General features: G+C 41.0%; 1 protein-coding gene across 3 annotated transcripts; it reads left to right on the forward strand.

Moving 5' to 3' along the window:
* The first annotated feature begins 27,330 nt into the window (after positions 1-27,330).
* On the forward strand, positions 27,331-108,733 carry SESN3 (sestrin 3). Of its 3 annotated transcripts, XM_061143801.1 has the most exons (11): positions 27,331-27,463; positions 29,954-30,057; positions 81,652-81,717; positions 84,325-84,522; positions 85,958-86,140; positions 88,758-88,994; positions 89,592-89,766; positions 94,549-94,667; positions 95,502-95,692; positions 98,487-98,631; positions 100,874-108,733. In XM_061143801.1, the coding sequence occupies exons 1-11, from the start codon at positions 27,400-27,402 to the stop codon at positions 100,958-100,960; spliced, it is 1,569 nt and encodes a 522-aa protein (XP_060999784.1). In that variant the 5' UTR covers positions 27,331-27,399; the 3' UTR covers positions 100,961-108,733. The 3 variants fall into 3 exon arrangements, with proteins under 3 accessions (XP_060999784.1, XP_060999791.1, XP_060999798.1); XM_061143808.1 differs by lacking the exons at positions 27,331-27,463; positions 29,954-30,057 and adding an exon at positions 31,737-31,849; XM_061143815.1 differs by lacking the exons at positions 27,331-27,463; positions 29,954-30,057 and adding an exon at positions 59,421-59,504.
* Positions 108,734-144,179: the final 35,446 nt, after the last annotated feature.

Genomic DNA, 144,179 nt, shown 5'->3' on the forward strand with positions numbered 1-144,179 from the left:
GAAGCAAGCTGTGGAAGGAAAGAGGTTGCACCAGGTCTGGGCTTATAAATCCTAGTCCATGCTCCTTCCTGGGACCGATGACTCTGAAAGGAGACAAGGTGGAAAATCACTCCTTCTGGGTTACATATATTTTGCTTTAGGGAAGATGTTTCCTCCACTCACAGCAGAGAGTCCTCTGGCTTTAGGACAGAGTTAGTGTAGACTGTCCTTGCAAAGGGCATGCTGGGTAGGTGAGGAGCCCGCCTTGGAAGTGTAAGAAAGAGACTGCGATGCTGGGTGGGAAGGTTTAACCTTCTGAGCCCTTTTCCAGGACTGCTGTCACTGCCTACTAAGGTCAGAAAAACTAACAAAATGCCAGGAGATAACCACATGTTCTCAGCAGCACCACAAAGCTCTACCCTCCCCAGGGTAAGCCCATTTCTGCCAGTCACCTCATCACCTTCCCACTTATGCTTATTTTTAAAGCATACACAAAACACATTTTAGTGCAATTACAGAACTGGAGCTTTTGACCCAGAAATGAAACAGCTGTTGACTTCCAGACTGCTTGTCATTGGAGAGGAGACTTGAAACCTAAGAAGCAAGCTCAAGCTCTGTAAGGTACAGTATTTACCTGTATATATAGCTCACGGGCCAAGAGCCACCCCACAGCACATAATGCATGAAATGAAGCAGGTTTCAAACAATTATAAGGTATGCCATAGAAATCAAGTCTTTAAAATATTAATTCTGAATTTTTAATTGCCGAAAATACTCGCAGGAAAGCATAGCTATGACTCTTCTATGACCCAGTGGACTGGCCGTTTGGATGCGAATAATCGTAACGGCCTGCACACCCACTGGTACCCTTTCAGCCGAGGAGCCGTTCCGTCTCAGCACTCAGGAAGTGCAAACAGCCTCGGCGCTTCAGACCTGAGGTTGCTTTGCTAGGAGACCGTTGAGCAGAACCCCAGCGCGCTCTGATTCAGGCCGCCTCCTGATTGGCGGGCCTCCTGGCCGCTGACGTCATCCTGTTGCTGGGTGGAAAACTTCTGCCTCACCGCCCTCAGCGCTGACTTAGAGGGGACGGTGTACCCAGCGTGAAATCAGATTACAGCTCAAACGGAATTAGAAGACCTCCTTTTTGTGCGATCGTTCCAGCTCCCTTAGGCCTCATAGACGATAGCGTGCTTCCCCATGCCCCGCCATCTCGCCACCTCTTTTGTGTGGCGCTGTCTCCTCCAGGCCACCCAACCCCCAGCACCCTCTAGAACACCGTTTTCCTTTGAGTGTAGGTGGAAGGTGTTTTAAACATCTCCCAGTTGAGGCTGGCTTTCTGACTGGTTTACGTTTCCATTTATCAACAGATTGGAAGTATGTCCTTACTCGCTATAATGATTGTGAAGTAGTGCTTTGGACTTTCTATAATAAACCCTTTCTAGTTTTCATTTTTTCTCCTAGTATTCTGTGAGGCACAGATAACCAAGGGAAATGAAGGCTCACTTGTCTCTTGCCCTTTAGAGTTTGCAAAGCCCCTTTTATGTACATTGTTTGTCCATCACGGCAATCCCATGAATGAGGTACTGTTGTGCCTGTGTGCGTGCTCGATTGTGTCTGACTCTGCGACCCTTTGGATTGTTAGCCCATCAGGCTCCTCTGTCCAAGTGATTTTTTAGGCAAGAATACTGAGTGGATTGCCATTGTCCTCCTCCAGGGGATCTTCCCCACCTAGGGATAGAACCAGTGTCTCCTGTATCTCCTGCATTGCAGGCGGCTTATTTACCCACTCAGCCATTGGGTTCTATTACTTCCTCTATTTGATAGATTAGGAAACAAGCCTCCCAAATATTTCTTTGTCAGCTCCGTAGCCCGTACATGACAAGGTGGGGACTCAAACCCAGACTTTCGGATCCTTGTTTCTAGTTCTTCCCACTCAGACGTAGCCTCTTTTGGTCCTGGGAATTTAAGCGGTTTGCAAAAGTCAGTGCAGAGTAAGGGGCTAAACCAGTGCCAGGACCCAGCAATCCCCTCTCTTCATACAGGGCCTTTTCTCCTAGATCTCTAGCTAGCTCTCAAGAGTTTTCCTTAAAGATGTTCTTAGATACACTTTATTTTAGAAATCTCTAGGCTTTCACAGGCTTTTACTTATTAAGTGCAGCTTTGAAGGGGAAAAAAATAGAAGGCTAATAATTTAGATGCACATTTGCATACATTACATAAGGCTTCTATAAGGGGAAAGATTCTCTAGTTGCAGGCTTATTTTAACTTTTAATAGAATGACTTTGACAGAGCAGAAATAGCAGGCTTAGTACCCTGCTCAGGCACTTAGATGTCAGAGACGCTTTTGCCCTGACAAGTGGGGCTCTTCCTCATCTCTAAAGAGACACTGGACTTCTCTTGTCCATCTCTAGCTGGGATGATTAACTGCCCTTTGCTTGGCTTTCAGTTTGCCTGGCACAGATTTCTCTTTCATCTCATTCATTGTTCCAAAACCTTCTCTCTTCAACTTTTCATACCCGTTTGAAATAGTTCAGCTTCCCCCAGTTACTTTTACATAAGCAAACCAGTAAAACATGGAGTCCTGCCATGGAGCCAAACCACATTTGATTTGCTCAGGTGAAAATTCTGCCTCACCCATCCTTATTTTTCAGTGAGAGTGAATCCTTCAACAAAAGACAGATGAAAATGTTGGAGGAGGGAATTGTGGGGGTGAGGGGCACAGATGACTCAGACACGAAAATGTAGGTTTTTAATCTTCTCTCTTGATCTTTGTGGCTGCAGCCTCCAAACACGTAGCACGAGGACTTATGTTTCCCAATTGACACAGCTGATTGCATGGACTTTGCGTGCTCCCATCATTTTCCAAGAGTTGCCTTCTCTCCTTCTGGGGACACTGTGGGGCTGTGTGTCCTCCTCCATCTTCCTGTCTCTCACTTGCTGTGTATGACTGATACACACACGTCACTCTCGATTTCAGCAAAATACTCTCTCAGAAACTGTTTTCGTTTCACACTGCTCAGATGTTCACGCTTTCACTGCCGGTGGAGGTACAAAACTATTGATTTTTGTCTTGGTGTGTTATTTTAAAATAATGAATAATTTTTCATATTGAAAAAATAGCATTTCACTCTTACGGACTCTCCAGAGTGAACCAAGACAGTTCTTACATCCAGATCGCCCCTCTCTGTTCCATGAACAAAGCACACCTTCACTTCTGCTGTCCTTTTGCCCGAAATGTATGTCTTTAAAAATGCAGTTAAGACTCAGCAAATGTTGGGGCGGCGGGGGCAGGGGTGGGGGAATGCTATGGCTACAAAGCTAGTTATATGGTAAAGCTAAAATGTGATTACAACCTCACTTAATTATTCAACGAAAATTTTCTTGATGAGCTAATAAATTGTTGTTGTTGAGTCACTCAGTCGTGTCCAACTCTGCAATGCCATGGACTGCAGCATGCTAGGCTTCCCTGTTTCCTCCATGTCCTGGAGTTTTCCCAAGTTCGTGTTCATTGCATCGGTGATGCCATCCAGCCATCTCATCCTCTGACACCCTCTTCTCCTTCTGCACTCAATCTTTCCTAGCATCAGGGACTTTTCCAATGAGTTGGCTGTGCGCATCAGGTGACCAAAATACTGGAGCTTCAGCTTCAGCATCAGTCTTTCCAGTGAATATTCAGGGTTGATCTCCCTCAAGACTGATTGCTTTGATCTCCTTGCTTTCCGAGGGACTTTCAGAAGTCTTCTCCAGCACCACAGTTTGAAGGCATCAATTCTTCGGCATTCTGCCTTGTTTACAGTCCAGCTCTCACAACCGTACCTGACCGCTGGGAAGTTCATAGCCTTGACTATACAGACCTTTGTCAGCAAAGTAACGTCTCTGCTTTTCAACACACCGTCTAGGTTTGTAGCCACTTTCCTGCCAAGAAGCAATCATCTTCTGATTTCATGACTGCAGTCACTGTCCGCAGTGATTTTGAAGCCCAAGAAGAGGAAATCTCTCACTACTTCTGCCGTTTCCCCCTCTATCTGCCATGCAGTAATGGGGCCAGATGCCATCATCTTAGTTTTTTTAATATTTAGTCATAAGCCAGCTCTTTCACTCTCCTCCTTCACTCTCATCAGGAGGCTCTTTAGTTCCTCTAAATGCTATGGCCACATAGCTAGTTATATGGTGGTTAAAGCTAAAATGTGATTCCAACCTCACTTAATTATTCAACGAATATTTTCTTGATGAAGTGTAATACATTTATGTAGGTTAAAGATTTGTATTATATCCATTCAGTTCCAGAGCTTTGAACATGAAAGTCCTCTCTTGGGATCCTAGGAGTTAGAGTCATCCCCTCCCCCTTCACCCACTCCTCCCATCCCCACTCAGCCTTTCACTCTCTGTTGGGAGAGTCATTTTGCCCAGAAAGTGACAGAATCAGGTCCACAAGTATAATGCTCTAAGCTAGACATTCTCAAAGGGCACTTCTAGCACAGCATTCTAAGCTCTCTGGGCCCTTTGCAAAATTGTGTGTGCTGGGTTAAGAGTCTGAGCCCTGGAATTAAGCCTCATTCAGACCTCAGCTCTGCACACACCAGGAGCCTGGGAGGAGGGACAGAAACCAGTATAAATGAGTACAGGCAATTTCAGTGCAGTTCAGTCGCTCAGTCGTGTCCAACTCTTTGGGACCCCATGAACTGCAGCATGCCAGGCCTCCCTATCCATCACCAACTCCCAGAATCCACCCAAACCCATGTCCACTGAGTCAGTGATGTCATCCAACCAACTCATCCTCTCTTGTCCCCTTCTCCTGACCTCAATCTTTCCCAGCATCAGGGTTTTTTCCAATGAGTCAGTTCTTCCCATCAGGTGGCCAGAGTATTGGAGTTTCAGCTTCAACATCAGTCCTTCCAATGAACACCCAGGCCTGATCTCCTTTAGGATGAACTGATTGGATCTCCTTGCAGTCCAAGGGACTCTCAAGAGTCTTCTCCAACACCATAGTTCAAAAACATCAGTTCTTCAGGGCTCAGCTTTCTTTATAGTCCAACTCTCACATTCATACATGACTACTGGAAAAATAATAGCCTTGACTAGACGGACCTTTGTTGACAAAGTAATGTCTCTGCATTTGTGTGTGTGTGTGTGTGTGTGTGTGTGTGTCTGCTTTTTAATATGCTGTCTAGTTTGGTCATAACTTTCCTTCCAAGGAGTAAGCGTCTTTTAATTTCATGGCTGCAATCACCATCTGCAGTGATTTTGCAGCCCAAAAAAATAAAGTCAGCCACGGTTTCCACTGTTTCCCCATCTATTTGCCATGAAGTGGTGGGACTGGATGCCATGATCTTAGTTTTCCGAATGTTGAGTTTTAAGCCAACGTTTTCACTCTCCTCTTTCACTTTCATCAAGAAGCTCTTTAGTTCTTCTTCACTTTCTGCCATAAGGATGGTGTCATCTGCACATCTGAGGTTATTGATATTTCTCCAGGCAATCTTGATTCCAGCTTGTGCTTCATCCAGCCCAGCATTTCTCATGATGTACTCTGCATATAAGTTAAATAAGCAGGGTGACATTATACAGCCTTGACGTACTCCTTTTCCTATTTGGAACCAGTCTGTTGTTCCATGTCCAGTTCTAACTGTTGCTTCCTGACCTGCATACAGGTTTCTCAAGAGGCAGGTCAGGTGGTCTGGTATTCCCATCTCTTTCAGAATTTCCACAGTTTATTGAGATCCACACAGTCAAAGGCTTTTTCATAGTCAATAAAGCAGAAATAGATGTTTTTCTGGAACTCTCTAGCTGTTTTGATGATCCAGCAGATATTGACAATTTGATCTCTGGTTCCTCTGCCTTTTCTAAAATCAGCTTGAACATCTGGAAGTTCACGGTTCACATATTGCTGAAGCCTGGCTTGCAGAATTTTGAGAATTACTTTACTAGCATGTGAGATGAGTGCAATTGTGGGGTAGTTTGAGCATTCTTTGGCATTGTCTTTCTTTGGGATTGGAAGGAAAACTGACCTTTTTCAGTCCTGTGGCCACTGCTGAGTTTTCCAAATTTGCTGATATATTGAGTGCAGCACTTTCACAGCATCATCTTTCAGGATTTGAAATAGCTCAACTGGAATTCCATCACCTCCACTAGCTTTGTTTGTAATGATGCTTCCTAAGGCCCACTTGACTTCACATTCCAGGATGTCTGGCTCTAGGTGAGTGATCACACCATCATGATTATCTGGGTCATGAAGATCTTTTTTGTACAGTTCTTCTGTGTATTCTTGCAACCTCTTCTTAATATCTTCTGCTTCTGTTAGGTCCCCACCATTTTTTGGAGAACAGAATGAAGCAGGGCAAAGGCTAATAGAGTTCTGCCAAGAGAATGCACTGGTCATAGCAACCACTCTCTTCCAACAACACACCAGAAGACGCTACACATGGACATCACCAGATGGTCAACACCTAAATCAGATTGATTATATTCTTTGCAGCCAAAGATGGAGAAGCTCTATACAGTCAGCAAAAACAAGGCCAGTAGCTGACTGTGGCTCAGATCATGAACTCCTTATTGTCAAATTCAGACTGAAATTGAAGAAAGTGGGGAAAACCACTAGACCATCCATGTATGACCTAAATCAAATCCCTTATGACTATACAGTGGAAGTGAGAAATAGATTTAAGGGACTAGATCTGATAGACAGCGTGCCTGATGAACTATGGATGAGGTTCATAACATTGTACAGGAGACAGGAATCGAGACCATCCCCAAGAAAAAGAAATGCAAAAAAGCAAAATGGCTGTCTGAGGAGGGCTTAAAATAGCTGTGAAAGGAAGGGAATTGAAAAGCAAAGGAGAAAAGGAAAGATATACCCATCTGAATGCAGAGTTCCAAAGAATAGCAAGGAGAGATAAGAAAGCCTTTCTTCAATGCAAAGAAATAGAGGAAAACAATAGAATGGGAAAGACTAGAGATAGGCAATTTAATCTCCCCCATTTGTGTCATTTTTTAAAAATAAATCAAGGATAGCCATATGCATACCTCTTATAAATAAGGATTAAATAAGGTAATGCCTGTGAAATTCACATTGCAGAACTGGGGTGTGGAATGTAGAAAATTCTCAATAAAAGTTACCAAGTATTTTTTATACCATTTTTAAAGATTATACCCTGTTTACAGTTATTACAAAATATTGGCTATATTCTCCATACATCTTTGTAGCTTATCTTAGACCTAATAGTTTGTATCCTCCTCTCCCCACTGGTAACCGCTAGTTTGTTCTCTGTATCTGTGAGTCTACTTCTTAGTTGAATGTGTTTTATTTTTCAGATTCCACGTGTAAGTGATATCATACAGTATTTTGTCTTTTTCTGTCTGACTTAGCTCACTTAGCATAATGCCCTCTAAGTCCACCCATGTCGCTGCAAATGGCAAAATTTCATTCTTTTTTATATCTGAATAATATTCCATTGTGTGTGTACATGTGTGTGTGTGTATATATATATATATATATATATATATATATATATGTATATATATCCATTCTTTATCCATTCATCTGTTGATGAATGACATTAGGTTACTTCCATATCTTGGCTATTGTAAACAGTGGTGTTATGAACACTGGTGTGCATGTATCTTTGTAAAATAGTGTTTTGGGGTTTTATTTTGGGGGGGCAGGGAGTATATACCCAGGAGATGAATTGCTGGATCATATGGTAGTTCTATTTTTAGTTTTCTGAGAAACCTCCATACTGTTTTCTGCAGTGGCTGTACCAGTTTACATTCCCAACAAGAGGTTGCCAAGTATTTTTGTCAAACTGACAGAAATTCAGACACAAGAAGAAAACAATCAAGGTATTAATGAAAACAAATTTCAAAAATGAGTTATCTGTAGTATCCCATGGTTAAAAAAACACAAATGGAAATTCCCTGGTGGTCCAGTGGTTAGGATTCAGTGTTCTTACTGCCAGGCCCTGGGTTTGATCTGTAGTTGGGAAACTAAGGTCTCTCAAACTGTGCAGCATGGCCAGATAAAATAAAGTGAAACATGTAGGGATAATATGAAAAACTAGAAATATGTCCATATGATTAACATCAAAAAAGAAGGATTTTTTGATTGTTGTTATTAATGACTTTTGCCAGCTTAAATCATGGCCGTTATTATATTTCATATATCCATTAAGCAGAGTTCTATTGGCAAAATCCAGCCAATATATTGGGTACTATATGGTATTTTTTTCCTAGAGTCTTCCTGTCTTGTGGCTAGAGGTGAGTGTACTCTTTACAAGAATGCCTAGCACTTGTGAATCCTCATTTCACGATATGTGTGACATTGCGTTTTCATTTTGTTACCTATCTAACTCTCAGTATGGGGCTGACATACCCTGTCCATGAAACTGGGGGATCAGTTATGTGTAGAAGTGGTTACACATCTCTTTTCTCCAGATTTCACTGCATCACTTGCAGAATCTCTAGGATAAGCTGAAGACACTAAAAAGTTTTATGAAATATCAGGAAATGTTCCAGAAAGCAAAGGGTATGGTACTGTGGTGCCAACTCTGGGGAATCAATGTGAGGCCTTGTTACTGACCCACATAGAGCTAAGCTGGCCGCAGACCTGGGAAAGGTCTGGAGGGCTAAGCTTTATATTTCAGTCCTTGAAACGTATCAAATAGCCTAGCTGTTTCTGCAAATTCATAAAATATTTTATGCAGGCTAAGTCACTGAATAAAGTGTGTATTGAGTGCCCACCATACGCAACACACTGTACTCAGTGTTGGGAATGGGGTGATGAGTAAAATAGCCCCATACTGATGGTCAGAGAGGTAACAAAACTAAAATGCAATGCTACAAATACTGTAACACTGGCATTCACCAATGCTGTGGGTTCCCATAAAGAGTGCATTTATCTCTAGCTATAAGACAGAGAGACTCTTCCCAGGGGGAAAAAAAATACTATATGGTGCCCAACATGTATTGATCAACTTATCAATAATCACTCAGAAAGGAAACTCTGATATGACCATGCTAAGAAGCTTAAGGGCGGATGACATCTGTCACCAATTTCTAACATAGCATCTTAATTTTTTTTTTTTTTTAAGGATATGTTCATCAGTTCTGCATGTGGCATAAAGTTGGGAGAGAGCTGAAAACTGATGACTGAAGCAAGATTTAAAAGGATATCGCAGTTTGGGAGGATGGCCTGAAATCAAGAAAAACGTAAAATTTTGTAGAAAAAATCTATAAGAACAGAAAGAGGGAAAGCTGTCTCAGAAGCAGCCTGTGTGGGAAGACCTGGGGAATGATTAACCAGAAGTTCTTGGTTTGACTTTAAGCTGCTTTAATAAAGCAAAGTATCATTACTAAACTGTGGTATCCTTGAGGGCAGGAATCACATCTCAAACACTGAATAGCCCTCCCTTGCTTCACATAAGGCTTATTACAGAGTGTGTGCTCCATAAAGCTTTCTTAAGTGGGGTCAAAACTAAGGAAGCCCAAAGCAATAGGCTTCGTGAACCAATGGGCTTTGGTCAGGCCATTAGGGTAGGCTATCAACTCTCCTACATACCACCTTCCTGATACCGCTCTGGGCTCTCTCCTCCAGATTTCTGCTTCTTCTCTAGTGAAAATCAGACTCATCTGCATGATTGAACAGCTGACCTGATCGCCCCCCTGACTTCCAGCCCCATCTCCCAGGACCCTCCTTATTCCTCATGTGCTGCCCCAGCTCTTTCCTCCAAGTCCCTGGCGTCCCTTCCAGCCTGAACATGTGCCGGCTTCTGATGGGAGACTTCTCCCCAACCCCTCACGTGAACCCACGTTCCACTTGCTCCTCCCGGTTCACCATGACTTGTCATTGATACCTACATGGGAAAACCTCCCCTGAGCCCTGAACCCAGGGTGTGTCTCGGTTCCTGATATGTCTCCTTTCTGGTACTTATCATCACCATGCAGTGTTAATGAGGGCAAGGATCTCAGCTGCCTTGTGTCTTCACCACTGAATCCCAAGTACCCAGACCAGAGTGTTTCAAGCTTGAGTGTGTCTATAAGTCAATGCCCTGAGGGATCTTGCTAAGCTGCAGATCATTATCCAGTAGGTCTAGGGTGGGACCTGAGAATCTGCTTTTCTTCTAAGGGATGCTGATGCTATGGGTCCTCTGACCCACTTTGAGTAGCCAGGTCCTGCCACACTGCTTGCCTGTGTGTCCTCTCTGCTTGCAGTACATCCCATTCTTTCCATCCTCACAGCTGTTGCCTTATTGGAATCCTTTCACATCTCTTATCCAGATGATCTGATCTCTCAGCTGCTCTTCCTGCCTCAGTTTCCTGGAGGTCCGACACCTGGCTCATACAGCTTCAGAGCATCTTTCTATGGATGATATTTAAACCCAATCATGTTGTCTCTCTTCAGATTCCTTGTCACCTTGTAGGGAAAAAAATCCAAGCTCCTCACTATGGCTTTCAAGGCTCTACCCTGCCGAGTTTTCTGGCCCTAACTCTTATAGGGTGCTCTCACACCCCACACTCGTGCCCTATCAAAGCCTTTGCAGTTCCTGGAACTCACTAGTCTGTTTCATTCCTCCCTACCTTTACTCAGGCTGCTGACTCTCCCTACAAGACTGTCCCCCAACTCCAACTGCCTATCAGATGTCCACGTGCACACTCTGACTTACTCCCCCCGGGTGGGAAGCATTTCCAAGGATTCCCCTCTCCAAGGAAGACTGGCAGTTCCCTCACCAAATCCAAGCTCATACTGCTCACTGAACAACAGGCCAGCAAATCGAGAGACAAGTCGTTGGGACAAGAAATCAGGACTTCATTCAGAAAGTTGGCAGGCCAAGAAGATGGTGGACTAATGTCCCAAAGAACCATCTTTCCTGAGTTAAATTCCAAACTTCCTTAATACTAGAATGGATGGGATAAAATCCTGGATCTGAGATGTGTTCATTTCTTCCTTCCTGCAGCCATTTGCAGGTGGGTCTGGTCAGGAAGCTTCCTGTGGGCTAAACAAAGGTATTTTAGCTTAGTGCTCATTACACAGGAGGCAGGGGTCCTACAAGTGGGTCATTATGTATACTTTAAGCTATAGGCAACATCCCTTTACTGATGGTGTGTGCGCATGCTAAGTTGCTTCAGTTGTGTCTGACTCTGTGTGACCCTGTGGACTGTAGCCCACCAGGCTCCTCTATCTGTGGGATTCTCCAGTCAAGAATACTGGAGTAGGTTGCCATGCCCTCCTCCAGGAGATCTTCCTGACCTAGGGATCGAACCCAAGTATCTTACATCTCCTGTATTGGCAGGCGGGCTCTTTACCACTAGGGCCACCTGGGAAGCCCTTCTTTAGTGAGTAACCTGTAGCAAAAGCAATAGAATACAAAGGTTAAAATAATTTGCTCTTCCCTACGACAGCTTGGGTTTCACTGTAGCTCCCTATCTTATTTACAGGGCAGCCTCCTCTTCGTCACAGGGCTTCCCAGGTGAAGTTAGTGGTAAAGAATCTGCCTGCCAATGAAGGAGACATAAGATACTTGGGTTTGATCCCTGGGTCAAGAGAATCCCACAGACAGAGGAACCTGGTGGGCTACAGTCCATAGGGTTGCAAAGAGTCAGACAATACCGAAATGACTTAGAACGCATGCATGCACTCCTCTTTCTAGGCAGTGAGTCCTTTGAGCACACAACTGTCCCCCATTCACTGTTACCCTCACACCTGGCACATAGTTGACACTTAAGTCATGTGTAAAATATATGGATGGATGATGTCATGCTTTGCTCCAGATGCTACATTTTAAAGGGGAGCCTTTGATACACTGGAGTCCTTCTAAGGAAGGAACTCCAGCATTGCCAGAATCCCTGTGATGTGAGAAACAATTCAAAGAAAAATCTAAACATAAAGCCTAAAGAAAAGATGTGGCCACACATAGTAGGTGCTCAATAACTATTTACTGAATGAGTGAACAAATGAGTCATAATAGCTCTCTTCATATGGAGCTTTCAGGTAGAAGAGTGTACATGCATCTTGAGTCACCTGTAGTTCCAGAGGCTCCAACATTATATCTGAGGCAGAGGTTTCTGTCCAAGAAAATAATGAATTTCCTAACAAGACCAAGATGTGCCAAATTGTACTTCCTTTGGGAGCCGTCTAAATGTTTATCTTTCTTTTACAAAGATAAAAACAAAATAACACAACAAAGTCTCTGGACCAAGTTAGAGTTATTTTTGTGGCAAATGACAGGAAAAAAAGTTAAGTTGTGGACGTGTGTGTTAGTTGCCCAGTCGTGTCCAACTTTGTGACCCCATGGACTGTAGCCTTCCAGGCTCCTCTGGCCATGGGATTCTGCAGGCAAGAACACTGGAGTGGGTTGCCATGCCCTATTCCAGGGGATCTTTCCAACCCAGGGATTGAACCCAGGTCTCCCACATTGCGGGCAGATTCTTTACCATCCGAGGCACCAGAGAACTAAGTTATGGGTAGTTTTTTGTCTCCAATAATGTCATCAGGACTCTCTCTCCCCTGCGATCTCACCACCCCCCCCAGTTTCCCCTGTGTTGGCTTCAGTGTAGAGGAACTCAGAACTCCACTCACTTCTCACCAAAGCAAAGACAGGACCCGCTCCACTGACAAGACCAGCGGGGGCCGTGACTGAACAAAGCCCAGCGGTCCTGGAAGGCGGCTCTCTGCTGCACAGAGGACCATCTCCCATGTAGGACCCAGCATACCTGAGGGAGAACAGAACAGGACTGAGGATGAAGGAGGGGGCAATTTCCAAGGCTAACACTGGCCAAGAGTTACCTGAAGGCAAAATAAGAGCCGGAGGGCAAAAATAGCACTTAGCCACCACAGCCTGAGCTTGTTGTGCATTCTAGAACCTGTAACTGCATTGTCCTTGTCCCTGTTCTAGAACTTGTAAGTGCATTCACTATTACATTCACCCATAATAGAAACTCAGCTGACAACCACCGGTTGAGCATTTCAACCCATATTTTACTACCCTGAAAAGATGTCACTATTCACATAACATAGACCAGAAGATTTTCTTTATTCGTTTCGCCAAAAAAAAAAAAAACAACGTTGTTATTGTATTGAAGATAGGTTGGGGGCGGGGGGTGGGGGGAAACTGTCCTCATGAAACCTGTAATCTTGCCTTGGAGAAAGCAGCCAAGTAAAACAACAATCAAAAAGTAGGTGACAAGCACTTTAAGAAAAACAACCCATCTCCATCTTGTTATATTGAGAGAGAAAAAGATACAGGGAAAGTTTCATCACACTCCTTCATGACCAAACATTAGTTTCCTTTGGTAACGCAACTGGCTGCCTCTCTGGATTAGGATATAAATTAGCAGAAAGGTCATTTTGGCCAAAGTCATCTCAGTGTTTCCCTGGCATGGCAGCTGAAGCAAAGGGATCCAAGTTCTTGGAGCGCTCAGTTTCAAAGCTGGAAAAACTCATGGATGTAACATCACAGACTCTGGAAATCAGCACCTTCAGGGCCTAGAAAACAACAGATCACTTCATGCGAAATGAGCCACTCCTATCGGTGGCTGGGTCTATAAAAAAATCTTTTTTAAAAAAAGGAGAAAGTGAGGAGATAGCCAAAGTCCTGATTCCCACACCATTTAATCCCTCTGCCTCCCACACTTCACACTTGGTGGTCAGTTTCACTTACCTTTCTCAGGCTGATGTTTTGAACTTCTATCATGATCCCACAGAGTATATGACCTCTCAGGTGTCCCCTTGGCTGTGGACATCCTTTTCTCTGTCCATAGTGACGTGGCGTACAACTTGTCCTTCAGAATCTGCTGCAGCTGAAAGGGTTGGGTGGTAACTCCTTTCTCAGGCAGAGAATAGTGCTTTCTTTTACTTGCTGCTGAGGCCTTGGTGACACATTTCAGGTAATTTAGGTCTTGAGTGATGACGGTGGTCACTGACTTACAAAGCTCATCAGAAGACTGATCTCTGCTTCTCACCTTGCTTTTAAAAATTCCCCTGTGGTTTATTAAAACCTTAGTTGCCACTGTTAATTGGCGTACTATACTTACACTGAGTTAAGGGATATCTTTAAAAAAAAACTGCTCTGAGTTACTCTGTTATCCTTTTTTGCAGGAGGCACAGATGTGCTCCACTCAGGTGATCGAAGAGGCAAAGGGTTCCATTGTAATTACTGGCCCACGCTGTGGGCCCAGCTGGGCTGACATTTTAATTTCTGTCTCTTCTGTGGCTTCCATTATCCTGGGGGCCAAGGTATAAACGTGTCTGGAATCACAATTTGTGGAAAGTTAGTAAAATTCTGGAACGGGGCCAGGACCGTTCACGGCTTGGGATGGATTTCTTGGAGTCTCTCCAAATGTATGGGTTGTCCATTAGTGCCACGTGGCCAGACTTGAGCCTAGAATAGATGGTTAAGGCAAAATTATGCTTACTGCCCTGGTTGTACAATGGAAGAAAACGGAGGTGAGAGGTCTGGAGAGGGTTGCTTCAGTGCTTTAGAAGGTTGGTTCTATAGAGAAATGCTTCTTGGGCGTATAAAGGCGTTAGGGTGTTCAGAAAGCAGTTATTATATAGACATAAAAGATGAATTACAGGGAAATTAATGGCTAAGAATGAAAAGGTTCTGATTTGCAGAAGATGTTCCGCCTCCCAAAAAGAAAGTAGTTCTATATAATGAATTAAAGCCTGGCACCCTGGTTCAGCCTGGGTAGGTGTCTCAGCTTCACCAGTTACCAGCTGTATGTCTTTGAGAAAGTTAATTTCTCAGAAAAGCAGCAGTCTTGCAAAGTTAGGGTTAAGTGAGGAAATACATATAAAATGTATAGCATAATGCCTGACATACAGAAAGGGTTACTTCAAGCCTTATAAGGAAACAGAAAGGGTTACTTCAAGCCTTATAAGGAAACAATCTAAAATGTTATAATCCAGTAGCTTATAAGGTTTAGGGGGTCTCAAACTGCCTTGGGAATTGGATGAAAACTATGGATTCTTGTTTCTCAAGGGAAAAAAAAATAAAATTTTTGTACACAATTTAAGGAATTCAAGTACACGAAAGAGTACAACCATAGACTTCAGGTTATTTCAGGTTTTTTCTTCTAGGGCTAGACTCATTCCTGGAGAAGGCCATGGCAACCCACTCCAGTACTCTTGCCTGGAAAATCCCATGGACGGAGGAGCCTGGTAGGCTGCAGTCCATGGGGTTGCACAGAGTTGGGCATGACTGAGCGACTTCACTTTCACTTCTCCCTTTCATGCATTGGAGAAGGAAATGGCAGCCCACTCCAGTGTTCTTGCCTGGAGAATACCAGGGACAGGGGAGCCTGCTGGGCTGCCGTCTATGGGGTCACACAGAGTCGGACATGACTGAAGCAACTTAGCAGCAGCAGCAGCAGACTCATTCCCCTGAGAGAGAATAAAGACATCAGTTTTATTTAATTTTTTATGATTTTTGATCATTTATAATTATAGTCTCTCAACTTTTTAGAACTGGAGGGAATTTTACCTAGTAAAAACACCCCCCACCTATTTTTTTTGGGAAGTAGCAATACTAAGGCCCTAGGAAAACTTGGTGTTTCAAATAAGCAGGGAACTCTATCAATTTCATATTTTTATAGTTAAAAAGCTTAACTTTCTCTTTATCAACTGTCTTTCATGTTCAAGACGCTCCTTAAAATTTATTATATTTCTGCCCCATTTTCAGTCCTGTTCTCTGAAAGATATCTACAGACTTCAGAAGCTCATGTTCATTCAAAGCCCATGATACACACAAAGATCTTTTTCTCCTTTGTGTATACTAGTTAGCGTATTAAAATCTACCCTGCCATACTCATTTGATATTGCACTATTTAATGGAGCAGAGCCTTGCTGCAATGCAGCACTAGAGTACAACTGTAATAATTTCATCAGGCAGGAATTCAAATTAACAAAGACGTATCTGGACAGGCTAAGAGACAGATGTGCCTGGAATGAAGAGAACCCAGACAGAAATGTGTGCTCTCAGGGGGCTTACAGTCTATGACAAATGATCTTTGCTTTTGGGAGTATTTGGCTGGAGTTGAGAGTCTGTTCTTAGGACCAGAGACAACCTGAAAGGTTACAGTTATGTGAATTCTACCCCTGCCTCCAACACTTTTCCTCAAGGAAAAACAATAGCCGACTTAGCACAGGCAGCATAACACATAGGATGGCCAAAATGTGCCTGGGCGAAATCCCACAGTACCTTCCCCCGGCCAGAGCATGAACCACTTCAGTTGGCAAACAGGCCATGCTTAGACAAGTCGTCTCGAGGCTTCCCACTGCAAAAATAGTATTAGCTCTTCTACTTTGCTTCCAGGATACTTTGGGTGACTTTTGAGGGGAATGTGAATAGGAGAGCAAAAGCCCTGGGGTTGGTGGTTTGCTCCAGTGAAAAGGGACCAGGAAGCAGGGCTGATGATGGAGAAAAAAGCCCGATGAAATTAAAGGGATGGGACATTGGCACATGAAAAGTCAGAAGTAGGTCAGATAAGTGACATGCCAAAGTCAAGAGATATTAAAAGGCTCTGAAAAATCATAATGATCTTGTTGCATGTGTTTCTGGAGAAGCAGAGGTGACTCGAGGTTGGTGAGGCTAACGTGTCATTGGGATCCTTGGGCTCTGAGGAATCAACCTGATCTCACTCAGAAATAGGGTCAAATGATGTCAGTGAAGCCCTGAAGACAAAGAGCAAATAGAACAAAGCTGAGGTGGTGCTGAGCCGGCTCAGGAACCCACAGGTGGGGCTGGAACTGCTCTTCACCCCAGGCCCTTGTCCTGCCTTGGGGGTCACATGGCTGGTCTTTACCTGGAAGCTCTTTAGGGCAGCCCCAGGGCTATAAGCCCCTGCACACACCCAAGCATCAGCCTTCCCTTTGCTTTTTCCACCTAGAAAAATCTTACCGCTCCTCGTAATCCTCCACATCTGGAAGCTTATGTTTATCTGGCTAAATATACTCCTCAGTTCTTTGGGGAAAAAAAAAGGGAAGAAAACTCTTCTTGATGCTCTCAGGAGGATCCAACTCAGACTTGGCTTCAGGGCCTTTCCACCTGAGATGTCCCTGTCTAAGCAACAAAGAACTATAGTGAAAAAGCAAAAATTATGTACATGATATCTGAGGAAGGTGAAATCGACCTAAATGAGCTACATCATCCAAGAGAACACACTTATTTTCTCATGACATGGTAATGTGGTGACTTCTTTCATGGGTGCTCCTATTTTGCAGGCTGCAATATTTTTGGCAGATGAATCGCTTATCTCTTCTACCAGTGAATGCTTTGATAGACAACAGTATAAATATCCTGTAGCCTGGGTCCTTGGTTTTGTAAACAGCCAGGAAATAAATACGGCATTTGCCTGATGACCAAGGCAGACTCATAAATAGACTTCTATAAACAGAGGGCAATTGTAAAAGGCAAAGATGAAATAACCCATGGCTTGGTCCATGCTTTATATATCCTCCCCATTTACACTTCCCAGAAGACCCTCTCAGCCCAGACCTATATTTAAAAAAAACCAGACCTATTTATAGTATGGTTAGCTTCTTACTAGAGTCATACAAAATGTATCAGGCATGTTATCTTTTGTGATATTGTCCATATTCCTAAAGGTAGTTAGTTGCCTCTTATAGATCAAAACTGAGATCGTTAGCTACTGGCTAGCAGGCAAAGATCTTGACGGCAAGAGCCAGAGCACTCTATCTCAGGATTTCAGCTCTTAAATGGGAATAATACTTTCTTTTCATTAACTGACAAGCTGCAGCTCTTCTGTCAGAAGCTTAAGGAATGATTTTGACTCACTAGCTCTAGCTTTTTGCCTTTTCATACTCTAGGAAAAAGAATTTGTTGGGAGTTCCCTGGCGGTCCAGGAGTTAGGACTCCTCAATTCCACTACAGAGGGCCTGGGTTCAATCCCTGGTTGGGGAAACAAGATCCCACAAGCTGCACAGCATGGCCAAAAAAGAAAAAAAAGAGAATTTGTTGACAGCAGGACACATAAAGGCATATATTCATGTGTGTGGATGCACTGTTATTATTGTCTAATCACTCAGTCGTGTCTGATTCTTTGCAACCACCATGGACTATAGCCCGCCAGGCTCCTCTGTCCATGGGATTTCCCAGGCAAGAGTACTGGAGTGGGCTGCCACTTCCTACTCCAGTGTGGATGCATATACCTCACATACAAGCCCAAGTTCCAGGGAAGATGGTCTTTCTTCATCTAGAGAGAGGTTAGAATGTTGTCATTTAATTGTTGTCATTTAATTTCTCCTGACAACTTAGATTCTTCATTTTCCAACAGGATCTCTGACACAGAATTCTCTATCTTATAATGTGACTGAACAGACTAACTAATAGAAGACCAAAATGTATTTTGCAAGCACAATTGCAGTGAAGATGCTTGATGATCCACCTTGCATGTTACCAAGTACTTGAGCCCTTTTAAATCAAATACAGTGGTAAATGGCACCAGGGTGCCCAAAACATTAAAATACAAATAAATTTCAATTGCAGTTGAACAAATATATTATTGCTGTATGAAAACTTTTAAAAGTAATAATAATAGCTAACATCTATTGAGTGCGCATAAAAGGAGGGACACTGTTCTATGCACTTTACATAAATTTTTTCATTTAATCCTCAAAAAGCTCTACACAGTAATTACTAAAAAAAATGAAATTTGAAGGGTTTTTCAACAGTGACTAGATTATATAATATTAAGATAGAAAAAAGTTTCAATTTCTCCCTTACAGAGCTCTTAGGTAACACATTTCAGGTCATAGTTGAAGTTCCACTGGTATAATGTATTTCCAATTGTTTCTATCCCTTGGCATTCCAGTTCCCCCCAGACATGTGAACCTCTAGATGTTTGGGTCTTCTTGGAGAAAGAAAATGCAAAGTGATAGGTCTCGAATATACAGAAAGAACAGTAGAGTTGTCGAATCAACAGCAAGTCCAGCACAACCACAATCCTTCTGGGATGGCCCCAGGGGGAGCACCACTTTCTTTAATTCCCCATCCACAACGTTTCCACAGGTGTGGCAGAGAGGACCTCATTGGTCAGGTGAAGCATCTCCTTTATTTTCCAAGATCTTAGCAAACCCCAAGAACTATTGTACCTGCAAGAGAGAGAATGGGTTCAAGGGTGGCGGAGTGTACATTAGAATAAACCCAATATAAGTGAGAAAGAAAGAGAGAGGAGAAGAGGAAAGACAGAACGGAGGAGGAGGAGGGAGGGGAGGAGAAAGCAGAGGAGAGGAAGGAGGAGGGGGATGGAGGGGAGGGCGTAGAGGAAGTGGAGGAGGAGGGGAGGGAAGGGGGAGGATGGAGAAGGGGGAAGGGGAGGAGGGAGAAGAATGGGGAGGACGGGGAGGAAGTGGAGGAGGCAGGGAGGGAAGAAAAGAGGAGGGAGAAGTGGGGAGGAGGAGGAAGGGGGAAGGAAGGGGGAGGAGGGAGAAGGATGGGGAAGAGGAGGAGGGAGGGGGAGAGAGACACTTAGAAAAGGGAGAAAAAGTAGTGGCTTCCGCAGAGACAAAGCGTGTGAGGAACAGGAATGGAAACCAAGACTATTCCAGATTTATCGTGGCTACCTGAGTTGCACTTGAGCTCCTCCGAAGGTAGTGATTGGCCCTACAGTAACAGATCACTTGTTCAGGCATATTCCTCATCTGGCAGGTTGAGTCAAATGAAAATATTTATACCTGTTCATAGTTACATACCTGGTCCTCTTCATTATTTCATAAAGACCACCATAGTGGTCTTTAACTTTGCAAATTGACTCAAAGTTGCCCTCATTTACTTAATTTTTTTCTTCACTACTTAATTCTTGGAAATGTTCAGAGACATTTAACTTTCATTTCTGTTTATTTTTACTTTTTAAAGAAAAACAAATCTTTTTTGGTTCAAGAACTCTAGAAAATCATTAAACTGGGCCAGCAGGCATGAGGTCTAAATGAAGGATAAAGAGGGAAAAGAGGGAAGGCCTATATCTCTCAAAGTTTTCTTCATGAGCAGTTGCCCATGTAGACACTTTAGAATCATGCTGATGTTAAACTTGGAGAGAAGCAGTTTAGGTTATAGATTACTGACCTTCATTCTACAACTAGAGGCACAAAAGGTCCTAAAAATTCGAGAGCAGACTTTCTTAATGAAACGTACATTGGAAGATTTTTTTCTATGTGCAAAAACCAAAATGGGGTTTTCTGGCTCAGTGCATTCTAGTTCTTTCTTTTTAATGTCAGACTTTCACATCCATTTGCTAATGAGAACTAAGATTAATACTTCATATTTGTAAGTACTTGACATGCAAGGGAAGGAAGATGATTTCAATCCATCTCTTTTGATTGAAAGAAACAGGCACACTCAAGTTACTTCACAAAATTAGTGGTGGAAGGAGATTTAGATGGGGGAGGGGGTGGAGTGGTGTGGGGGTGGATTGTCACAAGGATACATGGCAGGGACCAGAACTGGAAACAGCCAAGATAAATGCCAGTGTCTTAGTGTCTTCGCTTTCTTTCTGTGCATTGCCTCCATCCTTCTTGTCCAACCTGCTTCCTCAACTTTTAGTATCTGTTCTGCCCTTCATAGTTTTAGGTTCCTTTTGGTTCATGGCATCCTCTCACAATCTGACTTTGCTGCCAGCTGGCTTGGTGTTTTAGTTTCCAATTGCCGAATTTCCCAGAAACGGAACTGATTGGCCCAGATCATCATCTTAAGCTAGTCCATCCAGATGGTTGGCCAGGTCACAGAATGGCTATTTTCCACCAAGTGCCTACTCCTTGGTCTACTCATGTGAGACAGAGAGCAAACACATAGTATAGAGCATCGCTGTTTAGAATGAGCCCACAGGCAGGAAGATTTCCTTAGAGGAGGATCTGGATGGGTCAGGCTGAGATAAATACCTCTAGTTTGCCAGCAGATTACATGGAAACCAGTTCATTCATCTTCTCTGTTAGACGAGCTAGTTTCAGCCAATCACAATGGGCCTGGACCATCCTTGACACAGCACGTAAGAGGAACAAGGGTAACTTCTTTCGCCTCCCCTCTCCTTCAGCTTTATCTCCAGTATATACACCATTTTACCTCCATGACTAACCACTTGCTTAGGGATCGTCAGACTTAAATATCAAAAACATTGGAATTTCAGCATTTGGAGTGTCAACAAAAGGATTTTTCGAATCCCATGATCATTCAATTGTTTTATTTTAGAGTAACATGCCAATGGGCAATAAAATATTAGAATAGAGAATAATGCGTATTGCTTTTTCTACTCCCATAGCATTGATTTCAATAATAATCCAGCTACCAGAAATGCCCACACTGTATTTGGTGGACATGGGGAGACCTAAGTCAGCAGACCTCATAGTCTGGTAACCTATCACAGAGAATTATTTCAAAGAATAATTACAATATTCTGATTGTACAATGCAAAGACAGGATTGCATAATACTATCTATAAATACTGGCATTAAGCAAAGCTGGGTTCATATCTCAAATGTCTAGTAATAACTCTGACCAAACTTTTAATCCCTATAAATTGTTTGTAAAAATGAAGATATTAATAGCCATTCATAGGCATTTTGTAAATATTAGGTAAGATAATATATAAAGGATATTGTGAAATGACTGGTACACAATAAAGCACTCAGTAAATGGTAGTAGTTGCTTCTATTACTATATCTATTATGATTATAGTATCATTACAATGGGTGTTGTGGGGATTAGAGAATATAGATCAGAGATAGGAGGATTACTTTCAAATACCCGAGTGTCTTAAGAGAGATAAAATGATATACTTCTTCAACTTGCACATACACGGATGGAACTCAGCATGGTGGTAGGCTAAGTGAGAAATATCAAGCGTGAAATGATGTTAAATGATATTCTTTAATTAAGAAAAACAAGTTAAATAAGGATGCTGCTGCTGCTGCTAAGGCGCTTTAGTCGTGTCCAACTCTGTGCGACCCCATAGACGGCAGCCCACCAGGCTCCTCCATCCCTGGGATTCTCCGGGCAAGAACACTGGAGTGGGTTGCCATTTCCTTCTCCAATGCATGAAAGTGAAAAGTGAAAGTGAAGTCGCTCAGTCGCGTCTGACTCTTCACGACCCCACGGACTGCAGCCTACCAGGCTCCTCCGTCCATGGGATTTTCCAGGCAAGAGTCCTGGAGTGGGTTGCCATTCCCTTCTCCAGGGGATCTTCCTGACCCAGGGATCAAACCTGGGTGTCCCACCGGGTCTCCTGCATGCAGGCAAATTCTTTACCATCTGAGCCACTAAGGAAGGCCAAAGTTTGTTTACTGTAAAGTAAAAACTCAGGATTAATAGGAGTTTTATAATTGTAACAGGAACTATATTAAAAGAGGAACTAAAACATCAAGATGTGAGTTGCAGATGGAAAGGAGCTACTGGCTGGCATACAGGGTAGTTACTGTCACAAGCTGTGGACAGTCCACTACTTGGGTTTGCATTTTACTTCCTCAGGGAAGCCTGGATTATGTTAGATTTCCCTGCTGTTTGTTTCCTTCCTGTGTTATCCCTACTATAATAATCATTACAGGGACTTCCCAGGTGGTCCAGTGGTTAAGAACCCAAGCTTCCACTTCAGAGGGCACCTGTGTGATCCCTGGTTGGGGAATTAAGGTCCAACATGCCACACAGTGTGGCCAAAAATAAAAATAAAAATACTCATTACATATTGGCGTTACTTGTTTGAAATCCATCTTCTCTGGCAGATTATCTGTTCTGTAAGACCCCGACTCACCATGTTCCCTAACTAGCCAAGAACCTGGTACTTGTACTCCACAGACACACGTTGAGCAAATGAACGTGTGAACTCAGGAATGAATTTCCAACACTACCACTAAGAGGCATACAGTTACTCAAAGGAGCTTTCTGAATTCTTTGCTAATAATTCTCTTACCCTCTGTTCTCCATTTTCTATTTATCTTCTACACCAGTTCAGAGATTATACCTTAGTCTCTCTATTAAATTGTAAACTTATATTTTGTTATTTTTTTAATCACTGGGACTTACTACTTGCTGAGTATCCAATAAATAAATAAATGAGTGAATAAAAGAATATCTGGACAGCATGTATCTCGAAGCATACTCTTCCAAAATGCTTCTAGGTTTCCAAAATCTTATGAGACGCTATTGTGATTCCAAGCTGGCAGATCAGGTAGGAATGCCGACATTTTATCTTTGAAATTGCTGTTTGTTGTTACCATTTATATAATTATTGAAAGTTGCTTCTTGCTACCAAGGCAAATTTTACCTTTGCATGAAAATCATTTTACAATTTTGAGACAACTTGGGAACTTTTGTTGGTAAAAATATATCTACTTTCTAGTTAACAAACTCTAATACATCCAATTATTTCATCCAACAAGCTTTTACAAGCACTTCCTCTTAGGTTCCCAGTACTTGACATACTCAGATGAAGACACTTGAATACTCATACTCATCCTTGAAGACGCTCAAAATCTGTATGTAACTGTCACTTTCAGAAGGGATGAAAATTGAAGTGTAGGCTATTCCCTTCTAAGGGTCCCTTCAACTATGTGTTGATTTCCTGCAAATTCTTCACAATAGAATAAATACCATTTATATGTTATCTTAGACACTTGAGTCTAAAAATTATAACTCCTCTATACACCGATTAACAGGATCCTATTTCCAAACTCCCTTACTGTATTGTGGATTTTTGTTTTATTCACCCACTTTCCTTTTTAACACCCAGACAACCAGCATATTCCACAATGATCTTTCTTTACATAAAATTTATTTCTCTGTCTCAGTTTCCTCACATCTATAAGAAAGATATTAAGAACTAGGCAGAGTACAAATAGGTTAACAAAAAAAGGAATAGGCTCACAGAAGAAATAAGGGAACAAAGGAAAACCCAGGCAACTTTGGGGATTTTTTGAGACTAGAGCTGCTTTTACTTTCTCCCTGCCTACTTGCAGATATTCTCCTGCTTCTCCTGTCCTAGTAATCCTGCTTGCACTAGCTTCTCATGGAAATTGTAAGACAAAACAAATCCACAGAATTTTAGAGCTTGGATAGGTCTTTGTGATTCTCAGATATAAATTAACCACAAATTTAATGACATTTAAACCTTAGTGTCCATCACTAGCACTGACCCCTTCCAAGGCCCTTTGGAGAGGCCAGAGAAATGTGTTCACATAGTCATATTCTTAATTAAATTTTAAAAACAAGCTATTAACCATTATTGGTAAGGACCACAAACTCTTTGCACTCAAGTTACCTCTTTCAAACTCTCCCTCATGCTGGAGAAATTGGGAAGCCATGGGTATTTTTGTTATTCTAGGTAAGGGGAAGTTGAGACGGAGATACCTTTAGCTTGTGTTTGGTAGGTTATATATATATAGAGAGATAATAGTCATTTCATGTGTGGTTGTTGGTTTTGAGTTGTCCCAATGTAAGAATGGATTCTAGGAATATTTCTACTGCCACCAGGCCAATTCACATGCATCATGTCACAAACATGTAGGCTGGAAAATGTTTATGATGCATCAGTGTCCTAGGGCACTAGACTAGAGAAAAAAGTGAATCATCCTTCTATTTTCTCCATAGAAGATACTATTGCAAAAATTATTCTCACAAGAAAAGGACATCAAAATATACAGCCGAAAATATGTAGGGGAAAAAAGTAATATAGGGTTGTGTCAGGTAGTTGATTGATAAAGTTTTGTTATTTATTTGGATTTTGTGATATTTATAGTATTTTCAGCTTTTTAAAGTTTATTGATTCCATTTTTTTATTTTAAAGAAGTATTTATTTTAAATAAGTATTCACTTTCGTAATAATTTTGTATCCATAGTTTCATATTTTTTTCTTAAGGAAGGTCTCCATATTACATAAGCTTCCATTTTCCTACAATCTGGATTGGCCCTGACCCCACTTAATGACCCTGCCACATTTAACAGATAAAGAAGCTGAGGCCCCAAATCACTTGGTTTACAGCACTATTGAACTAAACCTTAGGTCTTCTGACTTTCTGTCCATTGCTACTTCTACAACACTATGTTACCTTACTTTTGAGAAGTACTTTGAAAATCAAATCTCCACAGAAAAAAAAGAAGAAAGTAAAAAAGATCTCCTGTCCACAGGATACAATAAGAGTAAATACTCATATAGCATTTCTTATGTGCTAGACATTGTCTTACAGTGCTACACATATAACTCATTTAATCCTCAAAACAGCTGTCTATAACTAAGCCAATATTAATATCTTCTTTTTAGATGACAAAGATTGAGACATAGAAAAGTTAAGTATCTAGACCAATGTCAGACCATAACATCCTTTGTATTGTGGCAGCCAGTGGCAAACATTTTTTGAGGGCTTGCAAGGTTCTAGTCACTTCCTGAACACTACAGTGCATTGTCTCATTCAATCTTACAATCACCCTTTGAGAAAGTAACATTATTACTCAATCTCACAGATGAGGAAACGGAAGCCTAGAGACAGTAAGCGACTTGCCCAAGGGGGCCAAGTCAGCACTCAAATCCATATCTGACTCCAGAGCCCAGGATCTTAGTCCCCATACGATAATGCTTATTAAAGAAAACACTCTTGTGGTCCTTCTACTATTGCCACGTTCCCCTTGGTCCCTTTCTCCTAAAGCTACAATTTGAATGGGAATTTAGACAGAGGTAGAATAAGGAGTGAGGTTACCAGTGTAAAGGATATAACAGTCCCTTCTTAGACAACTGTCCTTCCCCTAGTGTGTATACACACACATGCACACATATGTGTCAGAGTACCAGATGTGTGTACACACACACACACCCACACATGTATGTGTCAGAGTATCAGAGTATTCTTTCTTTCATTTATTTTTAATTGATGTATAATCAATATATATATATTATGATATTCTTTTTTTGACTTTGCATATTTGATATTATTATTTTCACTAAAAGTATTCCCACAAATATCCAATTATAGAATTTTGACTGAACAGATTGTTATACATACAAATGTTAAAATATTATATAACCATTATTCTGTTTTTTTTAAAAAATCCACTATATTGAGACATAACTTACACACAGTTAACTGCATAATAAAACTGTACAGTTTATTGCGTTTTGACAGTTATGTACACCTGTGAAAGTGTTAGCACAATCAAGATACATACCATTTCCACCACCAACAAAAGATTCCTCAGGCCACTTTGCAATCCATCCCTTATTTACTATCACCCGGGCAACTGCATATCATGATATTCTTTACATTGGATCCTTTTCCTCAACTTTTGTTATAGCCAAGAGGTGACAAGTTTCTTTTTAACTCATATTCTATGATAAAGTTAAGAGGATCAGTCAGCAGATCAGTAATTTGAGTGCTGGAGAAAGTTTAGAGATGGCAAATCCTTACAAGTTCAAGAAGATAATGTACATAAAGTGGCAAAATGGAACCCCAGAAGAGCGACAGAGACGTTGGTAAACTAAAAAATGCATCTCCAAACGCAGATAACAGGTACTGGGCTCCAGCAGATGGTGCCCATATACCAGTATACATCCAGTGTAACCAGATCTAACCATTTTTCAAGAGACATCAGAAATCTAGACTTGCTGGTGGGTGGGGGTGGGAGTGGCGGCAAAAATCTCCTCCCACAAGTATTTTTAAGTAATTCAGTGTTAAAAAGGACTGTGCTGGCTAACATTTGCAGGCCAAACAATGACGAGCCCACATCTGTAGGCCTCTCCTTTGCAGTCTGCTTTCTACAGGGTTTAATGCAGGAAACTCTGGAAGGGGAAGTTAGAAGAGAAAGCTGGCAGAAATCTAGATCTTGATGGAATATTTGTTCTTTGGAAAATGAGCTTCGGTGAGAATAATTTTCCTGGTGAATGTGGCTGATGGAGAGGGTGGAAGGGGACGGGGCACTCAAGCAGTGCAGCTTTTGGCTCACATCTTTTTAATTCCTCTTTCGGAATAGTACTGGTCTTGGGCCCTAGGAAAAATTAGCAGGAATCTAATTAACAGCTCAAAGGGAGCAATCAATTTACAATTGTGTGAATTCCTTTGTGCACAAAACAAATTACAGTATTTGCAAATTTGTAAATAATGCAGTACTTGCCCTGCAATCCAAGGCTTTGGGTGCCCCCAGGGGAGAGACGAAGAAGTCTGAGAAGGCAAAATATTGAAAATGACCTATTGTCTCCAGAACTGGAATTTTTAAAATATCCTCAGTAATTTATTTTTTCAATGGAATCCTTATTTAGGAACTATAAAGGGGCCCGGTTCTTAGGTCAGGAGAATGAGACTATCTAGAGAAGTAAGCAATTTCAAGTCCAAAAGTCACAGCATGTTATTAACACAGTATCTTCTTTCAAAAGTGCTGAACAGAAAAATGTGCCCAACCCTCTCTCCCTATACTCTTGGTTTGTGGTAAGAACTTTCATTTTATGAGAGAGAGAGCAGCCTCAGTTATGATCATGATGTCCAGTGTCAAGAAGGACTTGGTGACAGGTAAGGACATGAATCCAATCTCTGTTTTGAACCATTCAATTCACAGATATGTGTTGGGAACCTTTTGTAAGATCCTGTAGCTATTATTAGAGATTAAAAAGAGATGCCCTAGACTTAACAGTATATTGAGAAAAGTCAGAGCGAAAACTCCTTATTTTCTCCAAGATTTTTAAAGCATTTCTCTTAAAATGGGTTGAGCTAGGAGCTGGGAGTGAATAAGTGAATGCAGTCCATTCCCTGCCCTTCAGGGGTTCACAGTCTAATGAGAAAATAGAATCTGAACCAGTCATTTCGGTATTGATTTTGATGCTAAGGAAGAAGTATAGGAAAGGATGCTTTGACAAATGCTTAATCTACCAAGAGATCTCTCCCCTCTGTGCTTATTCGTTGAGTGTGTGTGTGTGCGTGCGCGCTCAGTTGTATCCGACTCTTCAGGACCCATGGACTGTAGACCACCAGGCTCTTCTATCTATGGGATTTCCCAGGCAAGAACACTGGAGAGTGGGTTGCCGTTTGCTGCTCCAGGGGCTCTTCCTGACCCAGAAATGAACCTGTGTCTCCCCCATTGGCAGGCAGGTTATTTACCACTGAGCCACCTGGGAAGCCCTCTTATGGAGAGCTGAGTGCAAATTGGTTAAATCTTTCCACAAAACCTTTTAGTAAATCATATCAAGAGTCTTAAAACATATTCACATCCTTCTGGTTAGAAATTTCTTATCTAGGAACCAAAGATGCTGCCAGAAACTTACATATAAGGAAGCTTATCAGAGTATTATTTATAATCACGAGAAACTGGAAATAATCTACATGTTCCATAATGGAGTAATGGTTAAATAATTTACGGTACATTCAAGCCATGTGATTTTATGTACGACTAGGAAAAAAAAAAGGTCACACTTGAAAAAATAGTCCAAAACAAGCAAAAATTATTTTTAAATGGTGTAAAATGTGTCACGAAGTATCATTCTCAATTTGTAATTAAAAACTTAAAAAGGAGTGCTCAACATTGGTTGTTAATTTTCACCGCTGTCTTACTTTCCTAAAGTTCTTTCTTGTTTTAGACAACCAGACAACGAAAGGGGTGGAGTTTTTCCTTGCTCTGTACGAAGTTCAAAGAATGAGCTTTTGTTTCCTTCTTTCTAACTAACAATGTGGTCCAGGATTTGCAAGTCACTTATTTTCTAAGTCACAGTCTCCTAGTATCCAGGCTGCCTGGGAAAGAAAAAGAGGCCAGGTGAGGGATGGAAAAGAAAGGAAGAGTCCAGAAGCTGAGCATTACCAGGAGAGTGGAGAAGGATGATGGAATTGAGGGTGTGAGAAACCAGAGGAAAGGATGGTCATTGTGTATTGAGAATGAGTTACAGGATTGGAAATTTCAGAGGTGGGACACAAACACATATATTGTGGTTTAATAGAAGAAATATTACATATATATCATGATTCAATAAGAGAAATGTTACATGGTTGACTGCCAAATAAATGACAGTGTAGACAATTTTATAAAACTTTGGAGGAGAGGGGCATCATTTGGTCACATACATGTACATGACCATGAATCAATGAAGAGATTCCTCTAAAACCTCCTTTTAGCAATCTTTGTTAGAAGGTATAATTGTATGGGGCTGGCCTCTCTTGGCCTTCCTCTTAGGGTTATTGAAGAACTTAAGGGACTTCACTGCGAAAGAATTTTAGCTATTAAATAAAAGGAAAGGATATAAAAAGTATATGATAGAAAATAATTTGAAGCTAAAATATTGTTTGAGAAAATTCAATCTCTGCACAAAAATTCATTTCATCCTTTAATTTCAACTTGCCTTTAAAATGTATTCACATAAAATCTGCTTTCCAAGCCAGGAATATAACTCAAGAAATGTACCACTAAATGGGGACACATATGTGTTTCAATTCTGAGGACAACTGTGCCTTCCTAACTTTCTCCCTGGATTTCTTGGTTCTCTGCATTGAAGTGTGTGGAAGTCATTTCTCCCTCTGCTGAATCTTCTAGTTTCTTCTAACAATGTTATACACCTTCCCCACGCCGTTGCTCTTCTAGGCTGTATAAATCCACACACCACCAAGAGAACTTTAGCTATCACTAGTTAAATGGATCAACACATTTACCCCACCACATCACTTAGACCCTTTGGGGATTTTCCAGTCTATTTTAATCTATTTAAACCTGACACTGGCAGATTTCCATTTCCTTTGTTCCTTGTGTAGACTTGGTTTATGCCCGTTGGTCTCTAAAAGGGACAGAGAGGGGCAGCTGTCGAAAAATGAGGAGATTGGCAGTTTTAACCACGTAATTTGGTCTAATAGCTTTGATATGCTAAACTTACTAGCTCCTCCAAGTGTACCTTTCTGATTTTGCATCACAACACCACACTGAATCCCTAAGGAAACCAGGATAGTTTTTTAAATTAAAAAAGAAAGGAAAGAAGAGAGAGAAATGCAAACCAGTGAAATCGTTCATGTAAATCATCTCCACAGATTCATTCAGCCAACTGCGGGCCTTCACAGATCCTCGTACGCTAGCGACCTTTAAGAAAAGCAGAAGCCGAGAATACCGATCGCGTTCTCCAGCGCGAAAACAGGTGATGTCATAACGCACAGTCTGTGTGGTTTCAGCCAGGGCCGGGTGGGGAGCTGGGGTTCCAGTGTGCACGGAACTCGGCTCCAGTGGGCAGAGCAAGAAATCTCCGGGGCCCGGAGGACGCCGGGGAGCGCCCGGCACCAACCAGACTCTCGCTCGGCACCTGCCTTTGTTCTCACGGGGGAACAGGTTTCGGGGTGACTCGCGTCGGAACCCGCCTTCAACCAGCATGAGCGCTGCTAGCCCCTCCGGAGACCGTACTCTCCCGCTTGCCTGTCCGCCCCACACCCTGCCAGCCTGAGCTTCCCCCAGTTACATCTGCTTTCTCTCCCCAGAGCGTGAACATCAAAATCCCGAATTCATTTGTAGCTTTGCAAGAGGCAGATCTAGCCCAACAGCTTTAAATGACAATTTGTTCTCTGAAGCTTCGTTCCCAGTCATGGCTCCGTGCTCTGCGTTTATCTAACCAGCTGCCCCAGAAGGACTTTGGGGTGGAAGACAAACCTGTGTCTTTGGCCTTTTCGAGCTGAACAAATAAAAGAATTTTCGTTGCTGAGAGACTACGACGAGAAGGGGCTTTAGATGGAGGAGGAAACCGCTAACCCACAGGTTTTGAGTCTTTTGTTTCCCTCGAACCGACTAATGGTGTAAATGTAGTTAAACATCTATCCCCCACCCGCTGCCGAAGCTTTAGGTAACTGGTCTTTTGCAAAACAAGGATAAGCGATGCATAAAGTTCTTTGAGATCCTTGGCTGCCAACTGCTTACAGGACTGCAGTCTTCTTTCCAGCTAAGATTCTGGCTAAGAGAAAGCCTAACCACTGCCCTGGTGGATCGGAATGAACCTTTTAGCTCCCCCCGCCCCCCCCATTCCCACCGTCTTTCTCAAGAAATCAGGAAACATTTAGTCGAGTCTTAGACCCTCTGGCGAGTTCTAGCTCCCAGCTATTTATCTCATTCCCTTCCCATTTTTGCACGGACCTAGCTCAGGGGCTGTGGCTGGCCTTAGAGGAGGGGCCGGGTTTCACGGGGTTATTTGCATATGACACACCCCTTTCCTCCTATTGGCGGAGCAGCACAAACTCGGTTCCCTCCCACCCGGTTACCGAACTAACCCGCCGTCTCCCTGCAGTTCGGAACCTCGGAGACAAACTTAACTTGCCCGGAGATTCGAGGCGTCCTCGGCGCCTGTGATTGGCCGGCGCCGCGCCTCAGCCGGCTTCAGCCGCTCATTGGCTGCGGGCTGGCGCCGGGAGGCGTGGCCAGGGCGGCCCGATTGGCGGGAGGGGGCGGTGCCAGGTCGCGGAGGTGGTGAAGGCGCTGAGGCTGCGGGGGCGGGGCTGCGCGGAGGCGCTGAGGCGCTGCGGCTGCGGCGGCGGCGGCGGCGGCGGCGGCGGCGGCTGCTGGTCCTGGCCGGGCGGGGGCGGGGGTCTGCGGGATGGGGGCGGGCGGGACGACGCGCCGCTGAGGAGCCGCCGCCGCCGTCTCCGCCGTCGCTCCGGCAGCCGCCGCGGGGGTCGCTGCGGGCAGCCGCCCGCTCTCCGGCCGTCGCCCCCCCGTCCCGTCCTCCCGCCCCGAGGAGGCTGAGGCTACAAGCGCGGCCTGCGGGGCGTGTGAGGGGGACAGTCTGGGCCCCGCAGCGGCGCGGGCGGCCGCAGTGACAGCCCGGCCCCGGCCCGCCGCCCGCCCGCGGTGCCCGCGCGCCCGCAGCCGCGATGAACCGCGGCGGCAGCAGCCCGTCGGCCGCCGCCAGCTACCTGCTCTGTACCAACTGCCGGAAAGTGCTGCGGAAGGTACGGGCTCGGCCTGGGGCCGGCCCCGAGGGGCGCTTCCTGCTCGCGGCGGCCGAGGGACCCCGGGGCCCCTCCGCCGGACCCCTAGAAGGGGGCCTGAGCCGCGAGCGGAGGCGCTAGCCTGCTGGGCTTTTGATTCCTGCCGGGGCAGCGCCGGCCCCCCGGGGCTGGGGGCTTGGGGGACGGGGGTCTGGGGGTGCTTGCAGCCCGTCTCTCGGTTCACCTAGCTACCTTGCCCCACCCCCCATTCCCGCTCCTCGGGCGGAGGGGTGACGGACCTGTTCGGTCCTCCTCCCGGTGTTTTTGGGTGCAAGTCGGTGTGAAATCAGAACTGGTCTGGTCCAGAGGAACCTGGTTCCCTCTCGGCTGCGCCTAACTCCTGCGGGTGTTGTTTTTGTTTATTTCGCTTTTGCTTCTGCACGCTCTACCCGAATACTCTTCTTTTTTTTAACCTTCTTTTTGATGGTCGTCTTGTGGCTCCGGGTCGATCCCGAAGGAAACTGGTAAAGCAGCTTGAACTTTATGCCCATGGGAAACGCTGTTCGACGTTACAGTTCCTCAAGCTGGGGCTGGGGGAGGTGGAGACGAGGGTGGACGTGAGTTGTCCCTTTTTAGCGCTTACCCACCCCACCCCCATCCCCCGCACCCGGTGTTGCTCCAGAAAAATCTGACGCGCAATCAGTTTATTGCTTCCCAGAGTGACTGATAGAAAGTTTACTCCAGTTTTGTTTAGCTCACTTGGCTTAATCGCTCCGTTAAGGGTTGGGGCGGGGGTGGAGGGGTGGTGCGGTGTGAAAAGATGTCGCTTTAGACCGAGAAAAGCTTTTAATCAGACTTTAACAGCCGCCACTGGGTTATATTATAATTAGCTTGTTCTTCTCGAGACTATTTTAACATTTCATTAAGTGGAAACAGTAGTTGAGGTGCTTCTGTTTGTCCAGTACAAATGAATTAAAATTGCTGAGCTGTGCAAATGCGTCGGGACTGAAAGGCTAAGATGAATACGGCACCGTTTTTAGTCAATTTCTTTAACTACAGTTCAATTGAGATTGTTCTTTCTATATTAAAAAAAAGAAAGAAAGAAACATGTAAGTAAGTAAGCTCAAATATTTGCGCTCTTTGTCCAAAAACTGTTTTTCTTCCTCTGTGGGTCAGGCCAAGTGCCAATCAAAGTTGTTTTTCAAGCCTCTTTTCCCTGCAGTAGAGCCGCTGCTTCCCCCCCCCCCCACCCCCAAACAGTTTTATTTGAGAACACGAAGAAAGCAAAGGGATCGCATATTTAAAGTTAATCAAACAGTTAAATATGCCTTAAATTGTGTTTATCGGGTATGTTTTTCTTGAAACAGATTTTTATTAAATGTGCATGTTGAGTTTGTGCAGTTATTTTTTCCCATAAACTCCGGGATCAAATTACAGTTGATACTTGCTCAGCTCATTGTAGGGCAGCTTGTGAGAAATGTAAAGGATCAGAAGTGCAGAGCAGCTTAGTTGAATGTTAACTCTTTCATTTCTGGGTCAGATGTCATCTGAACTTAGCTTTTTAAAAAATGATGATGATGATTTTCCAGCTTTAAAAGTGATGTTATGTCTTTAATATGAAAAAAGAAGTGTTTTTTGAGATACATTTGATTAAACTCAAGCCTGGTTTAAAAAAACCAGCTTTTTCTTTTTAAACTGAATAAGGGGGGGAAAGACTTGTATTAACTTGGATTTTTTTTTTTTTTTAATGATTCTGGCAATTTGGTAGACTAATAAAATGTTTGAAGGTAGTATTGAAGTTTCAAAATCTGTTTTTCTTTTGAGAGAACCAAGGCTATGATCCATGACATTTTGCTAGCTTTCAAGACATCTTTTTATCTTTCTCTTGTGAACATCGTTCAGTTGTGTCTGACTCTTTGCGACCCGGTGAATTGTACAGTCCATGGAATTCTCTAGACCAGAATACTGGAGTGGATAGCCTTTTCCCTTCTCCAGGGGATCTTCCCAACCCAGGGATCGAACCAGGGTCTCCTGCATTGCAGACGGATTCTTTAGCTTTTAAGAAATTATTTCTTTTTTACTTAGAAGGAAAACATCCTCCTATTATTAAAAGAGAATATATGGAAAATGAATATTCACCATTTTCATATCTTAAAATTGCTGTGCACATCTATGCCAATTTCCAGTTTTTAGTAACTCCAAGGTATTTAATATTGATTCATGCAGTAGCATGAAATAACTTTAGATGGGAATGGGATTGTTAGAGCCAGTTATGACATGACTTGGCAACATTTGTAGCTTTTTAAGAGTGCCTTAAGTGCTCTTAAAAGATATCAAATGTTTAGCATTTTAAATTCTTTATCATTCTAAAAATAGCATGTAAGACTTTTCTAATAAAGAGATGGGTTTTCTTTTTTTTTTTGATAGAAAGTATGTAACTAAACAAAATTCATCTGTAACTCTCAAAATGGGAGTCTCTGGATTTATCTTGTGTTTTCCACTTAATATTAAGTGTTCAGTAATAACCGTGTGAGTCACAGCATTTTGAATTTTAGTTCAGTGTAGTTCATGATGGAAGAATGAAACTCATGCACACCCAGAGTGAATTACTCTTTGCTGTATAATCCTCACTAATGATGGGGAAAGAGTCACCTTTATTTATGTGGCATGAGGCCTTTTTGTTTAAGTGGCTTCATTTGTTGCAATGTATTGAACTTGAGGGGGAACTTACAAAGGAACTGGATTCTCCATTAAAGTAAATGATTTGGTTCAACCCAATATCTGAAAACTGAATTGTGTGTTGTATGTGAATCACTTTTATTCTTAGAAGTACCTTTATAATTTTGATTCAATGTCTTCCAAAAAAGGAGAGACTTCTTCAAGTATTGAATATACCTAATTTGGTAACCCTAGGTCAGTGGGAAGAATGGAGAGGTAAACCAGATAGGGAAAGAAATGAAGAAACAAAACTCTCTTCAAATCTCTAACTCCTACTTATTCTGACTTGCTCTGTTATCAATGAAGTAATTCAATAAAGTTTTTAATAAAAAAGGAAATGCTTCTATTTACTTTGGAAAAGTTGATGAGTTCGGAAGTGTTATAGGTTTTGCTTGAAGAAATTCCACTGACAACTAGATACATTTCAAAGTGGAGTGCCAATCTACATTAAGAAAGGTAGGTAACTGTCAACCCACATATCCTCCAGTAAATAAAAGGGGGCATATGACAATGTATTTTGAGTGTTGAGCAGTTAGTGCTACTGAAGTGAATAAAACTCTGCACATTATGTTAGAGGGTTTAGCATTTTAAAATGCTTAATATGTTTAGGTAGTTCCAGTGATTTTTGTTGTTGTTGGATATTGTACTTTTTCCACTTTGCTTATACATCTGTTTATTTTTGACAATTTTTTGATAGTTTTATGATTGAAGAGACTGGGAAAATAAAATGAGAAATATTAGTTTAAACCATATGAACCTTATTTTTATAGTCAAAATTGTCAGTTAATGGCAGTTTTATATGGTCCAACCAAAAGAGTGGTATTGCTTTGACTGTGAAATAGTAATCATATTTTGTTTTGATTAATCAGGTTTCTTATATACATTTTTTGGATTGTCAAAGTAGGTTTTAGTTTTATCTCAAAATGAGCCAAGCGGAGTGCAAGCAAGTGAATTTATGACAGCAAGTCATTATGCAGTGGTTTTCAGACTGCTTTTTATGGAGCCCTATGATGCTTCAGTATTCAAAAATGTTTGAATTGGATTAAATTTTAAGTACAAAATTACAGCTACCCCAAAATCTTTCATTACAAGACTGTTCTTGTGCAGGCCTTGAAAAATTTGTTCTGCTCCCTTTGTACATGTATTTGAACACTTTTGCTAATAAGACATTGATGAGAAAGACTCATTGATTATGAAGGCACGGGCCTTTAGAAAAACCTTCCTCTACATATCTGCTCATGATCAATTTTCATTTGTGTGAACACAAACTTATTATCAGTATTTGTTAGTTTATAATTAAACACTTATGAAAGCCCTTTAGTGTATTCATGTGTCTCACAGTTCAGGTTCAATATAAGATTTCATTTATAAAAGGGATGGTACTGCTTCCACAAACTCTCCACCACCAGATAAATAGTTGTTTAGTCATTAAGTTGTGTCCTGCTCTTTGCAACACTTTGTAGCCCGCTGGCTCCTATGTCTATGGGATTTCCCAGGCAAGAATACTGGAGTGTGTTGATTGCCATTTTCTTCTCCAGGGGATCTTCCTGACCCAGGGATCGAACCCAGGTCTTCTGCTTAGCAGATAGACTCTTTACTATTGAGCCACCAGGGAAGCCCCCACCAAATAAATAAATTGCTAAAATGTAACTGCAAATATAGTAACACTGGAAGTCACAAGATATGCTCATCCTTAGGTCTCTAATAGGTCTGTGAGTACTGGGCAACTTAGTTAACTTCTTGGAGTCTAGTTTCCTCTGGAAAATGTAGATCATTTCTACTTGCCTTGCTGGTTGCTGCATAGCTGGAGAGTGGTAATGTGTGTTAAAGTACTTCGTAAACCATAAAGTACAACTACAAATATAAGAAGGACAAGCCTATGTGTTTTCCCTATTCCTAGAGTAGGACCTTTGTATGTTGTGGCAATATATATCAATACATACTGAATAGTTTGGTTAGTCTTCACTTTTCTGTCTTAACTAATTATTTCCTGCAAATGAGAGGTAATGACATTATGCTTTTAATTAGGGTGATCAACTATTAATTTTTATTTGCCTACTTATATTTGTATTCTACCCCTCCCTTAAATAATAATCTAATGTATTTCTGGCGTTTCAAATAAAAAAATTGCCTTTCGGACACTTCACCAGATGAGGGAAGTTGGTATTTGATTTGAAAAGACTTAAGAGTTAAGGAAGACTGTGCTTACTAGAATTTGGGGCAAATCTAGGGTAAAGCAAAGAATATTTAACTTTTAATTTAGGAGAAGAGCTAGGGAAATAAAATGCTTTAACCTTTTTCTCCCCATCTCTTCATCCTCTTTTTCGCCTTTGAACGGACTGGATTATAATTTATGTTTGTGTAGACCTTGGCTTCCTAGTAGCTCAGTTGGTAAAGATTCCGCCTGCAGTGCAGGAGACCTGGGTTTGATCCCTGGGTTGGAAAGATCCCCTGGAGAAGGGAAAGGCTACCCAGTCCAGTATTCTGCCCTGGATAATTCCATGGACTGTCTAGTCCACGGGGTCGCAAAGAGTCGGACATGACTGAGAGACTTTGACTTTTCACAGTTTTTACAGTGTTTTCACATTATCAGTTCAGTCTCACAAACTGAGAAAATTTAAGAGGAATGAACTCTGTCATGCAACTAGTATGAAGTCCATTTAATTTTTAATACTGCCTCTGTGATAAACTAAAACTACATTCGAATTGTCCCCTGCTGTATTGATGCTATCAGAGAACATCTATCCCCGCTCTGCCAGCTTCAGCATCTGTGGAATGCTTATAGATCCTAAAACTCTCCAGGTAATATTAGCCAGAGATTTGACTTTTAGCCACTCTTTGACGCATGACTGCAGACCAACTGGAGGGGAAGGAGAAGAGTTAGTTGGGTATCTTTATTATCTCTTTAACTGCTGTTTGGTTAATTCTTGAATGATATAAAGCAGCAAATCTCAAATACAATCTTCAGATCCTGAGAGTGTCCAAAACCATTTCAGAGGGTCTGGGAAGTCAAAACTATTTTTATGATCGTGTGTGTGTGTGTGTGTGTGTGTGCGCGCGCACGCACATGTGTACGCTCAGTTGATCAGTCATGTCCAACTCTTTGTGGCCCCATGGACTATATAGCCCATCAGACTCCTCTGTCCATGGGATTTTCCGGGCAAGAAAACTGGAGCAGGTTGCCATTTCTTACACTACTGGATCTTCCCAACCCAGGGATTGAACATGTCTGTTGCATCTTGTGCATTGGCAGGTGGATTATTTACCACTAGCACCACCTGGGAGGCCCTTTTATGATCATACAGGACTTTATAGCTTTTTTCACTGTGCAAAAGCAATGGACGTAAAACTGTACTGGTCCTTTAGAATAAGTAAATGTAGTGGCACCAAACAGTAATCACTGTTAACTTTTGTTAAATCCTGATCCTTGTTTGTGTTTCTACTGCACAGCAGTCTGATTGTCTCTAGGGAAAGGATTTGTGTAGTTGTTTCAGCTGCAGGCTAAACTAGCCAACTTTTAAAATGAACCTCATTTTTACTTAACACCTGTCAGGCTGACTTTAGTTTTTCAAAATCATGCATGAGTAAAAGATCCATTCAAAGTACAAGATAGACAAATGAATTTTAATATAATATAGAAAATTAAGTTTACTGATTGGGGCTAAGATTCCACATTGCAGCTAACCTTTCAGAAGTTCTGCTTGTCAAGTTTTGGTGTAGTATCAAAGCAGAACATTCACAATTACCTTTTGCATCGTCCAACTAATATATCTGTGGGAGACAAGATTTTCCTTACATACCTTCCATCAAAACCTATCACAACAGATTGAATGTAGAAGAGAGATGAAATCTAGCTGTCTTATGTTAAATAGACATTGAAGAGATTTGCAGAAATGTTTTTTAAGGTGTTTTTAAAAGTGTGGAGGAGTTCCAAGACCAAAGCATTTGAGAACTGCTGAGTCAGTTCCCAGCAGCAGCCTATGATGCATATGCATGTAATTCTCTGGAGTGACTATGGGAGAGATAAAAGGCTAATACCACTGGCAGGAAGCACAGATGAACCCAACCCAGCCATCTCTGATCTATGTGGGAATCACTTCCAGATGCTGCCTAACACCTGTCAGTGACACAGTGGAAGCTTCTCTAGTACCAGAGTACAGATGGTCCTTGACTGAGGATGGTTCGATACAGTTTTTGTGGTGCAAAGGTGATTGGGAAAAAACTGATGCTGGGAAAGATTGAAGGCAGAAGGAGAAGGGGGTGGCAGAGGATGAGAAGGTTAGATAGCATCACTGACTCAATGGGCATGAATCTGAGCAAACTCCTTGAGATAGTGGAGGACAGAGGAGTCTGGAGTGCTGCAGTCCATGGAGTCACAAAGAGTTGGACAGGACTTAGCGACTGAACAGCAACAAAATGCGATAGACTTTCAGTAGAAACTGTATCTTTCAATTTTGAGCTTGGATCTTTTTTTGAGATAGCCATGTGTTTTATGATGCACTGAGTGGAGTTCCAGGTCTGCCATGTAATCATAAATTAACCAACTCACTTACTGTGCAGCCTTTTCAGACCCATGCAGCCATTCTGTTTTTGACCTGCAGTACAGAGTCTGATAAATTACATGAGATATTTAACACCTTATTATAAAACAGGTTTTGTGTTAGCTGATTTTGCCCAACTGTAGACTCAGATGATTGTTCTAAGCACACTGAAGGTAGGCTAGGTATATTAAATGCATTCTTGACTTAGGATATTTTTCAACTTGCAATGAGTTTATTGGGATGTATCCCAATAAGTGGAGTAAAAGCTTAGACTAGCTAGAGATGATCTTTCTCTAAGTTTTGTGAGCATCCTTTTACCTGGTAGAAACCAAAGATGGATAAAAACAAAGCCCTTTGGCTCTAAAGGAATGTTCTCCTGAGTACTTACTGTGCAACCAGCAAAGAATGGTCAGATCCCAAGATTATGTCCATTGTGCTCTAATGGGTCGGTTTTTGGCTGGAGAGGAAATTAAGGCCCTAAGTAGCAAGGTTAGCCTATTTTTCTTGAAAGCCAAGAAGTGTGGGAGAAGCAATACAGAAGGGAAAAGAATCAGAAGAAAGAGGTGTATCATTGTAGACAACTGATAACTAGATTGCTTCAATAAAGAAAAAGAAAACCAGTATTGTAAACAGGAGATAGGACAGCTCTAAATGTGAAAGTCCCTAAATATTGCAGCCCGCTAAGGTATAGTGCATTTTCTATTTAGGGTGTGGGTGTGTGGTTGGGGGGTTGGTTTACACTGTACACACAGCTAGGGCAGCTGTAATTCAGCGTGGTCTTGAAGGCATGGGCATAAGGATCTACCTGATTAGATCTGGTGAGACCTACAAATGATTTCCAGTAGCTGACCTGTCCCTTTTAGACATCACTGTAGTGGGAGTAGGGATAGAAGGAGGAGGTGGAATTCATAATACATAATATATACATTGCCAGACCAAGACATTTAGTCCTGTGTTGCATAACAGTTACCTTAAATCTATCAGCAGCTGCATTTAAACTATTTGAAAATATCTATCCTGTCTCATCTAAGGGCTTCCCAGGTGGCACAGTGGTAAAGAATCTGCCTGCCAATGCAGGAGACATGAATTCAATCCCTGGGTTGGGAAGATGCCCTAGAGTAGGAAATGGCAACCAACTCCAGTCTTCTTGCCTGGAGAATTCCATGGACAGAGGAGCCTGGCGGGCTACAGCGCACACACACACACACACGCACACACACACACACACACACCATCTAAAGCTACAGTTAACATGAATTTCTATTTGTCCTGGCGCGCGCGCGCGCACACACACACACACACACACACACACACACACACACACACACACACACACACACACACACACACACACACCATCTAAAGCTACAGTTAACATGAATTTCTATTTGTGGCTCAAAAGTTTTCTTCAAAACTCTTGTGACATCTCCAAAAAGTCTTTCATCTTCAAACTCTTTTTTTCTTCTGTGATCTGGACTGCCATGCTACTCAAGTATACTGCATATGTTGTGTTTTGCATGTATATGTATATATCTTTCTCTACTGGGTTGCCTCTTATTTGTGATCTAGTTATTGGAAAGCTTGTTTTTAGCAAATATTGGCAGTACATTTATATTGGATACAGTATAATCCAAGAAAATGACAATTATTTTTCTCATTTTCCAGGATATATCTATTCTTTATAGCCATACTTTGTGCTCTTTATCAATAAGGTTTATCTGAACACTTTGAGAATTTTAATAACAAAAGTTAAAATTTTCTATTTGTTGCTCAAAAGTTTTCTTCAAAATTCTTGTGACATTTCCACTTTGAGAAGTCGTGACCATGGTCATCTTTGTGACCATGAGACTGTTTCTATTAAATATCATACCCCTTTTTGGAGGGAGTCAGAATGTTAATTCACTAAGAGGGTCAGGACACATCCCTTAGGGACTGGTCCTTCTCAGAAATATGAAATGGCCATTGCTTTGATGTGGACACATCCCGCACCTCCTGGAGTCAGCTAGAGCTCTCTCAGAAAAGGCTATTTTAGAGGTGTGATCTTAAAACCTCCAGATTCACAGCAAGTCTCCTCCTGGGGTTTATTTCACCGGATAATTCTGGCTAAGCCTTTCCCTCTCCTGCCACCCTCCTCACCAGGAGTCTTTTACTTTGGGATATTCCAGAGTCGGCTGTGATCCCTTCAGCCTTGGCAGATGTGAACCAGAGACTTGTTGGCCTGGACTACCCTTCAGCTAGCCTTTGCTTTTTAGATCCTACCAGAAGTCATTTGTTGGTCCATGGACCAGGATATTGACTGCCACTTAAGGAGCACATGAATATTATAGGTTATTCGACAGTGGATTGAAACATCTTGAATTTTGCTGCTCAAAGTTAATAAGGAATGACAGGCATGTTGCCTATGTTTCACAAAGAATGTATTGAACATATCCTGTGTATAACAAGTATAGCCATAGAACTAGCCGACTAGGGCCATGTTATTTCTTGTACCAGGGATTTCTTAAAGTGTAGCTTTGAACTACTTGTACTAGAGGTATATGTTCTCATTTCTTGATTTATATTTTATTTTTGCATCTTCCTATGTTGCAAAGATGGAACTTGGCACTTAAATGAAATATCTGTTTCTTTATATGCAGAATTTAAAAGGTCAAATTTACCTCACAGGGAACTAAAACCGGGTTTTGTGGAAGATTATGATAATTACTGAGACTGTAACTCTTAGTTTTGAAATGCATTTTATAATATCAATAACAATAATAGCTTCTATTGAATATCACGTATGTGCAGTGGACTGTGCTAAGTATTTAAGCCCTACATGTGTATTATAGTTAATGGTCACAACTAACCCATGAAGAATTATTACTCACACTTTATGGATGAAGAAACTGGAACTCGGAGAACCTTGGTTACATGCTAACGGTCATGGTACCAATAAGTGGCAGGCTCAGGATTTGAAACCAGTCTGACTCCAAAGCCTGGCTTTTATACACCTATAAACCCTGCATTCCCTCATCCTCCACATGTTTTCTTTATGTACAAGACTCAGAAAATGTAAAAATTAATAAAACTTAATAGGACTTGGTTACTAAGAGATTACTAGGAGTGATTTCAAGTTCGGATATTGTGTACTACTTGAATTTTACATGAAAAATGTAAATTTTTCTCTCTATAAGGTTAAATTGAAGTCAAACAATTTTGACCTATCTAGTTTGCTATTTTATCTATGTAAATCTGTTGTTAATCATGTGACCACTTTCCTAATCCCAGGCTATATTTTTCCTAATTTCCTAGCAAACTTTGACCCACTCTTTTTGCCAATCAGCCATTCATTAGTTCACTGATACTGATTCATTCAATACTGCTGTGATGTCTGACAAAAGATACTGTCTAGAAACATTTTGAGCTTAAGTATTGTATCTCTTAAAGAAGACCTCTAAGAAACAGTCTCACTTTTTGGTAAACTTTTTTGCAGTAAAAAAGAGTTAATTACAGAGATAAGAAGTAGCATGAATGTTTATGCCTGCTATTCATTTTGGCTTTCTGTGTTAAGGAAAAAATAATGATTAAAAAAAAGCAAAGAAACCCTGGGACTTTATCCTTCCCCTACCAGTATCCCTACAATACTGTGTCTCCAGAAGAATTTTTTAATCTTACAAAGGGCTTATGTTAGGGAGAGGATATGTGGGAAGATGTGGTTTTGCTATTTCTTAGTTGAAACTCTTGAGAATTTTCCATAGAAACACAGTAAGATATCTAATTTAGTTCCAGAGGACTATTAATATAACTAGTGTATTCAATAGGTGTTTACTGTTTAGGCCAGAAACCTAACAACTAGAGGTAACATCATTTCCAGGGGAAAAAATACATTGTAAAATCCAAGTAACTGCTTCACGGGAGCTATCTTTCCTAATTTGTATGCTTAACCCCAAGAAGGTTAATGATTTAGTATGTTGACTCTGAGGCTATGTTTGGCTATTGGTTGTTGTGTCTCATAAGAAAGCTGTGTTAGTGCAGTTTTGTCCAACACTCAAGTAAGAGTTGATGGAAGGGATAAAAATTGGGTGATAATCAGGGTGTTGAGATACCCAAGGGCCACCATCAAGCTTGCCCATCTTTGCTCACTTTGCTCACTCGGTCAGACTGGACCAGAATGGTTCATTACAAGCTGGGTGGCATATGCTGGCATATGGTATGGCATATCACTACCTACTGATGTCTTTAAAGTAATATAAATGAGGCAAATAATTTAACTTCCAAGAAAGTTTCCTTTTTATTTGCAATTAGAAATTTAATATGTGTATCTTTATTCTTTTGGTGTAAACAAATAAAACAAATTACACCAGCAAATTTAATCCACTCAGAAAGAATTAAAACAAAAAATCATGTAAGCTACAGGTATCTTAGCACTAAACTCCAAGTAATGTTCAAATTCTTTTATCAAAGCTTTTTTGTTTAATATATTACTTGAAATTAATGAATTCTCAGCTGAAGTGTGGAATCCTATTTATAGGATTATGTTATAGTTTTTTTGAAAATATGACAATATAGTTAATAATCTTGTGAGATATTAGTTATTGTATATTGTATAGCTATTAAAATGACTACAAGGTCCTGGTTCTGATTTTCTTTATATGAAGTACATTGATGATTGATTATTAACTCAAAGTTAGCATGAACTTATAAATATTCTTTTGACTATGCAAGAGAACTGTTTAGTATTCAGTGCCCTTAAAATGAGGGAAAATATTTATTTTGGCAAATAAGAAGGTAGAAACAATTGTCTTTTTTTGGTAAAAATGTATGGATTGCCATTTTACACTTGTTCTAGGTCTCACTGATATTACTCTTTAATGGCCTCCATATTCTTAAGCAGGCAAGATATGTAAAAGTTGTAAACATTTAGAAACCATTCACACCATGTGAATATCTTTCATGTATTTATTCATTCAGAAGACGTTAAGTGCCCTTGCCTGTTAGACACAGAAAAAGCACAAAGTGAGGGCATGAAGGTTCTTGCCTCAGCAGTGTGATCAGTCGCGTCACACGTCTGGATCTCACAAAGACATCCTCAAGATTATGCCCCTTACTTGGCAGATAGTATAGATCAGGGTTTGGCAACTTTTTCTACAAAGAGGTGGGTAGTAAGCATTGGAGGCTTCCTAGTCTACAGTAAGGCCTACATAGCTTTCTTTGTGACAGCTACTCAGATCTGCCTCTGTCCAGTGAAACCAGCCATAGACGTGACTTTATTCCAATACAGCTTTATTTAGGGGTCTTGAAATTTTAATTTTATATAATTTTGACATCGTAAACATTCTTTTGATTTTTTTCCAATTATTTACAAATATAAACCCTATGCTTAGCACCCAAGCAGTAGGGAGAAAAAAGGGGCTTCTCTGATAGACTTCCCTGGCTCAGATGGTAAAGCATCTGCCTACAATGCGGGAGACCTGGGTTTGATCTCCGGGCCGGGAAGATCCCCTGGAGAAGGAAATGGCAACCCACTCCATTATTCTTGCCTGGAAAATCCCATGGACGGAGGAGCCTGGTATGTGTAGGCTACAGTCCATGGGGTCACAAAGAGTTGGACACGACTGATTGATTTCACTTTCTTTCTGATAGCTCAGTTGGTCAAGAATCCACCTACAATACAGGAGACCCCAGTTTGATTCCTGGGCCGGAAGCTCCACTGGAGAAGGGATAGGCTACCCACTCCAGTGTTCTTGGGCTTCCCTTTTGGCTCAGCTGGTAAAGAATCCACCTACAATGCAGGAGACCTGGGTTCAATCTGTGGGTTGGGAAGATCCCCTGGAGAAGGGAAAGGCTACCCACTTCAGTATTCTGGCCTGGAGAATTCCATGGACTGTACAATCCATGGGGTCACAAAGAGTCAGACATGACTGAGTGACTTTCACTTCACATGTAGTAGCAAAACAGGTGGCAGACCAGATTTAGGCAGCAGTTAGGAGTTTGCTGACCTCTTGGTATAAAATCAGTACAAGGAATTTTTGCATCACCTCAGTTAGGTGACCTTTCTGAATTGTGCTTTGCTTATTATTAAAATATCAATAGTAATAGGGCCTATTAAAATTTTTTTCTATGTAATTCTATCTACTTTCACTGGTGTACAAAATTAATCAGAAGCCAACTATGTAATAAGCACTACCATTTGTAAAAACGTGTAACTAGGATGACCTGCCTATTTACACCTGGAAAGATAACATGTAATTTGGATGGATCCACATCTGTAGATATTGAATATACTTGAAAGCATATTTGTCAGGTCGGTTGGCATCTGTCAGCAGTGCTGTTTACCTCTTTTGAAGTTGTCATGCCTTGTTTGAATTCAGTGCAAGTGCCATTATATATTACAGAGGCTTACATCTTAATTGAAGGTACATTTCAAGAGTTTTCCAAAATCTGAGTTGTTTGGATTGATTTGTCTTAATGTGCAACTAATTAAGAATCTCTTTTTGTGCTGGTCAGAAAACCCGTGTTAGGATCTCAGAGCTCTGTTACTCTTACCATCTTTGAGGTCTCACATGAAAAGCATATATGGTAATTCCATAGACGTTCCTTATGACTACAAACTGGCAGTACAACTAGCACTGTAGTTTTTATAGTAAATAATTTTAAAGTGTTGAACTCATTGTCTTATTCCGTTAAAATCCTAATTCCCTACCTACCTTCCACAAACATGCACATGGCAACACTCGAGCAATGTGTCATATAAGTGAAATAAACACATGCTCCCCAGCTGACAAGGGTGGTATCTGAATGCAGTGATACCTGAATGTTGGTGTTGGAGGGAGTGTGAGGGGAGGATGGTTCCATCAAAACAGAACCCTTCTATGGTGAGTGGAGATGATGACTGTCAATAATTTAAGCATGGGAAATCATTAGCTATTCAGAATATTTATAATGGAGATGAACTTTAAAAAATTTCACACTGAGCTTTTAATCAGTGGATATAATATGACACCATTTATCCAAGTCATGCATTTTAACAGCATCGGTATCTGATGTTTTCAGTGGTTGAGATCTATTGACACCCACAGCATTGACACAGCCAGTGTCGTGGGCAAGATTCAAACCCTGTTTAGTCAGTCAGTTTTCATTGAAATGATGATTGGTAACTATGCATTTTAAAATGTGTCCTTCCAACTAGATCTGGTAGAGAGTTCTCTTGACCAACCCTTGTTATGATTGCTTGGTTATGATTATATGCAGGAGAATTAAATTACATAGCCCATGTATTGATATGAGATGATCATTCTTATTTATCTTATAAAGGAATCCTGAATCTTATGCACTTGATTTAAAAAAAACAAATTTCCATAATGTCTAAGCAGCCATTAATGGAAAATATTTTACTCTTAATTGATGTTAAACTTCTAGTGGTAAGTACATGACATCTATGTGTTTTTCTGCTTCTTCCTTTATTAATGGTCTGTATTGAAGATTCTGCAGGGAATGCATTTGCCACAATGGCAAATGGAAAGAATTGAAAATGAATGAATACCTGGATGATAGCTTCCTTTAACTTCAGATATTTATAGAAGCCATTTCTTACTAAGAAACTGAGGATCCTACTGTCAGTGTGCTACAGGGTGTTGCCAGTAAAATTTGAGTCTCATGTGGCAGTGTGCATTTAGTAATTTTAGCTTTTAACAAACCACTGTGTTACCTTTCCTGAAAGGTACTCTGATGTCATAAAAATGAAGTAATTTGCCCTCTAGAACTCCTGACTTGTCCATCACTTTTTTGTTCAGTGACAGGTATGCTTTTCATGACCATAAAAAAAGGAGAGGAGTACATTGTTACCATAAAAAGGTCTTTTCTTTTTATTCTATCTTTATAGTTATTTTAATGCATTTTGGTGTTTATGGGTAATTAACTGTCTGACAGAGCTGTAGAGCACGTGAAAATTAAAATATAAAGTGCTGTCCTAAGCATTATTAGAGATGGGTGAAGCATGCGGTACACTAAAGGATAACCAAAGCAACAACAAAGCCAAACCTGGATTATCTCCTAACTGCTGCTGCTGCTACCAAGTCACCGCAGTCGTGCCCGACTCTGTGTCTGACATAGACTCTGTCTGTGTCTGTCGTCTGTGTCCGACCCCATAGACAGCAGCCCACCAGGCTCCCCCATCCCTGGGATTCTCAGGCAAGAGCACTGGAGTGGGCTGCCAACTAGATAAACCCAAATGCCAACAATAACAGTGTCACAGAAGGAACAAGTCCATTTTCATATGAATTGTGCCTGCCTCAGTGTCTCTGTCTATATCCATGCTGTCTTTCATTACATTAAAATGAGACACACACAAAAATATTTATAATGTGTCAGTTGTGGATCAATCAATCCAAGATCAAGGATTTCTAAAATGGATATGTAAATCAGTGGAAAAGCTACATGGGACTCACAGAAACTCAATGCACATACATTTTTCTGGAACCTATGTAATTGGCATAATTGGCTTGCAGTTATTTCTAAGAAAAGTTTACATTCAAGTACTAAGTTCCTCTGCATGATTTAATAGTAGATACTTGTTTTTCAAGAATTCACAGGGAACACAAGCCATTTATTGCTGGTCAGGGGTTTATTTTCCTGAATGTCACTGTAACCTCACAGCAGTTATCCAGCCACTACATAGCAATTTTTAGGAATTAGCATAGTCTTGATTGAATGAATAGCCTCTCCAAATTGCTGTGATTAACTGTTTTTCCCCCAGGGACTGAAGATGTTGTTCTATTTAAAATGGTTCATTTGGGGAAAGATTGAAGTATTTTATTAATAAGGAATAACAGTTCTCTAGCCTGAGAAGTTTGTTTAAGCTCTATGACAATGGTTCTTAGAGGGTAATCTTGGAACCAGCAATATCAGCATCACCTGGGACTTTTGTTAGAAATGCAGATTCTTGGACCCCATCCCAGACCTGCTGAACTGGAAATTCTGGAGGAGGGACCCATCAATCTGGATTTGAATAAGCCCCTCAGGTGATCATGAAGCACTCTTGGACTGAAAATTGCTAGTCTAGGATTAATAACTAAATACTTCTGCAAATTAAAATTTTTACATCCATTTTATGTTCAGTATGTGTTATCAATTATTTGAGAAATATCATAAAAGGAAGAAATTGTTTCCAATTAAATCGATACTAAATCTCTACTCTTTAGAGGTAATAATGACAAGTACCAGCTCTAGAATCAGGAAGATTTCTTTTGCCTTTTTAAAAAATAGATTTCAGACTTTTAGGTACAATATGCTCTTAACCTTGAGAAAAATATATTATTATGTTGTTGCTAGATACTGAACTCTAAGGGAAAAAAAGATGGATTTTGTAAACTTGTTTATGACTGAAATCAAGTGAAAATATCTCTTGGAATCCCTCCTCTACTTGAAAATAAGTGTTTTAGTGCTAACATTGGTAGACTTTTATGGGTTTTATCATCTTAGGTTACTTGTATTTCAAGGAAGATTGATGTTTTATTTTTATGGAAAATAAATTATCTTGAATGTCTTTTCTTAAATAGAAGGAGAAATGACTATATTTGTCTCCAAGACAGATTTAGAATAGGCACATTTTTTTAAATTGTTTTGAGTCTCTTAGACAAGACTAAATATGTATATGAATTATAACTATTCTTTTTTACTTGTAAACTGGTAGCTTACTCTTCAATTACAAATGGGAAGTCTGGAAGCCTGAAACAAAGCATACTTAAGGAATTATACATGGGCCCTAGCTAGATGAGAAGAATAAAAAAGATTACTCTTTGAAAAGGAAAGATCATTTCAGTTAGTTGCAGTTCTATCTAGGATAGTGAATATAAGTAATTTTATTTTGCTATTTGGTTGCATCTAATTTTGAGGTAATGGAGTTTTCCTCATACTTTCTCTGCTTTTAATACTAAAATTTAACCCATGTTGATCTTACTCAGGAAAAGTAATGGACTGTATTAAATTGTTCCCTCCCACCCCACTCCCAAATTTCTCTATGTTGCCTGCCCAAGAAGCATTTTTACTGACTTAATTCTCAACCATGGAGAGCGATGCTTTTTTATTGACCACTTTTTTATCCTCCTCTGTGAGGAAAGGACTAATATAGTACCTTAAATAGAACTGTCTCCATGGCAATGGCCAGTCAGCTTTTGACTCTGAGACTTATAAAAAAGGAAATTTTAAAAGGCATTTTCATGGTCTAAAATAGCAGTACAGCAAAAGTAAGGTATGAAAATATTTCCTGTCAGTTCTTGCATGACTGATTAAGCTAACATATCTTTTTTTCACATAGCACTTTTTGTCTGAATATTTCAAAATGCTATAGAACAATTCCTTCACTTAATTAATGAGTGATAATTATTATCTTCAGATTAATAGAAAATTTGAGGAGCTCAGATCCAAGATTAGAATTGGGACCCTGAGAAAAAAGACTTGCCTAGAATTGGCTATAATTTTATTCTCATAAAGAATAAAAATACTGACTAAATTATGGGCTGTTCTTGATTATATTTAAACTGAATTATCTCTGGAACACTGGAAGCAATGATGAGAGATTAAAAACAAAAATTTATGTGATTTTTTTTTTTTTTTTCTAAGTAGTTCCTACAATTTGGGATTTACAGGTTACCTCTCTTGTTAAAGACACCCTTGGCAACTTGCCGCCCTTTTTACCTCTTGTGTCCATACCCACGGAAGAGGAAAAGCCCTATAGTTCTCACTGCTAGGCCACCTAGTCTTCAGGAAATGTCAGTTAGTGTGCTATGTATTAGAGGCTAAGGAAAAAGACCACATTTTCCTTTGTGATCTTCTGTCCTTTACTATATTGATTTCCTCCTTGACTAAGCCTTATCTAACTATGGGATTAATTTCCAGTTGACTCATCTCTCAAAAGTTCAGTCAGTCAGTCATGTCAGACTCTCTATGACCCCATGGACTGCAGCTTGCCAGGCTTCCTGGTCCATTACCAACTCCCGGAACTTGCTCAAACTCATGTCCGTCAAGTCGCTGATGCCATCGAACCATCTCATCCTCGGTTGTCCCTTTCTCCTCCTGCCTTCAATCTTTCTAAGCATCAGAGTATCTTCCGTTGAGTTGGTTCTTCACATCAGGTGGCCAAACTATTCGAACTTCAGCATCAGTCCTTCCAATGAATATTCAGGATTGATTTTCTTTAGGATTGCCTGGTTTGATCTCCTTGCAGTCCAGGGGACTCTCAAGAGTCTCCTCCAACACCACAGTTCAAAAGCATTAATTCTTTGGCACTCACTCTTCCTTATGGTCTAACTCTCACATTCATACATAACTACTGGAAAAACCATACCTTTGATTGTATGGATCTTTGTCTGTGAAGTAATGTCTCTGCTTTTTAATATGCTGTCTAGATTGGTCACAGGTTTGCTTCCAAGAAGCAAGCATCTTCTAATTTCAGTCACCATCTGCAGTGATTTTGGAGCCCAAGAAAATAAAATCTGTCATGTTTCATTGTTTCTCCATCTATTTGCCATGAAGTGATGGGACTGGATGCCATGACCTTTGTTTTTTGAATGTTGAGTTTTAAGCCAGCTTTTTCACTCTCCTCTTCCATTTTAATCAAGAGGCTTTTTATTTCCTCTTCGCTTTCTGCCATAAGGGTGGTGTCATCTGCATATCTGAGCTTATTGACATTTTCCCCAGCAATCTTGATTCCAGCTTGTGCTTCATCCAGTCCAGCATTTCACATGATGTACTCTGCACATAAGTTAAACAAGCAGGGTGACAATATACAGCCTTGACGTACTCCTTTCCCGATTTGGAACCAGTCTGTTGTTTCATGTCCAGTTCTAACTGTTGCTTCTTGACCTGCTTTCAGGTCAGTACAGATTTCTCAGGAGGCAAGTCAGGTGGTCTGGTATTCCCATCTCTTGTAGAATTTTCCACAGTTTGTTGTGATCCACACAGTCAAAGCTTTAGCATAATCAATGAAGCAGAAGTAGATGTTTTTTTGGAACTCTGTTGCATTTTCAGTGACCCAACGGTTGTTGGCAATTGTTCTCTGATTCCTCTGCCTTTTCTAAATCCAGCTTGAATATCTGGAAGTTCTTGGTTCACATACTTCTAAAGCCTGTCTTGGAGAATTTTGAGCATGCTTTGCTAGCATGTGAGATGAGTGCAGTTGTGCGGTGTTCGAACATTCTTAGGCGTTGCCTTTCTTTGGGATTGAAATGAAAATTGACCTTTTCTAGTCCTGTGGCCACTGTTGAGTTTTCCAAATTTGCTGGCATAATGGGTGCAGCACTTTCACAGCATCATCTTTTAGGATTTGAAATAGTTCAGCTGGAATTCCACCACCTCCACTAGCTTTGTTCATAGTGATGCATCCTAAGGCCCACTTGACTTTGCACTCCCGGATATCTGGCTTTAGATGAGTGATCACACCATTGTGGTTATCTGGGTCATAAGATCCTTTTTTACATATAGATTTCTTTTTTGTAAAATATCATCAGTAAATACTTAATACTCTGATGTTATTATTAAGAAGGGAATTGATTAAAATCTGTGGCATAAGTACCGTGGAATACTGGACAACTTTTAGGATGTGTTGACATGAACTGATGTCCATAACAGGTTACTGAGTAGAAAAGACTTTTTAAAGGATATTAAGGTTTTTCTTTTTTCATTTTAATTTTTTTTAAATGTAAAAATATAATACAGAAGGATAGACTCCAAAACGAATAGTATTAATTTCTGGGTAGTGAGGTTACTGAAGCTTATTTTTACCATATCTTTCTCTTCATTACCTTTTGTTCCTTTTAACAATGAATGTGTATTTTATAAAAATATTAAGAGCTCTTAGCATTTTGAAATGACAGACTAGAACAAATTAAGTGAAGTATAGTGCAAAGAGCAAGTCCAAGTGAGATGGAAAATTGAAGATGCTTAGAGGTGAAAACAGAAGTTCATGGATTTAATGGATATCCATAGAAGCTAACCAAACTGATCACATGGACCACAATCTTGTCAAACTCAATGAAACTATGAGCCATGCCATGTAGGGCAACCCAAGATGGATGGGTCATGGTAGAGAGTTCTGACAAAATGTGGTCCACTGGAGAAGGGAAAGGCAAACCACTTCAGTATTCTTGCCTTGAGAACTCCGTGAACAGTATGAAAAAGCAAAAAGATAGGACCCTGAAAGATGAACTCCCCAGATGGGTAGGTGCCCAATATGCTATGGGAGATCAGTGGAGAAATAACTCCAAAAAGAAAGAAGTGACGGAGCCAAAGCAAAAACAACACCCAGTTGTGGATGTGACTGGTGATGGAAGTAAAGTCCAATACTATAAAGAAAAATATTGCATAGGAATCTGAAATGTTTGGTCCATGAATCAGGGCAGATTGGAAGTGATCAAGCAGGAAATGGCAAGAGTGAACATTGACATTTTAGGAATCAGTGAACTAAAATGGACTGGAATGGGTGAATTTAACTCAGATGACCATTATATCTACTACTGTGGGCAGGAATCCCTTAGAAGAAATGATGGAGTAGCCACCATAGTAAACAAGAGTCCAAAATGCAGAACTTGCATGCAATCTCAAAAATGACAGAATGATCTCTGTTCATTTCTAAGGCAAACCATTCAGTATCATGGTACTCCAAGTCTATGCCCCAACCAGTAATGTTGAAGAAGCTGAAATTGAACGATTCTATGAAGACTTACAAGACCTTCTAGAACTAACACCCAAAAAAGATGTCCTTTTCATTATAGGGGACTGGAATGCAAAAGTTGGAAGTCAAAAGATACCTGGAGTAACGGGCAAATTTGGCCTTGGATTACAAAACTAAGCAGGTCGAAGGCTAACAGAATTTGCCAAGAGATCGCACTCTATATAGCGAGCACCCTTTTTGAACAACCTAACTGAAGACTGTACACATGGACATCACCAGATGGTCAATACTGAAATCAGATTGATAATATTCTTTGCAGCCAAATGTGGAGAAACTATACAGTCAGCAAAAACAAGGCTGGGAGCTGACTGTGGCTCAGATCATGAACTCCTTATTGCCAAATTCAGACTTAAATCATAGAAAGTAGGGAAAACCACTAGACCATTCAGGTAGGACCTAAATCAGATACCTTGGAGAAGGCAATGGCAACCCACTTCAGTATTCTTGCCTGGAAAATTCCATGGACGGAGGAGCCTGGTAGGGTGCAGTCCATGGGGTCGCTAAGATTCAGATATGACTGAACGACTTCACTTTCACTTTTCACTTTCATGCATTGGAGAAGGAAATGGCAACCCACTCCAGTGTTCTTGCCTGGAGAATCCCAGGAATGGGGGAGCCTGCTGGGCTGACGTCTGTGGGGTCGCACAGAGTAGGACACGACTGAAGTGACTTAGCAGCAGCAGCAGCAGCAAATACTTTACGATTATACAGTGAAAGTGACAAATAGAGTCAAGGTATTAGATCTGATAGACAGTGACTGAAAAACTATGGACATTGTACAAAAGGCAGTGATCAAGACCATCCCCAAGAAAAAGAAATGCAAAAAGGCAAAATGGTTGTCTGAGGAGGCCTTACAAATAGCTGAGAAAAGAAGAGAAGCTGAAGGCAAAGAAAAGGAAAGATATACCTATTTGAATGCAGAGTTCCAAAGATTAGCAAGAAGAGGTAAGACAGCCTTCCTCAGTGATTGATGCAAAGATATAGGGGAAAATAATAGAATGGGAAAGACGAGAGATCTCTTCAATAAAACTAGAAATACCAAGGGAAATTTTCATGCAAAGATGGGCACAATAAAGGACAGAAATGGTATGGACCTAACAGAAGCAGAAGATACTGAGAAGAGGTGACAAGACTACACAGAAGAACTGTACAAAAAAGATCTTCATGACCCAGATAATCACGATGGCGTGATCACTCACCTAGAGCCAGACATCCTGGAATGCGAATTCAAGTGGGTCTTAGGAAGCATCACTATGAACAAAGCTAGGGGAGGGGATGGAATTCCAGCTGAGCTATTTCAAATCCTAGAAGATGATGCTGTGAAAGTGCTGCACCCATTATGCCAGCAAATTTGGAAAACTCAACAGTGGCCACAGGACTAGAAAAAGTCAGTTTTCATTTCAGTCCCAAAGAAAGGCAATGCCAAAGAATGTTCAACCTGCCGCACAATTGCACTCATCTCACATGCTAGCAAAGTAAATCTCAAAATCCTCCAAGCCAGGTTTCAACAGTACGTGAACCATGAACTTCCAGATGTTCAAACTGGTTTTAGAAAAGGCAGAAGAACCAGAGATCAAATTGCCAACATCCATTGGATCATTGAAAAAGCAAGAGAGTTCCAGAAAAACATCTTCTGCTTTATTGACTACCCCAAAGACTTTGACTGTTTGGATCCAACAAACTGTGGAATATTCTTCAAGAAATGGGAATACCAGATTACCCGACCTGCTTCCTGAGAAATCTGTATGTAGGTCAAGAAGCAACAGTTAGAACTGGACAATAACAGACTGGCTCCAAATCAGGAAAGGAGTACATCAAGGCTGTATATTGTTATCTTGCTTATTTAACTTATGTGCAGAGTACATCATGTGAAATGTCAGACTGGATGAAGCACAAGCTGGAATCAAGATTGCTGGGAGAAATATCAATAACTTCAGATATGCAGATGACACCACCCTTATGGCAGAAAGTGAAGAGGAACTAAAGAGCCTCTTGATGAAAGTGAAAGAGGAAAGTGAAAAAGTTGGCTTAAAACTCAACATTCAGAAAACTAAGATCATGACATCTGGTCCCATCACTTCATGGCAAATAGATGGGGGAAAATTGGAAACTGTGAGAGACTTTATTTTCTTGGGCTCCAAAATCACTGTAGATGGTGACCTCAGCCATGAAATTAAAAGACGCTTGCTCTTTGGAAGAAAAGCTGTGACCAACCTAGACAGCATATTAAAAAGCAGAGACGTTACTTTGCCAACAAATAGTCCATCTAGCCAAGGCTATGGTTTTTCCAGTAGTCATGTATGGATGTGCAAGTTGGACTATAAAGAAAGCTGAGCACCAAATAATTGATGCTTTTGAACTATGGTGTTGGAGGAGACTCTTGAGAGTCCCTTGGACTGCAGGGAGATCCAACGAGTCAATCCTAAAGGAAATCAGTCCTGAGTGTTCATTGGAAGGACTGATGTTGAAGCTGAAACTCCAATACTTTGGCCACCTGATGCAAAGAACTGACTCATTTGAAAAGACCCTGATAGTGGAAAATATTGAAGGTGGGAGGAGAAGTGGATGACAGAGGCTGAGATGGTTGTATGGCATCACTGACTCAACAGATATGAATTTGCGTACTCTCTGGGAGTTGGTGATGGACAGGGAAGCCTGGTGTGCTACAGTCCGTGGCATCTCAGAGTCAGACACGAATGAGCAAATGAACTAATAGAAGCTATGGATAGATTGCTGAGGGAATAATAACGTGTGTAGGTGGCTCATGTCGATTAAAAGAGATGTACCACTTGAGAGTTGTGAGTTAAGTTTTTTGGGGGCAAAATGAGGACTGCTGCCTGGAAGGCAGCGTCTCAGATAGCTCTGAGAGGATGCTCCAAAGTGGCAGTGGGGGAAAGTCAATATATAAGGTGTTGGTAAAGAGGAAGTTCAATAACATGAAGCACTTATTTTAGAAAAGGTTTTTTGTTAACCATGAGGATCTGATGTCACCATGAAGGGCTTTAGTGCTTCTCTAGATTTGAGGAGATGGCAAGGATTGAGAACATAAAATCTGTTCCTAAAAACATTCAACTATCTAAAGACCTGTCCCACCAGATCCCCTGGAGCATGGAGTGCCTCACTTCACCCTGATCTCCTCAGGGGTTGTTGAAGGTCAACAGCTATAGCATCATGGGGTTCAAACTCCATGGCAGATGGCAAATGCCTTTATAGTTCAGTCATCGGCAATGCTCTTGATAAGTGCCAATTTGTAGTTGAAACTAATAAGTGCTCAGATATGTAGACACAGATATATACAATCTGGAAATGAATGACAGTATTGTAGCTATTTCTATATCATATTCTTTTATGTTATAGCAGTCATTCAAGAATTTTCTTTTTTATGTTCTTACTACTACTTAATCAGAAAACTACTTTTTCTCTTTAATTTAGAATTCAAAAGATAGCTACAATTGTATTCTGCATGATAAATGAGACTTTTATAATTTTAAGAAATGTGTGAAATCTGTAATTGGAACATTATATATTCATCTAGAGGTGTTTTCAGTTAGGACCTGAAGATAAGAAAAGTTAATTAACTTGTGAAGTAATTTAATTTACAGCTTAATTAGTATTTATGTATTAATTTAATAGTATTTAATTAGTATTTATGTTTTAGGGCATTTGAGGAATACAAAAGTACACAGAATATGAACTAGATTTTAGAGAACTTACTGTGTGTTTGGAAAGGAAGACCTTTACTAAATTATTATGAAGGCATGTTAAAATATAAAATATATATGCTTTTGGTTTTTTATAGATTTTCATAGATTATTATTTATCTTATTATTTATGAAGGCATGAATAAAGCTTCAGTTACCCAAATATGGTAGTGTATGGACAAGAAGATTAGTCAAGTATTAAATATCAAATACTTGTTCTTACTTTTAAGGTGGAGTGATGTGATCTTGATGACTTTCTACTTTTTTAATTATTTTAATTCTTGAAAGAGATCATCTCATTATAATCAGTTATTTTGTAAATGAGTGTTTCTCACTTAAGAAGCTTTATTTTCTAATTTTATTTTCCATTTTTAATTTGGTTATTTGTTGAGCAAAATATTGACCTAAGGGACTACTGTGAGTCAATTAATAGCTTTCTAAATCCAGTCCATTCTATAAATCTTTTCTTTAACTTAATGTTTAAACTCTTTGACTAGTTACGTTGAACTTTGTGAACTCAGTGTTGCATAATTCTAATAGCAAGCACATATATAGTAGATAATATGACACTGTTTTAAGAGCTTGACAGGTATTAGCTCATATAGTATTTTTACTACCTGTTTCAATAGCCTCCTATTCATCCCATTAGTGAGGAAAGGATTCCTAGCTTTAGGTCATGGGGATCACCAAAGAAACAACACTCAAAACTAGACAGATGAGATCAACAGCTTATTAGTTACATATACCACAGCCCAGGGAAGAAAACATTGCATGCTGCACAGGCCATATGGAGGTTATGTTCAGGAGCGAGCAACCAGGGGCCGCGGGAGGGAGAGTTTGTTGTATCAAGAGAATGAGGTGCCTCCTGGTTCCTGTGGGAATCTGTGCATGTCTTGCTTGAGTAATTCCACGGGCTGCTAGGGAGGTGAAACCTGCTACTCAGGGATCAGCAGGAATTGCACCTGGTCCTCTTGATAAGAAGGGTTATTCAGCTAAGAGACCTTATCTTCATGAGCAGAGTGAGGAGAAGAACTTGCAAATTGGGCCATTTGAGGTCTTCCTGAAGACTCTCGAGTGTCCCTTGGACTACAAGGAGATCCAACCAGTCCATCCTAAAGGAAATCAGTCCTGAATATTCATTGGAAGGACTGATGCTGAAGCTGAAACTCCAATACTTTGGCCACCTGATGCGAAGAACTGACTCATTGGAAAAGACCCTAGTGGTGGGAAGACTGAAGGCAGGAGGAAAGGGGACGACAGAGGATGAGATGGTTGGATGGCATCACCAACTTGATGGACAGGAGTTTGAGTAAGCTCTGGGAGTTGGCGATGGACAGGGAAGCCTGGCGTGCTGCAGTTCATGAGATCTCAAAAAGTTGGACGTGACTGGGTGACAGAACTGAACTGATTTCATCATATGCCTAAGGAGCACATAATATTGAGCCTTAATTTTACGCTTTATACAATACAACCCTATGAGGTAGGTAGAATTATTAACCCCATTTCATAGATGAGGCTGGCAGGTACACAAGCTAACCTGCTAAACACTATGATGACCACACTTCCAACTATTCCTTATGTATTTGCTTTCCCTCAATGTAGGTAGAAATTCTCAATATCCAGAAATAAAAGGAAGGCATATAGAAAGTCAATGGGTCACCCCCATGTCTATCTCATGAACAGAAATGAACTGGCTTCACGTTTGTTTGTTTACTAGCTGTCAAGGAGTTTTCATCTCTGTCATGATGATTTTTGTTTTTCTTTATAAATGTATAAACTCTGAAATTAAGTAAATATGTTTTCATTCCTTGATTGAGAGTTGCTGGACACAGTCATTATCAAGAGAGGTAATAGATTTGATTTTCTATTTCTAGGGCCTTTAAAAGCAGAAGAAATATTAAGATTATTTGGATTTTATTCTGTCTAGCATCAGAGGGAACAGTCCACTGATCTAGTGTTTGTATGAGTAACTTAGCTATACTTCTTATAAAAAAAAACAACTTTGATCAATAGAAATTTTCCTGGGTTACAACTTTGAAATTTTAAAATCCCATTTATCATTATTTTTTAAACTTTTTAGTTTGTATTGGAGTATAGCCGATTAACAATGTTGTGATAGTTTCAGGTAGACAGCAGAGGGACTCAGCCATACACATACATGTATCCATTGTCCCCCAAAGGAGATTTGTCATTATTTTTTTAACAAACATACTTTAACTATGCAACAGGAGGTAGTTAATGGTTATCTGTGATGTATATCTTATTTTATCACTCTAATATCAGAGTATCTCATTTTTCTTGATAAAATTAGATCTATTTTTCTAGATTTGGTCTTCAAGTAATGCAAATCAAATTATAAACTGCCTGAATTAACTCTAGTTTTGTTTTTACTTTTTTTTGGTATGGCCAAACCTTTGATATAAGGAAGATAAGTACATATTTATTGAGTATTACTTATCATGAACTGACAATCAAAAACAGAATTTCCACATTTGAGTTTTTCTCATTGCCTTCCCCTTGTCTGTGAACATTGTCAAATTAACTTTTTAAGAAAATAAAAACAACTTCACATCTACCTATTAAATAGTATTGAGTCATCTGGTCCACAGGGATAATAAACTTCTTTAGTCTTCCTTTCTGTCTTAATGAGAGCTGTGCCTCATTGATGTAGTGTCAGTGCAGCATGCTGTTAGTTCTACTGTAACACGTCAATTTGTTCCAATTGATGTATCAGGGAATAATTTGAGCATGATGGTGAATTTTGCATTTTCTTATGGGCAATTTCATCAGAGAGAATGTTCAGTGAATTCAGAAAACCACACTCGGCTGACCTGAGCTGCCTAGGAATACCCTAAACACACATGTTGCTCAAACCTTCACCCTCCAGGTCTGGTGTCACAGCTTTTCATCCAATTTCAGATCCTCCTCCTCCTTACTGCTTTGTAACTACCAAGCTGCAGGCCCTCCAACAACCCACTTCCACAAACAACCTTCAGATCTTTTTCAAGGTAATGTGCCATATTTATTTTAAATGTCATTTCCTTATGTCATTTTTAGCAGTTTAACATGTATGAAGAATTTGACACCATTTTTTATTAGGTTCCTTTTTTAAAATGTAAAACTGATGCAGTTTTTTAAGTATTGTGCCCTTAACTTCATTTTCCCCATAAGCTGATAGTTTTATTGCATGATTTTGCACAGTTCAGTGAAATTTTTAGGGGCACATATATTGTGATACAGCAGAATGACTGTAATTGAAAAGGTTATCCTCTTTTTTTTTCTTTCCAAATTACCCTTAGCTTTTAGTTAATTCATTGTAATAGTGTGATTAATTTAGTAAATTTAGTAATTATAGATGTGATAAATTGCATATAGGAATTCAGTAGACTTTTTAAAATAATTGGACCATTAGAGATCACAGATGTCTTTAAACTATGTCACCTGTGAGGGGCCCAGAGGGAACTGTCATGAACCCATCAACCAAATTAAAGGCTGAAAGCATAATTTATTATTATAACATTATTAAAATATATGTTTGGAGTAAAAAGAAATTTAAAAATTATAAAAAATCATGATCTCTAGTACATTTGTTTTTGTCCATCTGCATATATAAGCCTAGAAAACCATTTTGGAAGGATAGAAATCACCATGTTAGTAGTAGTAGTAGTTTTCGTATGATAAAATGATGAGGAACTTTTGTTTGCTCTCTGTAGTTTTTTTCCATCATGAGTAAAAGTGATAATGAAAAGTTAAATCAAAAAAAAAAAAAAAGAAAAACTACAGAGGTGGGGAGAGCACACAAATGTGGGAGGGTATTGTACTAACATTAATGCAATATATTTCTTCATGAAGCTCTTAAGGAAGACATAATCCAGAATGGAGGGAAATTAGTAAATCTTGCCAGGAATTCTATTCAAAATTTAAATATAGGGCTACTTTTTATTTTGTGCCCACTATATTCTTGACACATTACTAGATTCTTTTCTTTGTACCTCATCTCATTTAATCCTCATAACATAAAGCTGAGATTCCATCCCCACTTGACCAAAGAATAAATCAAGGCTTGACATTATTTACCTGCTGCCTTGGGTGCTGCACTGTTATCATTATAATGCATTATTTTTTCTCTGAGTAAAAGTGTATTTTTGAAACACTTGTTTTTTTTATTTGTAATAAGAAAAATGCTATCATATTGTTCTCTATATTGGAAAAAAACACTTATTTGGGTTAAAATTGTTGTTAACTTTTCTAACAAAGGACCTCATTGCCTTAAAATATTGTAGAACATTGCCACTCAAGACTCATGAATCTTTATTTCATGTTTTGCCACAATAGGAATAAATACTGCTTCAGTGTTTGTCTGTGACTTTGAACTGGGGCCTCTGTTCCATATAGTATTCCTATTTGATAGTTTTGTGTTTTTCTCTGAGAAATCAAGTAATAACGTTAACAAAATGTAAACGAAATTGTTGGCTATTGGAAATGCAGCTGTTCTTTGGTACCTTGAAATTGTTTAAAAATATTTGCCAACTAAATTCTACTCATTAGATAATCATATTTGTCTATTCAAATGTTATTGAAAATAACTGTATTCACGTGGGTAAGTGTCTTAGCTTCGTTAAGTTCATTTCCACTCGAGCATAACATAAAATCACCATTTGATTCTTCTTTAAATTCTCTAAAAGCTATCTTTGTGACTAGTTTATTGATTTAGACATATACTTTGTCATGTAAACTTAATCCTTAGATCTTGTAATCACTTATATAATTGTCCTGAAGAAACTTTAAGAGTTGTTCCCACTTCTTGTACCCTCCTCTTAGAGAAAAGATAGTTTGGAGCATGACTAGGAAAACTAAAATTCTTTGCTTTACAAAGTAAAATTACACTTCGAAGGGCTAACACTAAAAACTCATGAGGAAGATCTGCAGCTTCAACCTCTCCATTCGTAGGCTTCTTTTTGGAACCTAGCTGCCATACTTGGAGGAAGCAAAAGCAGCCCAAGTGGAGAGGAAGCAGGACACCCGTTAGTCAGCACAGGTGCCAGCATTTGAGTGAGACATCTTGACCTGTCAGCCAACGTGATGATAGTTGTATACGTGTTTGGCATATCAATGATTGCATGACTGTTCCTATAGAAGAGAAAGGGGCTTTCCAGGTGGCTCAGTGGTAAAGAATCTGCCTGCCAAACAAGAGACATGGGTTTGATCCCTGGGTCGGGAAGATCCCCTGGAGAAGGAAATGGCAACCCACTCTAGTATTCTTGCCTGGGAAATCCCATGGACAGAGGAAACGGATGGGCTACAGTCCATGGGGTTGTAAAGAGTTGGACATGACTTAGCAAATAAATAGCAGCAACAACATAGAAGAGAAAAATCCTGTTATCTTTTGGAGATTGTGTTCTAGGGAAGAAACAGCTGAAGACCTCTTACGATTGTGTAAATTCCCTAAAAATACATTAGGGAAAATTAGAGTTTATGAATATACACAGGCCTGTGCTGTGCTGAGTCGCTCAGTCGTTTCTGACTCTTTGTGACCCCATAGACTGTAATCCGCCAGGTTCCTCTGTCCATGGGGATTCTCCAGGCAAGAATACTGGAGTGGGTTGCCATGTGCTTCGCCAGGGGATCTTCCCAACCCAGGGATCGAACCCAGGTCTCCCGCATTGCAGGCAGATTCTTTACCATCTGAGCCACCAGGGAAGCCCAAGAATACTGGAGTGGATAGCCTATCCCTTATCCCTTCTTCAAGGGGACCCTTAGCCCCCACCCCCGACCCCAGAATCAAATCAGGGTCTCCTGCATTGCGGGTGGATTCTTTACCAGCTGAGCTACCAGGGAAGCCCCATAGACAGGTGTAGTAATTCTTAATGCCAAAGCCAAAACTCTCTAATACATTGTTAAGTAGAATTATATGAGAACAACAAGTCAACAAATCCATGTAATATTTTGTGATGAATTTCAAAAATTATGATATTTATAAAAGATTATAAATCTTATGAGGATTACTTACAAGACTACTTTCATCATTCCCACAAAGGAGTTTATCATGATCCCTTGATTGATTTGGCCAGAAAAAAAACTGAGAGAAAGAAGAAAACCTTTAAGCAACATGGATCCTGACAAGAAGTTGATCTTTTTCTCTTTAGCTTTTTTAGAGTATGGTATGTTTTCTTAACTGGATCATTGAAAAGAATCTTAGATATACTTAGTCATTCTGTTATAAACATGTATACATTATATAGTGTATATTTATAGGTTATCTTGGCTTTATAATATTTTACCAAAAACTCTTTCTCAGTTTATTAATAGACTATAAGAAAAATGGTTACTTTTAAAACAGTATTTGTTTTAAGCTAGTGAAAACGAGAAAGCAATTTTAAAGCAAATTGGTTGTTTTTCTTCTGAAAACTTTCTACCAGCCTTTAGAACCTGTCATCACATTGTGATTAACCAGAAAATGTTAATGCAAAAAGGCCCTTATAGATCATCTTTCTCATTTTTTGTTTTTCAAATGAGAAAATTGGTGCCCCAGAAACTGGTCAAGGTCTCTCAGTGCTTGGGAAGGGAAAAGAACTCAGGTTTTTTTGTACTGTTTTCATTGTATCACTTTGCCTATACCATTCAGTTACATATCTATTATTGTTAGAGGTATATATGCCTAATTTCACCAGCTAGTTTGTAAGTTTCTTTTGTGTAGCTTTTATACTTTGTATATTCCTAAAAGAGCTATTGCATAAACTGTTTAACAATGAACAATTCAGTTAGTGCATATTGACTGGGTGGTTGATTGATTTGAATATGTGTTTTTAACTTAGAATGCTTAGTGCAGTGTTCTGGTTCCCATTAAATATCACTTCAGTGCTTAAAAATTGGTAATGCTTAAATTATGTGAATGACTGTTATTTATTTCGAGGTAACTAGAAGACTGAACCCAGTCTGCTAATAGTGACACCCTAAGTACAGGCCATCCTTAGTTAAAATAAGTGAAGTTAGTTCAGATAGAATAAGAAAGGACAAAAAGTTGCATGGATAACATCTGTATATAAGCCAGCTTGTAAAATGGGAGGAGCTATCAGGAGAATGACAAATTAAGGAAAGTCTTTTGATTGTTAGAAAATGATTATTTTCACAGGTCTCAACTGTAGCATAATTGTAGCTCTTTGAAATGGCAGCCCACTCAAGTATTCTTCTCTGGAAAATCCTGTGGAGGGAGGAGCCTGGTAGGCTACAGTCCATGGGGTCACAAAGAGTCAGACACAACTGAACGACTTCACTTTCTTTCTTTTCCATCAGAAACTACACTGTGAGAATTTTGTTGCCAAACAAATTCAAAACCTTGGATGTTGTAAAATAATCCTATTTATTTATAATATATCTGTGTGTGTGGTGTGTTTTTTAGGACAAGAATGAGTCCAGGATGCCAAAAAACAATTGTTGAGGTGGTGGTTGTCCAAAAATTATTGCTTAGTATCATTAAATGTGTTACAGACTCGGTAAAATAGAAAAATTGTGATCAACCAACATTTATTGAGCATCTGATTTGAATTAATTATTCAATTTAATTAAGATGGAACACTTCTTTTATAATCAAGTTGGTGACAGAGAAGATAAAGATATGTAAGGATATGACAAGGTATCTGTATAAGTGAGAACCTGAAATGAGACAGTTTACAGGATTTGAATGACTCAGTATGGTGAATGTAGGAACTCAGTTGGGTCATATGAGATGAATGAGCCATAACATTGTAATAAATATGAAGAGGGGATGTGGTATCTACTTGGGGGTTCCAAGGATGAAGGAGCAGTACGGGAGTTTTGGGGAATCAGCAGATCGGTGTAGGTGAAGTGAAGTGCTCATGTCAGAAATGCTTGGAAAACAAACATGGGGAAGCTCGGTATGGGCCAGAATGTTGAGAACCTTCCTTTCTTGCTTCTACTGCACTTGTGCCCTCCAATCCCCCACCGTAGCTGGGGATAAATCATAGCCCAGAATGGAGTAGTGATGCTGGGAATGGAAAGCATATTAGAGTCACGGAGAGAAACTTTGTGAACAGGGAGTAAAGAACCTGATGTGAAGTTGTTATTAGATGTTAGGATGTTATTCATGCTAGGGAATTGGGGACTTTAGATGCAGATTAAAAGGATGAAACTCTTGACTCTTGGCAGCAATTTCATCTCCCTGAACCCCATATCCTTCCATACATCTACCTTATAAACATATATCCCTGGATTATTAGAATCAACCTAAATCCAAGCTGCCTCAGTCTCTTGATTTCTTTAATACCAGCTGGTGTCACCATTGTTCATCATCCATTTATCCAGTGCGGAATTCTGTGATGCATCTTAGAGGTCTCTCACTACCCTCATGGTCAGTCAATTCCATTTATTCTATCTCCTAAATGACTCTCAACCTAATTCCTTTTCTTAATTTATACTGCTTGCTACGTCGCATCTTTTTCCTAGAACATATAGTAGCCTTCTAAGAGACTTGATTTCCTTCAGCTACCCCATCCCAGTCCATTTTCTAACTGATGTCAGACATGCTTTCTCAAAAGACAAATATCCATTTTGATGTTGTCTATCATTTCTATGAAGTCGAAACTCTTTAGTATGACATTCATGATATGACTCTTGCCTATGTATCAATCTTAGTCCCTGAGACAGTTTCAGGGATCCTGTAGAACCAGTATATAGTTCCCCAAATGTGCCTTGTCTTTGTATTTTCTATTCCTTTTGCCTGGGATGTTGTACTCTTCCAGACCTAGCCATTCTTTTCTAAGAAACCTGGCAGATTTTTATTTCTTCCTAAAGAATTATACCATCTGGAGGGCAATTTTGCTTCATCCCCTTGCAGAATTAGGCTTTCCTATCCTGTTAAACTCCATTAAAGCGCCTCACAGGTTTTGTAACTATGCATCCAAATTTATTTACCTCATGTTTTCTTGAGTTCAGTGCCTATGCTTTATTTATCTTGACACTTCCAATTTTTAGCCCAAGAACTCCCAGATAACAAATTTTTTAAAAAGGAAAAAAAAAATCTGTTGAATGCATTAATAGTTCTTCTTTATAAAAGTTGCAATGTTTAATCTTAGTAAGGTGTAAAATATACTTAACACATTTTTTCTCCAAACTTGTAAAGTACTAAAATTTTATTGTAATAGATGCTATTTATTAAATGCCTGTTTCATATCAGGGACTTTGCTATGCACCTTTAAAAAAAACTATAGTGAAAAATGTCCAACTACACAGAGTCAAAAAGAACAGTGTAATGAGCCTCCAAAACCCATCCTCAAATTCAGTATTGACAAGATATTGCCAGTCTTTATCAATCTTGTGAATTGAACATGGCTGAAGAGACGGAGCACTCATGTTGTTACTGTTGCTGAAGTAATTTAAAATTCTTTTCCTTCTACCCCTACACATGTCAGTATGCATCTCTAAAATATACAGACTCATTCTTGTATAGCTACAATGCCAGTGTCACATCTAACAAACAGCAATTATTGATTGAAATTGGCTCAGATGGTAAAGCGTCTGCCTGCAATGCAGGAGACCCAGGTTTGATCCCTGGGTTGGGAAGATCTCCTGGAGAAGGAAATGGCAACCCACTCCAGTATGCTTGCCTGGAGAATCCCATGGACAGACTGGTAGGCTACAGTCCATGGGGTCGCAAAGAGTTAGACACGACTGAGCGACTTCACTTTCTTTCACTTTCGTTCATCCAGTAGCTCATCTTATTCAATTTCCTCCCAATTGTTTAGTGTCTTTTTAGAGGTAACTTTTTCTGAATTAGGTTCACCATTCCATTTGGTAGTTATGCCTTTTAAGTCTCTCTTAGGAGTTGTTCCTACAGTCACTTTTTGTTTTTCAGGCCCTTAACTGGTTGTTGTCAGCTGTCCTCTAGAATATTTCATAACCTGGATCATTTTCTATGCTTTCATGTTGTCATTTAATTTGTTCCTCTAACCTTCTGTTTCCTATGAATTTGTAGTTGGGGCTAAATGCTTGATTAAACGGGCTTCCCTTGTGGCTCAGCTGGTAAAGAATCCACTTGCAATGCAGGAGACCTGGGTTTGATTCCTGGGTTGAGAAGATCCCCTGGAGAAGGGAAAGGCTACCCACTCCAGTATTCTGACCTGGACACTTCCATGGACTGTATAATCCATGAGGTTGCAGAGTCTGACATGACTGATCATGTTCAAATTATTTTTGTGTATAGACATTTTCTTCTCCTATTTTAATGGTTGTATTGATGGATTAGAGCCCTAGTAGTGAGATTTAGGGGTCAAAGGGCAGATGCGTATGTAATTTTTCTAGACATTGTCAAATCCCTATCCAGGAGGGTTGTTTAATTTTGCATTCCCACAGTTTTTGAGAATACCTGTTTCCCTGTAGTATTGTCAAAAAATATGTTGCCTAATGGATTTTTGCCAATCTGGTGTGTGAAATATAACATTTGCTTTTATTTTTATGAGTTGTTTCTTCTGTTAATTGCCCATTCCTTGTTCATTTTTTGATTTGGTTGTTGGTTTTTCCCTTTTAATTTTCAGGAGCTCCTAATATAATATATTAGCCATTGTGTGTTAAATTGCAAACATTTGCCATCTGATTTTTATCATATTTTTGTACCATACAGAAAATTTTTTCAAAGTGTGTGTGTGTATATGTGTAGTTGAATTATCAATTGTTTGTTGTTTCTGGATTTTGAGTTATAATTAGGGAAGTTCCATTTGTTGTCTATTTATGTGCTAATACAGCTCCTTTAAATATAGAACTATTATGTTTTACTATATGGTAAGGCTAGCACCCCTCCTACATTGCTTTTACAGGGTCTTCTTGATCATTCGTGCTTAACTGTTTTGTAATTAAGTTTATTTTACAAATAAGAAAATGAACACTTCCATAGAAGTTCTATGGCCATGGCAGTAATGAGAAAAGTAAAAATAATAATAATAATAATAATAAGTGTTCATAATGATTCCTTCATACCTTGTCTTCATATGAAAGTTAATTGTAGCAATCTTTTTGCAACTGAAGCTGTTTCAGAAGGATACACAATTAGAAGGAAGAGAGGCAGAGTATATTGGAACATTCATTTCAATCAGTGCTTCCCAAAGTGTGGCTGTGGAACTCTGGCTAAATGTTCAGCACAAAACAAAGCAGTGGCTTTCTCCTGACACAGTAATCATTCTGTTTTTCTCTGCTCTGTATTCTCAGTAAAAAAAAAAGTTGGTTTCACTGAAGAATATCCTTGATAAAACAGTAAAAATCAGGCATTTTATTAAATCTTGACCATGAAATGCTTAATCATTTTCAAAATGGAGAGTATACATAAAGCTCTTCTCCATGCCAAAGTATGGTGGTTGTCTTGAGAAAACGCAGCTGTGTGACTGAGTTGTGAGCCAAACTAGTCTCTTTTTATTGAACACTATTTTATATGAAAAAATGACTGACTGATAGTTACGGTTATCCAGACGGGTATTTGGCAGACAGTTCTACAAAAATAAACAAAGTGAATCCATCACTTCCAGGAAAACAACCAATAGGATTTACTGCCAAAATAAAATTTGGACTTTGAGGAGAAAACAATTTTGGAAAACTGGTATCCTCTGCCACGACAAATTCTCTGTCCATTTCTCAGAGCTTAAAGATTTTTCTGATATGAACAGTGGTGACATTAACATATTTTATTTTAAATAATATATTCATTGTATGAACATTTGGAAAGCCTGCCAAACTCAGTGATCCAATATTCTCTTTTTTTTAATATAAATTTATTTATCTTAATTGGAGGCTAATTACTTTACAATATTGTAGTGGTTTTGCCATACATTGACATGAATCCACCACGGTTGTACATGTGCTCCCCATCCTGAGCACCCCTCCCATATCCCTGATCCAGTATTTTCTAAATGACTAATAGTTAATAATACAAAATCACACATGAGTAATCGATCTCTTCAAAGTATAAGATAAACCAATGGATTTTAATGTAACAAAGTAAGGCGATTATTGATGTGGTTTCAGATTCCACATTCCACCAAACTTAAAAGCTACTATTTGTCAAGTCTTAATGTAGCATCATGGCTTCCCTGATGCTCAGAGGTTAAAGCGTCTGCCTGCAACGCAGGAGACCCGGGTTTGATCCCTGAGTCGGGAAGATCCCCTGAAGAAGGAAATGGCAACCCACTCTAGTATTCTTGCCTAAAGAATCCCATGGAGGGAGGATCCTGGTAGGCTACAGTCCATGGGGTCGCAAAGAGTTGGACACGACTGAGCGACTTCACTCACTCACTCACTCAATGTAGTATCATAGAATATTCAAAATTATCTTAAAAGGTTATTAAAATACTTCTGTGAGGCTGTCTTCTTCATGTTATAAAACATATAGAAACAGATTGAATGCAGAATTAGATGTAAGAATCCAGTTGTCTTTAATTAAGCCAGATATTTGCACAACTGTTTAATTGTTACTCTTCTCAGTAAAATTTTTGTTTTGATTTGGAAATTACAGTTTCAAAAAATTCATTTCTGTTAATATGTAATGGGTTTATTCTATTTTTATTTTTAAATGAATTATTTACACTTTTCTTTGATTTAATTTATAATATAATAATTATTGATAGATATCACTCACATTGGGCTTGCCTGGTGGCTCAGTGGTAAAGAATATACCTGCCAATGCAGGAAACACAGGTTCAATCCCTGGGTCAGGAAGATCCCCTGGAGATAGAAGTGGAAACCCACCTCCAGTATTCTTGCCTGAGAAATCCCATGGACAGAGGAGCCTGGCAGGCTACAGTCAATGGGGTTGCAAAAAAAGTCAGACACAACTTAGCAACTAAAACAAAACAAACAAACAAAAAAAAAATCACATTAATAAAAGCTTTTGGGATCAATAATTTTTTAGGAATATAAAGAGTTTCTAATATCAAGAGAGCCATCTACTTACATGAGCATAATAAGTCATGTTTTAATTTTGATTACAATGGGTTTTGAGTTTACCTGTATACATTAAAACACAGCTTTAATGTTTTTTCACAGTTTCTCTAAGCTGAGCAAGTGACCTTTATTTTGTTAATCATTGTATTTTTAAAAAGCTGGAAACTGTCATGTCATTCTGTTTCATTAGAATAACTTAGAAGACCTTTTGATTTTGTTACAACCTGGGTAGTAGATGCTAAGTACAGAGGTTTGACTTAAAGCCCTACTTTTCTTTCATACACCAGGTAGCTACATTCACAGCATATTTTTTTTTATTTCTCTAAAAGACTATCAGCCATATACCGAGTAATATTAGAATGTTCTGTAACTGTTCAGTCATATCTGACCCTTTCTGCAGCCCCAGGGACTGCAGCACACCAGGCTTCCCTGTCCTTCACCATCTCCTGGAGTTTGCTCAAATTTATGTCCATTGAGTCAGTGATGCCATCCAACCATCTCATTCTCTGTTGCCCCCTTCTCCTCTTGCCCTCAATCTTTCCCAGCATCAAGGTCTTTTCCAATGAGTTGACTCTTTGCATTAGGTGGTCAAAGTATTGGAGCTTCAGCGTCAGTCCTTCCAATGAATATTCAGGGTTGATTTCCTTTAGGATGGACTGGTTTGATCTCTTTGCTGTCCATAGGCCTGTGTAACTGTAATTGTTTCTAATAGGAGTCTTAATTTCAAAAGCTCCCATTTTTTAATTTCTTTTAATCTAATTGGGACATAATTTTAATAGGTAAAACTTTCTAAAATTAAAGCCAAGTTTTTACTACTACACAGTAGACAACATTAAAAATTGTATAAAAGTAAAGCAGTTCTTAATACTTCATGAGGAGCTGGGGAGCAATTTTATAATTAGTGGTAGGAAAGTATATTTTCTATATGTTATTAGGGAAGCATTTAGTTAAGTAGTTATTATGGACTTTGTCTCAGGTGCAGAGTTTTCTGTACCTGAGAGAAATCTCATTTTCGGGGGACTTAGCCCAACATTTTAATATATTCAACAAGTATATTTTGTCATTCTGCATCTCTAAAGAAAGTGTTTAACACTTAAAAGTTTGTATAGGAGCCTTTGTTGCTTAAGATCAGTGTCAAGGCATGAAGTATCATTACTGATTTTTAAGAAGGAAGCATAAACTACAGGCAATTGCATGTACTGCTTGTTGTAATAACACTAGAAAATAAACAAATAGAGAAAAGGGAATATTTGTCACATAGGGAACCCAGATGATACAAGGAAGGTAGTAGATTGATGTCTAGGACTGTGGTTATTAATTTAATTTATTAGTATGTCTCAATAAGAGTACAGAGAACTGCCTCAAGTCCACAGGATACTCTTCCCCATTGAAGGAAGGAAAAGGGATGGAAGAGCCTGTACCAGACTTCTGTCTCCTCAGTTCAACTCATCATATGCATATGTCTACTATTTTCATGTTGCTGTGCTATGAAGGTACAGATACTGTGTTAGAAATTGATCCTGCTGTTTAAGGTATTTATGGTCTGAAGAAAGCGGTAAGATAATGATATACTTTAATAGCTCTAAGAGAGAGAAGAACTAAATATAATTGTGAACCTTAAGAAGAATCATTTTTTTTTCATTTATTTTTATTAGTTGGAGGCTAATTACTTTACAATATTGTAGTGGTTTTTGTCATACATTGACATGAATCAGCCATGGAGTTACATGTATTCTCCATCCTGATCCCCCCTCCCACCTCCCTCTCTACCCGATCCCTCTGGGTCTTCCCAATGCACCAGGCCCGAGCACTTGTCTCAAGCATCCAACCTGGGCTGGTGATCTGTTTCACTATAGATAATATACATGTTTCGATGCTGTTCTCTCGAAACATCCCACCCTCGCCATCTCCCAGGAATCATTTTAATTTCCTAGAAGAACTTGGGAGTTGGTGTGAGTGGAGGAAGACCAAAGGAGTTGGTGTTTGAACTGGGTCTTAAAGGAAGAATAGGTAGTATTTCAATAGACCTCAAAAAGGGAGAACAGCACCTCAGGAAATACTGGTTCAAATGTCTAAATTCTGCACAACACAGAAAAGATCTGCCAGGTTAGAATTCCCAAGATTTCGTTTACAAACGAATCTAACTTGATCTATGCTGCTCTGTGGTGTATTACATGAAAAGTGGGAAATTAGGTGTACTCTTTGCTCCTTACTTCTGCATGGCACTGGACTTCAACTTGATTTTAGATTTACTGTTTAAAGGAGTAGCTAATGTGGCCTTATGTAAATCTTTAAAAAATGAAACTGAAGTTTACCTGACACCATCTCCACACTAAAGTTGATGTACTCCAAAATGAACAAGGTACTGTCCCAGTCCACTACACCTGACAGTTTACTAGGGGGAGAAGGAGGTAGAGAAGCTGACAAATACACTCCTTATAGTGGAAATGTTTTGAGATTGGAAGTTAAAAATCTTAAGCGGTATGTGTTGTTGAAGAAAGCTGAAATTCATGCTCTTAGTTACAAGATCTTTTTTGCAGTGTTCCTCAAATGATCATACTCAGTGGTAGAGCTCTTGCAGAAAGGGCTTGGTTGCCTTGGTTTTAAGAGCTCAGTTAGAAAGGGGAACCGAAGTCTCAGACCTTTAGAAGGCAACTGGATTCCCCACTTATGAAGGGGAATTTCCAGTGCTCTTTGGATCCTCAGTGAATATTTGCCACACCCTCTGTCCGGGGCTGGGCTCCTGAGGCTCCTGGGGTCCCTATACCACTCAGGCTCCAAGGACTAGAGGAGATGATGTGTAATTTGCAAGAATCTTGCCTCAGATGGCATTACAACTTTCTGCTTCCCAATCTTTTCTCACTAAATGACCTTAGATCTCAGTTACTTATTACAATACATATTTTTATTGTATGGATGGTCAATACATATTTTAATCTAGAGTAGGAGAAGTAATAATTTTATAATCTTTTAGGCCATTTTGGAATAGTGGGAAATAATGTATATTCAGGTAATGGCAGACATTTAAATATAAGTTTACTATAAAATTACACATCTATGACAATCTAATTTAAAACCCATTCTTTTCTCATTTAGGGATAGAGAGTTTTCAGAACATCTCTGTGTTCATTTCCATTTGTCCGTTTCTTCTGAAATATGTAATGGCATCAATTTCTATAAACCCAGTCTTTATTTCTGCAATTGTCTGCCAGGAAATAAGATGACATCAGTATTATTTCAAAGCATTGAGCCACCTGCCCATCTCTGTCCTTTTTGCAGTGGCTTCTGGCAAAATGGAACATCTAAAAAGGAGAGGAGAGTCAGCATCCGTAATTTACTGTTTGTATTGATCATTGCAGTTACTTTTCTTACAGTCACATTTAAAATTTTTGTTTGAACATGTTTTTTATACTTAAGATATTTTGTCACTGCAGTGCGTTAAATTTTTTTTGAAGTTATTAAACTATCTTCTAAGGATACCTTTATATGTTCAGTGGAATCAAAAATTTCCACTTTGACAGAATTTTTTATATGTTAAACATATTTTTTAACCTCTTAAAGTGTTTGTATGTACAGTTATTTACACACATTACTTTCAGTATTATTCTCTCCTATAGATATAAATTCATAAGGCACTTTTACATTTTAATGGATAGAATTTGTATGTTTTTCTTTTACATTTTAATGGATAGAATTTGTACTTTTTTTGCTTTTCAATTTTTTAATGAAATAAACTCGAGAAATGTAGAAATTAAATTCAATAATTTATTTTAAAGATATTTAGTAGCTTAAAATGCAGCAATTAGTTCTCTTTAACAGCCTGTTAGGGGCAAGTAATTTACTAATTACCTCTAAAGACTGATAATTTTAAGAATTCATAACTTTCACATATCTTAATTTTCTAGTGGGATTAATTTATCTAAAGTGATCTAGTAAATTACCTAACAGAGAAGTGTCAGATTAAGCAATTTTTTAAAATATAATTCATCTTTATGCCTTTAGTGTTTTGTTTTCCAGTAGATAATTACTTAGTAGGCATAATTTCAGCTGATGAATTTCAAGCATAACTTCTTTCAGCTATAATAACATATCTGAAAAAAGATATGTTTTTGTAGCACTCTTGAGATCATAACCTTTTGTGCCACTCGAGATCATAACCTTTGTAAAATAATCTCTTAGGACACATGACACTGATATATAAAAAATATGAGTCCTTATTTTATAACTAGTTTTTCTCTCGATTGAAATTGTTGGATTTTATGGAAAAACTTTTAAGCAAATTCTGTGAATGTCGTCTTAAGGTATTTGAAGGAAACTAAATTAAATTTACTACTGTCTCAAGTTTCTTACATATTTTATATCTCCTTTTATTTTTAATGAGTCAACATATTGGAGAATTTCCTTTCTTCTTTTTAAGTTAGTGATTTGAAAATTGTCATCAAATTGAGACTCTAAAGAATGGTATCTGCAAACTTTTCTGCCATTGTGATTAATTTGTTGAATTTTCATTTTCCAGTCTTATTATCCAAGTCAAATTTTTATTTCTATGAAGTTACCTTAATACCTGTTTATTCTGCTTATGTTCATTCCTGAATTTTTAACCATTTTGTATCTTTGCATTATCCAAATAGCTGAAACCAAGACTAATCAATGCTATGGAGCCATGCTGTGCCATGGAACCTTTGGCAATGATAGAAGAATCCAGCTTGGTACCCACATGTGGCTGTTACATACTTGACATGCGGCTAGTACAGTCAAGACACTTAAGTTCTTATCTCCTATTTAATGTTAATCAACTTAAATTTAGGTTTCTCTGGTGGCTCAGATGGTAAAGAATCTGCCTGCAATGCAGGAGACCAGAGTTCAATCCATGGGTTGGGAAGATCTCCTGGAGAAGAGAATGCCTACTCCAGTGTTCTTGCCTGGAGAACTCCATGGACAGAAGAGCCTGGTGGGCTACAGTCCATGGGGTCACATAGAGTAGGACGAAACTGAGCAACTAATACAACAACAAACTTAAATAGCCACATCTGGCTAAGGGATACTATAATGTACAGTACAGTTAAAAAAACAAACCAGGACTTGATTTTTTGTTTCATTTTTACAGTTGTGAAACAAGATTTATGACTTAAAGGTCATTGTGTAAGATTCACTACTATGATCAAAATCATTTATTACCTAGGGTAGGATATTAGCTTTATATTTAAGAGAGGAAAACTTAGCAAATATTCCTCAAAATCAGTGCAACTGCAAGTTATTTTCACTTCTAATATAGACCAACCCTGGAATTCTTCTATTAGAGTAGCATATGTTGAGGAAGTATATCACAGCTGTTCTAGTTTGGGGTGTTTTATTTTGTTTTAGGGGAAATTGACAGAATGATAAAAATGAGATCTTTTGTATTGCACTTTTGTGTTTTTGTCTTTTTTTTCTTTTTTAAGTGTTATCTCCTCAAAAGCTAGGGCCTAGAATTGACATGACTCTCAGTTGTGAGGGGAAAACATTTCTTAGCATGAGAGACACTCTTACAGTTGAGACCTAGCTGGGGAAAGGAGAGCTGAAAGATATTGTTGGGAAAAGACAATGATCAGATTTAACAACTGACTAAGTGCAGATTCCTAAGATAAAGAGTCTCAGATAACTCTGTAATCAGAGCGAGGGTTATTGTGTGGTGATTTTATAACTTAAAGAGGAAAGTAAGGGCCAGCTGGTTTAGGGTAGGAGATTGGTTTTAAACATGTTAATTTTAAGGTTCCAGCATGTCACAGGCAGTTCAAAATGGCCCAGGTCCAATGGAAGGGCCAAGCAGTGCCAACTCGAGCTCTTTAGCAAAGGTGCAGGAGTCTGTTACAGGGCCTGCTTGCTTTTCATATCACACAACCTTCTCTCTCCTTTACCCACTCCACCCTCCTCCTGCCAGTATGGTGAGGCTCACACAATCCAGCAGAGTTTTGTTTGTATCAGGAAGATGGACGCCGTGGGTCAGAACACTCACTTGAGAGAATAAGTGTCGATGAAGGAGATGCAGGGAATGTCTAGGAAGAGAGTACAAGTGGTGAAAGAAGTCAGAGGGTTGGGTGCTTGAGAGCCAGGAAAGCCAAACTAGGGGAGACTTGCCTAGCAAAAGGCAGATCTTCTGAGTTTTGCACGGAGGCAAGAAGGCTAGAAATCACAGAGGTAGCCTCTCAGCTGGGATCTGAAGAATGTGAAGAGATGCCCTTCAGTCGGTGTGAAGTTTCAGTTATGCTAAATGACAAAGTCCTAGACATCTGTTACACAACGTTGTGCTTATAGTTAACAGTAATGTACTGTACAGTAATTACTGTAATTTGTTAGAAGGGTAGAGCTCATGTTATATATTTTTTACCATAAGTTTTAAAAGGGGAAAAGACAAAGTCCTTGATACTTTTTTGCAGCCTGTACTATGTGCAGACATTGAGACAAAAGATTCTTAGAACTGGCTGATTTGTTTTTTTTTTTCTTTTCCCAAATTGCTTCTGTCTGAATTCACTCTCAATATGGTTGACAGCATTTCTGCAATTAGATTAAAATGCTTGGTTATGGGATTGAGTAGGTGTGACCATCAAAGCAATAACTCTGCAGAGGAGTCATTTAACATTTCAAAAGGCATTAAGATGCCTGAAGATGTGATTTCACAAAAATCACATTTAGTCTTGAGCAGCATGTCTGTGATGGTGGAGCCTTGTCCAGTGGCGATATCTCCACAGGCTGTGCAGTCAGTCAGAGCCACAGGTGGTTGTTGGACACTTGAAATGTGACCAGTGTGATTGAGCAACTGGACTTTGAATTATATTTAATTTTAATGAATTTAAATGTAGTCACATGTGGCTGATGGCTATTGTATAAGGCAACCCAGGTCTAGAGACTTCAGGGAAGTTAATCAGAGCACGAGTAAAGTAGGAACCCAGTTCTTGGGCATTTTGCATTTGAAATGAAAGATGAGGAAAGGTTTTGCAAAGTATTGTCGGAGACCGGAATTCCAGCTTATGGTTGTAAATGGAATCTTTTGGATATGGTATTGAGAAAATGGAGTATTTCCTACCATATCAGTAAACAAGGATGTCAGGGTCATCAGTGATTTCAGCTCTCCAAATGTGAATTTCTGAGCCCTGAGGGCACCCAGGAAGCTGAATTGATCTGGTAGCCATGGCTGCAGCCACTCCCTGTGGTGAGCACAGAAGCTCAGGATGTAAAAATATGCAGGATACTGGCCCAGAGAGCTGAGATGCATATGAAAGGAATGATGTCAGTGAGCCTAGGCTCTTGCATCTTCCCACATATAGAAAAATGCTAAATTCCTTGACTTGAGGTATCTGGTTTTCTTTAATTCACAAAAATACTTTTGATGTTCAGACCTGCTCTTTGTTGCAAATTTCTATTTAACCTGGCTCCTCCCCCTGCCTCCTTAGAGCAATTCTCTCAGGGTTACTTGAAATGCTGCCTCCTGGGCTTAAGTCCTCAAAATTTCCATCAAATAAAACATAACTCTCAACTTTTTACCAACTGAGCTACAAAATGAAGTCACTCAGTCATGTCCAACTCTTTGGACCCCATGGACTATAGCCTGCCAGGCTCCTCCATCCATGGGATTTTCCAGGCAACAACAGTGGAGTGGGCTGCCATACCCTCCTCCAAGGAGGCACTCCAGTACTCTTGCCTGGAAAATCCCATGGACAAAGGAGTATGGTAGGCTCCTACAGTTCATGGGGTCACAAAGAGTCAGACATGACTGAGAGACTTCACTCACTCACTCAACTTTTAAGTTATGACTGTTTTTTAAGTCAACAGTACTATCCTACTTCTTTTGTGTTTTATTTTATTGACTTTAAAAACATATAGAGATAGAAAGTAGGTGGGGAATAAACGTTCAGTAAAATGAATTTTAAGGAGAATTTATAAACTGCCTTGATCATTGAAAGAACTTTTTACCTTCATATAAATATACAAAGCAGTTGTATATAGTAGTATCCTCACCAGAAAAGATGCTTCTTTTACAGAAGCAGGAAGTAGGCTGCTTCTTTCAATAGTGACACCATTTTAAAAATATAACTGAAGAAGGCTACATGTTGGTATAATTTTAAAATGTTAGTTTTTCCCTTCTCTTCCATGGGCTTCCCTGGTGACTCAGACAGTCAGGGATCTGCCTGCAATGTGGGAGACCTGGGTTCGATCCCTGAGTTGGGAAGATTCCCCTGGAGAAGGGAACAGCTACCCACTCCAGTATTTTGGCCTCGAGAGTTCCATGGACCATAGTCCATGGGGTCGCAGAGTCGGACATGACAGAGCGACTCTCACTTTCACTTCTCAGTGTATAAATAGCTCTCTTAGGTGAGGCCACATCATCTCTGCCCTCCTCAGCTATTGCAATAGCTTCCTAGCTGGGGGTTTGTTTCTCTTTTGGGGTATTTTTGTTTGTTTGGGGTTTGTTTTTTTTTCCCCCTCTGGAGTGACCGTATCACACCAAGAATTGTATTATTAAAAACACAGATCTGACCCACAACTCTGCCTAGGGAATTTTTATCTGAACTATGTATGCAATTGCTTCCCTGGTGGCTCAGTGGTAAAGAATCCACCTGCCAATGCAGGAGATGAGGGTTCATCCCTTGGTTGGGAAGATCCCCTAGAGGAGGGCACGGCAACTCATGCCAGCATTCTTGCCTGGGAAACCCCATAGGCAGAGGGCAGGCCACAGGCCATGGGTCGCAAGAGTCAGACATAACTTAGTGACCTAGTCACCACCACCAACACCACCACCGTGTGTCCAATTAAAAGTTTCAGAAACATTTTTTGAAGGCTGTCTTTCACTTTTGAGGTTAGTGAGTTAAGTGAACATTTTCTCAACTGATGAAAATAAAATTGGTAAAGCATTTTTTCATTAGCATATTGGTAGTATGCAACAAGAACTTTATAAAGATTTATAACCTAAACCCCAGTAAATCCACATCTGGGAATCTTTCTAAAGAAACCACCTTAAATACTGCAAAGTATGCCCCCCAAGTCTCTTTATACAAAGATATTCATCATATCTATTCACTATTTACAATAATGAAACCATACATACACCACCGTAAACTATACACCAACATAAACCGTGGTGGTTTAGTGGCTAAGTCATGTCTAACTCTTGTGACCCCGTGGACTAGAACCCACCAGGTTCCTCTGTTCATGGGATTTTCCAGGCAAGAATATTGGAGTGGGTTGCCATTCCCTTCTCCAGGGGATCTTCCTGACCCAGGTATTGAGCCCACATTTCTTGTGTCTCCAGCATCACAGGCAGCTTCCTTATTCGCTGAGCCATTGGGGAAGCAACTGACTAAGTAAATGATGATTCATAAAATGATGTACTTCCATACTGCTTTGTATATGCATATACAAACTATGATATAGTTAATGCATTTCTGCCAGTCTATTACTTTTTCGTACTTCAGTTTCATACTATTACAGTTTCATACTTTTACTGTACTTCAGTTCAGTCACTCAGTTGTATCCAACTCTTTGTGACCCCATGGACTGCAGCACGCCAGGTTTCCCTGTCCATCGCCAACTCCCAGAGCTTACTCAAACTCTGGTCCATCAAGTCAGTGATGCCATCCAACCATCTCCTCCTCTCTTGTCCCCTTCTCCTCCCACCTTCAATCTTTCCTAGCATCAGGATCTTTTCCAATGAGTCAGTTCTTTGCATCAGGTGGCCAAAGTATTGGGAGTTTCAGCTTCAGCATCAGTCCTTCCAATGAATATTCAGGGCTGATTTCCTTTAGGATTGACTGGTTGGATCTCCTTGCAGTCCAAGGGAATCTCAAGAGTTGTCTCCAACACCACAGTTCAAAAGCATCAATTCTTTGGCTGTACTTAGCACATTGTGACGGAGAAGGCAATGGCACCCCACTCCAGCACTCTTGCCTGGAAAATCCCATGGACGGAGGAGCCTGGTAGGCTGCAGTCCATGGGGTCACAGAGTCAGACATGACTGAGCAACTTCACTTTCACTTTTCACTTTCCTGCATTGGAGAAGGAAATGGCAACCCACTCCAGTGTTCTTGCCTGGAGAATCCCAGGGACGGGGGAGCCTGGTGGGCTGCCATCTATGGGGTCGCACAGAGTCGGACACGACTGACACAACTTAGCCGCAGCAGCACATTGTGAATGCTCAGTGAATATCTGCTGAATAAATGAACAAATGAAATCGTATCAGTTGCTTCTTATCAACTGGTTAAAATTAACAGATGTTATATTCTTTTTAAGTATAGTAGTATGCAGTTCCACTTGTGGTGAAAATGTATTTCAGATTTAAACCTTGGCCAATCCAGAAAATATTTTTGTAGGCAAAATAACTATTTCAGACCTTTAAAGGTAAATCAGTTGATAAATATATCAAGTAATGATTTTAAAAAATAAATCATATTAGTAATAAATCATTCTGTATCTCCAAAGTCCCTTTGTACACTTTTAGTTTATTTTTCTCTCCCTGTATTTTCTCTGAATTTCATGTATTTTTAAAAATAAATATATATAAAAGACTCCACTTATCTCCCTATTGACATTTTCCCCCTCAAACCTGTGATCTGTCCTCACAATCAGTTCATCTAGCTGCTTTGTTTATTTGAAATGATCAGTTGTCAAGGAAATTGCCTTTCACATACTGGTGCATTAGGCTGTGTTATATAGAGAGTATTCAAATTTTTATTTCCTATAATTTACCAAGACTAGCAAGGGGAAGAAGTCTGTCATTTTCTTCTTAATTATTTTTCTAGGTAAACCCAGATGATGGTTGATGCAGGCAAGAAATACCAATATTAGAAATTCTAAATTGTTTCTTTTGACATGGAATCTTCTAATGTACTTCACCAGCAGATTGAGATCTCTTTGTCACCCCTTGACAAATATAACCTAGATGATTAGTTCTTCCTAAAGCACTAGCAGTTTAAGATGATCATTATTTAATATATTTATCTCACTAGCACCCTGAAAATTGCTGGAGATTGTGTGCCAAACTTCTGAAGGCAGGGCCCATGTCTATCTTGCTTACCCTGTATCTTGAGGCTACCACAGTATCTGGTTCGGTTCTCAAAAGATTATTGAACACTTGACTGCTTCCTAATGAAGTCAGGGATTCAAATACTTTTTTTGTGTTTGGTAGACTCTTGGACTGTAAGGAACAAAAAAGATTCAGGCTACCTTGCGGAGAAAGAGATAGGGAAGGAGGGAGCGGGGAGAAGGGCAAGCTTAATGTTAACATTCCTCTCCTGTTAACATTCCTTCCCCTGTTCTTCAGTCTCTCACTCGGTCGTTATAATATTCACAAACCGCAGCATAGTCCCTGTTTTCACGGCACGACTTTGGAGGGCTTCTATTTCACAAACTTCCCATCTCTTCTCCTGGTAAGAAGGGTCTCAAAACCTGAGAGCCTGCCTCTGACCCTGCCTGCTCTTCCTTATGCCTGCAGAGGAGGAAGTTCGTTCCTGGTGGGAGTTTTTCTGACTTATAGATGAATGTACTTAAATGGGGCCACAAAAACAATATTTTAAAAAAAAGTTAAAATGAACACAGACATACCATTGGTAATCTGGCAGTTATTAATACTAAGTAGAATAGCGATAGAACAATAAACATTGTTATAGTCTCCATTTCTCAGGTTAAATTAACCTCTACTTCTCCATGTTTTACATTTTTCTTACCTAAAGCTTCAGAAGTTTATATTAGATATGCTTATTCCTATTTTATTCAGAAAGAAAAACAGAAATAAGACCATTGCTTTAGGAGGTTATATGTAATACTCTTAGAATCTAACTTTTCCTTTAGCTTTCAAATTGAGGTTTAACAGTGTCCTAATATACTATTAGATATGATTTTATTATGGAGGCTGATGTTTCCAGTCATGTGAAATATGGGCTAAAAAATCTCTGGTGCTATAGAATATGACTGAGGGAAATAATATTTGAGGAGCCTGCCTGTGTACCCAGCGCTGTGGTAGGAGCTTTTCTGTCTCATTATCTTGTTCATACAATGACCCCGTAGGTTGTTTGCTGTTGTTGTTTGTTATGCGGCTGGAAGGGGCGGAATCCAAGACTAACACTCTGATTTTACATAATTCTATTTACTTATTCCATTTATTTTATACTTTAGCAATTTATACCAATTTAACTTTTCGTAGAAAGTCATCATTAATACATAAAACTTTTCTTTTAAAAACAGGATAAAAGAATCAGAGTATCTCAACCCTTGACAAGAGGACCAAGTGCCTTTATTCCAGAGAAGGAAGTAAGTCAATCTGTCTTAATATATATAAAGTGATTTTAAAAATAACTCAATTGTGTCAAAGAATATCTGCATTTTTTTAATATGGAAGTAAACATGTGTTTTGCTCTTATTTGTCAGAAAACCACAGAAGTATTTTCAACTTCACTTGAAAGATTGTATGTGTAATAATTGTCTTATCCGGAGTTAGACAGTACTGCAAGTTTAGAAAAATATAAATTTTACCATATTTGATTTCAAATACATTTCTGAACAAAGCTGCTAACAGTAATAAAACTTAATATTATCATGTAGGTTTAAGGTATTAAAATGGCCAGTGTTTCACAGTGATTATAGGTTACATAAATGTTAAGAAAAGACATTTTAAAATGAAAAAGTAAGTTTTCCAAATCTATTGAAGAAAACATGATATTATATCACTAGTAATTAATCTTTTCATTTGGTTCTAAGTCTCTCATGAGACAGAATGTCAGAGAATCTCCACTACAAGCTGCACTTTTGATGAAGCTAGAGGAGTCAAGATGGTAAATGCAGAAAGAAAGTTTGGGAAATGACACAAAAGATATTATAAGAAAATTTTCATGCCTGTTTAGTGGTTATACATCTCTATGAAAGATCACAGCAATGTTTAGGACCTGGAGATTGCTAGCTGCCTTTAACTTATACTTGGGCTAAGAAAAATTTAAGGCCCATTAATTGAGTTTTTCTCAGCTTCAAGGAGTTATTAACTCATATTAACCATGGTTATATATACTGATTTACTATTGGTTATATATACTGATTTACTATTTATTAATTATAAAATATATCATTTATCTTAAAGCACTAGCATTACTCCTATATTGTTCAGAAATTAGTCAACACATATTTAGAGTACATATGATGTTTCAGGTATCCCTTAAAGAATGAGTAGAATTTGAATAATAATACATGTCAGGTCGTCACTAGAGTCAGCAGTTCCATCATGTTCATTTTGCCTTTTTAGTGACCTTGCCATTTACATGAAACTCCAAAGTTACCTGTAATGTTTCAGGAGCTCAGGGACTGTAGCTGATCTAGGTGGTGACCACGCATTAGAGAAACTGTTGGGCTTGTCCTGGTTCCCTCATAGAGCACACGGCTGCTCTTAGCAGAGTGATTGCCTAATACATATATAAAGACTTCCTGAAATACTGCCATTTACACAGAATGTATTTGGAGACAATCTAGTTTGCAGCAGCAACGGCTGTTTTCAGGCTCTGTTGCATCATATAAATCTATTAATGTTTTTTAGGCATCAGTTAAGCAGAAGAATCTTCTGCTGGAAAACAAAAACAACAAATATCCTGTCCCTAATTATATAGAGTTTATCATGATCCTATTCCATTTTTAACTGTCGTCTTGGTTCCCTGTAGTTGACAAAATGGGAGGACATGAACAAATGGAAATACATTTGGTTTTATAGTGAGCCAAAGTGGAATTGCCTTTTTTTTTTAACACCGTTGTAATTAACATTTCCTCACAATTAACACTTTTCAAACATTACATTTCCTTTGGGATTAAATTTTCCTCAATCAATAGTGCCTTTGTATAATCTCTACTTATCTTCAGAAGAGATTGTGAAGCCAGCACCGAAAAGTAAACAGAGCTTCTTAAGAGCAGTGTGGCTCTTTAGAAAGACCACGAGTCTAGATTTGAGGAGATCTAGATTCTAGACCAGGCTCTGCTATTAAATAGCTATATGAACTGACATTTAATCTTGAGTCTGTTACCTTATCTAAAATAAGGGACAAATTCTTCTTAAGTCTAGAACTCTAATTCTAAAATGTCAATAAATAATGAACCAAGCCAAGAAATACACATCTGATGTCCATTGATTCCCACTGAAACAAGTCCTTCCACGGGGTGCTAATAAGCTCTTAACACCTTCAGAAGCCAATTGTTGGTATGACGCCTAAGCTGTCATTGTTTATAAATCTGTATGTAAATAATCTATTTTTGAGAAAGTCCTTTTGATTTTTTCAGATGCTGCACATCCATTTTAATAACTTACCTTGTTTCTAGTAATTAATAAGCTTAAAATGGGAATCTAGTGTCCTCTTAATTTTTCAATTAACACTTTCCTACAAATTATCCTATTTTTCTTTGTCCCCAAAAAAGACTGCAGAAAGCTTTTTTAATGTTGAATAACGAAAACAAGCAAGGGATCAGACTGAAAAATGTCTGTCCTAAGATATAGTCATTAAGTGTGTTCATAGGCTATTGAGAGAAAATTCTGAATGCTTTCCTTCCCCACGACTCAGTGTGACAATAGCCAGGCAAGCAGGCCCTGAAAATTTTTGCCTTATGTGCCTGGCAAAGCAGATGGAAGCTTCTTTTCTCCAATTTCATAGCTGTGTGTATAATGTTTGATAATTTGACATTTGTTGTTTAATAAATTGTGGTCCCAGAGCCAAAAATTGAATGATGCTTTTGTTTTCATTTCTGTTTCTAGTATGAACAACTGCGTTATTTCAGTGTCTGTTAATATCAAAAGGACCTTCATTGGCTTCAGTCGTGGAATAATGCATCTAAACCACTGGTGTGTTTACTTCTCAGTCGTGATTTTGTTTTGTGTTTCTTGGTTGAAAGGTTGTCCAGGCAAACACAGTGGATGAACGTACTAACTTTCTTGTGGAAGAATACTCTACATCCGGTCGCTTGGACAACATCACCCAGGTCATGAGCCTGCACACGCAGTACCTGGAGTCCTTCCTGAGGAGCCAGTTCTACATGCTGCGCATGGACGGCCCCCTCCCTCTACCGCACCGGCACTACATCGCCATCATGGTGCGCTCACTTCCGGTTCCTGTGTTCGCGTGACTTCGTCCTCATTTACTCCCTCTCCCTGCTGGTATTACATGTGGTGCAGAGCTCAGTGTCATTTCGCGGAAACAACAACTCAAGAAGCTTGTGACCTTTTGGATTCCAAATCTACTGGTTACATCTTGAATGTTGTAACCCACTTAATATACTGAATGTTTCTGACTTAATTATTAGTAAAGTCGTCTCCCATGTTTAATCTCATGATTCAAGATGTTTATAGGGTCGAAAGTAATGTTCCTAGTGTCCCTCAAATTTTCTTTTTATTCCTAATAGTTTTCTTTCAGTATAAAACAGGTTGGTTGTGACTTTTCATCTAGTCATTCTGTACATGAAGAATATCACTAATTTGGCTAAATAATAGCAAAGTATTAGCACCAAAGGTAACTCTGTCAGAGAAGAATTCTTAAATAAGTTATACTACTTCGAAATTTAGTACTTGGTACAAGCTAGTTAACTAGTTAAGGTTTGAGAGGGAGAAAATGATAAATTGGGATAATGGGCAGCAGGAATAAGAAGATAGAAACAGTGCTACAGTTGGACTATTGCTGGAGAAAAGAACAAGATGCAAGTGCAATATATTTGGAGACGTTAGGGGGACATCTGGGCTGGCAGAGCGATCAGAGCCAGACAGGAGTTAGTTTTTATCAAGTTTAATTTGTTTATGCTCTCACTGAAGTTTTAAACAACAAAAAAAGGGCTGCTTCCTGTGTTTTATTAAATGATGAACTTGACTAAGATTACTCAGCTTAAGGTTTTGACGACACTAAGGCTGAAAGCCAACTTAGAATGGTCACGGACAAACAGAAATAAGATGTGGAAAATAGAGTAAAACAGTACTATTTAATTGAGGAAACGAGCGGTGAAAAGTCTGTTTTGCATGGATTTACCAGTTTATCAAGGCTGATTCTGGTTTGCCTAGGAAAGAAAGGGTCAGTGAGCTTCAGTTTCATCTCAATAGGAGGATGGGCACAGATAAGGCTGATTCACAGTTATTTCAAAGGGAATAAGAAAAATATTCAAACTAGTATATATTCTGAATTGGTACAAGTTAATGAGATTTCATTGTGTTTTAAATAGAATACAGTTGATATCACTTACCATAATGAAATGAACATATACTTCCTTCACATAAATAGAAAATAGGTTCTAGATTGACCCCTACCACTTCTGGATGAGGAAGTAATTGGCTTCATGTGACATTTACTTATATAAAGTATCAGCTTTATGTATTAATTCAAGAATCTATGACAACATTTTGATGAAAGTTTTAGGAAGAGCATTCTCTAAGAAAAGAATTATTAGCTATAAACATGAACTTTAAATGACTTGTCTTAGTAATTGTATAAGACGACGGTACCATGACTGTTTTATCCACCAACTCTTTTTTTGTGTGTTGTAGGCTGCAGCTAGACATCAGTGTTCTTACTTAATAAACATGCATGTGGATGAATTTTTAAAGACAGGAGGTATTGCTGAATGGTTGAATGGTTTGGAATATGTACCACAAAGACTGAAAAATCTTAATGAAATAAACAAGCTGTTGGCACACCGACCCTGGCTGATCACAAAAGAGCACATTCAGGTACTGAGTATTTCTTTGGGGGAGAAAGAAATTTTACTAATGATTCTTAGTAAGAGTTATTTTCAGTTAAGTATTTTGCTTAAGACTTAATTTGAAATACTTGCATGTTAGGAATTTGAAAAATAAATAAAATAGTGTATTAAAATGTATAGATAACAGAAGTCAGTGGGGTTAAGTTAAATATTAATGAACACTTCTCTGTAAGTGAAAGTCTTTTCAGTCATGTCCGACTCTTTGTGACCCCATGGACTTATATAGTCCATGGGATTCTCCAGGCCAGAATACTGGAGTGGGTAGCATTTCCCTTCTCCAGTGGATCTTCCCCACCAGGAATTGAACAGGGATCTCCTGCATTGCAGGCAGATTCTTTACCAGCTGAGCTACCAGGGAAGCCCACTTCTCTTTTAAGTAATCAGTAATTAGCAAATAGTTATAAGAAAAGTTGATTTCTATTTTCAGGCAGTAGGCAGAACAAAGAAAATGCTTTAGGAGGATAACATATGTAGGTTCTAGTCTTTAACTCTGTTAACTACAAAGTTTGTGACCTTTAGTAAGTTAACTTTTGTGGGCCTTGGTAGTTCACCCTTCTGTAAATGAGATGCCTAGATGAAATGAGTTCTAAACTCTTTTGCAGTTCTAACATTTCATAATTTTAAGATTTTGAAAAAATGATTTTGCAAATAAAAGTGATTTGCCAACTGATGTGTATATACTTACATGCCTCTAGAGACTAGAACTTAGGTAAGAAAGAGAACTGTGATTGACTGGAACACTTGCCCTTCAAAAGTAGCATCAGTAAAAAGCCTCCAGGATGAGGTTGTTGAATTCATGCTTAGCACCATGCTTGGCACTATTCAGTTAGTAGGAGTCATCAGCTAAATAATTATCAGTAGAAGCCTTAGGTACTTAAAATCCCTTCTTCTAATGCATTATAAATTTCCTTGGTTTTGTTTTTTCCCTCGTTTTGTTAGTTATTTGCCCAGTTAAACCAAACTTAGCTTTTGTCAGTCTGTATACTCTCAGATTTGTATGATCTATTAGGGCTTGTTTATAAAATATGAACAAAGCTATAGCATAAAGGTGTTATTTATAGTAGCAAATAAGAAATTTAGAAGCAATTTAAATGTGTAAGGAAATGGAACTGTAGTTCTGGGCTATAATATGCCCACGCTTAATGTAATTAATTGAAGACAGCGGAGCCTCATGAAAATCAAATTTTTCAAAAAGTTTGAAAAGCAGAGAAAAATGGATGTATACTCTGATTATTTAATTATACTTTTAAACATAAGATATGTAAAAGTTACATTACAGTGGTAGAATATGATTGATTTTTCCTTTTTCACCCCCTGAACTTTTGGTAATGTATTAAATTTGTATGTAGTTAAATAATGGAGAGTAAAGCAAAAGCAGTTTTTTGGTTTTAGTTTTTAGATGTGAAGTGAGCCAAGTGAAAGTTTTAGGTTTGAGAACAGACCCCCATACACACACTGAGAGATAGATTAATAGATAAGGATTGATGAGAAAAACCTTGAATGGATTAATAGCTAGAATTGTAATGATTATTGTGTTTAATGGCTTCACTTATGATTCCAACATTCATCTGGAAAAAGTGAAAGTGGAAGTCTCTCAGTCATGTCCAACACTTTGCAACCCCATGGACTATACAGTCTGTGGAATTCTCCAGGCCAGAATACTGGAGTGGGTAGTCTTCCCCTTCTCCAGCGGATCTTCCCAACCCAAGAATCCAACTAGGGTCTCCTGCATTGCAGATGGATTCTTTCCCAACTGAGCTATCAGGGAAGCCCATTCATCTGGAAGATTCAGTAAAATAGCATGTAAAAAAAGTGCTCTGATATTTTTGTTTTGTTGGGTTATTTTGTTTTAACTTTTTATTTTGTATTGGATTATAGCCAGTTAACATTGCTGTGATAGTTTCAGGTGGATAACAAAGGGACTCAGCCATACATATACACATATGCATTCTCCTTTAAACTCCCCTCCCATCCAGGCTGCATAATATTGAGCAGAGTTACCTGTGCTATACAGGAGGACCTTGTTGGTTATCCATTTTAAATAGAGCAGATTTTTTTTTAATGTCCCTTCAAATGTGAGGTAGTTTTCTACAGTGTCTATCATCTGCTGTAGGTTCTTCCTCTGTCAGAGATGATATCTAAAAGACAGTTAAATGTTGACCTACTGAATTAAATATTTATGTTATTTTTTAAGGTAGTCTCTACTTTTAAAACCTTCAAATGAATGGTCTTGCTAGAGAAACTTTAATAAAGTTCCTTCTAGCGTCAATGTTCTTGGATTCTCTAAAATACCTTATTAAAATAGCATAATATAGAAAAGTGCTTTGGAAACAGAAACTCCATTATATGTGTAAGGAATTTCAGAGAAGCCACAATGTAATTCTGTTGTTAGTTTTGATAAGGTTAATGTAATATTGTTTGACCAAAGCTGTATCTTTATTATATGAAACAGTTTAAATGGAACTTTTAGTATTATTACTATAAATGGACATGTGAAATTTTATACATTTTTCCATACTTTCTAAAATTGCTTTGTAACATTCTATGATTTTCACTTTTATTCTTGATTGGCTTTCTCATTTCAGAAACTTGTCAAAACTGGAGAAAATAATTGGTCTCTGCCTGAACTGGTACATGCTGTGGTCCTACTGGCTCATTATCATGCTTTGGCAAGCTTTGTGTTTGGTAGTGGCATCAATCCAGAAAGAGATCCAGAAATCTCCAATGGACTCAGGCTAATACCAGTCAACAATTTCTGTGTGTGTGATCTCGCTAATGACAACAACATAGAGAATGCATCCCTTACAGGCAGCAACTTCGGGGTTCGTTTTCTTAACTGCTTTTCTTTACTGCTTTGCCTTTAAACTAGCTACGTTAAAAACATCTAGAGAAATTATCTGATTAAACAGGATATTATAGGCTTGAAATATTTTGTATAATTTTTTTATTATCCTAAAAATTTAACCTGTTCCTGAAGTTCTGAATTGTCTTAAGGAGGCTTTTAAAGCAATTACAAATCGTAAGGCTTGTAAGGCTGTCCCAGTTTTAGAAATAAGTGATAATATAATCTAATATATATCAAATTCTGTTGTATTGGGTTGGCCAAAAAGTTTGTTTGCATTTTTCTGAAAGCTATTATGGGAAAACCTGAATGAACTTTTTGGCTAACCCAGTAGAATTCTAGATTAAATAAATCCATTCATATAAACTTTCTGTGTTTATGGCTGAAGCAGAAACACTATACCTCTGAAAATGTTGGTTTTGCCATATGATTTTCTTTGGAGTTACTGGAAAGCCCACTTAGGAAATTAATGACTATGCTAGTGCCACTGTACATAAGGTGACATTGGGAGATGGAGACATTTACTAGAACAACTTTTAATATTAATAACACCCAATATTATATTCTCTGGCTCCAGATTGTCGATTCTCTAAGTGAGCTAGAGGCCTTAATGGAAAGAATGAAAAGGCTTCAAGAAGAAAGGGAAGATGAAGAGGCATCTCAGGAAGAAATGACCACTCGCTTTGAGAAGGAGAAGAAAGAAAGTCTTTTTGTGGTCTCTGGAGATACTTTTCATTCATTTCCTCATTCAGGTGCTTTTTCTATTTCACTGTTTTTGCCTTTTGTCTTTGCCTTTGACTTCCCTGGTAGCTCAGATAATAAAGAATCTGCCTGCAATGCAGAAAACCTGGGTTCCATCCCTGGGTCGGGAAGATCCCTATTGTTCTTAGAACCCTGACTGACCACCTCAGACCACCTTCAATATTTTCCACATGGATAATGGAATGATTCCACTATCACGTTTCTTCTATTTAGTTCTCCTCTACCTGATGCTGATACTATTGCTTCCCCTCTTGTGTTGCTGCATCTTTGAATATATTTCAGATCCAGTTGAGAGGCACTTCAGCTATGTATGCAGTTCATGCTCTTATCCTGGATAAAATGTTATTCAGAGCAGACCAACTGCTTATAAAGTTCGATAAGAGTATTTAACCCATCATACTTGTGTGATTTTTTTAATGATAAGTAAAATCCTGTTTCAATAGATGTAATTTGTAAGAAATATCTCTTCCTTTTTTGTGGGTGTGGAGTGTGTGGGAGGATTGTTCTCACACTGCTGGTTTTTTCCAGATTATTTCTAAAGTTACACTGCACTTGCATTTGCATTTCTTTGGAGAAACCTTTGGAATTATATAAAAATGTATTATTCAGGTCATTTTCTTAGGTTGAATTTGGAGGAATTCATCCTGTATTAAAAGTTAGGCTTTTCTGTATCAAAAGACTTCTTTGCTTTAGTCTTTAAAATTCATTTCTTTTCCTAATACTCTGAGAGACTTTGAAATAGGAGGGAAACTTTTCAATTACAACTTAAAAAGATATTGAACACCAGAGTACATGTTATTAAAATAGCATGGATTCAGTAGACTTTGAAAGCTTAAACCCTTCCAAGTCATCAATCTACATAACATTTAAAGTAGAGCTCCATAGGTTTAAAAGAGGGCTTCAAAATGACTAGTCATGAGGTCAGTCAGTTTCATAAATCCTGAGGGTAATTGATTTGGCCATGACTGGTTTGTTAATATTTTTTTTTTTTTTTTTTTGGTTTGTTAATATTAAATATGGCATTGACCAATAGCTCTCAGAAATTTTACCAGGAAGAACAAGGTCCCTCTTTTATCATTTCCCCAGTGATTTCTTTTATGAAAGATTTTATTTACCAAATTGAGTATATCTATTAATAATTTCTCAGAACTTCTGACCAGCAGGGAATCCCAAACATAAAGAAGCGTTTCAGTTATTGGTTTGCTATTCATACTACAGACATTTATTGTACTCCACGTAGACTCAGCAGAGTGGTAGGCACTAGTGTTTTCAGGCTAAATGAGACGTGATTGCTGCCCTCTGCAGGCTCTCATTGCTAGCAGGAGAGAGAGAAATAATTGCAATACAAAGCAGAAAGTGAGGAGTAAATGGAGCCAGTGATGGAGAGGGAGCAGTGTGGACAGAAGGGGTCCTAGGAAAAGACCTCCTCCAGCCGCTTGGTTGTAAGCTAAACCTTAGAGACTTGAGTGCAAGGGAGTCAGGCAGTGGCTCGGGGATGGGGAGTTGGTGGTAAACAGCACACCTGCCTGAGCCAGCGCACAGTGGTGAGGAAGCAGGATGGTGGGTGCAGGAGCAATTGATTCTGCGTTGTTAGGACGTGACACATGAGGTAGGTACTGTCAACAGGAAGCTGATTAGGTAGATAGAGGGCTTATCATGATGACCTTTCCAGCCTTAAAGATCATGTAACCAGCCATATTTGCGACATGTTGAGTTGTGATGCCTATAAAACCTCCAGTCTGGAAACATCTACAACTGCCTCTCAGACTTTAATATGCATGTGAATCACTGAGGAATCTTGTTGAAATGCAGATTTGTGTTCAATCTGTCTGCACCAGGACCTGAGAAGCTACGTTTCATTCATGGCTTCATGTAATGCCCACGCTGCTGGTCTGCACACCACACTTGGAGCAGCCAGGGTTGAATAGGAGAAGGTTTTAAGCCCAAAATAAAGTTTTGGAAGTTATCAGTATATATTTGGGAGTTAAAATCAAAAGAGCTGTTTATAAAAAATCATCCAGAGAAAACAAGTGGGACAAAGGAAAGTAATGAGCCTAGGATAAACCTTCCAGGGAAGCCAATATTTTAAAATGCAAACATTGTATTAAAGTTAGTAATATGTATTTAGTTTTAGACATTAATTTTTGTAAGTATGAAAAATTTGGGTTTGCCTGGTGGCTCAGTGGTAAAGAACCCACCCGCAATGCAAGAGATGCAGGTTCTTTCCCTGGGTTAGGAAGATCCCCTGGAGAAGGAAATGGCAACCGACTCCAATATTCTTGCTTGGGAAATCCCATGGACAGAGGAGCCTGGCAGCTACAGTCCATGGGGTCACATGGGGTGAAAAATTCTAATATACATCTCTTTATAACTAAAAGTAAGGAGACACGAAATCCAGAAAAAGAAAGTAAACTTATTTAGCATACTTTACCTGACATAAATAAAACACTGTATCCCAAACTGCAACCTATACCATTATTTTCAAGTGCACATAGAAAATTTACCAATATCAACCATATACTGTTAATAAAGCAAGTATCAGCAAATTTTAAGAGATTTAAACTTTACAGGGTATAACTTTTGACTGTAACAGAAGTAAGCTAGAAATCAGTAAGGAATAACTAGAAGTTTCTCAAATGTTTAGAAACGAAACAGTATACTTCTAAATAGTTCATAGGGAAATAAAAAGTTGCAGTGGAAATTAGAAAATATTTGGAGCTGAATGGCAGTGAAAGATGGCACAGACAGTATTTATTTATTTATTTGTCTATTTTTGGCCATGCTGGGCAGCTTGCAAGATCTTAGTTCCCTAACCAGGGATTGAACTCAGGTGCCCTGCAGTGGAAGCTCAGAGTCCTAACCAATGGACCACCAGGAAATTCCCTAGACATTGATTTTTTAAAGCTTCTCTAAGACCACTAGAGCTTGAAGGACATAAACGTTTTATTTCTTTTAATTTTTTTGTTTAATTTATTTATTCTTGACTGTGCTGGGTCTTCATTGCTGCACAGGCCTTTTCTCTAGTTGTGGTGAGTGGGGGCTACTCTCTTTTTAAAATTTTTTAAAGATTCATCCATCTTACTACTACTGACTCAAATTCGTTCCTTTATGGCTGAGTAATAATCCATTGTATATATGTACTACAACTTCTTTGTCTGTCGATCGACATCTAGATTGCTTCCATGTCCTGGCTATTTTAATAGTGCTACTCTCTAGTTGCAGTGCTCAGACTTTTCATTTCTGTGGCTTTTCTTGTTGTAGAACATGGGCTCTAGGTACACAGGCTTTAGTAATTGCAGCATTCAGTCTTCAGAGCACAGGCTTTTGCTCCGTGTCGTGTGGGATCCTCTTAGACCAGGGATCGAACCTGTACCTCCTTCATTGGCAGGCAGATTCTTCACCACTGAGCCGCTGGGGAAGCCCTTTTCTTATTATTGAAAGTATATTTTATTTTATTTTTTATTTTTTTCCCATTTATTTTTATTAGTTGGAGGCTAGTTACTTTATAATATTGAAGTGGGTTTTGTCATACATTAACATGAATCAGCCATGGAGTTACATGTATTCCCAACCCCGATCCCCACCTCCCACCTCCCTCTCCACCCGATTCCTCTGGGTCTTCCCAGTGCACCAGGCCCGAGCACTTGTCTCATGCATCCAGCCTGGGCTGGTGATCTGTTTCACCGTAGATAATATACATGTTTCGATGCTGTTCTGAAAGTATATTTTAGAATGTCAGTCTTTCCCTTCTTGGATGCTTGAGCAAGGACTTTTGCCTTCTAAAGTGAACTTTGACCAGCAAGTCTTAGACCTTAGTGGAAAGTTATATTCTGATTTTAACAAGAGGCTATATCATTTTTAAATTAGGAAATAAATTGTTTCATTCTTTAATCTTCACCATTCCCAGTACTAAATTTGCTGGTCACACAAAGATAAGAGAAAAATGACTCAGTATGTGGCTGAGTTATTTTTGTAGACTTACCGTGTTTTAAAATGGAAATAGAAACTTATTTTTCCCTATAACAAGTTTCTTGGTTTGATCAGTATGATAAAGCATTTCAGATTCCATTTAGAGATTCTAAGAATAGTTTTTCAAGTCTTTTGAAGAAAATGTTTGAAGTTTTCTACAAGGGTATTATTCTATAGCTTGGTAACAGAGTTGACTAGCATTTATTAGTTTTCTGCTTTTCAAATTAGAATGATGTTCCATTACTGTAACATAGTATTTTCTGTATTTTATTTGTATCCATCTCCTAGGAGCAGAAGAATGTGGATAATATGCAAAGTACTATTTCCTTTGAGTCCAGAGTTTGAAACATTTGTTTAAATAGAATTAAAATTAGAGTTTTAGATTTGTCAGAATATTAATTTTAACTCCTTTTTAAGAAATTTTTAACTTCTTAAGGTAAATTTAGGGGAAAGAATATTTGTATTGGGTCGGCCAAAAAGTTCATTTACATTTTTCTGTAACATCTTACAGAAAATCCCAAGTGAACTTTTTGGCTAAACTAATATTTAGATATTTTAATTTAGTTCAATTTTTTGCCTCAATAGCTACAGCTAAATGTTACAGTTGCCAGTATTTAGTAATGAAATTGTATTCAAAACTTGAGCAAAAGTTATTTTGTGTGAATATAAGGCATGTAGTCAATATTGTCACTATGGAAATCCTTGGAAAAGCTAAAGTGAAAAATGAAAAGAAAGTGCAGTTAATTCATTGTTCTAACTCTGTACAGTGTTCTTAACACCAGATTGTTCATTATTGTACTTAGATTTTGAGGATGACATGATTATAACATCTGATGTCTCCCGATATATTGAAGACCCTGGTTTTGGATATGAAGACTTTGCCAGACGAGGGGAGGAACATTTGCCAACTTTCCGAGCTCAGGTATGAGATGCCTTTAATTGAGAGAAATTGGAGAAAAGATACTGTCATTTTAACTGTGAAATGTTGAATAAGTTGACTCCCAAAGAAACTAATAGATCATTTTGATAGAATCTATAAATATCTTTATTTAACCTACTTTTCAACCTTGTCTAATTTGATGTTCCAGTTGATGGATTATTATTTTAGTATCCCCTCTACCTCCAGCCCCAAGAAAGCAAAAGGAAACTGCTTTATGTGGTTACTTGCATTATTGCATGGTAGTAGTATCATGTTCATGTTTTGGAGAGAAGCAGGGAGGAAATTGAGTGATATGTTCACATTTATAATAAGAAGGCATTTTTATAAAAAGGCCATATGTCTATAATTATGGACTGAAGGGCCACCTGTTCCCCATCCCTAGATAAGAGCCACAGTAGCAATGTGGTTCATAAAGACAGTGCAAGCGAGATCAAAGACAGACTCCTCTGTGCTTGTTTCAGATGATCTGCTAGCCATCCGTGTCACTGAGCAGGTTTTGTCACGTAGGAAAATTCCAGGGCCTTCTGGGGTCCTTCCAGATGAGGGCGTAGTTTGCACAGTACATCACCACGGGAAGTAGCCAGAGTTTCTCACCAGTGTGCCTCATCCTGGACCCAGTGAGGAAGGAGCACGGCCCTTCCATCTACAAACTGACGTGTTGGTAAAGCAGTCTTGGTAAAGTGACGAACTTAGAATCTGTGAAAGGATTACAGACTTTGAAATATCCTCCACTTACTTGCTTCAGTGGTTATACTTCACAAAAACATAGACTTTAAATGGAGAGTGACCATTTTGTAATACATTTTATTCTTTTAGGACTATACCTGGGAAAATCATGGGTTCTCCCTGGTGAACAGACTTTATTCTGATATTGGACATCTTCTTGACGAGAAGTTCCGCATGGTCTACAATCTCACCTATAACACTATGGCCACCCATGAGGATGTGGACACAACCATGCTGCGTAGAGCTTTATTTAACTACGTTCACTGTATGTTTGGAATCAGGTATGGTTGTCATAGAGACAGTTGTGTGTGTGTGCGCTAAGTTGTTTCAGTCATGTCCAGCTCTTTGAGATCCCAAGGATTGTAGCCCTCCAGGCTCCTCTGTCCATGGTATTCTCCAGGCAAGAATACTGGAGTGGGTTGCCATGCCCTTCTCCAGGGGATCTTCCCAACCCAGGGATTAAACCCGCATCTCTCAGTCTCCTCCATTTGCAGGCAGGTTCTTTACTACCAGCGCCACCTGGAAAGCCATATAGAGACAGTTCTACATGTTTCTAAATGAATATTCTGACAGGAGTCTTACCTTTATCCTGTTTAAGAGTATATACTTCTGGGGAGAAAATTACATGTGGACTCCTGACTGTGAAAAATTAATTTTGTTTTATAGAAGAGCATTTTTCTTGGTTTAAATGTCTTACTATGCACATATAAATACAGTAGTAAAATTTTACTAAGGAGGGGAAAAACATCAGTAATCACTGGGAACAGTAGAAAAGCTCTCCATTTGAGAATCTCTCCTGGAAGAACTGAACCTTTCAAAAGTATAGATGATATGACATTGTGCAGGCGTGTCAGTCACTTCAGTCGTGACTGACTTTGTGAGTCCATGGACCCTAGGCTGCCAGGTTCCCTTGTCCGTGGGATTCTCCAGGCAAGAACACTGGAGTGGGATGCCATGCCCTCGTCCAGGGAATCTTCCCGACCCAGGGATCAAACCCGTCTCTCCTGTATCTCCTGCACTGCAGACAGTCTTTCCTGCTGAGCCACAGGAGAAGCCCATGATATCCTGTTAGATCACTATAGCAAGTGCTGGTTGGTTGGTTTTTGAAAGTATGGTATAATTTGGGTATAAATGAAACTAAGATAGAGTCTGCCCTCATAAAACTTACATAAGCTCATGTAAGAATAAGGAAATGAAGCTGTAAGTCAGAATAAATTAGTGGCACCTAAATTTAGAAGATTAGAATTGAGAGAACCGAGAGTGAAGAAGTGAATGAGACTGAGTGGTCTAATCAGGAAAGCTCTTCTTGGAGAACATCCTTTTTGAGCTGGGTTTGAAGACTTCTATGAAGATAGATCTGCCGAAAGAGAAAATCCCCAGTTATGAATACATTCAATTGACTCTGTACTGTATCCTTTCTGATATAGTATCACAAAGCCCTTATGGAATGGAATTAGAATTCTATTTGTTAAGCAAAGTGGTTTCTATAACTTTGACTTAAAAAAAATCCCAAATTTCCTGGAAGTGTCAACTAATATGAAATATTCTACCTAAAAGATACTATTATGATGGTAAATGGTAGCTCCACTATTTGCCCATTTACTATTCTAGAAAAAAATCATCACATTTTAAAACATACCAACCTAATTAAGAAAAATAAACACTAACAGATTTTAATTCAATACATGTTGTAAATTAATATTATATTCAAAATAATATATTTAAGGCAATAAATAAATATTATGGTGATATTTCTCTGCTGGATGCTACTAAATAAAGCTTATATAAAATCCCAGCATTTTTTTTTTTAACTAAGTGTCATGCTTGGGTTAAAAATAAACTGAAAATACAGAAGGAAAATCCCACAAGCTCCCACCACTACATTTACCCTCATAGCTATTTCTGTGCCCATTTACGCTGTTCTTCTCTCATCTTATGAATGAACTATCTACACTCCTATGCACTAGGGCACAGAATCCCATCTCCTCTCATCTAAAGATCCCTGTTCTAGCAGTTCTCCCTTCTCTCTCCTGCATAATTAGCTTTACCCTCTTTATCGGATCTTTCCCATCAATATGTAAACATGCCTTTATTTCTCTCATCATCTCAAAAAACAATCCTTTCTTCATCCTTAATTTCCTCTGGCTGTTGCCTCACACCTCTGCTCCCATGCACAGCAGATCCCTTTGAAAACATTTTGTATATCTGTGTCACCATTTTCTTATCCCCTATTCCCTTGTGAACCGACTGCAGTGTCAGACTTTTACTCCTGCCCAGCAGCAAGTCTATGGAACTCCTCTTTCTGAGGTTGCCCTTCGCCTCTCCACAGCTCCTCGCCTCTACCAGTTCTCCGTGATGTCTTCTTTGCCTACTCAGTAGCATCAGACATAACTGATTATTCCCTCTTCCTTGAAATGCTAGGGGCTTCCCTGGGGCTCAGACAGTAAAGAATCTGCCTGCCAAGCAGGAGACCTGGGTTCGATCCCTGGGTCGGGAAGATCCCCTCGAGAAAGGGCATGGCTACTCACTCCAGTATTCTTGCCTTGAGAATTCCAGGAACAGAGGAGCCTGGGGGGCTACAGTTCATGGGGTCGCAAAGAGGCAGACAGGACTGAGCAACTTTCACTTTCACTGAGACAGTAGACTCCTACCTGAGGGTTTTACACATGCTCCTTCTCCTTCCAGTATCAGCTTAGACGTCAGTCTCTTAGAGAAGCCTTCCTGCCTACTCTATCTAAAATCACAACTCTCCTCCCAGCCCTCAGCTGTATTTTATCTCCATGGCAGTTGTCACCATCTGATATGGTTTTCCTTTTCATTTTTCTTCTTTCTCCAATAGACTTTAGATTCCATGAGACCAGGGATTTTTGTCTATTTTGTTCATTTGTGTTTCATCAGTGCCTCAAGGAGTACTTGGAAACTACATGACTTATAGTAGGCACTCAAGTATTTATTATTTAAATAAGTTAATGAATGAACTTTTGGTATTTAATTACTAGATAATTATTGTGTCTTGGTATAACTTTAGAAATTTTGATTCTGCCATTCTAAAGCTTGCTATCATATTGCTTATAGGTATGATGACTATGATTATGGAGAAGTTAATCAATTACTTGAACGAAGCCTGAAGGTTTACATTAAGACAGTGACCTGCTACCCTGAGAGGACTACCAAGCGCATGTATGATAGTTACTGGCGTCAGTTCAAACACTCAGAAAAGGTATGTTTCATGACTTATCATAGACATATATTCCACGTAAGGAGTAATGATTATGAAAAATTAAATATGAAAATATTAATAAATCAGCACCATCAGAGAAGTTGGAAGTGGCATCATTTGGCCATCAGTTTTTTTCTTTTACAATGTTTTAAAATTCAAATTTATTGAATGGTGACTAAATTTTAGTTATGTGTTTTGCCCAGTGTAGTGTGTAAAATAAAAGCCTAGCATTGGCCTTTGAAAGATTGGATCTGAAAATTGAATCTGGCCCAGAAGACATATCCATGTAGAGATTTTTCATTCTAGACATTTTACAGTTAACCTATCAGAACAATAGTTCTCATTCCAATTTGGTAATTTAGTGTTTTGACAATATAATGCAGACCTTTGAGCCAAGTATATTATTATATGAGGATTTTGGGGGATTGAAATATCAATATATAGGAAACATTATTTAAGACCTAATAAATGACCGATATAATAGTATAGTATAAGTATGGCCTTAAGTCATGGGTCTATTGACCTTTAAATCCAAGAATCTTCCATTTATACCACAGTTCCTAAGCTTGAGGTAAGAAAACCTTTTTAGAGTCCTGATATCCACTAATTAACTATGTGACTTTGATAGAGAATGTTATGACCTCGATCCCTAGCAGTCTTTCTTGAAGTCTTAGAGCCAATCACACATCAGATAAATGCCCATTTACCTCCAGCATCTCTCCTTGATAGATCTTTATGCTCGGCTTATAAGTTTGCATTACAGTTTCCCCCTTGACTCAGTGGTATCTAGAAATTCTCCTTACTCATCAATAGATCCAGTGATATATCTAACCTGTAGAAAGATATCAAAATAATTTAAATATATCATACTTCTTTGTAAAAACTTTTGAAGATCTGTGGGTGCTTATTTTAACCTATTGGGTGAGATGTATCCCCCTCAAAAATTCCCCCAGGTGCTTGTTCACAGCTGTATATGAAAGACTCTAGGCAAGCTAAGCATATCTAAGTTGTTGTTGTTCATCCCTTAATCGTGTCTGACTCTTTTCGACCCCATGGACTGCGGCACTCCAGGCTTCCCTGTCCTTCAGTATCTCCCAGAGTTTTCTCACATTCATGTCCATTTAGTCAGTGATGCCATCCGACCATCTCATCTTCTGTCGCCCCCTTCTCCTCTTGCCCTCAATCTCCTAGCATCAGGGTCAGATCCAGTACTTCAAAGGCCAATGCTAGACTTTTACTTTACACACCACATTGGACAAAACACATAACCAGAATTTCGTCACCATTCAGTAAACTACCAGATACTAATTTCAGATTGCTTTAAGCTTCAGATTTTCACCTTGGTTTCTCCCATGTACAGGCATACCTCAAAGATATTCTGATTTGGTTCTAGACCACTACAGCAAAGTTAATATCACAATAAAGCAAGCCACAGGAATTTTTGTTTTCCCAGTGCATGTAAAAGTTGTGTTTATAATACATTGTAGCCTATTAAGTGTATAATAGCATCATGTCTTTAAAAGCAAAGCAGTATAGGTACCTTAATTAAAAAATAGTTTATTGCTAAAAAATGCTAACCATCATTTCAACCTTCAGTGAGTCATAATCTTTTTTGTGGTGGAGGGTTTGAAGTGTTGTGAGGATTACCAGATGTGACAAAGAAGTGAGCAAATGCTGTTGGCAAAATGACGCCAATAGACTTGCTCAATGCAATGCAACCTTCAGTTTGTGAATAAAGAAAGAAAAGCAGTGTCTATGTAGTGCGTTAAAGCAAAAGCTCAATAAAATTAGGTATGCCTGTAAATAGTAAAAAATGTTTTTAAGAACTTTCCAAGGAATAAGTACAGGCTATAGGAAATGTCAGGCTGATTTTCAGCCATATAAAATTTTACATCTGGAGGAAAGTATTTTTTGTAGAATTGTAATTTGCAAAAATTATTTTTGTTTTATAACCCAAAGGATTGTCTGGCTTTACAGCTATTCTAAGAAAATTACTGGACTTTTTAAGATTCTCGGGGTCATTTTTACTGCTCACATATTTTTAATAAACAGTTTTCTTATGAGTAGTACATCATGTGCACACATAAACATGCAGAGGCATGTGTATTTGTATGTGTGTCTGTAATACTGGTGAAATTATAATACCTAATGTTATAATACATTTGTGAATGTCTGATATATGAAATAAAGTTTTCTCAGTTGTTTATAATGGTCACTAAATTGGTAACACTTTGATTTCTAGGTTCATGTCAATTTACTTCTAATGGAAGCACGGATGCAAGCTGAGCTTCTCTATGCTCTTCGTGCCATAACTCGGCATTTGACCTGAAGCTTCGCCCAGGGAAGATACCATATACGTGTAAAGACCTTTTCACATAGGCTATTCATCAGAAGCTGTTTGTGATGTAGCATCAAACATTATTCAATTCTCTAGTGTCAAAGTTTTAGCCGTTTTGGGGGGCGGCTGTAATGTGCAATGATGTGTTTTCTTTTCCTTGATGCTTAACATGACTAACAATTGCAAAAATAATACTGAGGAGCACTACTTGGCATTGTTTGTAGTTGGGTTTTTGGATACTGATCATAAATCATGAACCTGGTTTGTTAATGCTTAACTTCAGTGCTTTGGGGTTTGTGTGTATGTGTATTTTTGTTCTTTCCTTTTTTTTTTTTTAAATAAGGAGAAGCGCTTACAATCTGCTCGAGCAATTGTTTTTCAGATATCAGAATTCAGCAATGAATGACCTCCTCTGGCCATTCTAGAATTTTAAGGTTGTGTCCTACACCTGGTGGAGGAGAAGCATGCGCTGTTGAACTAAGCTGCTCACAGGACACGTATCTGTGTCTCCAGGAGTTTATTTGTCAGGCACTGTTTATTTTTTTTATTTGTTTTTTTTTTTTTACTGCTATTGGCGATAACATGAAATGTGATACAGCCATTGTCCATAATTTAATGTGAAATTGATCATGATGAATTCTATAGCATGCTACTGAAATGCCAAATTCAGCTAGTTTCTTTCTCTTCTGAAACAGAAGCTTCCGTTTTCCATATCAGATGTATATATTCAAAGTAGAATTATGCACACTCCTTTCTATCACTGATAGTAATCCTCAGTCATCAGAGTAATCAGTGCTCACAGGACTGCTTACAGTTCATTTAGTTGGCACATATAAACATGTACCCACACAAGACTGACCAAAAATTTTCTTTGCACATTTTTCTTTTCTCATAGTGTTTTCTATATTTCAGTAAGCAGAGGAAGGTTAATATGCCTATATTTTTTTCCTGTTAGGCTTCTAGAACTTACTTTCCACGGTTTTTCTTACAATAGGTTAAACAGTTGATTATTCAAAGGTAAAAATTGTGTTTCTATGCATTAATGTGATTGAACAACAACAACACAAGAGTGCAATATGTAAAAAAAAAAAAAACAAAAAGAGAGAGAGAGAGAAAAAGACTCAATAAACTTTCCCCCTATTATGTATGTCGCTGCAGAAGTGTCCTTTTACCACAGAGCTATAAAGAAATCTAGTTTAGATTTCTTTATTGCACAAGGCTTTTGCCTTCCTGGGGTTGAACAATGTTCCTTTTACAATGCCAAAGCATCCCCATTCCCTGAACAATCTCTTTGGACAACTGGTTTAAAAAAGATCTCAAGTCTTAAGGGAGGAAAAAGCATCCCAAAAGTCACATTTTTGCATTGGTTTATGTTGCTTGATTAGACTATCTTCACAGAGCACAATGTTGTACATTTATAGCTTTAATTTGTATTATGTTAATGAACCAGTGAAGTGCCTAAAGAGATGCTCACAGCTATCCGGTAGGACACGACTGCACTGCTTAAACACTTTTTGGTTAACTAAGGGTGACTTGAATTTTACACAAACATGCTAATTTTTTTTAAAAATCCATTTTTTTCACAGTAAAGAAGATAGTTAAATTTTTCCGTTAGCATTCCCACAAAGATTGCATTTTAGACTTACTTGTTATCTAGGACTTAACTTTTTCTTTCCTCTCATGAAAGAATTGTGGGCTAGTGTTCTCGTCAATCATTTTCCCCTTCCATTTATCATCCTTTTCTGGTACAATCCACTAGGTTGCTTTCTGTTAGGCTTTGTTCTAGGTAAGAAAATAGAAAGATGACTGTACACCTATGAATATAAGGTAGTTCTGCATTTTTAGATTCCAGGATCTTGTTTGAAATCTTCCATGTGAGGAAAAAAACTGCTAATATTTTTAAAGACAGGGTGGTTTATTTAAAAAGATTATTCAAAGAACTCCTGCCAGATCAAGTCTGTTTTGTGTATTGCATACACCATATGTTGATGTTATTCTATATCACATTATATAGATAGGTACTAACTACAAAGAAAGTATTTAGGGGAATGGCAAAATACGAATGACAACATGCATGTCCATTTGACTTCCCTAATATTAGAACTTTCAAGTTGAGGATACCCTTTACTCTTGACATTTTGTTTTTTTAACTAGAATTCTTTCAGTTAATACCCCTATGTTTTTGTGCAGGTGACCTGTATTAGAGGTTGAAAATAATTTATATATTGAAAAGGAGGAAAAATTCTCATAGAACATCAGAAGAGCTTTAAACCAAAAGGGGAAACAAGGTTTAAGTAACTAAAATGGCCACTTAGTTTTTGTTTTTGCATTCCCCGCCCCAGAAATGTAAGTAGTTCAAGTTTGGGTTATGGGAATATTATTAGTGCCTTTACTAGATCTCTTTCCTAGCAAAGTTTCTTTTTAGCTTAGCATAGATGTGTCTTATCGCTAATCAGGAAAATCAGTTGACTTGGAACGATAAACAAAAACAAAACAAGATATTTATGAACCTCACTGAATCAGCCGAGAAAAGCTGACTTTGGAGGTGCCAAAGCGCCTGCCAAGATGCAGCCTGCACGCCTTCCAGGTTGTGAATACCCTTGTACAGGAGTTTGCTGTGAACGTCAGCTACTGCAAACTTGAAATTCTGATGCGGTTTTCCAGGGTGGTATTTTTTCAGAGTATTGAATTTACTATGTAGTAATTTATAGCATAGCTTTTTATATTAAAATGTGATATTTTTTAAAAGAGCTCTCTGGTTCCATTGGTGTCATGATGTGACGATACCATCCGCTAACCTGCCCCTGGGGCTCACATTGTGCCAAATTAAGCTGTGCACGTGTCCGTGAGAAAAACAAAAAGCACATGTAAATGTGAAGTCTCTGACTCCGTTGCTTACTGTTTCCAAATTGGTCTAACAATCCACTGATGTACATGCTTGAAATGGTTCTGTTTACTTTCAAAGTTTGAGTTTTCCCACTAGAGTTAGAATGCTCAGTTTTCTCGGATCACCTTAAGAAAATCCAAATACTCTTCTCTCTGAAAGTAAATGGTGAACCCAGTCCCTTGACTGTGGGAGTGGCCAGACAGGTGCCTCTTTAAATCCTTCAGATTCGGCTTCCTCAGATGGACTCGTGATAATTAGAGGAAAGCAGGCTTTTGAGATGGGACAACTTGTTACTTTCTTCACCATTTTGAGCTAAGGATATTGCCTCAGTCTCAGGAAGAACCTCTGTCCCATTTCGCGTATTTTTTAAGTAAAAGATGGCTAATGTGGAATCTGGGGTTTGTCTTGGCTTGTAATTATAGCTTTAAACCCAAATAACAACAATACAAGACTCTTAGAATAGAACCCTCAATGTCAGCTCTATATCAAAATCATATTTGAACCAGAGCCCCTATTTTAATTGTGCTATAAAGTCCCTTAAGGATTTCAAATGCTTCTAACACCTAGTTAACATTATTCCTGAGCAACTTTTTTCCCACCTTACAGAGTTTTTAAATCCAAAATCTTAAATTTTTATGCTACAGAAAAATGAAATTATCAACCAGCAGTTAAAAATGTGTACTTAAAAACAGTTCACCATTTTTGTGCAGAGTACATGCCTATATGGTGGTAAGATTCTTTTAAACTCTAAGGGCAGTTCATCAGGGAAAAAAATAAATTTCAGTGCATGTTATAAAAATGATTTGCACTGTGCTAGTAGAAAGGTTTTCATTTTTGTTTTATGTTACGTTTTAAAGACAATTCTAAATCATTCCTCTGGAAAGCAAGACCTTAAACTCTTTATCTAGGGGGGGCTTTTTCTTCTTTTATGCAAATAGACGGTCTTGCATGGAGTGAAAATTATGCAACTATAATGTTATATAAATAGTATATGAAATTTGCTAATAGTATAATTTAACAGGAAACTGACAGTTATGTGGCTCCTCTATTCAGACTGAGTTTTAAGTTACCTAATTTCATAGTCAGAACCTATTTTAGGTGGCCATCATCATAAACTCTGTTTCCCAATTATATCCGTCTGAAGACTGAGAATCAAATTAGTCTTTCCTTAAAACAGTACTGTAACATGAATGTATTTATCTCAGTCAACAGAACTTCAGTGCCCCCTCCATGTGGAACTTACTTCCATGCTAATTTGGCTTCATCAGTAGTGTCTGCTCAGGTGAGACCTAGAACAAAAACAGCTGGAGTGAAATGATTCGCAGAGGTAGAGGTACCTGTCGAGGCAGAGCCCTGTGAGGAAGGAAGAGTTTTTCAAAGAACACATGGACCATAATAACTCCACTAGTGTGGCTGCCCTCAGCATCACACACCCAGTCTAAAGGAGCCCTTCCTGTTGCGGGAGCTCCTGCCTACATTCAGCCCACCCTTTCCTGCCTGCTCGCTCTTCCTCCCAAGTGCCTCAGCCTCAACCATGCTCACTCTCCTCCCCTCCCCTCAGCCCATCTTGGTGTGAACGCCTTTTCACAAACCAGACATCACCAGCCACCTGCTGATCGTCACCAGCATTTACTTTTCCCAGTTACTTTTTCTCCATTCATGAGGAACACGACTTGTCCCAACTCCCTTGAAATCCCTCAATCATCTAGGTATATTTTGGCTCACCTTTGCCCTCGATCCCCTACCAGAAATTCTGTAGCACCACATGTGATTGCGTCCATCTCATACTGTTCTGCCCTTTCCCCGCTGCCAGAATATCTTGTTCTCCTCTACCTCATCCCCAAAGAGCCTATAAACTCAGAGTATCCAACCATTTTCATGGATTCACTCTCTGTTGTTCAGAAGTACTACTTCCATATTTTAAATAAATCATAGAAGAGTTTTGCCTTCTATCAAAGTAGGAATCTTTATATTTATACATGATAAGAAATCGAACTATTTCTACCATGCAGAATTTAGCATTTAGCAGGATTTTAAAATGATTGAAATGCCATCCTAACCTGGATCTATATTAGGTAGTAAATACCTGCATTAGTCCAAGTTATTTGAATGTAAAGTGAAAATTCTCCAGCAGTCCAGACTAATCTGTAACCAATCAGTGGAACAGGATATTTCTGGCATACACCTGGGTGGTGTTTCTGACATTTGTTTTATGGGTGTCATTTGGGCCTTGAAACTTATTTCCAACAGAAGGATATATGATAAACGGCGTTTAGGTGGTCCCATTGGCTCACAGAAGCCCACTGGATTTATAATATAGATAAAATACCACAAAATTGGCTACCTAAGGGTTTGATCAAGCTTCCCGCGTTAGACTAAGCTTGTAACCCCTGTTCCTACCCTGTTTCTCGCCGGGGAAAATGAGATGAAAAGGGAACGCACTGCCTTCGTAGTCCTTATTCCCCTGGTGGTACTTGCAGGATGTCCAGACTATCATCCAGGGACAGGAAGCGCACAGAAGGGAAGAAGCCACAGCGCTTCCAGTCTGGCCAGTGCCTGTTTGGTGCGGTCCGTAGAGGAACACTGTCAGATTTCTAACGCGGGGTGTGTTCATCTGCAGACGGTTGTCTGACCTGAAGTCAAACCCCACCCTGTTTGAAAGTACAGATTAAAATACTATTGTCTGTGGTGGTATCCAGGTGCCTTCCACACCCCTTTGTGAACACCCCAACTTGAAAACAGTCCGGTAAATACCTTTAAGGGCCCAGGAATGAATATATGCCTAGTTAAGAAATGAGACTTGAATAAATAGAGCCTGAAGGGATAGTTTTTATTAAATCCTATGTTATAAAATGTTCCTTCTACCTTTAAATTAATTATGAGTGCACCGCCATGAGGTCCAGAGTTGAAAAAGAAGGAATATGAGGGTGGTGGGGGTGGGGGGGGGGATGAATACCTGATTCTTTTCAATGCTTGTGGAAATCTTTGAAGTAATGAAATTCATACTACAGAATGGCCATTAGAACAAACACCCTATTTTACAGCTCATAGTACAACATCAAATAGTAGTAAGTCTAACTAGGATAAATGTAATTTTGGGTATACAAATTTGCTAAAGCAGTCTATTTTCTTGCATTCCTCAGTTTAATCTCATAAAAAAAAAATCAAAAGGAGAGAGAGACTCTCTAGTCTTTAATGCTAAACTATTGTTTATCAATCCTGATTAGCTTAAGTTTAGGCATTATGACACCTACTGAATGAAACTGATTATACATCTTCTTAAGTTAATCAGTCTTTACAAATTGTCGACTGACTCCCAAATCTGATAAGGAAGGATCAAAAAGTAGGATCAACGAAATTCATCAGTTGGGTAACCAAGAAATTTCCTTTGTAACGTTGAGACTTGTTTTCTCCTTCCTCAATTTCACTGATTCTCTAAAATAAAGGGAAAGAGTTCAATGCTACCCTTGTCCACCAAGGGACATCATCCCAACTCTATACCTAGTGCAGATATTCCCTTTATATGCATATATCTTCCCTGGAAAGAAAATACCATTTTTTCCCTTCCTCTTTTCTCTTTTCACATCTACTCTTGTCAATCAGATAAGGTAGACACAGAAAGCAAACCACAAGCCAGTTTGGCATCTTCTCCATGCTAATAGAATACTCACAGCCACATGCACAGTTGAAGCAAGGTTACACAGAACCCTGTCAGGTCAGCTTGGAACATGGCCTTGCCACTTGGATTCGCTCCTTCAACCCTGAAAATAACTTTCCTGGTCATGGAAGAACTGGATGTATCCTTTAGCTTATGAAATAGGATTTGAACTTGAAATCTCTCTTTTTTAAAACGAACCTGATTTTGCAGGGCAGCTACATCATGAATGTATATATTAAGACTTTGTAGCTGAATTGCACACGAAATCAGATTGCCAACTTCTTATCTTTCAATTTTAGGCATCATTTTATCCTTGAGTTGTGAGTGATATATGTAGCATGCTGTGAAATGTCTGTTATAGTTCTTCACTTCATCAGTATTAACACAGTTATCTCTGCGTTCCTCGGTACTTTTTACTCCATGTAATCAGAAGCTGTGATGTTTTGCCTTCGTGGTCCTGTGCTTTGTTACTGTAATTTTTTTCTTTTTTACGAAGCACGTGACTTTGGACTAATGTGAGGCGGATGACGTGATCTTTAAGACTGCTATATATCTATCAGTCTCTTACTATATAAGGTTTTCAATTAGAATAAGCTTTTATCAAATAGATCATTGATGCAATTTAGGATTCACACAATTTTCAGCGTCAAACGGCGATCTTACATTTATGGTTTCAATTCTAAAGACAACAAACTTGATAAACAGCCACTTTAAACTTGTTCTGGCAAATCAGACCCTGCTGTAGATGTAGTCTAAGTTAGTTAACCGTGTAAGCCTCTCAACTATTATGCCCTCCACATGAGTCAGCAGTTAAGAAGAGTATAGAACCCATGAAAGCTTTTCGTATGTATAACTAGGTTTTATTTTTCTTATGTTGCTGATTTTACAATTCTGACTAAAGCTGACCTCAATGGATCAGTTTATGTGTAATATTCTAGTGCTTTAATGCCTCTTTTTTTTTTTTGGAGGGATGGGTAATATTATTTGAACAGCTACAGAAGGAACTGTTGGTGAGTCAAGGCAAACACATTTGAAATAAAGCAACTGTGTATTAACATGTTAACAATTCATAACTGCACTTTTTATGACATTTTGAAAATCTATTTATAGGTACAGAACAATGGGTTTTGTTAAACTGTATCACATTTATACTTGCAGAAATTTATTTCATTGTTATTAGTAGGAATTTTATTGGTTCAATAAAATTGGCAAAACTGAACACTGACTATTTGCTTTTATATATATATATTTGATTGAATATTCAAGAAGTATTCTTGTGTAGGTTTTGTTTGTTAATTATTGGATATGCGTTCTGAAAGATATCTGCATTGTTGTAAGAGTCATTTTCCCTCTTATTTCTTCCTGACCCACAGTTTTCTTGTGACATTTATTACAATCACTTAATATTGCATTAATGGAATAGTGTAAATTGTGCAAAATATAGTTATTATTACCTTTGAAACTGTCCATTGTGATCTCAGCAATAGGAAAATTAATTTCCCTATTATCTCTTATTTACCAAAAATAGTAAGGTAGAATGGGGAAAGGGACATTGAACTTGGGGTCAGAGCTTGAATTCAAAGCGTATTGTTTTCCACTTAAGCTTTGTAACCTTAAGTAACTTGATTTCTAGGAACCATGATTTCTGTACCACAATCTGAGGGAGATAATTGCCTTCTTGAGATAGTTGCTTGAGATTGGTGATGTGTAAGAAGGGATTTGAAATACTCAGTACAGTGATGAGGCTGATTGGATGCCTGAGAAAACCCAGAGAATAGCGCTACTGCTAATTGAAATAAAGAGTTAGGAAGGAGAGTTTGGGAGGAGGGGGTGAGTATACACTGTAATGAGGTGATAGTAAGACTGTCAAGTAGAAATGTAAGGTAGTCTTTGGGAAAGCTAGAGGGGATGTGCAAAGTCTTTTGTGCAAGGTATTCCAAGGAGAGCCCTAACTTCTCATTTCTCTTAGCTCACTAATTACACAAAAGCTCGTAGCAAAGGCAGGAACTCTCCCTTTGTGCCCCGTGTCCAGCTATACTGCACGCATGCCTGCTAAGCTGTCTCAGTCGTGTCCATCTCTTTGTGACCCCAGAGGCTGTAGCCCACCAGGCTTCTCCATCCACAGGATTCTCTAGGCAAGAAGGCTGGGGTGGGTGGCTGTGCCCTCCTCCAGGGGATCTTCCCGACACAGGGTGGAGCCCGCATCTCCTGCCGCTCTTGCATTGGCAGGTGGGTTCTTTACCACTAGCGCCACCTGGGAAGCCCCCAGCTGTTGCGGGAGATCAGCAAAAACTGGCTTCTTGCTGATTAGAGTCTGCCATTTTCAATAATATGTGACCTCTAGGGGAGATAATGGAGAAGGAAATGGCAACCCACTCCAGTCTTCTTCCCTGGGAAATCCCATGGACAGAGCAGCCTGGCGGGCTACAGTCCATAGGGTCACAAAGAGTCAGACACGATTTGGGGACCCAACAGCAGCAGCAGGGGAGATAAAGGACAGGGCATGTCAGACCACACTCAGCCAACAGCTAAATTTCCACTTCTTCCCAATTCAAGATCCAGCTTTTTGACCCTAGTTCCCTAGGAACTGATTAATAACTTTGGCCATTTTTAAAAGTAAAACGAAACCCCTTATGTGTGTACTTGGTCTTTTCACATACACGGTCTCATTTAATCCTCATAATAACTTTGTAAAGAACTGATTGTATTTTGCACAAGAGGAAACAGTCTTGAGAGCTTTGCCCAAGAGTTGGCACCTTAGAATCAGCACAGTGGGGAGCTGAACTCCATCTTTCTGATGCCACTTTTACACTGAACTTCACTACCTTAATCCAGCCTAAGTTTCTTGGCTAATGATATAAATGACTATGCTTGCAACATGACATCTTGCTTGAAAAATTAAAGAATAGTTCCTGCTCCCAAACAAAAGTTTAGATAACTTACTTTTCTGGCTAACTTGCAACTTTTTTTTTAATTTTAAAAAATAGATTTTTTTTTTCCCCCTCCAGTCCTGAATAAGCCTTTTGATTTAAAAGTTGATAACTTAGGGGGGAGGTTCACCTGTCAGCTTCAAGGTTGGAAGTTTTTCCCAAGAGAACAATAAGCCTGGTCCTAAAGAAGACTTGGGCTTCCCTGTGGCTCAGATAGTAAAGAATCCACCTGCAGTGCAGGAGACCCAGCTGCGATCCCCGGGTCAAGAAGATCCCCTGGAGAAGGGACTGGCTACCGCTCCAGGGTTCTTGCCTGGAGAATTCCATGGACAGAGGAGCCTTGCAAGCTACAGGTCATGTGGTTCCAAAGAGCGACTGACACTTTTCTTAAAGAAGACCCAGAAAAACTTAAAACTGCGTTGCTTTTTTTTTTTTTTTAATTTTTAGGACCTTTCTATGTGGTGGAAGTTACCAATGCAAAGGCATAGTTTCTAACTCAGGTAATTTTCTAACTGTGAATTGAAAGTCAGTCTCAGAAAAATGTCTCTTCTCCCATAATCTCACATACTTGACATGTTTCAAAACACAGGTGAGTCCACACCTTTCCTTAGAACTCTTTTAATTCACCCATAGAATTCTTTAAAGGGATCTGAGACAAGAATGCTTAATAATCCCTCTTGCACCAGCCTGCTTCTAAAATAAACAAATCCTTCATCCTCATATCAACATGAAATTCAGGAAGACTCCTGGTTACACTTTTACCACCCACTGACTATTTCCTTTATTTGCTGAGGCATTAGTGCCAACTGCTTCACACACACCAGCCACTTCACACACCAACCACTTTACCATCACCATGGCCCATTGCTAACCCCCTCCTGCCCTGTGCTGTGGCCACCAGCTCCACGCAGGCCAGGGCCAGGTTTTCCCAGAGACAGTGGGAAAGCACCTTTTAGTCTGGCTTCCCGCCCTGGAGCTGCTCTGAGTTCCTGTGGCAGGGTACCAGAGGGGCCGTGTTGTCTCTCAGATGCTCAGTCGTGTCTGACTCTTTGTGACCCCGTGGACTGCAGCACTCCAGTCCTTCACCATGTCCTGGAACCTGTTCAAACTCATGTTCATGGAGTCGGTGATGCCATCCAACCATCTCATCCTCTGTTATCCCCTTCTCCTGCCCTCAGTCTTTCCCAGGATCAAGGTCTTTTCCAAGAAGCCGAATCTTCCCATCAGGTGGCCAAAGTACTGGAGCTTCAGCTTCAGCCTCAGTCTTTCCAGTGAATATTCAGGGTTGATTTCCCCTGGGAGTGACTGGTTTGATCTTCTTGGTGTCCAAGGGACTCTCCAGAGTCTTCTCCGGCACTTCCATGCTGATCGAATACAACCACAAGGGTGAGGAATTAGCAGTCAACCCCTGCACAGTGACTAACTGGAGACCAAGGGTGACTCTTTCCTTCTTTCCATCTGCCGGGCCTCAGTTCGGAGACTCAGAGGACCTAGTGTAACTGAGTACCAGTCCCCTCTTTCCTCCTTTGCCTACTTTACTCCCCCTGTCCTCCACTCCTGCCCCTCAAGTTCAAATAAACTTTAATCTCAGACTTTCCTTCCTGGAAGTCCACACCAAGATAAGGCAGTGCAGTGCAGGGGTTTAGGTGGCAGGTCCTAGAATAAATTCAAATCTCAGCTCCACCACGGCAAACCATCTGGCCATGAACAAATCACCAGATCTTATGGTTCCTCCATTTTCTCATCTATAAATGTGGATAACAGAAATAAGAAGGAAGATAGAGCCCTTGTCGTTAGAGGGGGGGAGGGGGGAGTGTGGGTAAGAGAGGCAACATGAGACTGCACAGGAAAGAAGATGATAATAACACGTAACGTGGTGTAAAAAGAGCCATCACTTATCAAGTTATCATGTCTCCTATCTAAACATTAACAACTTTAAATACATTATTTCATCAGAATCCCCTTTAAAGTGGGTCTCTTCCCCATTTTAGAGAGTTAAAAATAGAGACAGAGCAAAATGAAGCAACTTGTCTGAGGCCAAACAAGTGGACGGTAGAACTATCCTCAGATTTGTCTGGCTTTAATCACTCATCTTTTCCCTCAATGCCAAATAAAGAGACATGTGGGTGTGAGTGAGTCACCCAGTCATGTCCAACTTTTTGTGACCCCGTGGACTGACCCACCAGGCTCCCCTGTCCCTGGGATTCTCCAGGCAAGAATACTGGAGTGGATTGCCTTTTACTTGAGAGAATCATGCATTTTTGTTTGCTGTTAATGGTGACAGTTTTTCAAGCAGCCAGTATTGAAAAAGGTGCTGGTAGAATTGCTAAGATTTGGATTTGCAGTGACTGAGGAGCTACACCTTTAGGAAGGGAGGCCAGAGGGACAAGAGTCCATGGCAACGTGGAGAGTGCATGTGCAGGATCTACATTAGAAGATGGATTTGGAAGCTGTAATTTGGTCAGACTGTGCAGGGTCTGAAAGGTCAGTCTAAAGAGCTTGTATTTATTCATTTGGAAAAGGAGATGGAAGCCATTTTCCATGGGTGTTTAGCACTGGCATAGAATTGTCCCATATTCTGAAACAATAGCATCTCCTTGGCAACCAGAGCCCGACCAGAATTTCAGGGCCGTGTGGAAACAGAAGGGCCTCCCTGGTGGCTTAGTGGTGAAGAATCCGCCTGCAGAGCAGGAGATGTAGGTTCGATCCCTGGGTCACAAAGATCCCCTGGAGGATGATGACCCACCCCAGTATTCTTGCCTGGAGAATCCCATGGACAGAGGAGCCTGGTGGGCTACAGTCCACGGGGTCAGAAATACTCAGATATGACTAAAGTGACTGAGCATGCACACATGCATAGAAGCAGGAGCTGCAAGGTGACTGTGATGCCTTCTTTGGGATATTTTCTGAATACCTTGAGTCATTTCTCAAATGCTTTTGCACATCCCCCTCAGCGATATACTCCAGGCCATGACTGGTGAAGCCTGAGACACTCGAAGCAAACTGTCAGCGTGCACGGCCTTACCCCCCCACCTGTGTGCGCACAGATGCTTCTGATGTCTAGAACCAATGTAAGACGCTTCAGAGCTTGGTGCCTTCTAACCACGTGATGCCTAAGGAGGAGAAGATTCGGTGATCGGCGTGTTTGCGTAAATGGCACCAACAGGTCGTCCCTGTGCCCACCTGCTTTGGAACATGACTTGACAACGTCACTTGTCAAAAGGTATGGTCTGTTTCTCCACCTTCTTGGATGTGGGCTCCTTCGGCGGCTGAGTTGACTGACACTGTGTCAGAAGTGAAAACGTACAAGTCACAGGCACAGGTCCTAGGAGGCCTTGCACGTTTCCACTCTCAGAGGATGAGCCACTTGGAGCGAGCTGAATTGCCCCAGTGGTTCTAGCTAAGATGTGAGACAGCCCACCCAAGATTCAGTCAGCTCAGTTCAGTCGCTCAGTCGTGTCCGACTCTTTGCGACCCCATGAACCACAGCACGCCAGGCCTCCCTGTCCATCACCAACTCCCGGAGTCCACCCAAACCCATGTCCATCGAGTCAGTGATGCCATCCAACCATCTCATCCTCTGTCGTCCCCTTCTCCTCCTGCCCTCAGTCTTTTCCAACATCAGGGTCTTTTCAAATGAGTCAGCTCTTTGCATCAGGTGGCCAAAGTATTGGAGTTTCAGCTTCAGCATCATTCCTTCCAATGAACACCCAGGACTGATCTCCTTTAGGGTGGACTGGTTGGGTCATACAACAGGGTAATAATGGAAGTCTATGAAAAGGAAAAAAGCAAACCAATCAACAGGAAGACAAGTGGACACAGAAAATAATCATAAATAAGGTACAAGGAAAAGAAATGTTTTTCTCCAGGCTTTTCAATAACGTTTCCTGCACTACTTCGATTTCTACCTCAAGTGAAGTTTAGGCCAAATTATTAGTTCTCAACCACACTGCACCTAGAATCACATGAGGACTTTAAAAACACTGATCTCTGAGAACCCCAATCCTACCCTGAGATTCTAGTGGAGTTAGTCTGAGGTGCATGCAAGACATTTGGCTTTGAAAAGTTCTCCTGGTCATTCCAGTGTCCAGCACATTTTGAGAACCAGTGGGCGAAATTAATAACACCTCCCACCAAGCAGACCTCTTCTTAACAGTGGAAAGAACTACAGCCTGATTTCCGACCTCCAGGCAGAATGGAGAGAAGGGAGCCAGATTAGGGAAAGATGAAAAGGAATTCCCAGCTCCTTCTAAAATCACTCTTTATGGCAGAGTCTTAGAAGTGCTGAGATGGGTGGTGAACTTGGGACACAAGTTCACAAGACCCCAGGAAAAGAAGGCAAGTGCCCACGCTTGCTTGTGAGCAGAGCAAGTTTTGCATACAAAAGTCATTCTAGATGTCTCTGTCTCTATATGCAGTGTGTACACTTGAAAGCATGGTATACAAGTCACGTGGTGTCTTTGATAATTAACTCTTCTCTCTCTCTCTAACTTTGTGGTAAGAGTGCTTGTCTGGTATTTCAGTATTTATTGAATGCACAGATCCTGTATGACATAAAATAGTCCCATGAAAATAAGGCCTAGCGGAATTCTTTAAAAACGAAATGGACTCTGGGGGATTACAAGTTTGAAGAATGGTGTTCAAATCACCTCCCTGTGCTGCAATTTACTGGGAAGCTTCTTAAAAACAGACATTCCTGGAAACCACCCAAACTTACTGAATCAGAATGGGAGGTAAGGGGCCAATACAATGTTCCTTTTTACAAGCTCCCTACACAACTTTTATGCACTCTGCACCACAAGAGGCTCCTTTTGAGAACCATCTATCTTTGGGGACACCCCCTCCCTTGGACAACTTTATACACAGAGTTACAGTGTTAAATCCAGTTTGACTGTCTTCAGCCTCTCTGCACATTCAGTATATGACAGAGAAACCAAAGAAGACTGCATATTAACAAAGCAGCTAATTCCAAGGCCTCCAGAAGAAGCTGTGTCAGAGACGGGTTCCCCACAGTGAAAATGAACCCCCCCCCCACTATAAACTCCAGATACAAACTTCTCCTGAAGGGGAAATTCCTGAAAGCGAAATTCTCGACCAGAAGGCAAAACCACTCTTAATGCTCTTCATTGCCGAATTGCTTTCCAGAAAGGCTGTGCAGCAGAAGAGCCCACCTTGAGAAACTCAACAGTCAAGGCCAACAGAGGAGGCCAGGGAAGGAGGCGGGCAGGAGCTGCCAGAGACTGGACCCATATGCCACGTGCAGAGCCTGTTCTCAATGCCGGCGGCGGGCAACAAACAGGAGCTCCCTGCCCTCAAGACGTTTACAGTCAGGAGCAAGGGGCAGGGAACAGTAAGCAAGAAAATCTTAGTATCATAGCCTAGAAATTGCAATAAACGTTGTCAAGGGAAAGACAGGGAGCAAGGGTGAATTGTGGTCTGGCAGGGTTCTCGGAGGAGGTGACGTGTATGCAGGTTAGCTCACTAGCACAGGATGTCAATTTGGGGCATCTGTCTCAGGGCCAAGGTCACCAGATCCTCTGTGATTTCTTAAAGCCTTGGCATTGGCGGAACCAGTGAACAGTGATGAGGGAGGGGTTAGAGAAGGGGAATTCCCGGGTGCCTGCCACTTGCTTCCCCACTAGAGAATGTTCTTCCCTCCCCAGCATCTTCCTTGAGGTTGCTAGGGGCCCAGGGACTAAGTGTCCTCACCTAGTGAGAGTCTCCCCAAAGAACTGTGACCCCGGACACAAAGGCCTGGCCGGCCGCGAATGGGTGGGAGAGACGCTGTCACAGGCCCTGTGGCAAGCAGAAGATGTTTGGGCTCTTGTCTGAGCCTGGAGACCTGATTGATGCCCTGGCCTGCACTGGCCCCTAAGGGAGCCAAGCCCTGGCTCAAAGCTGAGTGCCCCAGAGGGTGTCAGGTACCACTCAGCCCTGCCAAGCAGTCTGCAAAGAAATGCTAACTGGGGTTGCCATGGTGATTTTTGGGCTACAGGCATCAGGGGTCAGATGGCAGGGACTTGGGGCCTGGCCTTGAGGATACAGCCTGAGAAGGCTGCCTAAAAGACACCCCAACCGAAGGGTGCATTTATTCTCTCAAGGCCCCTGTCAGACTCCTCTATTAGATCTCTTTAATTGAATTTCTTTCAAAGTAAACAGTATAGTATTATTTGTATGTGTGTGTGCTTGTGTATGCTTGGTCGTGTCCTATTCTTTGCAACCCTCTGAACTGTAGCCCGCCAGGCTCCTCTGTCCATGGGATTCTCCAGGCAAGAATACTGTAGTGGGTTGCCATTTCCTACTCCAAGGGATCTTTCCCACCCAGGAATCGAACCCATGTCTTTTGCGCCCCCTGCGTTGGCAGGCAGATTCTTTACTGCACAACCTGGGAAGCCCCACTCATTCATGTACAATCCCATTAACTACACACATGGGAAGCCCTGCTTGAAGGCATCCTCCTTAAACACTGAAAAAGCAGAAACTCACGGGGAAGAGCTTAGACTCTGGGGTCAGACAAACTCAAGTCCAAAGTCCAGCTCCACCATCCGCTGGCTCCACTCTACAGGTTCAGAGATGCTGGGCAGGTTCTGAAACTTTCTTCTGCCTTCCTTCTTGGTTTTACAGAATGGGGGTGATAGAGCCTACTTTGCAGGGGTTTTGTGAGAATTCAGAGAGACAATATCTGTAGAAGACTTTAAAATCATCATAATAATAACAGTGCTAATATTGATTGAGCACTTCAAGTACATCACACGTGGTCACAGGGACTTAACGACCAAATGAATGGAACTGGAGGCCTTTCCCAATCCAGCCTGACCCCATCCAGACTCCTTTTGTGATTTTTCACTCCCTCCCCAGGCCAGATAGAAGTCCTCGGCTACAGCCCCACCTGCCCCCCTGGCCCTCCTTCCAGCCAGTTCACGCCTCTGACCACGCTCTCCTTTCCCTGGGTTCAGCCAGCATCACCTTGGTCTACCAAACTCCTCCTCACCTTTCCGGGTGCAGCTCAAATGTCACCTGCTCTTTGAAGCCACCCCTGCCGCCTCCAGGCAGTCAGCCGCATGCTCCTCCAGGCTCCCACACACTTCCTCCCCACCCTCTGAATGATCATAATAAACACGAGGACCAAGCCCTGGGGGGAAGCACTTTATTTGAGCTCATTCAACCAATGTAGGTATTGCAATGAACCCCATTTTAGGATGCAAAACCTAAGGCCCAGAGAAGCTAAGCAACTTGCCCAATGCCACACAGCCCAGCAACAGCCGAGCCAGGACACAGGCCTTTTGACCCAGAGCCGGCACCGGTAACCACTGCACTATCCCGCTTCTCCCCACAAGCCCATCTCCTTCGGCGGGCAGGGAGGACCAGGGATTGCACCTCGTGCATTTTGGCGACTCCGGGTCCCAGCAGCAGCTGGCACGCAGGCACGTGCAAACACCCCCTCCCCACCTCCCCCCACCCCCCGACAGCAAACCAGAGACTATTTTAGGAAAAACCACTAATCCAGGAAAACTCACCCATGTGCCCTGTCTCCTTTTCTTTCTGCCCATGATTAGGAAACTGCTCTGAGTCCTGTCCAAGAGGCCCAGGACTGTCTCTTTGAAGTTAATAAATAATAATGAGCTTCTTCAAGTTTATTGAACTTAAAAAAAAAAAAAAAAAAAAAAAACCAGCTATTTTCCCCCCATGGAGAGGTCTGAAGCCTAATGATAAAACATAGTCTTTGTCATGAGCTCTTTTCCTGTCGAAAGGAAGAGAATTCACAATGTGCAGAAAAAACTAACACAATAACAGTGTAAAGCAACTATATTCCAATTTTTAAAAAGCATATATTAAAAATTAGTAATAACAGAATTCAAAGGCAACCAGGCTTCCAGAAAGTTCCCTGTCAGGGCAGGTCCCAGAGCAAGTCTTAGGAAGGAGCTTGTGAGGAAGCACCACTGGCAACAAAGGCATGCCCCAGCGGCAGCCTGGGTCCCCAGCCCAGCTCAGCACCTCTCAGCCAGCACCAGGTGGGGAGGCCAGGAATCCCGAGGAAAGAACCTTTGAGAAATCTTTGGAGCTAGGAAGACTGGAGGGCTGCCCAGCCAGTGCTTATGCCTTTCTTCTTTTTCCAAGCCTAAATCAGGCGTTTCCAGGATTCTTGTCCTTTTCCCATTGGAAGCAGATCATGCCTGGGGCCAACTGGCCCTTTGCCCCAAGTCACCCACGTTCCTCAGGACTTTTTCCTTCTTAGAAACAAAAAGGTGGGGCTTTGTCAAGATGAAACGACATTCCTCTCAAAGCCCCAACTCTGACTCAGTTCAGCATCCACAAGAGGAGGTCTTTAAGATGCTCCGGCTAATTTCCTAATAAAGCTAACCTTTTTTGGACTGAGGCCAAAAAGAGAATCAATATCTTTCCAATTCAGGTCCTCATCAGCTCTGTAAAAGATGGATACGTGAGCCAAGGCTTCAACTTGGGCAAGCCTCAAATTAGAAAAATGCTTGAAACTAGAACTGGGAGGGGACGGGGATGTGGTGAGGAAATGCGGGGGTGGGGAAGCACTGGGACCTTGCCTCCAGCCTGCAGTTACTGAGGTCACACAAGTTTGTACCTTCCTGACCCCATTGCTCAGTGTAATCTGAGCACATATTTATATCAAAATGCAATACAGAAATCAGAGGTGGATGTCACAGGGTTGCGGTTCTCGAGCGATTCACCATCCTACAGAGGACAGGAGACCAAACAGAAGCAAAGATCTGTATGTAAAGGTCTTGATATATGGTAGGGGGCCTCTCAAAGTCACTCCCTGGCCTCCTTTGGGCTCTGGATACGATCGCAGGGAGGGTTCCTGGGAGGAGAAGAGCACTTCGACCTTGGAAAGAGAAAGATCACTGGGGATCTGAGTGGCCAGTGGGGCTGGCAGGTTGGAAGACAGCCAGGGGCATGTGATGAGCAAGAAGTAGCTGATGGGGAGGTGAGGGGGGACAGGCGGGGAGGGAGGAAGGGGAGGGCGGAACACATGATCGGGGGCCACCAGGCCAGCCCCGTGGTTCAGCCCAGCCCGGGCTTCAAGAAGCCAGACTCTGATTGTCATGTGTGTGCCTGTGTGCGTGCTGGCTTGCTTTTCCCTTTAATGTTTTATTTAAAATATTTAATGATATTGTGAAACTCTGAATTTGAAAGTCTGGAGTGGGAGAACATCGCTCTTCAGTTTTCAGCTCAGCTCCACAACTATTCCTCCTGCTCATCGCCCAGTGCATCCATGGACGTTCCCTGCCCAGGCCCCAGAGGAGCTTGTGGCCCCCGCCCTCTGGATCCCTGGGAAACTGGACATTTTCAGAATGATGGAAATGGTGTTCAGGACAGTCACCTGCATGTAAATTTGCCAGATAAAATGTGGACACCCAGTTCAACTTGAGCTTCAGATAAATAGCAACATTTTAATATGTCCCTACAATAAAAATTAATTTTCTTAATTTCAAACTGAACTGAGCATCCTTTTTCGTTTGTTTGTTTTTTGCTTAATCTGGCAACCCTACTCCTATGGCATATATCAAACTAAGGGAGAAAGAAAGGGTGAGACCAAATGCAGAGGCTGAACAGTCCCAGAAAGAGTCAGATAATAATAGCTCCTATACTAAGGCAGATGGCGAGATTGGAGATGAGCGATGTTCTGAAAAAAGAAGGAGCAGATCATTTAGCCTGGTTAAAGATGTGGAGCCAAAGCAGAGAATAATCCATCACAGAAACACAACCGATACTACAGCTCCACGGTAAGCAGATAGGTAGACGAGATGCTCCCAGCCTCAGTTTCCCCATCACCACCTCCTAGCATGTGGAGAGAAGGAGAGAGATCATGGAAGTGCCTTATAAGGGCTGCACAAACCGCAGTTGTTCCCACAAAGGCCTCAGCCCCGCTCTTCCCCACATCCACCACTGCTCCAGCCTCGCCATGTCCGTGCAGCCCCCTTCTCCACTTTGCACGCATGCTCGGCTGCTCAGTCGCTCAGCTGTGGTTGACTCTTCACGACCCCATGAACTGTAGCCCACTAGGCTCCACTGGCCATGGAATTCTCCAGGCAAGAATACTGGAGTGGTTTGCCATTTCATCCTCCAGGGGATCTTCTTGACCAGGGATTGAACCTGTGTCTCCTGCAGCTCCTGCCTGGCAGGCAGATTCATTACCACTGAACTACCTGGGACGCTCCCAGCTATTCTGAGCACAGGGCAAATGTCCCCTTGTTCCAGCTCCCTCCCGACCACTCTTCCATCTGGGTACTGCAGGACTCAGAGTTTCCTGTCCTGGCAAACTCGATGACCTTCCCTCTGCTATTCAGTGAGCCTTGGGTAAATGTGACAAGGCCAGAGACGGGGACACAGACTCACAAGCCAGAAGCTCTGATGGGCCAGGCGGCCATCAGCTCATGACCAAACAGCCTCTGGGTCACATCAAATGTCGTCGAACCTACACCTGGTTCTTCTGAGTTCAGCTACCAGACAGAAACCTGCCCTGCAGATAACAAGGCATAGTGGTCCTGAAACTGACACTCAGGGTCCCACTTTCTGTGACTTGGGGTGGATTCTGAGGTTTTTCCATCTAAACATAAGGTTTCACTTCGTTATTTGATGCCCTTTTATTTCTGTTGCCTTTTCCTTTTCTCCATGTTGCACGTTTCTCCATGTTAGGACTAGTGCTGTTGCTGAAAGTATCTAAACAGCTGCTGAGTTCCACGCGATGGGGCATAAGATGTTCTTGCTTGCTTGGATTTCTTCAAGTCATGTTGCTCCACCTGTAGAAAACTCTGCCCTCCTTACAAACACCTGCAGGCCAGCTCGGGCCACGACACTGAACCTTTCCTTAGCTTCTGTTGCCACCTGCAGGATCATCTGAGGCAGAGTTCAAGGGCCCTGGATGGCATCACAAAGAGAAAATAAGGGTGGTGTGGAACCTTTGTCAAGAGATTGTCACCAGTTGTCAGGAGATTTCACAAGACACAACCTCATCAGCTCTCTGGAGCTCAGGCTCCAATATTTAATTAGCTGAGTGGCTTTGGGCAGTCACTTCTGTGAGTCTATTTCCTCACCTCTGAAACAGTATTTGATATCCAGAAAAACACTTTGACGGTGATTATTGAAGGGTCAAAACTCTTTCATTTATGTGTTTCAGAAGCAAAGACCACATCAGATACAAAGACAGGAAAAAATAAGTTCTCCTAAAAAAGAGTAAGACCACAATCTTACAGTGGCATCGGTCAAATGCACAGGAGACTCTTCACTGTTGTGACACAGGGATGAACAAAGTGTCATGGGAACTAGGCAGTGGCTAACTCTGTCTGGAACAAGCAGAGAAGGCTTCACGGTAGAGCTGGATTTGGAAAAACACACAGGAGTCCCCCAGAATTCGAAAGACCACACATCAAGAAGTGAAAGAATATTTCAGAGAGGGAGCAATGAACCAAAATGCTTTGGCCTAGCTTGCTCTAGAAAGTTCCCAAGAAGTGAATGAACTTTCACACCCTGCAGCAGGCTTGGTAGGAGAGAAGTGTGAGGAGAGAGGATCTGGGCAACTCCAAAGCCAGGAGACGGCCACTCTTGCTGCCCATGGCGAGGCCCTGCTCTGGTCGGAGTCTAGGGTGCCAACAACGAAAAGGACCTCCAAAGATGTAAATAGATCATTCAAGTCAAGGACCGGGAGGTCTGCTTCATGACCTGGCTTCTGCCACCCACTCACCACGTGGCCTTGACTAAGCAGCCATCCTCTGCAGGCTTCAATGCTCCTATATGCAAAAGAGGATAAAATACCCACCTCAGAGTGTTGTTGCAAGATGCAAGTAAAATTGGCAACCCAGTGCCTGCACAGACATGCCCAGGCACACTAGCCACTGGAGTCACTATCAGAGGTGAGCCTTCAGGAAATCACTACCTCCCCAAACCTACATTCCTCATCCATAAAATGACAGTAACAAATGTTTACCGTGCACGCATCAGGAGTTATTAATAATTGTGAAGACACCATCAAGAGATATAAACCGTAAAGTTCATACAAACCTGAGTTACAAAAAAGAGAGACGATGAGGTCCTCAAACCTGTATCTTTAAAATACACGGAGTGCCTACTACTTGTAAGGCATTTTCACTTTCATTACCCCATTTAACTTTTCTCAAGGAAAACCCTATGAAGTGAGTCCCAGGTTTGTGTTCATTTGAGACAGGATGGCAAGAGTCAGAGAGGCTACCAGTGAACCAGAGAAGTTGCTCAGTCATGTCCGACTCTTTGTGACCCCATGGACTGTAGCCTACCAGGCTCCTTCATCCATGGAATTTTCCAGACAAGAGTACTGGAGTGGGTTGCCATTTCCTTCTTCAGGGGACCTTCTCAGCCCAGGGACATGAGTGTCTGCCTAGCCAACCTTCCCGCTCACTTTTCTAACAGACACCACACCCTGAATATGTCCAAAATTGAGCTCTGCGCCTCCTTTTCTCCACAGTCTTCAAGTCCCAACGGCAGCTCTATCCTTCCAGCTGCACGGAGTCATCTCCAATTTCCCTCACATCCCACAGTGGGGCGTGCTAAGTTGCTTCAGTCATTTCCAACTCTTAGCAACCTTAGGGACTCTGTCCATGGGATTCTCCAGGCAAGAACACTGGAATGAGTTGCCATGTCCTCCTCCAGGGGATCTCCTCCACCCAGGGATCTAACACAGGAGGGCAGGAATCTATTTTCTCCTTCCTTGAAAACCACATGCAGAATCTGAGCACTTCTCTTCACCTCTGGCCCTAAAGAAGCTCCCCGGATCACCATCATGGTCCCCATTTTGTTGTTCCTCCCTATTCACAGCCAAGTGCAATCCTTGTAAAGAGCTAAGTACCTACATGCTGAGCAAAACGAATGAATGGCTCTCCACTTCTTTCACATTAAAACTCATAAAATGTCTGCAAAGCCCTGTACAACCAGCCCCCTTCTAACACACACAGTCTAGTTATTATATTTATTGCTTATTGTCTGACTACAAGCTCTGCAAGGGGACATAGATTGGCACATAGAAGTATGTCTTGAATGGATAAACTGATGTGCTTAATTGCATAGTGGGGAGTGCAATAAATACGAGGTGCTTCTCTAGAAGGAAATTCATAGGGAAAGAAAGAGCCGGAATCCAGTTAAGATCTCACAGCTCCAAGCCCAGAGCTTGTTCCACTAAGGAAGAGAGTGTGCAAGTGAGCGCCTGGGGCACAGCAGGGGCTCCCACACGCCAACAAAACTGGAAACTGAGGGGATGTCAGGAAGCAGGAAAAGCCTTGGCTCACCCTCTGTCAGAGGCTGCACAGCTGTCCTGCTCTCTGGGCCCACACCCAAGCGCACCCCGCCACACTGCCTTCCCAGGCCTGCTTTCCTTTGGCTGGCGAGTCTGTGACTGCTTCAAACAGAAACAGGGCTCAGTGTCAGTCGCCCAGCCGTGTCCAACTCTTTGTGACCCCATGGACTGCAGCCAGCCAGGCTCCTCTGTCCGTGGAATTCTCCAGAATACTGGAGTGGGTAGCCATTTCCGCTCTCCAGGGGTTCTTCTCCACTCAGGGATACAACCTGGGTCTCCTGCATTGCAGGCAGATTTTTTTTTTTTTTAACCCTCTGAGCCACCAAGGAAACCCAAAAACAAGAGGCAAGGGGAAGAATAAAAGCACAGTCATCTGGACAGATGGCAGCTCATAATGTGCTAGAGACATGGACGCGCTGGGACCCTCTCCTCTCGGCCTTACTGCAGGTGAGGAAGGCCCGCTCGGGGGAATTTTCTGAGAAACCCGGATGAGGACGGCTGTAAACAGGCGAGACCTCCTCGTGGGCCGGTGGAGAATAGAAACAGGGCTGGGGGTTCTCAAGAACTTGGAATGGGGTTGCCCTCTGCCGGTGACCCTGTGAAATCAGCCCACGGGGGAAGCGTGCCCAGATCGCTTGCAGGAGGGACGGACTGCACGGGAACCCGAGTGCATGTCTTTCAGCGGGGGTGCAGCACAGAGAAGAGGGGGACGGGGACACGGGTCTCGGGAAGGACGCGCCTCACGGGGCTCACGGGAGATCTGGTCACGTGGGGACAGATGGGTTAGAGGAGAGTCCGGGCCCTCTGTCCCATACGTGCGATTCACCCGGCTTCACCGCTCTGGGCTCACCGTCTTCCAGCAATTTCGCCGGCTCCCGCCTCCCCGCGGGCTTCCGAGGAGCCGCACCGGCGAGCGTACGCACGGGTATGGGCGCTGCCTCCCTTTCCCGGCGTCCGGGAATAAAGGATGCTCAGCGGCGGGAGCGCCGCGCGGCCTTTCCAGGCGGGTCCCGGGCGGAGGCCGCGGCGGGTGCGCGCATAGGAGCCAATGAGGGCGAATGAATGAGTGTGAATGTGAAATTGCTCAGTCGTGTCCGACTCTTTGCGACCCCATGGACCGTAGCCCGCCAGGCTCCTCCGTCCATGGTGATTCTCCAGGCAAGAATACTGGGGTGGGTTGCCATGCCTTCGTCCAGGGACTCTTCCCGACCCAGGGATGGAACCCAGGTCTCCCTCATTGCAGGCAGATGCTTTACCGTCTGAGCCAGCAGTGGCGCCCGGGTCCTGGGGCCGAGCTCTGGCCGCCGGCGCGCCCTCCAGGGCTGCTCTCTGTCGCCACCCTGGTCATCAGCCGGTCCAGGGAGGCCCCGAGGTTCACGCAGAACTGGATGGATGCGAGCGCAACTTTCCGGGAAGAGTCTGAAGCTTCCCTCTGAGGCCCAAAGGCGCCCAGCCTTGGGAGGGGAGGAAAGACCCTATCCGGCCACCGGGAGGGAATCTGGCTGCCCCGGCTTCATTCGGTCCACTTCTTTGAGTTCATCCTCCTAACGAGTGTCACGAGAGATGCAGGGAGCGGGGGTTGGGGGGTGGGAAGGGGTGGGGGGGTGGGAAGGGGTGGGGGGGTGGGCGGGTGGGGGGGCTGGCGGGAGCAGCCAGCGGCGCTAGGACAGCCAGGGCGTCGCAGGGAAACCGACAGTGTTCATCACTCGTGTTAATCGCTGCAAGCTCGTGTTAACGCTGAAAGGGTTAATCGCCCCTTAATGCCATGGACTGTAGCCCACCGGGCACCTCTGTCCTTGGGATGCTCCAGACAAAAATACTGCAGTGGGTCGCCATTCCCTTGTCCAGAGGATCTTCCCGACCCAGGCATCAAACCCGCTTCTCCCTCATTGCAGGAAGATACTTCACGGCCTGAGCTACCAGGGAGGCCGCCTGGGACAGGATCCCAAACTGGGGCTGTCGCCTTACGACTCGGTCCCCTGAGCTGGCTGAGAGAGCCACCTGGAGGCGGGCGCAGGGGACAGCAATCCCGGGGAAGAAAGAGTCTCTCAAACCTTGGTCCCCTTCTCTTTCGAGCCCCAGCCATAGAAGAGGCGCCTGGAGACAGCGGAGGACCCCCAAACGGAGACCGGGGCGGCGAACCCAGGAGTCCTCCTTTGAGCAGAGACGCTCTTTGCACCAGAAGGAGGCGCGGGGTTTCCCAAAGTGTGTGTGTGTGTCTGTGTGTGTGTGTGTGTGTGTCTGTGTGTGCGTCTGTGTCTCCTCTGGGAGCATACGCAGGATTGCCCGTTCTGGGGACCAACCACCGCTCCATCTTCCGACACTAGAGCTGGGTAAGAGCGGCTTCCCAGGTGGCCCAGTGGTAAAGAATCTGCCAGGCAATGCAGGAGATGCGGGTTCCATCCCCGGGTCAGGAAGATCCCCTGGAATGGAGAATGGCAACCCACTCCAGTATTCTTGCCCGGAACATTCTATGAACAGAGGAGCCTGGCTGGCGGGCTACAGTCCATGGGGTCGCAAAGTTCAGCCAAGCCTGAACACCTACGCAGCCGTATGGGTTGTTTATCCGGGTTTCGGGCCTGGGAGTCTGAGCGTCTCTTTTTAGCGCCAGAGAAAATGCTCGCGGCTGGGAAAGGTGCGCCGTCTCGGAAGGGAAGGGGCGGGTGGTCACCTGGCCTCCCCCCTGGGGACCTGGGAAGTGGCACTCTGCTGCAAGTAGGGACAACACTCGGTCCCGCTCAAGAAAGGGAGCGGCTTTCCCTCGGTCCCACCCCAAAGGAAAATAAATGGTCTCTGGCACGTTCCTGCATTCCTGATTTTTAACAAAACTATTGTTGGAGGCTGGCCACCGTGTTTGCTCCTGGGCGGGACCAAACCTGCCCTCTCCCAGACCCGCCCCGGCGCGTCCTCCCGGAACAAAGCCTCTGAGTAGTGAGCCTCCTAGCAGAAACTGCCCTCCACACCCAGGGCCCTCCCCTTAGAGAATTCCAAAAACCTTCGCAAGCCTGGCTCCTCCTCGAGGTCTGGACCTGGGAAGAATGCCAAGCATCTTTCCTAACCCTTTGGGCTTAGGAACAGCGGAGTGGGTAACCATTCCCTTCTCCAGGGGATCTTCCCCATCCACGGATCCAGCCCGCGTCTTCCGCATCTCCTGCTTGGCAAGCAGATTCTTTACCACGGAACCACAGGGGATCTCAAACTCAAGTGCTGTTTCAGAGAAACTATATATACTTTTTTTTTTTTCCACCACCAAGGGTTGAAGATGAATGCCATTTTGACACTGACCCTGGCATTTGCTTGTCAGGGCTGTTCCATATGCCCAGAAATAACATCTCTCCACCCCCTCCTCTGCCCACCTCCTTGAGTGCCTGGTAGCACTGGTCAGTGTGACTGTTTTGGGGGCCCTCTGTCTTCTCCTTGGGTTCTGAGAGGACAGCTCCTTTTTCTTAGGTGTTCTTCCAGAATGGTCCTTTCCCTCCGGTTCTGATTTGTCCGCCCTCCCCCGTGCTTACACCCATCTCTCAGGTGGAGCTGCCAGGACCCAGGAGCCCCCAGTTCCTCCCCTCCCCACTGGCTTGTAGAAGGACAGATCCCCTGGGGAGCTGTGGGCCGCGGTTAACCATCCATCCTCCTTTCAGGAACTCTGGGCCACATCCACAGGATGGAGTTACTCCCAGTCCCAGGATGACTGCCAAAGGCTCAGGGCAGGGGTGCTGGCTGTGGGGCTGCTAAGGAGCTATAGACTCAAAATAGAGACTGAATGGTCCCTTGGGCGAACAGTGATATGTGAGTGCTGTTTTTTTTTAGTGGGAGGCAAAGATGAGATGTTTTCACTCACGTGTGCATGCTAAGTTGGGTCAGTCATGTCTGACTCTCTGAGACCCTATGGACTGTAGCCTGTCAAGCTCCTCTGTCCATGGGATTCTCCAGGCAAAAGTACTGGAGTGGGTTGCCATTTCCTTCTCCAGGGGATCTTCCCCACGCTGGGATGAAACCAGGGTCTCTTGAGCCTCCTGAAATGGCAGGCAGATTCTTTACCACTTGCGCCACCTGGGAAGCTCTCATAGCTCCACACATTATAAACTTCTCCCAGGTCCCCCCCACCCACCTCCACCCTTTCCTGCATTCTTCTTATATTTGCACTGGCTATGGACCACTTCTTGCCAGATGATTCAGTACAGATGGGAAGTTTAATTTATTTGAGGGAGGCCAGTATGCTATCTGGGCACCAACAGTCACCCCCTCCCACCCAAAAAAGAAAAATTGAATCTGCCAAATAAGAATAAAATGCCCAATATTGGGTAACTGATTCATGCAAAATGTGTACCCCCTGATGGACCCTGAATGTTTGGATCAACCAAAAGTAAGGCCAGAGTGATGTATGTGGGATTCATAGACCTCAGTAACTTTGAAGCAGGATGATTAAATGAAAAGAGTGTGTAGGCAAAAACCTGGCTTAGAATTCAGGTTCTGACACAAGCTGTGTGATCTTGGATCAGTTACTCAACCTCTCAGAGTTTCAGATTCCTCTTCTACAAAAATGGAAATAATTCTTTATTTTGGCAGGGTTATTGGGCTTCCCAGATGGCGCAGTGATGAAGAATCTGCCTGCCAATGTAGGAGATGCAAGAGATGTGGGTTTGATTCCTGAATTGGGAAGATCTCCTGGAGGAGGAAATGGCAACCCACTCCAGTACTCTTGCCTGGAAAATCCCATGGACGGAGGAGCCTGGCTGGGAGGATACAGTCGGTCCATGGGGTCACAAAGAGTTGGACACGACTGAGCGTGCACGCACTATTGTGCAGAGTAAATAAAATAAACATGAAATCCTTTGAAAGTTCTTATCCTACAGAAATGTTCATTTCATTGTTGAAAATTCTTTTAGAACTGAAGCCAAAAATGACTTCTGTGATCACATGTTTAGAACCTCTGGAAAGATAGGCCATCAGAGGTCTCAGGGCACCACAAGCAGGATCGGCTTACTTGCAGAGAAAGAAGGCAGAGTGAAGTCTGGGCTTCAAGGACTTACTTCCCTCTCAGTTTTCCAGTTTGGGTGCACAGGCAGGAAGCATGGTGTTCTGGGAGCATGAGTATGTTTTGGCAACATTTTGAAAATTGTCCCCCTTTTCTGATCAACATGCCCAACTCTAGTCTCTTCCCTTGACTCCTCCCTTCAGTCCTTTCTCCTCTCTCCATTTCTTCCCACATGTATGAGATCTCGATTAGTCCTTTTGAATCTCAATTTCCTCCTTTGAAAAGTTTGTAATGAGTAGTTCAAAGACCTAAATATAAGGCCAGACACTACAAAACTCTTAGAAGAAAACACAGGCAGAACACTCTGACATAAATCACAACAATATCATTTTTGATCCACCTCCTAGACTAATGAAGATAAAGACAAAAATAAATAAATAGGACCTAATTAAACTTAAAAGTTTCTGGACAGCAAAGGAAATCATAAACAAAACAAAGACAACCCATAGAATGGGAGAAAATATTTGCAAACAAAGTGACTAACAAGTGATTAATCTCAAAAATATACAAACAGCTCATGCAACTCTGTGTCAATGAAACAAACAATGCAATAAAAAACCGGGCAGATCTAAGCAGACATTCCTCTAAAGAAGACAGATGGCCAAAAACACATGAAAAGATGCTGAGTGTTACTTATTATCAGATAAATGCAAATCAAAACTACAATGAAGTATCACCTCACACAAGTTGGAATGACCATCTTCAAAAAGTCTATAAATATTAAATGCCGGAGAGGGTGTGGAGAAAAGGGAAAATTCCTACACTGTTGGTGGGGAGTAAAATTGTGCAGCTACTGTGGAGAACAGTATGGATGTTCCTTTAAAAACTAAGAATAGAACTACCATATGATCCAGCAGGAGAAGGAAATGGCAACCAACTCCAGGATTCTTGCCTGGAGAATCCCATGGACAGAGGAGCCTGGCAGCTACAGTTCATGGGGTCACAAAGAGTCAGACACAACTGAGTGACTAATACACACACACACACACACACACACACACACGATCCAGCAATCCCACTCTTGAGCATACATCCAGAGAAAATAATAATTCAAAAAGGTACATGCACCCCAGTATTCATTGCAGCAGTATTTACAATATCCAGGACATGGAAGCAACCTAAATGTCCATCTACAAAGGAGTGGATAAAGAAGATATGGTACATATATACAGTGTAAAAATACTCAGCCATAAAAAAGAATGAAATGATGCCATTTACAGTGACATGGATGGACCTAGAGATTATCATATTAAGTGAAGTAAGACAGAGAAAAACAAATATCATATGATATCACTTTATATGTGGAATCTAAAAAAAATGGTACAAGTGAACTTATTTATGAAACAGAAATAGAGTCACAAATGTGGAAAACAAGCTTATGGTTTCCAAGGGGGACAGTGAGGAGAGGGAGGAATCGGGAAAGTGTGATTGACAGGCACTCACGCTATTATATGTTAATATGAAGTAGGTAACTAATAAAGACCTACTGCATAGCACAGGCCATGATCTTTAATGGCCCATATGGGAAAATAATCTTAAAAAGAGTGCATATATGCATATGCATAACTGAGTCCCTTTGTGACCCCGTGGACTGTAGCACCCAGTCTCCTCTGTCCTCCGCTATCTCCCAGAGTTTTTAAAGCAACTATACTCCATAAACAATGTTTTAAAAAAGAGTAGCTCCCATGGTTGTAATAAGGGTTAAGGGCTTCCCTGGTGACTCAGTGGTAAAGAAGCTACCTGCCAATGGAGGAATCCCCTGGGTTTGATCTCTGGGTCAGGAAGATGCCCTGGAGAAGGAAATAGCAACCCACTCCAGTATTCTTGCCTGGGAAATCCCACGGACAGAGGCGCTGGCAGGCCATAGGTCATTGGGTTGCAAAAGAGTCAGACACAATTTAGCGACTAAATAGCAACAATAAGGATTAAATGAGATACTATATATTCGATAAACCATCCTATTTCCCTCAAGTTGTCTCATTTTTCCTCTCCCCTCTTGACCTCTGACCTCCCCACTCTCCTCTTCCCCTTTTCCATGGAGATCGAAAGCAAGGCTGGATCAGACAGAGGACGGGAAAGATGCAGTTCCTTTCTTCCATCCCAACCTCGTAAGTGGTGGCCTTTGAAGATGCCTCTCTTTGTGATTGGCTATTAATCTCTTATCAGCCAACCATCTCCCAGCACTGGCCTCTCTGATGAACGTCTCCTGAATTATTTACTTTTAGGAACTCCTCAGTGGGTGTGTATCACCACTTGGAATCCTCCAGCGAATAAATTCAATACTGTAAGTTGATTCAATGTGGGGCCATGCCTAAACTCAACAACATAAAAAATGTAGCAGCCTGCCCTGAGGGTTCCTTGGACAGGTTACAGGGAGGAACTTGGAGTGTTCATCTCAGCACTTTGTTTGGGCTTAGAGACCTGGCTTCTCATTTTCAGGAGGGTCCTGAGTATTCTAGAGTCCTGAAGGGAAGACTTTCCTGGCCCGGAGCTAGGGCAGGCTGCCCTTACCCCTGTGGACCCTCCGCTCTGCCAGGTGCCTCCCTAGACAGTTCCGTCTGGTTTCACCACTGATGCATTTGCTTATTCTGCAACCATTTACCGCGATGCTGGCCATGGGGGATGGGGGGTAATAAAGGTCCCGACCCCTTCTCTCTAGCGGAGATGACTCTGAAGGGTCTGCTGCGTTCTCTTCTCTGGCCGCATCACAGCCCGCCTTCTCCTGTGCCTGGACCTGTGTCTGCACCTTCCCTCACAGCTGTGATCCCTGAGCACTCCGGAGCTAACTTCCTTCCCACTCATCTCATCTCGGAGCCTGCTCCCTGGGTGCTGTACTGCATGGGAAGCACATAGAAAGTGCACTGGGAACACCTGTGTTTAAACCCTGCCTCTGTCACAGAGTGGCCGTGTGACCTTAGGCACATTATTTAACCTCCCAAAATTTGATTTTTCATCTGAGAGAAAAAGATTATTGTGAGAATTAATTGAGTTTATATAGAGTGTGTAATAACCTGGATCACTCAACAAACGTTAGTCTTTCTTTCAATAGTATTCCGCAAATATAACATCCCAAAGCCCACTAGAACTATATTTCTAATTGACTATATTTCTAGTTTATAAATTTTTACTAGAATTTATGTTTTTATATTTTTGAAAATGATACTGCATCTTTGAGAGGGGTGACTCTTTTGTTATCGAAGTTTTAGAACACTGTCCTAGGTAAAGCACCATGGTAAAGAAGTGGATCCCACTCCTGGGCATAGACCCAGTGTGTGTTAGTTGCTCAGTCATGCCCGACTCTATGTGACCCCAAGGACTGCAGCCCACCAGGCTCCTCTGTCCATGCAATTCTCCAGGCAGAAATACTGGAGTGGATTGCCATTCCCTTCTCCAACATACCTTGAGAAAACCATAATTCAAAAGGACTCATGTATCCTAATGTTCATAGCAGCACTGTTTACAATAGCCAGGACGTGGAGGCAACCTAAAGGTCCACGGAAAGATGAATGGATAAAGATGTGGTGCATGTATACAATGGAATGTTACTCAGGCATAAAAAAGAATACCACTGAGTTGGGTCATTTGTGGAGAAATGTATGAACGTAGAGTCTGTCATTTAGAGTGAAGTAAGTCAAAAAAAGAAAAGCAAATATTGTATATTAATGCATATATGTAGAATCTAGAAAAATGGTACAGATGAATCTATTTTCAGGGCAGGAATTCTCCAGGCCAGAATACTGGAGTGGGTAGCCTTTCCCTTCTCTAGAGGATCTTCCCAACCCAGGGATCAAGCCCAGGTCTTCCACAGTGAAGGCACATTCTTTACCAGCTGAGCCACAAGGGAAGCTCAGGAATATTGGAGTGAGTAACCTATCCCTTCTCCAGTCAATCTTCCCCACCCAGGAGTCAAACTGGGGTCTCCTGCACTGCAGGCAGATTCTTTACCAACTGATCTATCAGGGAAGCCCCATGGCCATTCAGGTACGACCTAAATCAAATCCCTTACAATTATACAATTGAAGTGACAAATAGATTCAAGGGATTAGATCTGCTAGACAGAGTGCCTGAAGAACTATGGATGGAGGTTTGTGACACTGTACAGGAGTCAGTGATCAAAACCATCCCCAAGAAAAAAAAATGCAAAAAGTCAAAATAGCTGTCTGAGGAGGCCTTACAAATAGCTGAGAAAAGAAGAGAAGCTAAAGGCAAAGGAGAAAAGGAAAGATATACCCATCAGAATGCAGAGTTCCAAAGAATAGCAAGGAGAGATAAAGCCTTCCTCAGTGATCAATGCAAAGATATAAAGGAACAGAATAGACGGAAAACCTTAGAGATATCTTCAAGAAAATTAGCGATACCAAGGGAACATTTCATGCAAAGATGAGCACAATAAAGGACAGAAACCATATGGACCTAATAGAAGCAAAAGATATTAGGAACAGGTGGCAAGAATACACAGAAGAACTACACAAAAAAAGATCTTCATGACCCAGATAACCACAATGATGTGATCACTCACCTAGAGCCAGACATCCTGGAATGCGAAGTCAAGTTGGCCTTAGGAAGCATCACTATGAACAAAGCTAGTGGATGTGATGGAATTCCAGTTGAGCTATTTCAAATCCTGAAAGATGATGCTGTGAAAGTGCTGCACTCAATATGCCAGCGAATTTGGAAAACTCAGCAGTGGCCACAGGACTGGAAAAGGTCAGTTTTCATTCCAATCCCAAAGAAAGGCAATGCCAAAGAATGTTCAAACTACCACACAATTGCATTCATCTCACACGCTAGTAAAGTAATGCTCAAAATTCTCCAAGCCAGGCTTCAACAGTACATGAACTGAGAACTTCCAGATGTTGAAGCTGGATTTATAAAAGGCAAAGGAACCAGAGATCAAATTGCCAACATCTGTTGTATCATAGAAAAAGCAAGAGAGTTCCAGAAAAACACCTACTTCTGCTTCATTGACTACACTAAATCCTTTGACAGTGTGGATCACAACAAACTGTCAAAATCTCTTCAAGAGATGGGAATATCAGACCACCTGACCTGCCTCCTGAGAAATCTGTGTGTAGGTCAAGAAGCAATGGTTAGAACGGGACATGGAACAACAGACCTGTTCCAAATTGGGAAAGGAGTACGTCAAGGCTGTATATTGCACCCTGCTTATTTAACTTATATGCAGAGTACATATGTGAATGCTGGGCTGGATGAAGCACAAACTGAAATCAAGATTGCCAGGAGAAATATCAATAACCTCAGATATGCAAATGACACCACCCTCATGGCAGAAGGTGAAGAGAAACTAAACAGCCTCTTGATGAAAGTGAAAGAGGAGAGTAAAGAAGCTGACTTAAAACTCAACATTCAGAAAATGAAGATCAAGTCATCTGGTCCCATCCCTTCATGGAAAATAGATGGAGAATAATGAAATTAATGAACGACTTTATTTTCTTGGGCTTCAAAATCACTGCAGATGGTGACTGCAGCCATGAAATTAAAAGACACTTGCTCCTTGGAAGAAAAGTTATGGCAAAACATAGACAACATATTAAAACATAGATACATTACTTTGCCAACAAAGATATGTATACTCAAAGCTATGGTTTTTCCAGTAGTCCATTTTCCCAACGGACGTGAGAGTTGGACCATAAAAAAGTTGAATGCCAAAGCATTGATGCTTTTGAGCTGTGGTATTGGAGAAGACTCTTGAGAGTCCTTTGGAATGCCAGGAGATCGAGCCAATCAATTCTAAAGGAAATCAATACTGAATATTTATTAGAAGGATTGATACTGAAGCTGAAGCTCCAACACTTTGGCCACCTGATGGGAAAAGCTGACTCATTAGAAAAGATCCTGATGTAGGGAAAGATGGAAGGCAGAAGGAGAAGGGGACGACAGAGGATGAGATGGCTGGATGGCATCACTGACTCAATGGGCATGAGTTTGAGCAAGCTCAAGGAGATGGTGATGGACAGGGAAGCCTGGCGTGCTGCAGTCCATGGGGTCACAAAGAGTCAGACATGACTGAGTCACTGATTAACAATAACAAAGGGCAGATAATATCTTTCTTAAATTCCTACAACAGTGTTGACCACCCCCGTTGCTCTTCTGAAATGATCTTGCCATCAAAAGATGAGGTCTACTTCTTATCCCCTGGCCTCCAGGCTGGCCTCAGTGACTTGCTGGACCATGAGAATATGAAAAGAACCAATTTCTAGGACTTCCAAGGCTAGAGCATATGGGAGTAAGTCATTACATCTGGGTCTCCTATAATGTGCCCTGTAGGAACCCAGCCAGCATACTGTGAGAAGCCCAAGCCCTCAGCAAGATCATGATATAGGCATCTGCTCACCATGTCTCAGGCAACAGCAGCATCCCTGCCAGCCAAGTTAATGAGCCATCTTGGGTGTCCAGCCCCACTGGACCTTCAAATGCATGCGGTCCCACTCAACATCTGACTGTGACCCCCTCACCCCCAAATAGAATGGCCCCACTGAGCCCAGTCAACCCATAAACCATGATGGATAATGATAAACTGTTGTTTAAATTATGGGGCAGTTTGTTATATGGCAACAAAGCCCTGTCTCCTAGGGCTGTTGTGAAAAGTAAATGAGGTAATACATGCAAATTGATTAGCACAGTGATTGTTAAAGGATTCCTACACTTACAGAAAAGGTAAGCTGATTGACATGGAGAGCTAAAACACAGGTACAAATGAACTCAATCCTAGGCAGGCATCATCTGAGTCAATATTTAGTGGGCACCTGCCACATCCCGGGCCCTCTCTATAAGCAGAGAATCTCGGAGTAGGAAGGAATCTTCTAGCTCCACCTCCCACTGAGTGGGACATTCCTTCTTGAATGTTTGCTAACCCAACATTCATTAACCCCTGGTCCTGGCCAGGAAGGGCGGTGGATGGTAACGCTGGGAAGTCAGGCAGAGATACTAAACGCTCAGTGCAGGGCCAGAAGCAAACACGTGGGCAGTTCGTGCACGGGGTACCACCCGCAGAGATGCGGGATGCATTCCCGGCGTTGGTCACATCTCCCTGTGTGCTGGCTCTGGCTGCTGTATCCTGTGTGTGTCAGTCTGTACTTTGAATGGCAGTTCTCAGACTCTTTACCTTCTTGCCTCATACCCTGAGGTCGACTATTTACACACCCACTCACCCACCTCTGCGCACGCTGACACTCAAGGAAGGAAGGGCTTGCCTGGCACTTGAACACCGGTGTGGGCTCTTTGAGGGCAGTGCCGGGGTCTTGTTCGTTGCTGGGGCCCCAGCTCCTAGAGCAACCAGGAAAGAAGGAAGAGGAGGGAGGAAGGGGAGGAGAAGGAAGGGGAGAAAATAAAACAAAGTCAAAACAAACCAAAATGTATCCTGTTCATGGGTTCAGAAACATGCCAAAAATTCCTTTAATTCAAGCTCATTTCAAGCAAGAACGTCAGGGAGACTCACCAGTATGAGCTGCTTTCCCAGGCTTCACAAGTGCGTCTACGTTTTTAACAGGCTGGGGTTTTAACAGTCAGGTGAAACCGGTTTTCGAAAACTCTGCAGAAGTTCCCTTTGAGTTCATTCCAACAAGGTAGTTAATAGCTGCTGCAATGTATGAGCCGTCACTGTTTCCCACACATAGCCCTGTTTTACAGCTTCTTAAAATTATCTTTAGACAATGCTTTACCAGCCAGGAACTTTACACAAATACGCAGGTTAGAATTTGTTTTAAATTATAAAAAAAACCACACAAGTTCTGTGTCACAGCTGAGGATGTTGTTGTCTCTTGAGAAACGAGAAGAGAACACTGTATACCAACCAGGGCAGAGCGCACAGCCGCCTGATTGGGCTTTCTCTTCCCAGCCTAACTCACCTGCTGAGAGCCCTGCCCACACCTCACAGGTATGGGGAACCCATAACCCTGGGCATGAATACACCCACAGACCAATGAAGCAGTTTGTTTCACTGCTTTATAGTTTCCGTTCATCCTAAGTCAGACTCCTCCTGCTCATTATCTCCCTCCTTAGTTGAAAATGTTATTACTTGTTTGCTTGTATTGTGTCTCTGCATGGCTGCAATTCTATTTTACATAAAACATACCACAGGCCCCCTTTACTTAGCAACTTATTCTATTTTTGTTGCTACAGTGTATTCATATCCTGGTAGGAGTTATGGGGGTGTTAGAATCTGTATCCTCAGCTCTGTTGATAATGCAGTCTCCTCCACAAAAAATCACCAAAACTTTCCTATGGAGGAAAACACAGGAAATCAGAAGAGAATGAAAGTTTGGGGTGAGGGGAGGGCAGAACTTCTCATTAGGAAGAAGGATAGGAATGTTTCCTCCTTCAGAGAGCAGTGAGGACCTCCTGGTTGGAGAGCTGGGAATTGCTTTGTAGTCTGAGGTCAGTGAGATCCCCTCTAAGAGGCTGGGGTGACCCACAGAAGCCCAGGATAAACCCCAAAAGCTGATGGACCTCCAGGATCTGGGAGTGCACTGCAGGAATCGGTGGATGGATTTTGGGGCCTGGGTGTGAACCCTCGCAGATGAAGGATGCACCCAGGCCCTGGGAAGAGATCCCAGAAGTTGGCAGTGAATTCCTGATGCCAAGCTTGGATCCAGGGAGCTGCAGCAGTGACGGAGAAGTCCGGTGGTGCCAGGGAGCATGGGTGCAGCGATGGCCAAGAGGGAAACCTGTTTATCAGCAGAAGCAGGGCCCCTTCACACCAGAGGTCCAACGGTGGCTCCTCCCTCTTAAAGGGGGAGTAGAAGGAAAATAGTTCCAGAGTGTCCAAAATTTGCCTAGTCCGCCTCTCTCTGCTCAACACCTTGAAGGTGATGGTCTTCTGAGACCTTATCAGTGGGTACTTTTGGTACCCTTCTGGGGGTTCAATCCTCTGTTCCTTAGCAAAATGAAGCAATGACCGAGTATGGTGCCCTTGGCAAGCTCTAGATAGTCAATCTGGAAGAGGAGACTGCAACACCATTAAACTTCTCTGTGTGGTTATTTTATAGCCCAAAGTGCGGATTTTCATTAACTTCTTCATCAACTTGACCTTGTTCAGCACTAGCTGAGCTGCAGATCTCTTGGCTAATCTCTGTACCAACTTGGTTTGCTTTTTTCCTGCTGTATTAGGTAACTCACCTTTTTGTTATAAAGGGTCCGATCGAGTTTGCATTCATATGAGCCCAAGTTATTGTTCACCAAATGTGGAACTTGTTTAATGTCAATGCTCTTTATAGCCAACTTCCAGATACATTCTCTGTGCTGCTGGTTGCTCTCTAAGGAGGAGGACAGCTCCAAATTCCGGTTTTGAGTCTAGCTCCTCACTGATGCCAGAAGTGCAAGTTGAGGGCCTTTGTGATTATTTTCTCTAATAAGTGTGCATTTGTTTAATTAAGAAAAGTGAAAGAGAGGAAACCCCTAACCATAACAAATTCTAGATGTCCTGTTGAAAAACCAGTGTTTCCTCTATACTGAAGTATCTCAAAAGCTGAGGGTGCCCCTAGTTGGAGCTCCAGCCTGTAGAAGAACTAGATTTCCAAGAAGTTGCTGCTGGTTCCAAAGATCCCTGATTGCTGGCTGAGGCAGATGTAGCAGCTGTGTGTCTACACCCCTATGACCATACCTTCTGCCACAAGAGTTACATATCCTCAACACACATCACCCTTATGGAAGAAAGTGAAGAAGAACTAAAGAGCCTCTTGATGAAAGTGAAAGAGGAGAGTGAAACAGTTGGCTTAAAACTCAACATTCAAAAAGCTAAGATCAATGCATCTGCCCATCACTTCATGGCAAATAGATGAGGAAACAATGGAAACAGTGACAGGGTTTATTTTGGGGGCTCCAGAATCACTGCAGATGGTGATTGCAGCCATGAAATTAAAAGATGCTTGCCCCGTGGAAGAAAACTATGACCAACCTAGACAGCATATTAAAAAGCAGAGACATTACCTTGCCAACAAAAGTCTTTCTAGTCAAAGCTATGGTTTTTCCAGTGGTCATGTATGGATGTGAGAGTTGAACTGTGAAGAAAGCTGAGTGCTGAAGAATTGATGCTTTTGAACTGTGGTGTTGGAAAAGACTCTTGAGAGTCCCCTGGACTGCACGGAGATTCAGCCAGTCCATCCTAAAGGAAATAAGTTCTGAATAATCATTGGAAGGACTGATGCTGAAGCTGAAACCCCAATACTCTGGCCACCTGATGTGAAGAACTGACTCATTTGAAAAGACCCTGATGCTGGGAAAGATTGAAGGCAGAAGGAGAAGGGGACGACAGAGGATGAGATGGTTGGATGGCATCACTGACTCAAAAGACATGAGTTTGGGTAAACCCCAGGAGTTGGTGATGGACAGGGAGGCCTGGCGTGCTGCAGTCCATGGGGTCACAAAGAGTCGGACACAACTGAGTGACTGAACTGAACTGAACACTCTCCTTACCACCAACTTCTTCTACTACCTTCTTGCTTGTTGCTATTGTTGTTTAGTTGCTAAGTTATGTCCAACTCTTTGCAACTCCGTGGATTGTAGCCTGTCAGGCTCCTTCTGTCCATGGGATTTTCCAGGCAAGAATATTGGGATGGGTTGCCATTTCTTTCTCCAAGGGGTCTTCGTGACCTTCTTGCTTACAAGCTTGCAAAATGCTTTAGTTCAAATGGGTTGGATCTGTCAGCTCTATTATATGCCCTCCTCCAGGCTAGATTTCAAATCTTTTGGGAAGAGGTGCCAGGCCACTGCTACAAAGCTTCCTGTCCCTATTCCTGTTCTCCTTGGTCTTACTCTTCTCAATGAATTTGGCCACAGGTCCCCCTCTTTCCCCCTGAGCACCCAATCAAAGGAACATTCCAGTGGCTTCTTCATCTTCATCATTTTTTCCTCTGCATTCTTTCATTCTGATTGTCTCCTTCCCCCATGTGGCAGATGCCCCATCTTCTCTGCTTCCCATTTTAATACAAACAATCCAGTTTCAAGTTCCTCATCTGTCTGGGCTTATCTTAGACTCTGGCATTTTAGAATTCAGCTTCAAACTCCATGCTTTCTTCATCTTGCTTCTTCAGTTTCTATGATTCTCATTGTGTGTCAGTTAATACCAAGTCTATCTGGGCCCCAGAAAACCTGTGCCCAGGAGGTGGACCCATTTGGAGGGAAGGAGGTCCAACTGGAATCAGAAGAGCTGGCCTTCTGATTCCTCTTGGAGTCAGAATCAAAGCTCCATAGTTAAGGCCTGTTCCACAGGAGAGGGGTCTGGGTCAGAGGCCATCCTGCTCTCACTCTGGTGGGAAGCAGATTAGGATTTTGCTTGCTTTTTTTTCCCATGGAACTCATGCTCAGTTTCTCAGTTGTATTCAACTCCTTGTTACCCTACAGACTGTAGCCCGCCAGGCTCCTCTGTCCCTGGGGTTCTCCAGGCAAGAATACTGGAGTGGGTTGCCATGCCCTCCTCCAAGTGCTCTTCCTGACCCAGGGATTGAACCATGTCTCTTGGGTCTCCTGCATTAGCAGGTGGGTTCTTTACCCCTAGTGCCACTTGGGAAGCCCTATTGTATTTATATTTACTCTCCTTTGGATGTGACTGATGAGAGAGTCCTTGGCTCTTCCAATGTGGAAAGGACTTGCTGGAGGCTCTTTCTAGTATCTCACCACTTTTGGTTTGGGGCAGGAAGTGATGGACATGAAAAGTCAGAACTGGGGCAATCATGGTAAGTCCTCTTGACTTGCAAGGAAGTGTCTGAGGAGTCACGAACCTTCCTGGATTGAGATATGTCTGGATAGTATGATAGGTCCTTCTGGATAGAGAGATGGACCTGGGAAGTCATCATTAGCTCTCCTAGGAAGAGAGGCATCTGGGGGATGTTGATACGTTCTCCCAGTTCACACTGTTTCTGAGGAGTCAAGAGCACTCTCAGACAGAGATGTGTCTGGAGGGCCCTGGTGGACCCCCTTTGAGGGAGATCGGCCTGAGATACATTTTCTAAGGCCTCCTAGAATGGGAAGGATCCCATCTCCAGGGGATCTTTCTGACCAAGAGGTCAAACCTGGGTCTCTTGCACTGCAAGCAGATTCTTCACCTTCTGAGCCACCAGGAAAGCCCCCCATATAGCACAGGGAACAATATATCCTATGATAAGCTATAATGGAAAAGAATATAAGGAAAGAATGAGTATGCATGTATATAGGTGCATATATATATATACACACATATATATCTAAGTTCATCACTTTGTTGTGCAGCAGAAATTAGCACAACATTGTAAATCAACTAAACTTCAATTTAAAAAGAAGTTTAGCCATGATTACAGTACTCACTTAACATCTAGCTAAGCCTGACTAGATATTTGTCATTGTCCAGTTGATTGAAATACTCATTCAAGAAAAAGAATATTTGTGTGATGAGGGTTAGGAATAAAATAATTTTCAAGGATAAAATCTGCTTACATTTTTCAGCAATTAAATCTAAATAGGCTGTGAGGCTTTCTTCACTGATCAGTTTGCATTTTCATTAAAACACTAGCTCCCTCCTGGGGATAGACATGGTTTCTCATTATTGAAAGTTGATTTCTTCTTTGCTCTTTTCACTGACTCAGTCTAAACCAACCCCCTAAAGTTGTTTTTAACTCTGCCTTGTAAAGGAAACAATGGTGTGTCCTTACATAATGTTAGCATTTGGAGAAACTTCTATAGAATACTGAATTTCCCAAAATAAGTGATTCTGAAATTCAGTCCTTAGGTAAGTGCGCTGGAGAGAGATGTGTGTTGACGGCCAGATCACCTTCTTTATCTTCTTTGTTCAATCCAACATCTGGAAGTTGGAGCCCTGCATGGGGTAGCGTGAAACACCTCTCCCAGGAAGAACATGGCTCAAGGTCTATGGTGTGTGACCACTTGCAACGGTATCAGGAATCCAAAGCTATGCTTCACACCAGGCATCCACTGCCTACTGTGGAGTTAGGAAGAAGGACACCATTGCTCACAACTCCTCTGGCATAACAGAGGCTGTTTTGGAAACACTTTCTATGTGCACAGCAATGAATTGAGCACTTTTCATCCATTTTCTCACTCTTACAAGGCAATACTAGCTGGTAGTAAATGAATAAATGTCCAGGGTCACAATGTTCTGGTAACACATAAGTAAACAGGCTGCAGCCAAGGGCACTTGATGAACTGGTCGATCAACCTGACCGTGAGTTGTTTGAGGATAAGTTCCTCATCTGACTCAATTTTTTTTTTTTTAAAGAAAGCAATTCTTTTTTTTTTTTTTTTTGCCTGTGTGATGTCTTAGTTGCGGCATGGGGGCTCTCTAGTGGGGCTGAGTTGCCCCTCGGCATGAGGGGTCTTAGTTTCCCTGACCAGGGATGGAATCCACAATCCCTGCAATGGAAGGCGGATTCTGAACCACTGGACCACCGGGGAAGTCCCTCATCTGACTCAGTTTAATCCCTGCAGCCCGTGACGCTAGAAGACGCAGAGGACAGTTTCCAGGCAGGTTAAACATGCCTCCAGGCTGAAGGGAACCAAAGGGGCTTAGGAGGCAACACAGGCTGCCGGTTGAGCCAAAGTTCTTAGTCCTTCTCAAAGGGAGATTGGATTTTTCTCCACAGTTTCTCTGAATTTTCCATCTGTACCCTTTTGCTGCAAATTGGCAAGGCTATGAGCACAGTCCTCGGCACATGTCTGGCAAGTCTCTTGCCCCAAGACAACCTGGGCAGTCTCTAATACAGTCTAAACTGGAACTAACACATTCAGGGTCCCCACAATACTTGTGATCAGAGATACTCAACCTTGGTTTTCCTGCAGAGGACTCTTCATGATCTTTGGAAATCAAACAACTCAAATGTAGGGGCTGGAATTGCTCAGAGAAAAAGGCAGGAGTTAAGCACCTGTCCACAATGATGGGGGTTTCACACCAGGAAATTGAAATGGGTAGAACCCTGTTCTACAAGCTCACCTCTGGTCAGAGTGGTTGAAGACATTTATAAATCAGCCCCTTCTTAAAGATAAGTTGTTTGGTAATGATTTTGCATTAAAAAATCATTTCCCTTTTCCAGACAGGAGCTTATGTTATTTTGAGATCCTTTGCCCATTTAAAAAAAAATATGACAGTAAAATTACATATCAATAAAATATATCATTTGGGAAAATTGCATTCCTAGTCTTCCTTTCCATGAGCTCAATGCTTAAAAAAGATAAACTGTGACTTTATGTAACAGAAAATTGCAACAATGTTCTTCTTAGGCATTTCTGTAATATGTATATACTGAGGGTGTTTGCTGTTTGCCTGCTATGTTATATTTGTCACTCTCCCCCCCGCCACCCCCATCCAGCTTGTACTGTAAAGTGTACAAATACACAGTGTATCTTTGGTCTACCATCTGAGCCTCCTAAGCAGCCTAGAGGACATGAAGTATTCAGCAAATGAATATTAATCAGAAACTCTAAAGGCAGATCATCCTACATTTTGTGACCCATCTGAAAACCCTAAGCTTATTTCATTAGGCTTATTTTCAGATGTTAAGGGACAATATTTGTATTGAAAACCTGGTCACAAACACCAGTCTCATCTCCAGATAGCAGAGAAAATTCTAGAACAAAGATTCCTTGCAGAGCCCTGCCTCCTTGCAGAGCACCTGCAAAGAATACCTGAAACATTTATTAAAACATTGAGTGGAGAGAGGCCTCCTTAGAGGAGAAAGCTGAGGTGGTTATGACTATAGGCCCTAAGGCCCTAAGGCTGGATTGTGGCACATCAAGACCCAAGTTCATTCCTGGCTGTGGACAAGATGTCAACCTCCCCAATCCTCGATGCCTTCCTCTGTAAAATTCCTTTGGAAAAAATAGATGTGCACTTCAGCAGAATGTCTAGAGCAAAAGCGTTCAATGAATTTTAGCTGCTCTTGTTATATTATGGTACCACCCACGTGACATACACAGCAAATTCAGCTTCTGGAGACTGTGCAGTGATGTCCTTCCTCAGGTTTATCCAGTTTCCTACCAACTGAGTCTACCCCTCTGTTTCTCCATTCTGGGAAACACTGAGACAATCACGGTAAATAACAGCCCCTTCGTGTTTATAAGACATGGTCACATATGCTTCCCTATGCAACCCCCCACAACAACTCTGAAAATAAACGAAAACGACCTTGTAGCCCCATTTTACAGGTGAGGTAAAAAGAGGTTCAATGACTTTCCCAAACTAATAATAGGGACACTGGGACTTGAAGCAATATCTTTCTCTCTGTGTCTCTGGGCTGAGAAGAAAGTGTCTTGGTAAAAAGACCATCCCCCTCATTTGAGTTCTGGACTGCCATGTTCCCTGGTGTATGCCACTGGCCAAGATTTCCTGCCATCACTGGGAGCACCAGGATGGGGATGATTTCTCCTCCACTTCCTGTGATTCCTACTTGGCTGCCTT

The sequence above is a fragment of the Dama dama genome, chromosome 1 (assembly GCF_033118175.1).
Source record: "Dama dama isolate Ldn47 chromosome 1, ASM3311817v1, whole genome shotgun sequence".
Taxonomy (NCBI): domain Eukaryota; kingdom Metazoa; phylum Chordata; class Mammalia; order Artiodactyla; family Cervidae; genus Dama; species Dama dama.

Bases quoted from the DNA above. Each gene is read 5' to 3' on its own strand.
- SESN3 (XM_061143801.1), top strand. From the start codon at position 27,400: ATGAGAGAGAGAGCAGCCTCAGTTATGATCATGATGTCCAGTGTCAAG. The intron at 30,058-81,651 runs GTGATGTCATAA...TTTTAAAAACAG, and splicing joins GTTCTCCAGCGCGAAAACAG to GATAAAAGAATCAGAGTATC. The intron at 84,523-85,957 runs GTGCGCTCACTT...TGTGTGTTGTAG, and splicing joins GGCACTACATCGCCATCATG to GCTGCAGCTAGACATCAGTG.